Source organism: Chaetodon trifascialis, chromosome 17 (assembly GCF_039877785.1).
Source record: "Chaetodon trifascialis isolate fChaTrf1 chromosome 17, fChaTrf1.hap1, whole genome shotgun sequence".
Classification (NCBI taxonomy): Eukaryota; Metazoa; Chordata; class Actinopteri; order Chaetodontiformes; family Chaetodontidae; genus Chaetodon; species Chaetodon trifascialis.
Window position 1 is genome coordinate 16,659,320 of NC_092072.1, and position 121,700 is coordinate 16,781,019.

At 43.1% G+C, this 121,700-nt stretch overlaps 2 protein-coding genes across 3 annotated transcripts in view; one reads left to right on the forward strand and one right to left on the reverse strand.

Moving 5' to 3' along the window:
• Nucleotides 1-1,710, reverse strand: part of gja4 (gap junction protein alpha 4) — a 4,192-nt gene extending 2,482 nt beyond the window's left edge. Inside the window, exon 1 of the mRNA XM_070984610.1 lies at nt 1,610-1,710. The gene's annotated coding sequence lies outside the window, so the exon portion shown is untranslated. The remainder of the gene's footprint in view (nt 1-1,609) is intronic.
• An 8,478-nt stretch (nt 1,711-10,188) lies between these two features.
• Nucleotides 10,189-119,072, forward strand: dlgap3 (discs, large (Drosophila) homolog-associated protein 3). 2 transcript variants are annotated; one of them, XM_070983940.1, is made up of 13 exons: nt 10,189-10,308; nt 68,780-68,854; nt 100,724-101,886; nt 107,618-107,832; nt 110,638-110,740; nt 110,833-111,049; nt 112,699-113,237; nt 114,118-114,212; nt 115,165-115,384; nt 116,029-116,323; nt 116,421-116,512; nt 116,738-116,884; nt 117,573-119,072. In XM_070983940.1, the coding sequence occupies exons 3-13, from the start codon at nt 100,825-100,827 to the stop codon at nt 117,876-117,878; spliced, it is 3,291 nt and encodes a 1,096-aa protein (XP_070840041.1). In that variant the 5' UTR covers nt 10,189-10,308; nt 68,780-68,854; nt 100,724-100,824; the 3' UTR covers nt 117,879-119,072. The 2 variants fall into 2 exon arrangements, with proteins under 2 accessions (XP_070840041.1, XP_070840042.1); XM_070983941.1 differs by lacking the exon at nt 10,189-10,308 and adding an exon at nt 66,018-66,096.
• The last annotated feature ends 2,628 nt before the right edge of the window (nt 119,073-121,700 follow it).

Genomic DNA, 121,700 nt, shown 5'->3' on the forward strand with positions numbered 1-121,700 from the left:
TCAAACTAGAAAATGTTGTGTATTTTTTCAAAATACTGTGAAACCTCTTTTGGTGGATTAATGTCGGGCCAGACCAGATGGAACCAAACAGTTAGCAAAACAAAGCCACTTCAGATCACCTCTTTAAACTCTGCTGTCTGTTCACATGGTGAACTGCTGAGTCGGGTGCTTTTTCTATTAGCTGTAGTTTTGATGAAAGTCATGCAGTTCATCCACCTTTTTATTTACTGCTACAGTGCTGAACAGATTGACTTTAATGTGCCACTTAACACCTAATTGGTACGTTTTATTTCCCCTACAGAATCCTCAAGGCTGTTCATAAACACGCAGCTAATGCATAAGTGTTTCACAATTTCTATAAGCAACAAATGAGCTAAGTCTCTCCAACCTTTTCAGTATAATGGTGGCTTTTTTTTTCTTTTTTTTTACTGGGGAACATGTGTATCTGGCTGCTGGCCCCTATTAGTTCTTCCATGAGCTCACACCATGGTTAGGGTGGGCTCCAACTCCTCATCATCAAGATGTGAAAAACAAGGCCTCCATACACTAAATGAAGTAAAACAAAAACACCTGGTATTAAACATTTAATATGAATGAAAATGCTTTCACTGTTCACAGTAAAACTGGAGTGAACGCGTCCAAGAGAGGCCTCTCAAACTTTTAAATTGCACAGCATTGTTGTATGCATTCATTTCTCCAGCTGGATTCATGAATCATATACAGCTGAGTCATGTCATGCTGTGACTTATGTATTGAGGGGGGTGGCTTGATGGAAGTCGCTACTGATAAATGACACAGCGGCTGGTGGGAAACTCATGCACGTGGACACACATGCACACACATCTGAATAAACATCCTGTGTGGGAGAGTTGAGACAGTGCTGTGACACTTGTATATTTGTTTAGTCTGTTTGTGTTTTTCTATTATTTTTTGTCCACTGAGGAAAAAAAAAACAAAACAAAACGCTTCCTAATAGTGAAACTATAATGTCATCTGACAGGATGAGAGGAGACAATGGGCTGCCAGGGAAGCTCAACAGACACAGAAATGATAGGCGGACTGATCCACTTCTGGGAGTATTGTCTTTCTTATACATCTTATACATACAAGCATCATATAAAAAGCATGGCACATAAAACTCTTCTTAAGAATACCACAGTATAGAAAATTCAATAAAAAACTAAAACCAATAAATCATTAGTGCCACAGACACCACAAGTCCCACTAGGCTTTTCACAAGATTACTGAAAAGAGATTTTAAACTCACTGGCCTCATCACTGGCACACTTTAAATTCTTATTCTGTTTGAAATCTTCTGGGATTTAAACATCACACAACAAATACATGATCAGAAAACTCGATATTAAGAACCAGACATTCACCATCATTTATACTTGCAGCATCATTTAGAACAGAATACAGCAGATTGGGAGTTTCTGTTATTCACTAAAGGGAAATAAAGGTATTATAAAGCCCTTGTAGACACATTATCCTGATACGTTAAATGATTAAACATGAGTAAATACTCAAAAACTCACTGGCAACTGTGAACATATTAATAAGTCTTTACAAGAATATGACACCGGTTCGTCTCGCTGTCCACTCTTACCTTTCTCTCGTGAACCGGGCTTGTCTCCTTCTTGTCTTACCGGCCTCTGCACTCGCTGTCACTACTTTTTCTGTCCTCCGCGGCTTCTAGTAGCGCTCTGCAGTCGCCCTGTGTCCGCCTTCTTTAAAAAGATTCCGTGTAATCGGAAAAAGTGGGGAAAACTTTCCCAGGCCTGCTTTGCTGGATCCTCCCTCAGGAACCGCATCCAGGAAATGGGATGGATGAACTCCAGAGTGGCGCTGGTTAAGAGCGCTGCGACGCACAGCTTTAAGTTTTGTTTGAAGGCCACCACTTTGCGTTCATTTCACAGCCTGCCTGCGGTTATTAACACGGCAATGCGCTGGAAAGAGAGAGGTGGTTTTAAATGTCTTGTGTTAGGGGGAAATATGACATAGGTTCATTGACAGTCGGTGCAGCACCGTTATAATAAATAAATGCATTTCACCAGTCGATTCTTAACTTCTTATATCACGATGATTAAAGTAAGAACCATGTAATAAATCTCTTTTTATAAACAGAATACATCAGCCTCTTATATCTTCTGTAAAGATCAATATAGTTTTATCTATAATAATATTTTTAACAAACTTCCTCTCATCATTTGTTCTATCTTTGTCCTTTCAGCGCCAGTTTTTATTTTACTTTATTTATTTTTCATCAGAAGACGTCTCAGACGGTGACTAACGGGACCATCTGACTGCCATACAGACTCATGTAATTTTCCATTACGCCACGCAATGGCGCCAGTGACTTTATTTCCACGAAGCGCATGACGCACAGACGGATGAAGAACCTCACTCTCATGAAATGTGAACCTCGCTGTTGAGTTAGAAGTTTGTCTCACCAGCACGATTTGGTCAAACTCACAGATTGTTAATGAGGTAACCGCAGCATTTTTCACATCTGCATCAGTCTGATCTCTTCCACGTATCACTGCAAAGCGATTGGAGGAATGTTGTGTTCTTCACCATCAGAGTAACGATCAGGATGAAGCAGTGGTGTGCTCGAGTACTGCACTGAAGTACAGCTTTGAGGTACTTCCATTTTCTGCTCCTCTAAATCTACCAGGGAAATATTGTACATTTTACTCCACTACATTTATATGACTGTTGTATTTAATAGTTTCTTCTGGGATTAAGATTTGGATACAAAACACATGATCATTTTTATAAAAACGATGCAGTGCTGTAGATGAAACCCAAATGTATGTAGAGCTTGTAAAACTAGCTCCACCTTGGCCAGCTATGGCGTTAAAGCACTGCTTACATGTTACTGTATCAATAATACGATGATACAATAACAGAACACTGACAGGGCTATTATGCACATTCATTACTTTTAGTTTGGATACTTCTTGCTACCAACAGAGCTGCACTTTTGAATGCCAGTGTTATTATTGCTGCTTTTGTGTAAGTAAGCCGAAATTATTTGAGTACTTCCTCCCATCTCAAATTAAGTTAATAAAAGGGTAGCGCATAACTTAGCATGTATTCCGTTGATTTCACCTCCCTGTAAGTTACAGCTCTGCGTGTGTGGAGGTGTGTGGTCGACTCAAGTGACTGAAGTGATTCAAGTGTGGTGTATTACTGATACCACACACAGGCTTTAATAGATGAGGAAATAACCTACTTGTACTCGTGGTATTTCACCTGTTCATTTAGATATATAATGCAGTTACCAGAAGGAGCTCTGTTTGCTGATGTTTTTGTGCTTATTGGAAAGTCTACAGCCTGTCGAGTTTTTCTTAAGTCAAGGCCCAGACAGTTGGCTGGCTGTGCACAGACTGTTTGTCGATGTGTGGCTATAGCTATCTCAAACAAGCCCATGATGCTGCTGTAATTCATATTCTCTGTGCTTACTTATTGGGAGTCCATGCAGAGAGAATGCAAAACCTTGAGCCATGTCTCAGGGGCAGCATAGAAAAATGCAGATTTTCAAAATGTGCCTTTCTTCTCTGAAGGATGCAAACAGGGTGTATGACCTGTAAGGAAGAGGTAGCTGGAAGACTGGATGTCATATCTTAAAACACTGTTGGCACAAGCTGGGCTGCACAGCATTATGAGCATTAAACTCAACAGCTCTCTCAAGTCACCAAGAAACTGGAACAGTGAGAGACTGTAAACAAGCGTTTTATTCAAATGCATTTACTGCATGATATTCACAGCATATCAGATGCCATAACAGTCTGTGCAAATCCAACTGCTAATGGTCACTCCAGATATCACCTCCTGACACCACACTCAGTCAAATTAAAATCTTTGCTGCGAACTCATCTCCTCACAGTCGTTTCCAATCAGTGCTCTACCATCATATGTGTCAATATGGAGATTATAAGAAGTGGTAGGAGGCTGGGTCCATCCACTCGGCTGCTGCACAGAGTGGCGCTTTATAAAAAGTCCAATAAATTGACAGTGAATCATCCTGACAGATCAGCGTCTTGCCCTTTCTTTGGTCATTATATCCGTAGATGAATGGTGAGGAGGGGAGTGAGGACAGCAGACAGAGAGTAATGGGACTGTTTCCATTCAGGAGATGTGTTATGCCTTCCTGTGTCCAGTCTGTTCCTCCCTGTCGGTACAGTTATCAATGAAACTAATTGCCAGTTTCAACCTCAATCAATTCCTCACACATTCAAACATGAGCTGTGGTATTTTAGGACCGATTCAGTCCTGAGTGTACATCAGTGGACTCAATATTGCAGACGTATTCACAGACAGGTTTGAAACAGCAAGAGTTTGAGGATGAAAAATCTTTTGGAACTTTTTTCATCTGTTAAAACGTACAAAATAAAAACATGCAGGCAGGTGTATCCTCATGGGGTTAAAATGAAACAGAAGCTAAAACAACAACACAATCAGATCCATTTGCTTGGCAGCTTCGGTCCCTTGTGAAAAAGAAAATACTGACAGCCAACAAATCATGGACGTGTTTGTGTTTTTCTTCACATGAATAAGTAATGGAGAGTGTTAAATCAACCCTACCTCGCTTTGCTAAATGATTAACTGCAACTATTTCCTGAAAAAAAAAAAAGGATGAAACACCTTCTACTCAGTCTCTATTCACTTATATTATCTGGTTCAACTGAATTGAATATTCATTTTTGAAAATACTGTGTCAAAACCTATGATAACCCGTGCTAGCAGCATGGCTCTAGGGATAACAATGTCGCTGGGGATCCTCTGACCTTTCTTCTAGCACCACAAAGAGGTTGACATTTGTGTTTTTTAGTGACATGTACTGACATCTATTAGATGGATTGCTGTTAAATTCCATGCATTCTTGATTCCCAGAGGAAACGGTAAATTCTAATGTCTTTAGTGACCCCCTGACATTTCCTCCAGCGCCACCACGACTCTCTACTTGGTTTTCCACTGCAGAAAGTACCTCCTCAACAAAGGCAAGAATCTTAGCTGATGCCCCCTTCACTTTTCCAGCAGTTGGGAAACAACACACAGGGGTGTGACTTCGGTCTTGAGAAGCTGCTGCCTTAATTCAGTGACAACTTCACCGCTAACCTTGTCCTCTGTCTGCTTTCACTCACCATCACTCTCTGCCAGTCAAACACGCACCCACTACATACAAACACATTTAAAGGAGCTAAGATACTCTTATAACAGAGGTTATTGAAGGAATGCTGGTCTGGATTTGTCTGTCCTTCGTCGGTGTGGTTTTGCAGGTTGCCGTGCAGTTTTAGGTCACAGAAAGCAAACCTTTTATAAAACTCCTTCCAGGGTGAGGGTATTCAGACACTCTGTTTGCACTGCTGTTGTGTACACAGGAAAGACAGAGTTCTGACTTGTGATGACAAAGTGTGCACCGTTATCTCTTGTTTACATGCGGTGATTTTGTGCAATGGTGGACGAGGCTGGTGCTAACCTTCCTAACAAGGACATTTTGCATGTTCACACGTGAATGTACAGTTACTCTTCCACTTTTATTGAGGAACCGAGACATCAGGATGTGTTACAGAGGTCACTGTTACATAATCCAACACTCCCACAAGACAGACCCCACAGCCAGCATCACTGTTTTTGGATGTGACCCAGTTGGATCTGTAGTTGCAGGTAGCCTACTGCTCACAGCTTTTTTCATGCTTCTGATTGACCAACAAGGTTTTTGGGTTATATTGCCACCTGTCAGTTTGGAAACTGTGTTTTTGCATTTTCATATGAATGGAGAAACAGTTCTTGTGTGTATATATTTATTTTTTGAGAACGAAGGAGGAAAAAACTCCCAGGTACATGTGGACTAGGGATTATTCTTGTTTATCATCAGTTTATTATACTGTTATCTCAGCTCTCTGGTTCCCTAGATCATCCGCTGCCTTCATCTTATCTGTGGGGAATACAATGATGCCAGATGCATTTGCAATGATGCACTAACTTATATAAAATACATTTGCCTATTTCTATGCCTATCTCGACCCACGATTGTGTTGCAGATTGTCCACACGAAGCCTTTGAGGAATCACTAAGTTCTTGTGTCATATTTAATCATGCAAAATTAATCTGCACGACTAAGAAAAACTGTCACAACTTCATCACATCACGTGATTTAATATGGTGTGTTTGTGCTGTGTGGGGGTGTGTTTGCATGGGACAGCACGACTATCAGTCTGTCACATTAACAGTTCATTTCCAGCACGGAAACCGGTGTGTGTCTATCAGTGCTGCCTGGTTAGTAAAGATGTCAAAGAGCTACATGAGCTATGAGCTCCACAGCCTTGCATGTTGTTTGATGAAATATGCATGACTCTGGCAGAGCTGCAGAGCTGTAGATCCTCTGAAGTGATGGATATATATATTTATATATATATAGTGCTAAAGCCTAGTAGGCCAGTGGAGGAAGAATGATATCATACTACCCTAACAGAGCTTCTGACATCATCACTGTGCCAACAGAAACTAAATACAGCTATACCCTTTATTTCATAGATTCTATATCAGCTTTCTCCTCTTTCAGATCATTTCTGATTCTGTAATAGGATACTCATTATCCTATATCTATGTGTGTCCACTTTTCTTCTTTTCCTTCTCTTTTTCTATCCCATGTGTAAACAGTGTCATGTCATCCTGTTGAAATCAGGGTCCAAATCCAATCAGAGTGTTGCCTGGATGCTCCCTGTGGTCTACTTACCATGTGTCTCCCAGCCTTATTACGCCTAGGGACCGCTCCCTGACAGGCGCTATTGATCTCAGCCAGCTTGGAGCCACGCCATGAAAGTGCACATTGGCAGCTGATGACAGCTTTATTAGAAAAGGAGGACACGGCAGCTCAGCAAGTTTCCCTACATCAAAAGGCCCAAAGGGGATGAACCATGGATAGAGCTCATCACATTTGTTTGGGGATCAATTGAGTTGCACTTTTTTTTTTTTCAAAGGTGATCAATGTGTTTTTGTCCAGTGGGTATAATGCACTCTGACCACAGGTAAACATTGCAGAAGGAACACCGTCCATTGGGTTTCTGTAACATGCAGAAATTCATAAATTGTCCTTACTGACTTGTTTATGAACAAAGAAAAACAATATACATCTATTGTGTATCACTACACCAGGTGCCTATCAAACACACAATGTCAAATTAGCACTTGTACGTTACTGCAATGGAAAGTACTGCATCCCTGCTTTCTCCTCACTGTGATGCACACATGTATATGCTAATATCTGTGAGAATCCTGGTGCAGAGTTAAATTTACCTTAGACTTGCAGGGAAAGATTAGTATTTGCTTTTGCAATTGACTTTCATTTGTTTGCAGAAGATTGATTCCTATGGGAAACACCTTCATCGCTAACACTTGGACTGTGAAATCACACAATGGGGGTTATGGGCTCTCCAAAGAACAATCCAGCCAGTGTTTCTGGAGCAGAAAATAGCATTTCCAATTTACTTGTGACGATGGTGACTTAGGACTTCAATCTCAACATCTGCAGAGAAGTAGCAGGTTTGCAGGGGAAAAATATCTAAATTCTTCTGACACAGATCTGCAACCAGTGGGCTGACTTTATTCGAAGTGAGCTGAGGTCAGGGTCTTGTGACATCTGGCTGTAGCGTGGTTCGGACGAGTGCTAATGAAGATAGAAACAGATCTGCTGGCAGGCTGTGAAGCAGGTGGCGCAAGGCCGAGCTGTAAACGATTCTGGCCTGGTGATGAATGCGCTGCCACATACATGAGGGGTGAGGGCGTGTGTTGTGTTGTGTTGAAAATGTGGATATTACACCTTGACCCAGTGAACCAATAAATATTCATTAGGCTGCCGTCTGCTGAGAGAGAGCAAGTTTACATTTACATCCTAGTGGCCTTGTAAATATAGGAAAATGGTGTGCCACTGGCAACAAGAGAAAGGGACGCCACAAGGATAATGAGGCTAATAAGCTAAAGCGTGATTTTCTCTCCTATATTTTGCATAAGCACTGATGCAACCCTGAGTGAGTAAAACACACATATCACATAGGGCCAATGTGGATGCAGTAAATATCAGAGTTTGCTTAATATACTCTTCAGCAATCACTGTGTGTGCGTGTGGAATCAGGTGTGTATGAAGGCATGCAGATCCTTCCCACTTAAGCACTTCCCAGCAAGCTTCATCATCTGAAACGTCACTTCATAATCAAAGACAATGAAACTGAGCACCAAACTTTGACACCAAGAGTAGATTCTGACTCAGTCTCAACTCTGATCTGAGGTTGACTTGACATGCTGACACTTTCATCCCGACAGTCAACACATTTATGCCAGTGGTCAATAGTCTGGTGGGAGCAGTTGAACACACACACACACACACACACACACACATGCACACACACTGCACTGTCTCACACAGTAGCCAGCATGAGTGTCACTGACCATGGTGCTGAAAACAAAGGCTGCAGTGTAACCAAGCTGCTTGTGTCCCACAGCTGCCACTGCTATTAATAAATAAACAGGACTATTTTACACTAATGATGACACATTAAAATGCTGGTGAGAACTATAATCCACTATAATCCATCACTTCCTATGACAACAACATTCTTAACAATTGCTTAAGATGGATCCTCCTCAGAAGTGCTGGGGCAGTAAATTAAAGTGTGGGTGATGGCCAGTGGGTGAAAAGCACAAGGAAAACAAGCTATATGGTGAAACAATATCATTTCTTTTAAACTAGACCTCATCGTCACATTCGATTTGAAAGCACTTTAATGAAACATGAATATTTATCAAGCCTGAAAGGGAAGTAAACTCTGTTTTGCAAATGAAAGAGGGGGAGCTGAGTTGAGGTGTTTTTAAGCATAAATCCTGCATGAATAGCCTACATCCCTCACTGACTTAGCATAACTGAGAAGGATAATATAAGCTGTCATTTAGCATCTTGTACTGTATGTGCTCAATTTCTTCTCCAAAGCGTCTGCACGATGGTTATAGATGAAAAGACTTTTCCTGTTGAACATGAAGAAGCTTATATAGGGTGAGTCTTAGTGCACTGACTTCTGCGGAGAGTCTCTGGTTCTGTCTCTACGGGAGCAGCATCGCTGAATTTATTTACGCAGCATCTTGAGAAATTAACACCGAAGGCGCTGCGCAGCGCCTGTGAAAGTAACGCTCCCCGTTAAAAAACAAAACACTCCGAGGCTGCAGCGCCTTTGGATTCCACACTCGCACATGCACACCTATTCAGTCTCCCTCTCTCTCTCTCCCTCACATGCTGTAATGTGACATATGCACGTCAGTTTTGCCCATTCCCAGCAGTTCAGCTGAAAAGTTGAGGGAAAAATAAATGTAGGCTAGGTCATTATTTGCAAGTGTGGGTCCATATAATTCTCAATAGCGCAATAAAACACTCATGCGATCATGAAATGGCCTTAAGGCTTATTGAAAACGAGTCTTTATTTCCCCCCTCTCTCTCTGCTCTGACCCATTTACAGCAGCTACCGTCTAAGTGAAGTGCGTGACGTGATGGCGTATTCAGAACGGGCGGCTACGCTGATGGAAATATCACAGTATGGCGTCAGAGTAACTTATAGCCTGTACTTCACTGATGGTGTGCGCCTGTGTGAAGGAATGATTTTAGAGCAAAGTCGCGAATTAGACTGAACACCAAAATAAACTCTTGCCATATCATTTAACTTGAAATGTTTTATTTATTTACTTGCAGTGCACCGTGACCAAATGCAACCGCATATTGGAAGCACGTGGCATGCATGCCCGTCTGTGAGTAAAATCAATATATATATCTCCCTCGTTTTTAATAAAAAATAACTGGACATCATAGCTGAGCCGCTTGGAAAATTGATTCATTTGGGGTGTGTTGGCCTCAGTCCCCGCGGCTTTATTTGGCCCCTCCTAGAGCAGCAGAGAGGGGCCGCTCAGGAGCCCGTGGACCAATCGGTTGGCGGTAATATTTCAGTGGGGAGCCCTGCCAGTGAACCAGAGAGAGAGAGAGAGAGAGAGAGAGAGAGAGAGAGAGAGAGAGAGAGAGAGAGAGAGAGAGAGAGAGAGAGAGAGAGAGAGAGAGAGAGAGAGAGAGAGAGAGAGAGAGAGAGAGAGAGAGAGAGAGAGAGAGAGAGAGGCAGGCGGTACCGCTGCTTTCCGCTGGTGTCTCTCCATCCTCCATCCTCCTCATCACAGCGGTCGGGGAGCTGCGCGGGATAGGCGTGTGTTTGTGTTTCTGTCACTCCAGCGAAGATTACGGTCAGTGAGATAAGAAGCCTCGACTTTAAGGTGAGGATACACATGAAGCGGCTGGATGAGGGGGGCGATGGGGAGGCTGGAGGTGCAGGTGCTCCTGTGCAAATGTTCTCTGAACGCTCGCTCCGTGGATGCGAGCAGGCTGTCATGTGGCTTTTGTCTTTACGCGGGGAAGAGAGCAGCTAGATACTGGTTTGTACTGGTGCAGCCGAACATTGAACATCTGGGAATGGTCGGTTTGCTGTCAGCGGGGGTCCCAGCTGTGTCAACTTGACAGGAAAAACATGAGAAGTTGCGCCATTTGCGAGTGCCCCTCACACACACACACACACACACACACACACACACACACACACACACACACACACACACACACACACACACACACACACATATCAAATAGTCTTTGGCTGGCAGTTCAAACAAGAAAAGCACTCGGAGGTGACGGTTATCGCCGAGTTGCATTCGTGCGTAAATGTTCGCTGACCGTGAAAGCGCGCTTGTGTGTATCTGTGGCGTGTGTGTGTGTGTGTGTGTGTGTGTGTGTGTGTGTGTGTGTGTGTGTGTGTGTGTGTGTGTGTGTATGCGTGTGTATCTGTGTGTGTGCTAGCTATGTAAGTGTGCATGTCCCGGAGAGGAATTCACGCTAGCTGCAAAAGTATCGCGTTTCCAGTAAGCTACGAAGCGGAGGTGCACAACGGCTTAATTAATCAGACGAGAACCGCGTACGACGAGCATGGCGCTCGGGACAGAGAGGAGATGATACCTCAGGACCACCCCGGTCGAGGAATCCTCCAGGGGGGTGCTGATGGCGAGGCAGGGGTCGTTTAGGATGCTGCACATTTATTATTCTATCTGTGTATGTTTGGGTGATTAAAGGAGGCGAGCTTTTAAGCGCGTTTGGCGCTCTTGTGAGAAAGGAGAAGCATTCTCCCTGGTTTCACATGAATTATCTCAGTTACCGCCCCTTTCCCTGCATGTTACAGCCATGCCGCTGCAACCCAGCCCCTCTTCTGGGACCGCCTTACTATATTTTTATTAGTAGTTAGAACATTTGGGTAAAGATTAGATGGATCAGGCACAGTGCAGGGCTCCATTACACCGTGCAGGTGTGGTTTGATACTTTTTTCCTGTGGTGTGTCATGAGGAATTCGATGTAAAGGATGACTGTTTGAAATAATGGGTAAAAACACATACTGTGTACGTATGAGCTGTGTTACTGTAATGGAAGTTAATTGAACGAACATGGCAAGGTTTTTGCCTTTGATTACTTGGAATCCAGACTGTATCTTGCTTTGTGAGTGTGTGTGTATGTGTGTGCTGCTGCGTGTGTGTGTGTGTGTGTGTGTGTAGGTGGGGGGTTGCCTCAGTGGAGAGTAGATTCACTGTATAAAAGGGCTCTGCAACATCTTTGCACTCAACACCATGTGGCTCCAAAACCAGATGACATGAAACCGAATATCATTGGATAACAAAGTGGAGTGCTAATTGACTGACCAGATACTGTAGTTTACAGAGTCAGTGTAATGAATTATTAATGCTACAGTAGGACATAAGGCTCCCGGCTTGGTAAGCAGCACACAAGCCTTGAGTACTCAAACCCATCCTCCCTCAAAATTCAAACTACAAAATGAAATTTGTATTTTCTGGCTGAGCGAATGTGTCGTATCCAGCTGACTCCCTTCGTGTCCTCCTGCTTCCTGCCGGCGCACCCAGTTTGCAGAAAAAGCTGATTTCTGATGGAGACGCCCTCAATCAACTCCACTTTCCTGTCTGGAATCTGTGAGATCTGAGGAAAACTGTTCTCATTCCCAGGTGGTTGAAACAGCATGTTCTGTCATAGGAAGCATGTCCTTCTGTTAGCAGGGCACGCTGCTCATTTTGTCCATTAAATGGAAAACGGGTCAGTTTGACAGGACAGTGAACAAAAAAAAAAAACAGTGCTGTTACAGTGGAAATGAATTTTTTCCCCTAGTTTGTTAGCTTATATACACTATCATAAAAACAGCTAAAGACTATGCCATAAATGCTGAAGGAATTACAGGACTGATATCAAATTTCCTTTTTTAATTATAACTCCTTGTGCTGGAGGCGTAAATAAAAACTCCAAACAGCAAACAAAACCCCTGCAACTTCTTGAAAGCAGATTTTGGAGGAATCCCAATCCTCTTCTCTTCTTCATTCACCAGAAAATCCAGAACATTAGGAAGGAAAGATGCTATCAAAATGACGGTTCACTGTGACTTATCAAGTCTCATTCAACCTTAAAATTGATTTTGTTATTTTCAGCCAAGGGAAGAAAAACAGAACAGGCTGTGCGGGATGGATATTTCTTGTAGTGTGTAGGGTTGAATTTGCCAGGGCTCATTTTGGTGCATCAACACGCATTCCACAAATCCCATTATTTCTTTTCACCATCACATAAGAGGCTCGGTAATGATGCTCCGTCTTGATGGCTGCATGAGGATTAAGTGTCGTCTGTTTGAGGTTCTTACACACTCTGTTCTCGTGGAAGAAAAACAGATGTGGGGAGTGGGAAAAGCAACACCTTGTAGATCCGCGATAGTGCACGGAACGACTACAGCTCTGCAATTGTTAGCGGTTCCAGTTCATTATTCTGTATAATGACTTGAGAAACAAAGAATTTCTTGGCACAAAGTGACTCAGTGTCCAATATCTGAAAGGATATTTTGATTTAGTCATGTCAAAGACCTAAGATCATCGATTGATTGTGCTCAACGTTGATTTTATCTTGTGAGGCTGTACTTTGAGTGCAATGCTCATGTCAGCAAAAGTGCGAATGTGCTCACAATGACAATGCCAGCATGCTGATATTAAGCAGGCATTCTCCAGTACTATACCATATTTGCCGTCTTAGTTTAGAATATTAGCATGCTAGGTTTTACAAGTATTTGGTCACAAGATGAAAAGTCATGGAGTCAATAACCTAGCAACAAACTTTCAGCGCTGCAGTGCTGAATGTTGACGTTTACGTTGCAGTTGTTTGCTAGGTTAACCACTCGCAAAGGTCGGCTGAAACGCCACTAAAGACGTGGATCGTTGCGAAACAAGACAGGGTAAGTTATTTACGTTCACCTGCAATTTAATGTGGATTAACTGAGCAGCAAACATTCAGCACCGCTGTGCTGAATGTTGGCGTTTATGTTGCGGTTGTTTGCTAGGTTAGCCACTTGCAGAGGTCAGCTGTTTGTGTGTTGCTTGTAGTTTTACATCTATCTCCATACATTTAACCCTTATGGACAACAACTTTTGGTACTCAATAAAAGCTCCTCGTGGTTTCTTGGTTTCATAGATCTGAGCAATCATAAATGATGCAAAACATCAGCATTCTGAGTGTTCCTACGCAGGAAATCACTTCTGGCCCTCCATCTGCAGTTCGCACAACAAAACAGTGACTTGACATCATGTGCAAACATCCTGTTAAGTGCAAAGCTTTTCTGACATTACTTCTAACGCTAAGTTAGTCCAGATTTAAACGGAAAGCTTAAACAAGGGTAGCTTTAACTTGAAACAGCATTATATAAGGATTGGTATTTTTTGCAATTTGGTGCTCTGACGGTTTCAGATGAGATATATATATATATATATATAACCAGCATTCCCCACTTTGGGCCTCCTCTTCCTGGTCGATCAATGTTCCTGTGCTAGCGGTTAAACACCAACAATCCTCCAGTGCTCCGTGTTCCCATTCTGGTCCAGGCAGAGTCAGCTAGCTGCGGGGCTAACTGAGCCAACTGGCTAACACCAGCTACACTTAGCAGCAGTTCACGATTATGTTAGCAACAAGTAAAGCTATCTGTCCACAAGGAAACCCTGTGAATCACACAGAGTTTAGGCAGGAGATCGTACCTGCAAACCCAAGTTGGAAGCAAGAACAGGCATTCATGGCACACAGCGGGAATGACAGAGGCACCGTTCTCCCTGTTACAAGAGAGCATGCAAGTGTGAAAGTGATTTTGCAGCTTTTATTTGAAGTTATAAACTGAGTATTATTGAGAAATGTAATAGTTTATGGACTATCTTTAAAATATTGAACAGATCAGATTTCTCTGCCATCAGTAGTTGCTGAGAGTCAAACCTATCAGATTCACCATTACTTTATTTCCCCAATACAAACTGACACTGATAGGGTATCCCTTTGCAACAAAGCACTTTATTATCATCTCTACAGTATATCAAAGCTCTGTGCTGACATCCTGCGATGTCAGTGGGAAAGCAATAGTGGTCTGGATGACAAGGTGAAGGACTTTGAGTGTTTTCATATTGTTACAGTTGCCTCTAAAGCTGACCGCTGCACGGAAACGCAGTGCAGAGGAATATTTGAAAGAAATGCCCTCCATGTTAATATAGTGCATTCATTCCAAATCTAGATGAATGGAGGCTGCTGATGAGAACAATTTGGGGAAGCAGTGGCAGGCTAAGCACGTATACGTATGCAGAAAGCATCTTTCCCTCCCCGCTTCTCTCTCTCTCTTTATGTTTTCTGCTCTCCTCTGTATATCTCTTTCCCCCTCAACCCAGACTTTTATAAACTACACTTAGTGTTAAGCCATAAACAGGTTATTTTGCATATTGCATATCAAAAAAGAGCATTCAGCTACAGTGCTGGGGGTTTTATTGGGCTCTCACAGACACAACCAGGAGAGTGGTGGCCATTTATGCACAATATAAGCATGCCATGTTCTGTCATCCATGTGTTTTATGGAGTTGATTTTTAAAGATGTGTGGTTGATCAAGACTTCAACCCGTCAACTTTTACAGCTGTGTCATGAATCCCCTAATAATAATAAGCTGAAGATTTGAAATAAACTTCACTGTTAAGGAGATGAAAGTCAGCTTGGATGATCAGGTGGAGTGATAAGAGGCATGGGCATATCAATTTGAATAATCAAGATGCAAATTTTTTTCTTGTGTAATATTCAGCTTAGTTTCTGAAGGAGCCACCATGACTGATTCATGGTCTAATTTGACTTGCCTGCTAATATCCCTGTGGTAATTAACAGTATAACATTTACCTTTGAGTTAATCAGTGGATGTAACATTAGTCATTTAAAATGTTGCCTGTCCTGCAGCTGTAGCTTCCTCACAGAGCCAAACAGAAGGAAGGAGGGAGATTACTGTCATTATGAAACGCAGGCTGGCAAAGATGAGATGAGTGGATGCTGCAGACATTATTGAAGCTAAAATAACCAGGTACATTCTTGGTAGGGGAAACACAGAGTAGATTCAGTATTGGTATTGGATTCAGTATTTGCTGTAGATGAAAAATCTGCTCTTCTCGAGCTTGCTGTAGACCAACCATTAGTCATGAACACGATCCATATGGAGAGGTAACCTGAAGCAGTTGCTTTTCTTATAAACCAGTGATCCAAGTGGCATGAGTCATGTCAATTTCTTTCTGAAATAAATCAACAATTTGCTAACTCCAGCTTCCTTTAGTTACTGCTACTAAATCTGCCAAGCTCTCCGCTCTAACATGGAGCATTGCGGTTCAGCTTGCTCAGCACATGTTGCTACCAGCAAAAAGTTTGCAGGCAGAAACTTACGCTTAAATTCATCAATCTTTATACCATATAGTCTGCGTGCACCAGACCGTCCCCATACAGACGGTTCCCCATGAACACATGAACTGTTACAGCCCCAGTTGGGTGCGATGCCATTGTTCGAAGAGCCCATAGTCTCGTTCCCTGCATTATTTCTTTTCCCACCGATTTTCTGTGAAGAGCCACCCCTACTGACTGGCTCTGACTCTGATATTTTTTTTTAACCTTAACCATCTAGCCAACCATCTAACCCTAACCAATCAATGAACACTAGCCAATCAGAGAGACATGAGGCGGGTGTCATCAGACATTGAGGTTTCATTATTGGAGACAATGGGCCTTTGGAACAATGGGTTTCCATGAGTGACCAGAAACCTCAGCTGACTGAAGTAAAGCAGTTGCATTACATGCAGTATATCCCATTTATAGGAATAAAATGTCAGTTATTCTGTACATTTGTTACAGGTCTCTCTCACCTCTCTGTCACATATCAAAAAGCTGATAGAAATGCTTAAATAGTTTACAAGAAGTCAATTTATTTGATACTGTATCATAGTATAGGAAAAGTTAAAAGAGCACTCCTCCAATTTTACACATGGGCTCATTATGAGGAAAAATCTTTGGCCTGTTAAAACAGTTGTCATGCCTTCTGTGGCTCTGGAAGCAGCTTCACAAAGTATGAGAAAATAACCCTGATGATATCGTGCTGATGGTGTCACACTGATGGGTATCTTGGGCATTACTACTTGTCGTTTCAAGCATTTTGTACCCAGATGAAATTTAGAAGACGCTTTCATTTACACTTAATGTCTCACTCTATGCCTGCAGTCAGCTGAGGGGGAAAGGGAAAAAATATATCGGGAGGCTAAGCATGAAGACAGTCTTCCTTTAGCTAAGCTTCATAACTTTAACGTATATACCCTTAATCGGAAAATTGGCTTTGGGAGGTACTCGTGCATCTACGTCCACAGTGTTTGAGCAAAATAATTAAAGTCAGTATAGTTAATATAATATTCCTATAGACATTAAACAGGTTAAGGCTTTCCTCATTGTGCTTAATACCGCCCTGACATTTTGTGAAGTGTGGTTGTGATATTAATGCTAATCTTCTCTCCTGTGTCAAAGGCACTTTCTCCTCCTGCGTGTCTGTTGGCAGGCTCGGAGTGTTGGCAACAACACAAACACTAATAAAATAGCGAGACTTGTACTGTTAATCCAGGTTTGGTGGAGTCGCACACACATGCACACACTCATGTGGATGCTTCACACTTCGCTTTAATTGTCAGCACTCCCCCTCATATTCATACATACCTCCATTGTTGCTACAATAAAGCTACTCTTACTGGAGAGTTAGCGCCTTGTGTTGACACATTTCCCTCCTGAATGATGAGTATTTAATCACTCCCGCTGCTGTTCTGGCAGGACAACGGGTCAACCAAAACTCATAATAGCTATCCTTACAGTACACACTCACGCTTGATCTACAGACCACTCAAAATGATGTAATGGGGAGAAAGATACTCACCCCACCCCCAACACTCCAATACAAACTCCGTGTTTGAATCGTCTTGTGGATGGGACCTGAAACAGAGCTTGCAGGCGAGCGGCAAGGTTAAAGAGGCGAGGGTAATTGCTGTAACCTATCTGGGTGGAAAAATGTTTGCTCGTGTTCCCACTGTACTCTTCTCTGATGCACTTGGGCATGAAATTGTTCCCCTTTCCACCCTAGCAAGCCCCAAGCCCAAGTCCATTGCCCATCCCCAGCCAGGCGAGCTGGCCTTTCTGCATGTGTGTCTTTGTATGCCAGGGTTGTCTGTTTGCCTTCGGTCGCCTGTGTTAGTGTTTACTTGAGTGGTTGTTGATGTGTGTGTGTGTTTGTGAGAGGATGTGTGGAGCGGAGGATGGGTGGGTGTTGGGTGTCAGCTGGCCCTCTCCAGTCCTCTCTGACTGACAGAATAAGTGAGCGAGCGCTGCAATGATTATGGGCTGCATGGGGAACTGCGGCAGAATCATCACTGAGCATTTCATACTAAAATCGGAGAGAGAGAGAGAGGGAGAGAGAGAGAGAGAAACAAAGTAGGAAAGAAGCTGATTTGAGGTCTGTGGCTCAAGCACTTCCGGAAAGGAACCATATTAGCATATGTTCATTCATATATTGACAGAGGAATGTGCGTTTGTGTGTGTGTGTGGGTGGGTGTGTGTGTGTTTTCAATCTTGCCTTCTTCCATGATTGATGAATTGATGAATTTCATGATTGATGACATTTAGTCCCAGCCATTCGTTTCATTGGGCGTATTAGAGTTCAGCTAGTAACATAGTATGATAAAATATGACTCCATTCTTGTGTGTGCTTCTGTTGCGTCCATATACTAAAAATATCCAACATATTCAACATGCTTCCTGCTGTGCTGTATGCTTGAGAAACGCTGCCCAGGAGATGAGTGCACTGTATATCCAAACTGTGTAGTAATTGTCAAGGGGAATGCACACATTCTGCCCATTCTGTGTTTCCCATGACAATTACATGCAGGAGATATACAGTATAAGAAGTTGGCAGTTGTGAAAAACATTGCCTGTTCTTTTTCTGCATGGATTGATGGCACCCACTGTTTCTCTTAAAACGTCATAAAACAACTCCTTTTATCCAGAAATTAAACATCTTTAATGAGTTTGTCTCAATGAGGGCAAAAACCTGTGTCTTATTGTATTAGAAGTAAAAACACCTGATTGCCTTTATAACAGCAACTATCTGATGGATACATACATGATCTACAGCTAAAAAAGTGAGGCTAAAGCTCACATGTACGAGGTGGAAAGTCAGCAAGCGGTGACGTGTGGAGGACAGAGCAAATACATGTCATTTAAGCAATGGGTTAGTTTTACAGAGCATTAGATAAATTAAGTAAAATGTTCTAATAAAATGTAATTTAGTTGTGTAAACATTCCTATACCAAATAAAGAGCATGACAGAGACACTGTTAATTCTCTAGGGAGATATGAGCACCCGGGACTCCCACAAAGCAGGCGTTTCATTCCTGAAAAGATCACTTCTAATGTAACCTGTAATCCCCAAAAATACTGTAGTCAGCAAATGTAATGTTCCGTGGCTTTAAAGTAAAGTAAGGTTGCCTCTGCAGTTAGTAAGCTGGGTAGCCAGCCATGCTAACATTTCCAGTTTATGTTAGAGCAGATACACACCTTTTTAATCCATTCCTTTCAATTCACTGCTGCATTTTTGCTTTGCTATGTCAGAAAACGCTGGTGAGTAAAACACTCATTCAGATCACAAGTTACTCACTCAAGAACATGCAGCCTGATTCATGGAAAAATCCTTGAAACAAGTTGATTGATTGGATACGAAATGATCTCTCCCCGGTGGCAAGTAAATGGGAATGACATTAGAAGACTTGATGCCGGATTAAATGACTTGTAAAAGTGGATGTTTTTATGGTGGAGGCATGGCTTTCCCAGCACCACATGAGGGATGTGCTTTACCTGAAGATGATCAGAGGGCGGAGGAGCAGGAAGGGTACAGCAGGAATAAAGGAAGGCGGATTGCTGGCCTAATGGACTGGATGAGCAATTGTGTCGATGACTGAGGATGACGGGATGGCAGTCATTTGATGAATGGGTGATGGTGGGGAGCGAAGTGGGAGGGAGGGAGATATGAAACGATAGAGAGGAGTAGCTTTTAAATGCTACATCATATGGTAGCTATTCATTTAATTTAGCTCAGTTCCCTCCTCAAGGTGCACCATTTTTTAATATTTCTTTGTGTCTTTTTTCCTCAGTTCTTCATTCCTCCCTTCATCTCCTCGCTCCTTCTTTTCTGGCTCCCTTCCTGTCTTCTATCCCTGTCATTTGGCTTTTACCCCTCACTTTGCCTTCCTCCCCTTTCATGCTTCCTCCTTCCTTCCTTTTTCTTCCTCCTTCCCTTATTTCTTAGCTTCATTCATCATCTCATTCTCTCCACTCCTCCCCCATCTCATCTTCTGCCTATTTCCCTAATGCCCTCTTCATATCAGCCTCCATCACTTCTTACCCTGCCTCCATTTTCTTATTTTTATTTCACAACATTTGCCTAATAGCTGTCTTGCTAAACTCCTCCCTCCTCCTCCTCTGTCCTCATGTTGTCGCCCCTCCACCCCCCAGCCCCCCGCCTCCCAACATTAACATTTCAGCCTCCCCATCTCTCTCCCTCTACATGTTTTCCTACCTCTTTTACATCGACCAGTCCCTTGCCTCCACTCTACAGCCCTCTCTATCTCTTGTAAGCGGGGCATGTGGTGGTGCAAGTACACGCTTTCAGTGGGACACGCCTGAGCTCAGATTTAAATAGATAATGGCAGAGCCCTAGTGCTTGTTGGGCTTTCTGAATAATGCAGGAGATCCTGAAGGCATTGTTGCCAGGCTTCACTGATGGTGACATGCGTACGCCAGCTCGCAAGCTTGCAATATTGATATCAAGAGAGAGGAAGGGACTCAGTGGCAGTTATTTTTATTTTCCCCCCTATGTGCCAGCTTTGTTCTTCATATTCAAAGTTGACTCAAGCTGAAGAGTGTCCTTCAAAGAAGGATGACAGCGTCAGTTGTTTAAGTAAGTGCTCAATAATGACGTATGACAAAACCCCCTAGTGGCCGTTGGGATTATGGCTCCTGTACGTTCAAAGAAGAGGAGGAAGTCGAGGGACATTATTGAGCGACAAAGTCTGCCGGGGGGGGGGGGGGGGGTTTGGGGGGGTCGGGTGGTGTGATGCTTCAGCAAAACATTGGAGAACCAACACATGACTACGCTGTTCATTTCCCATTTCTTTCTTCTGGTTTGTTTTAACCATCTAACTTCCCAGTTTAACCAAGGAGTTGAAGGTCCCCCAACCTTTATGAAGTCGTTATTTTAACCCAAACCTGAACCTTTACCAAGTTGATTGGTTCTGGAAAGCACAGACAAACAAGGATCTACATGTGCCTTACTGTGAAGCTCTTACAAAGTGCAAATGTTGTTGTGTAATTAGAGGGACCTGTTGAAGCTGATGGGGGAGAACTCAATACTTAAACTACTAAAAGTGGGGAGGTACTCAGGTACAGACTACCTATATGTTACATTTCTGCCCTTCTTTACTTCTATCGCTTCTTTATAATGCATGTACATGTCTTTCTCTCCCAGTGACGATTCTAATACCTCAAATCAGATCGTCTTATACCACTGCTTTCTTCTCCTGTGTTTCAAATCTGACTACCTGTGAGGAACTAATTTGACTCATTTTTACGTGAGTTGACAGGAAGGGATTGCAGTGGCACTGAGAATAGTCACTCACTGTCACTGAATGGACTAAAGTAATGGCAGAAACACTTCACTTTCTAATGCCGCTAATGACAAAACTGTAGTTCTGTGTTTTGATTAGTCAAATCAAGGCAGTACAAGGACAAGTGCTGGTGTTCATTTAGTAACCTGCTGGAGAGAGTGTAGATGTCTGCAAAATCTGTCTGAAAATAGTCTGTAAAGAGTCGAGCAGGTGTTAATTTCTCAACACAAGACATACACAAGAAGAAAAAGATCCCTCTTGAGTCATAAGTCAGTCAAATCTGAACACATAGAGAGAAGGTTAGTATGTATTTTAGAGCAGATAAACATCCATTAATCAGTTTTCTTCTGCAAAACATCCCAAAGTGCCACTGCTGGCAGGTTTTTATTCCCAAATCAAGCACAGTTTGAACTTCCCGACTAACAGCCAAGAAAACACACACCCAGTTCACTCACGGATTGCGTGATATGTGTGATAGATGACAAGTACTAATTAGTCCATATTCAAATTCATTCATCCTCAGCTTGATAGCTGGTGCAGCCATATTTATTTACTCATTTACAACACTTGGGAGTACACTGTTTTTCAGAATAAATCACCTTGAAATCATTATAAACAGCGAAAAATAGACCGTGGCACTGTAGTTCAAACATCACATGAATCCAAATTAGATTTGAGTGTCGCCTCTGCAACAAATAATTAAAAAATCACCTACAATTCACATTTAAATCGGCTGAGATGATGCTTGATGCCTCTCCTTTCCTGTGTATATGCTAAGGTTTCTTGCAGGAACACACTGATGAGCCACTGCATAGGTGTCAGAAGTGTGCAGGAGATAGTGCCAGTGGAAAATTTACTCATTAACCACTGAGAGCGGATCACAAAGATAAGATGACAAACACAGCCCTCTTTATCTTCTCTTCCTCCACTTTCCTCTGATGGCGAGGGGACTGATATTGTCATTTGATCTCATGTCATGCTCTTATGAAACTTAATCACAGGGGTGATTGTTTAGCTCTCTTACAAGCCACTGCACTAATAACTATCAGTGTTATCCATTCTGCCACCATCACTAATATTCTGGACTGCCGGGCAGCTCATCTGAGATTGGCTGGTCCGTCAGAAGAGCCAGTCATGGTTTGGAACACCGCCAGCAGGTCAAGGGAAAGGTTGCTCTTTTTTAAAGACATGTAGACTTATTAGGCCGGCCGTCAGTCGTGAGTAAACTGTGACTTTTTGTGCTTCTCAGTCTTTTCAAGGTTTTAGGGACAGTCTGGTGAAAAAGGGCAGAAAAAATAAATAAAGGAAATATCATAAAGGGAGAAATAAGTGGAGCTGTAAGAAAGAAAAATATGCCCCATTGTCTCCTGGTATCCTCGCTGCGAGCTGTGCACTGGTGCTTGAGGAAAGAAGGGGAAAAGAAGATAAGAGAGAGTTGTGTTTGTGATCTTATCTTGTTATTTTCTCTCTTGCTAGTTATTCACTACTCTTCCTGTAAAGCCTTCTCCTGGAGGGCGCTTCTTACTTTTCAAGAATACAGGGTCGGTCCCTCAGGGGGGCATTTTGGGAGGCTGTTTGTGTGTGGCTGCCTTCGACTGTCTGTCAGAGAGAAGGGGAGATGCAAAGGGAGGAGAGGAAGGAGTAGATGGTGTTTGATCAGCGGGGTGCTGAGTCACACTGGGATGTGATGGAGAGATTGGTGCTTTGCGACAGAGGAGAGAGGGAGACAAAGAGACAGACTAAATGAGAGTTTTGAGAAGTAAAGCCTCAGCGGTGTCCTTCCTCCTTCAAGGTGTGTTTCACAGAACAAACACACGTGCAGACACACAATGCACAACGCACAAGTCTTCCCTCTCACTGCTTCCCCTCCCTGTCTCTGCGGGGGTCTGTCTTCCACTCGGTGTGTAATCTGTGAGGTAGACGAAGCAAAAATCCTGTCATATATTTTGCCATCCGTCTGAGGTGTGGTACAGTGAGTGCGGGAGTGTTGGCTGACAGCTGGGTTCTCACCGGAGCTCACAAATGTGAGCTCCCGAAAGCTTCACTTTTACACCTTCAACAATGCCGAGCCTCCTCCGGAGTGATGTTGTGTACCTATTGTAGTGGGATTCGTTACTGCATCACATGTGGTCACAGCACACATCAATAGAAATACATGTGATGAACACATTTCCATTTTCCTCATTGCTTCTGCTCCATTGCAGCCTCAAGCAACACTAAGTTTTGGTTTAGTGCTTTTTTTGAGCCATTTATTGAATCGGAATTTGTGCAACATGGGCGGCTGATGAGGCATAAATGATACAATCAATGCAACTGACAAAACATTTGCAATATAAGAAATGATGTAGGTTCAAGCAGCCGAATGAAATAGTTAATCTTCTTGCACAACAGAATATTCTGAAGTTTTACCCAGTGATTGCTGCATGTGGCCACCACTTGAAACATTGTAATATTGCCAAATGAATTTCCACGTTGTCATCTTAAGCTGGCAAGAAATATGGCATTGGCTGAGACCACATTACAATACCCACTTGTCCATTGCTTATCCAGTCATGACAGACTTACTCCATTTACTTGTCACTTTTTGATTTGGCGAAACACTACAGCTATTTAAGCCTGTTTATTTGAGTTTCCAGCTGATGGAATTCACTATTTAAAAAGATCATTTGGCAGTTGAATGAAAACAGATTTGCACAGAGCACAGATGAATTTGCAAGTTTGTCATTTATGTTTTTCCCCAAATTAAAACACTACAGCATGTCATTATAACAGCAATTTCCAGTTGGGGCCAGTTTGGGTTAAATGTGGCTCGTCTGGAGGAGGGCCAGAGGCAGCAGCCGCTGCCAGGAGGAGAGCAGGAGGGGCCCACAGCTGTCGCACAGCTCTGACCTGACTGCATACAGGGGAGCAAAGGTCCTGTGGCCCGACATGATACTGCAGGGACCCTGACCTCTGTCTGCGATGTGACGGCCACAGCTAATGAGGAAGCACGCTGGAATATGAATAATAATTCAGCAATAAGAGAAGTTAAGACAGAGATGAACTCATTGCTTTGTTTTGACAGAGGTACAGTAAGTGCTAACAGTGTTAGCAGTAGCAGTATTATTATTTTTACTAGTAGTAATAGTACTTATAGTACAGCTTGTGGTTGTCTATGCTATACTGGATATGACCACTTGCTGTGTAAACATTGGTGGGAAATGCAGTAATACCAGCAGGCGAATACATAGGCGAGAGACAAGGTCTACAGGGAGGCCACGCTTGCAAGGTGCATATACAATTACACAAACTCTCTCCTGCGAATATGACAGTCCATTGCATTGGTTGTATCACCAGAGGGCTGCAGGACCAAGGCCATTAGAGCCCGAGCTCAGCCAGAGTTCTGGCACCTACAGCATCCACCAATGGAATACATTCACCAGCCCTGTGAGTGTGTGCATTTCAATGCCTGTGTGCAGTCACCACACAGCAAAACATTCCCTCCACATATATCTGCCTATGCAGTTAATTAACCCCATGCCTGTACTGTAAATGCATGAATGCATGTATTCCCCCCATTCTGACTGGTTTTCAGCTTATCCTCCGTGTGTCACATTTACTGTGCTGAAGGAAATCCAGCACAGTCTCACAATGATGACTGCAGGAATGTTCACACAGTGTTAGAGATGATTGCCTGTAGGCATTTTGTTAAGAAGATTGGTGCCAAAACCACTGGTCTGTCCATTAATTGGTTTTGATAAGCGATGAATCATTAAAGTGATCTATCAAAGAAACAGCATTTCCTTGTTCCAGCTTCTCAAACCAGAGGTTTTGCTGCTGTCTCTGTTTAATATCACTGTTTATACAGTGGTTGTTTACAGTGATTTGTGTACATTGCTTTATAACAATAAAGCAGTCAGAGTGCTCGGATCAGTGCTGAACAAAGTCAAACTTTATACAAGCAACTCTAGAAGTCTTGTGTCCTGTTTCAAATTAAGCTTCTGTCCATTACAGAGCAGTTTGGTTGTTTTGGGGAGTTCATAAGTCGAGACCAGTCCTGGCCATCTGTAGGGATGTGCTCCCAAACCTCAGACATAAATGTGAGATGATTCAACATCGGAACAGTCTTGTGAATATGCCTGAAAAATGGCTAACATAATTTACTTTTGACTTTGTTGTCTGATTTAGGTGAGACTGAAGATGACATCCATCTCATGTTCATCTGCTTAATATGTGATGATCAAGTGTTACGCTTTTTAGTAAAATGACCTTTATTTCTAATGAGGTCTCGGGTTGGGTGATTTTAAAAATTTGTTTTAGGCAGGACACCTTTCTTGTGGCACTTTGTCAAGCACAGAGCACAAAGTTCTTTTCTTTGCAGTGTAATGCCATATGAAAGAAGTTATGTTCTTGTCTGACATATTTCACCATTGCAATGTTATTTTTAGTCTTCTAAGTGCATGTGGGCTGGGCTGCATGACACAATAAATAAATAACACACAGTCGTATGTTATATATCTATAGCTTTCAGACTGTTGGTTCAGGCTATTTGAAAATGTCCGTTATTATCAGTCATTAAAATTGTTTGTGAGTGAGCAGTAAGACCAGGTGGGTTGGATTTTGCCGTGTTTTGGTCCATGTTTTACAGTATTTAGATGCTAAAATGCTGATTGTGCTCTCTATTACAAACTGAAAACACTTTATTAGCTCTTATCAGCAGACTGATGTGGTTTCTGCACAGAATTCATCAGCAGGTTGTGAGCCACAGCTCTCTGTTTTATCATTCAGGTCCATTTCAAAAGGCTATTAAATGGCCAATCTCCAAATTGTTAGTTGTGCAGAGGTTAAATAGTGTTTATTGTGCTCTGTGTTGGATTTAGTTTTGAGTGAAAGCAGCCAGGAATTAAGAGAGTGATAGGGTTGTGTTGTGCCCTGCATGTGCGTGTGTGTGTGTGTATGTGTGTGTGTGTGTGTCCTCTCAGCTCACCTTGCTGCACCCTGGACATCCCAGTTTGAACATTTCCTTTGACAGCTCTTAAGGGCCAGTGTGTATGTTTGTGAAGGTACAAGTGTGTATGTGTGTGTATGCGTGTGTGTGTGTGTGTGTGTGTGTGTGTGTGTGTGTGTGTGTGTGTGTGTGTGTGTGTGTGTGTGTGTGTGTGTGCACACTTTGAAAATAAATCCCCTAGCTCATATCTGTACGTAGGTAACCCTCCAACTTATATGATTTCCCCCGTCACTCAATCTTGACTTTTTCTAACCTCCCTCCTCTCCCTTCACCCCTTCCTCTCCTCTTTTTCCTCCCTCTCTCATTTTCCACTGCTGGTGCTGTGGCCTCTACTTCAGTCTAACGGTCGTGGAGATTTTGGAGGTATATGGACAAGGCAAGGGTCAAGGTGAAGCCAACAGGGAGTTTAAGAGAGGAAGAAAGAGAGAAGATGTAAGGGTCAGCAGTGATGGAGAGCCCGGGGGATGAGGGATGGGGTCAGCAGAGAGAGATTGGATGAAAGTGCTGAAATGGAATGAATCAAGGTAGGAGGAAGATGTAAGGGTGAGGGTGAGGTGAAAAGGGAGGACAGAGGAAGAACAACGGGGATGGGAGATGATTTAAGGGTGATATTGTGAGAGCGGGGTGAAGGCTGCAGGACTGTGCTCTTGTTCATCCCATCAACATTCAATATAATTTTTTTGGTGGTGCTGTGTGGAATATGAAAATACACAAACAAAAATAGAGCGAGATCATTACACTTCACCGATGCAAATCAGTGTGTTTGAAGGGTTTTCCTAAATTAAGCATTTTGACAGAAGTAAAGTGAGGTGCTGCACTGATGCTTGTCTTGGAGAAAATTCGGAGGCTCATTTACAGAGGAGTGGAATCATCTGTTTGCCCTGAAAGATTCGCTTCATGGGAAAACACAACTGCATTTTAACCCTAATTTGAGACTGACATGTTTTTAAAAGAATAGTTCAACAGTTTGGGAAGGAGGCTTTTTCACTTTCTTTCCAAGAGTAAGAGAAGAGAAGAAGATCGATATCAATCTCATGTGTTCTCATTAGGTTTGGAGCTGGAGTCCGGGTTCCTTTAGCTCAGCTTAGTATAAAGACTGAAAGCAGGGGGAAACAGCTTGCCTGCCTCCGTCTAAAGCTAAAAAAATACATCCACCAAAACCTGAAAAAGCAGACTTACACGCACAATGCATCTCGTTTGTTTAATGCAAGCCTAAAGGCAGAGTAAAAGTGACAAATTCAGTCAGCCGGTTGAGAAATGCGTCTTGTGAATGTCGTGTATGCAGCATTAATGTTTACCGTCTACGCTCTGACCTCGTCCCCACAAGAAGACACACAGCCTGAGTGGGGAGTCACGATGCTAAGGTAGACTCTGAGCCTCCAGGTCAAAGCTGGGATGCTGTGTCGTGAGTGTAGCAGCGGACTCACTGACTGCCTCAACTAGCTGGCACGCTTTGCTTTATTTATGGTTGAAGGAGAGTTGGAGTCTTGCTTTCCAAAGTCTTGTCCTCACAGAGAGGTTGCCAGGTATTGGCACCATCTTGTCTGAACAGAGACCCAAACTGAATCCATTGCTCACTGTCAGTATCTGGCACCCCGCTCTACAGCAAGAGACACTGCAGAGAGGCACTGTGTGGGTGGATAAACGGTTATTCTGCGTTTAACAAGAGAAGAAAATAACGTTTTTCTGAAACGTAATAATAGGCTTTGGCAAAAATGAGCAGCGGTGCTACAACACGCAGCAAAGGCCACATATTTAGTGAGCGAGGCAATTGTTTAAACCGTCATCTAGTAACTACGTTGTTAAGACGAGATGCATCGAGATCAGCTCGGGAAGTCGCTGATTGGTTGATCACTCGTATGTTCACTTGCAGCACATCACAATGTCATGGGAAAAGAAAACTTCCTGCATTTTTACAGGAAGAAGAGTGGAGAAAAAAACAGGCCAATCAGTCATAATTGGGTGCTGATGTGTAAGAAAACAACTTCCCTGAGGGGAATCCTTGAATAGCTTCAGCACGTAAATTTCCCTAAAACCACCGTTTTTCAAAATGTCTGTTGACTCAACAATCAAATAAATGAGATACAACATGTTAATTAGCCAGCTTTAGCGGTGAGTATTTTTGAACTTAGGGCCAAACCAGGCTAGCTGTTTCCTGCTGCCTGCAGGCAGTTAGACAAGGCTAAACCTGCCCTGACTCCAGCTCCATTTATTAACACACAAGCATGAGATTTATATCGATCATCTCTTACTCTTGAAGAAAAAGCACATAAGTGTTTTCTGCAAAATTCTGTGTTATTCCTTTAAGCTCGGCATGAATCCCACGACATGACTGTCAAACATAACCATGCGGCCATTATGATGACAGTTAGCCTCCACGGGGGTTCATTTCTAACCATCCATTGAAACAATACATTTTAAGGTGTAGGTCATTTATCCTTGTTTCCACTCTGCCCTTCTCTCTTTCTCTCTCTCTCATCCCACATTCTGTGCAGCCATTCAGGTCAGTTCTAATTACTGGGGTCCAATTGGAATTGGCTTTTCAATTTTTGACGCTGCAGTGGTGGAAATCACAAGGTGCCAGTGCCAGCTTTCTCCCACCCCCACCCCGCCGCTCAGCGCCCTCCTCCTATGACTTAATATGCCTGATACATTCACCTCACTGCACCAACGCTCGGCAATGCAGTGTGACTGTGTATGTTTGCGTGTGTGCAAGCGAGAGGGAGAAAGATGAGGCTATTACTGTAAGTCACTACAAGGCCGGCCCGTATACGTTTCGAGGGTTGTGTGTTTAGACAGCGAGAATGTGAATACGTGCGTGTGAGCAAGGGAGAGGGTGAGTGCATGTGTGCATCAGTGTGTATGGAGAAAAATGGAGGGAGAACAGTAGAAAGAGAAAAGGAGGCATGTCTGGGAAGCGAAGGAGGGATGGGAGTGGCAGAAAGAGCCCGGGTCTCTCTTCTGTCTTTCCTTGGGTCCGCAGTGCAGGAGAAGAGAAGATTAAAGTGGAGACGCTGCTTTTGAAGTTGGGCAATGTAAAAGAAGCATCAGCTACTGCACGGATAGACTCTCACACACACACACACACACACACACACACACACACACACGCACAGAGTGGCTTCTTCCTTATAGCCTAGTAAAGTGAGGGAATATCAATGCTGCTCAGGCTGCCTTTGATTCAAACTGCCGTTATGTGATCCCTCACAACGTTTTAACATTCTCTCGCCTCAAACACAAAAAAAGTGCCCCTCCCAAAAATCCAACCCAGTCCCCTATTAAAATGAGAGCAAGGTGATAAAGAAGCAAACTCGATTAGGTCCTGACTGAGTTGTGTTTGTGGCCATTGTGGGGATTTGGAGCCTGGGTCCACACAGATACACCGGCAGCCCCAAAGCCCACCCGCTATCAAAGACGGGGATGGAAATTACAGCTGTAAATGTTTGCAGCGGTGGTAAATAAGAGGATTAATCGTCCACTTTCGACACACACACAGGCATAGAGACACACACTTTAACCCGAGCCCAGTGAAAGAGGCCTAAATATGAGTCTGATGCATAAATGTCAAGAGGTAATTGTGGGAGTAATACTCAGACTGGTGAAATGTCAGACTCACCCTCCCATTAGTGGGTAGACTCCAACATGCACCCCAGTGCCATTCATTACAGGCATATGGACATTGTCTAAACCAATGATAAACAATGATTGTCCGCCACTTCGCGATAATGATTGTGTTGGTGTTACATCGTGCATGTACCATCTGTGTGCATGTAGGTGTGCGCTTGACGAGTCATTGGATGTGTGTTGGGCCCACCTACACAGATCTGTGTGTGCGCGTAGTCACATCCATTCTTAGCTTTCAAATCAATCTGCATTTATGGACATCGACATGTGCCGAGCAGCGATGAAGAGTGATCATGCTTATAGTGTCACTGGATCACAGTGAAGTGCCCAAAGTGACAAATCCCGAATAATATTGCTGATGACACTTCAGAAGAGCTGTTTTCAGCTCATAAAGCAGTGTGTGTGTGTGCGCGTGTGTGCATGCGTACTGAGTTGGGAGGAGCTGTCCAGAATAACCCCAGAAACGCATGGGACTCATAATGTGAATATATTGGATTTTAATGTCCTTGTCAAGTCGAATGGTTTCCCATTTGAATTCTCTGGAGGCTGGTGCAGGCACACGCCGGAGCTGCTTTCCTACTTGGCCTAAAATTCCCTTTCGCTTCATATGAAGAAAATGGTCTCGCCTTTCTTGTTCTTTGGCTTCATCTTTTTGCATCATTCCCTTTGACTGCTCTTCTCTCTCACTCTCTCCAGAAGCCTCAAGACAGTGGAAGATTTAACGGATTTACCTGCTTATTCACATGCAGCATTAGGCTGAATCTGCTTAGTGTGTTTGTATTTTCTTTTTTTTCCTCGTCTCTTTTTCCAGTCTCTTCTATATCCATCCTTCCATTCATCCATCTATTCACCAGTATAGGTAGTACAAGTATCTACACAGTCATACCTTCTTACTGTTTTCCTAAGTTTGTTCTTTTTAAACAGAAAACATCAACATTATAACATTATATTGTGATATTTAGACGTTTCTTTACAGGAAATGACATACAAAATAGCCACCAGCAAGTATTATTTTCTAGAAACTTCCAGCTCTGCGGTGACCCTTCACCTTCGTGAATCAACCGTTTAGCTTAAAGGCCGTGTTTCGAGGGCTGCGTCGCCCACTACATTAGGACATTCCAATAAAACAGTACAGTCAAACTTATGTTGTCGTTGATACTCACTCATGGCACGTTCACTTAGGACATGGTGTTGCGTAGCTAACTTAGCTGACAAAACTAACTTTAGCTCAGTAATATATGACCTGATTGGACTGAAGAGGAAACAAGATAATATGGAGTATGCTTGATACATCTGACCTGATAAAAATGCTGATTTTATATTTAAAATGCCATTTAATAATGATGTAAACTCGGAATATTTTAAATTACTTTTCGCAAAAATAAAGCAGCATACCTTGTTACAAAATGTTACACTAACAACGGTTAAATGACAATGTTATTATAATCAGGTATTTCCCCACTCATTCCCAGCTTTTGCTTGCCTACTAAACTGTTATTTTTAGAAGTTACGTTACAGTGATGTTCTATTTACATAAATACCTGGTTTCGACTGGACGATGCTACAGAAGTTTCATAGCGCTACACATAACTAAAGTTTTCACTTGACATTTAAGTTTAAATAACGCAACCCAATTTAGTAAATTGCTAGTTGTAAACTAGCTAGTATTTACATCTATCTATCTATAAAACTCTTTTTTTCTATCTGTTCTTGTATCCTTTACTCACACACACGGCCGCTAGAACAGGTAAGATTAATCCTGCCAAATATCATAGTGACATAAGTTTTGTCCAAGGAAAAATGAAACTCGAGCAATATCCAAGGAAACACACACACTCCTCCTGCCTTCAGATTCACAGACTCTCACACTGCCATCTCTACACAGACAAACAACAAAAATGCAGCTTGCAGTATCAACGCACTGGCCATACATAGTTTAAATACATTTAAGGCCCTGCAGTCCAGTTCTTCATCATGCAGGACGCTGCTTCTAAAAACACATATTTGCAATGTGCCCGCTCGTCCAAGAACACGCTTTTCCGTCAATGATGTTCGGGTTCTTGCATTTCTGAAGGGACTCCTACCTCACGTACCGTACACCAAGAGAAAAGCCGCTTGAATTATTGAAGGCAGAAGGGGAGAGATGGAGAGTGAACAGGGAAGTTGTGCATGAAAGAATGCGAAGAAAGTGGCAGACTGAGGTAAAGATAGACAGAAATGGAGGGAGAAGGAGGAAATCATGGGGACACTTTGGGAAGGAGTAGACAGAACAAGAAAATGCATGAGAGGGTGGGGATGCTGAAGGAGGCAGAAGGAGGAGAACAGACAGGAAGAAAGAGAGGTAAGTAGAATGTGTAGTTTTCCCTGTGGCTTGTTTGCTTGCTGATGTAAAGAGGAAATGGCTCGATCAGCAGGGGCTTTTACCTACACTGACTGTAACTAGTTGCGGAAATGCGTGCCACACACACGAATAAACGTCCATGCCCCACGGGACTGCAGGAGATGAAGGGAAAGAAAAACAGACACTGTGCAGTAATGTCTTCTTCATGCTCAGGTTACACTGCTCGATAGTGCTGTCAAGGCTGTGTGCTTTTTGCACTTTGTTGCTCGTGTCACTGTTTATGGGTGCAAAACTTTAACGTGCATGTGTGGGTGTATCCGAGGGTGTGTGAGCAGAGAGAGGGACATACTGTATACTGTACATGTGTGTCAGTGTGTGAAAGTGTGCTATAAACTGGCAAATCCTTGTGCGGCTCTGACTTCCCCTGGTGCTGGCTTTGTATCAGCACCCAGCCGAACATGGCTGCAGATCAATGTCACACACACATACACACAGAAAAGCACACACACACTTGGACTTGTTTCCAGTTGAAACAGCAGGTGGCACAGATAACAGCCACATAATCCACAGCCATTTGGATGACTGAATGTGATACCCGAAAAGTTTCTTTGCTCTATCTTTTCCTCCATCCTCTTTCCTTCTATCTATCTCTATCAAAAGTAATTTAACATCCCCTGAAAGTCTTTGTCTGCTCACCTTCAGTGATTTAAATATGAATCTTTTTTATCTTTTTATCACGCCGCAGTGATGCACAGATGTGCTCTGGAGCACCGTGACATCACCGTTGGGTGTGGTCACAGGTGCAACAGAGCACACTTCTGGTGAGAACACAGGGAGGTTGTGAATGTCTTCTTTACCCAACGACTTCCAGCATTTCCTGGAAAGATTATCTAAAAGCATCACAGGGGCAAAATGGATTTCCCTTCCAATATGGAGCAAACTAGATCATCTGGAGTGTACCCCCGCCTTAAACAGTGTGGAGGCAGTGCTGGTCGATTGCAATATGAGGACTTTCATATTAGAAACCAAAGTTTGTGTTCTGTCACAGACCAACAATTCATGTTGGCTGTAACATGACATTTCCAAACTTGAAACCAAAGGTCTTAGTTGCTGAACCATAGTGTAGATGGCATTGGCAGATATTGAATATTTGAAATATCCAGGGTTTTTTTCACAGCTGTGCAATATCAATGTCCTCGCAACACTGTTGAAAACGAAATGGTGCCACATAAAGAGACTTAAACCTCACCAGTGACAATCACATTGTGCTTAAAAAAACAACAGCCATAGATGCTAAACACCAAACACGCCAAAATCATAAAGAAATTGCTTTCATGGAAATGTCACCAGCATCCTTGTTTATCTACTTTTTTATTTACCACTCCATTCCTGGGTACTGCGTATTCACTACACCTCAGTGATTAAAGTTGAAGAGTGGGAAAGTTTCCAGAGAGGTATTTCTCTTTGACTGACAGCGTTGCCTCGTCACTGTGAAAGCTGTCAGCCGGCTTGTATTTACTGCTGGCCAGCCGTGATGTCGCTCACACACACACACACACACACACACACACACACACACACACACACACACACACACACACACACACACACACACACACACACACACACACACTCTGGCTGGGCTGCCGTTCAATCCCTGCTGCTGCACCCTTGGCTAACACAGCAGGATGACTTTCTGAGCCATGTGTGTATTTGGGGGTTGGGTCAGGGGTGTGTATGTGGGTGTGTGTATGCGTGCGCATGCATCCATACATGTAAAGTGTTTATTGGCGAGGCATTCTCCTCCCACATCTGCACATCACTCATCCTCAGGGAGGCCTCCTCCCGCTTTCATCAAGCCGCATGGAAAAGTGGGAAATAATTAAGGGGTGAACAGAGTGAAGTGGAAAAGTATAGATGAGGTAGGAAGTACAGTGACACATGAAAGAGGAAGAGGGAGAGAGATAGCGAGCGAGCGAGCTTTAGTTAAAGTAAGGAAAGCGAGCAAGGCATGCGGCGCGGTGAAGGCTCTACCGGTCACCATGGCAACCCTTTAAAGGCCGATCCCCAATGCAATTAAAGTGGCTTTGAGGCAGCCAGTCTGAGGGCAGAGAGTATGAAAAATAATGGCAAGAAAGAACAGTCAGACTTAAGGGAAACAACCCCGCTGAATGAATGAAAACCAGCTATTATGTGTCAGTAATTGTGAGGGTTGATTGTGGGGAGGTCTCCATTCTTCACACTGCTTGTGGGAATTTTAATAATGAAGACGCCTCTGGCAAGGCAAGTTTATGGATTAGTGTGCAAGTGTGCGCGCAAGCTAAGATGTGCACGCGTTAATGCTTGTCAGTATGCACTGAAAAAAACTGCAGGTTGTTTACTGATACCTTTGACCACAGAAACCAAAGGCAAAAGCAAATTTACACATGTTAGCAATACTTCGACAAGACGAGACAGAGGGAAGGAAGAAGAGAGGAGAGGCAGAGGTTTGCTTTGTAGCTGTACCGAGGGAGAAGGGCTTAGGCTCAGGCCGCCAAGGTGATATTATCAATGAAATTAAACCTCAGAACTCTGTAGTATTATTGCTTGCAATCCTCTCCAGTCCTATCTAAGCCCATTAAGCACAAAAGAGCACAGCATATCCAGACAAAATGAGTACCATTTTGTTCGGTGGACACGAGATCTGGTTCATTCTTATTGCTCAAGCAACTAACTGCTTAATCTAACAGATTGTACCCTGTCGCGTCCCTGTCTGAAAGCAATATTCAAACTCAGTATTCAGGCTTGCGTCATGACAGCCTTGGCTATCCATCCTATGAGGATCACATTGATTAGTTCATGTCCACACTGTGGATCAACTGCCAGTCATGAAGTGCACGGACTGAGGATTTTTTGACAAATCAGCTCTTGCAAAATACCATTCATGTCAACTGTGAGGACAAAGTTACAACAGGGCAACTCAGAGGTTTTCTGAAATCTCAGGTATGCTCAGTTTAGCACTAAATAATATCTAAAACTAGCATGCAAACGTGGGCGATTTATGTCAGCCGAAATCCTTCATTCATGAAATTCGATAATTATATGTACAGATGGAGCACTCAAAGTATCCAGTGGTGAATACCAAACGGTGAACAACACATCGTTGAAGGCCAAGTCGGACGTTTTGGAGAAATCTGGTGTGATCGGAGACTGTGGGAATAACGCCAGTGGCTTTGCTGCTCATAAAAAGTGCAACAAAGCATTAGCTTTTGTTAGCTGCAAGCTAGACAGATCGCAGCAGAAGAAACACTGAGGAGCACTGATGCTGCCCCAATTGAAAGGCACTTTTCCAATAACACAACTCTCAAACTGCCAAAGGATGAGGAGGCCATGACCCAGTGTAGAACGCGTGTGCTGGGACATCAGATCATTTGAAACGGTGTGTGGTGATGGATTCAGCAGAAGGCTTGACTGACAGCGGTGCCTGAGCTGGCCGCATGGACGCTTAGCAGCTTCTGCCTGATCCGACAACTGTATCACGCAGGCTGACAAATTATACAGAGGACGTTGGACTAAACATCATTCCAGAGCTGAGGATGCAGCCGACTGACAGCCATGGGGCAGTTACTTTGGTGATAGCATCCAATCTCTCCACACAGTGACTGGCCACTTGTGCGGAGATTTGAACCTCCCTCTTTTTCTATTCTTTACACACAGACCTCTGTCACTTTTCACGTAAAAAAATGTGCACAACACCATCAACGCTCATCTGAAAGTGTGTGCCATTAGCTCCATATGTGTGATCCATAGCCTCCGTTCCATCTAGGAACTTTTTACAGCACCTTTGAGTGGTGTGCAAACAGCTTCGTTTGAAGTATACCTGAGCCGTGACTCTTCAATCGCACAACCAGTGACTTGAATCTTGCCCCGCACGACATTCCATCCCTCGTGGAGTGAATACAGCATAAAACGACAACACTGTTGAGATGGAGGGACAATTTTTTGCCACAACACCAAGTCTGCTTGTTGGTGTAGGGGAAAAATGTCTTGTCAGGATGGGCGGTGTGAAAAACTCTGAATGCCAAGCTTATAAGATGTAGACTCTGCTGCCTACATGCAGCCGGTCAACAGCGACTCCATTCATGTGGGAAAAGCTCGGAGGGGAAGCGATGAGGATATTTTTCATTGCACATCCAGGGCAAATTGATGGCTTGTGTTGTGGCCGTAGCCTACTGAGTGTTTATAATGTAGCATTTGCACTCCACTGCCCCGATCCTGCGACCCCCAAAGGGAATTGATTTCTGCCGCTCCGCTGCCCTTTCGCGTCTCTATCTTCTCTCGGTTTTTTCCTGTTCTCTTTCATTCCATCCTCATTTTTCCTTTTACTCTCATCTTCTGCCCATCTCCTTCTGCTCCTTCTTCTCTTTGTACTTTCCTTTGCGCACGCACACACACACACACACACACACACACACACACACACACACACACACACACACACACACACACACACACGTCTTCGCGATTCTGCTCAGTCTTCATCTTTCTTCGTCCTTCATTCCATTCGCTCTTTTGCCCTCCTCCCTCCCTCCGGCTCTCTTGTCATGCCTGCTTGTTTTATTGCTTCATACAGTATCTCAAAGCCCCCAGCTAGTCTTTACTTCTCGATTCGTCTACACACGGTCTGCTCCCAGCTTCATCTTTCTCCGCTGCTGCTCTGTACTCATTTTTTCGCCCTCCTGTTTCCCTCTCTCCTATGTTTACACCCTCCATCTGTCTAATCACTTGATCGTCTCCTTTCAGTCTTTTCTCGTTGTTTGTCTTTCCCTCTCGTCTTCTATTTCTTACCCCTCCTCTCTGTTTGTGCCTCCACCGCCAAGTGTTATCCCTTCCTCCTCTTCTCCGTCTGTCTCTGTGTATTGGGTCCTGTCCTCAGCCCACAGCTTGGTTGACAAATGGATTATCTTTCCACAGACACCACATAACCATCTCCAGATCCCTATATTTAACCAGCTCCAGCTATTTTATAGCTGTCATTTTTGCAGATTGCTAATGACACCCCCTGACAAACACACACGTGTGTGTTACTTCCCTTTTCTTGATGTTCAGTCTTTTCACATATCTCATCATCATCTTGATGAGATCAGATGTTTGTACTCACTTTCAGTTCAAGCTGAGTTCATACTGATAACATCCAAGTGATTCAATCGATTAGTAAGTACAATTATCTCGTCCTAAGTATCTCATCTATATTGTTTAAGGAAAACAAATTTGTTTAATGCTTTTTCTGATTTCACATACGCAGCAGCAACATGACCTGTGGTGACCTGCCTCTCCACCTTTCTCTCATTGTTCCATCCAGGCCCAAATATTAATGTGAAGGAGATCCCAGGTGGGCCCTTCTGGTATTAGTGACATATTAGCTTTGAAGAAGGCTGAAATTAAAGTATATTATTCAATGCAGGCTAGGGCTTGCGCCCTGTTCAGTATTGGATTAGCTCAGGTGGTTAAGGCTTTTCAAAACTGGCCTTTTGTGTGAATTATTTAGCATTTTCCCAGTGGAAACCTCCAGTAAAGGCTCTGGCCTGTCACACCTGGCCCATTTTTCTGTTAGGAGAAAGTTGTATCAACTGCATGACTGTGAACTTTCGCCATGACACCAGTTGACCTGACATTTCTCACAAGCTGCACCAGAGAGCACACGAAAGACAAGTTTTTGAAGTAATGAAATTAGAGATTTGACCTGTGCCCTCCTAATGATGGGGCTCTTTTATTAATTTCATTTATTTTCATGTTAGTTCCAGACAATCTTTCACCGTGTGTGTGTGTGTGTGTGTGTGTGTGTGTGTGTGTGTGTGTGTGTGTGTGTGTGTGTGTGTGTGTGTGTGTGTGCGTGCTGGGTTTCATAGTGTGGTAACCCCGCTTTGCTCCTTGTAATGAGTGACATTTATAATGTCTCACTTTTATACATAAATAACCAAACACTGTGTTTATTGGCTGTAACAAAAGCAGGAGAAGGAGGAGGAGGAGGAGGAGGAGGAGGAGGAGGAGGAGGAGGAGGAGGAAGAGTCTCATCTGCATCAATACATGACAACAGATCAGTTCCCAAGCTCTGCATCAAATTTCCAAGTTATTGTTACAGGCTGAGGAAATGGCTGAACTCCAAATGCAGGACGCACACAATGTTTCTCGTAGATCCAGATAAAGAGCAAGGAGGTAGACGAGGTGAGTCAGCAGGTTTTTCAGGTGGTGGACTGGATCTGGGCAGAGAGTAGCAGGTTTGAGACATGGGGACAATGGGGACATGATACTGAGACAGACAAAGTAAAACTCTGAAGCTTGAAGTAAAGTACGAGGAGAGCAAGGTGGCCGAGACAAGCTACTAAGCTTGTGAGTACGACAATCCAGCAAAGGTGAGGAGATCCAGGTTTTTATCCTGTGGCTGATGAGTGTGGCTTGGCTGCAGCTGCGGTGGTTGATTGGTGCTGGGAGCAGGTGTAAGTGAACCAAGATTGCAGGGAACCACCCACTCCAGACACGCACGCACACTCTCACACGTTGTGTTTTTATCACTTGTGGGGACATTACATAGACTTACATTCATTTCCTGGAGCCTTACCCTAACCCTAACCATCCATCCACTGGATATACCCGACCATCCCTTTCGGGGTTTCAGGGGGGCTGGAGCCTATCCCAACTGTCATTGGGGCGAAAGGCGGGGTACACCCTGAACCGGTCGCCAGCCGATTGCAGGGCAACATATACAGACGAACAACCACTCACACTCACACTTACACCTAAGGACAATTTAGAGTCACCAATTAACCTAATGAGCATGTTTTTGGTCTGTGGGAGGAAGCCAGAGTGCCCGGAGAGAACCCACGCATGCACGAGAAGAACATACAAACTTCACACAGAAAGGCCCTGCCCGACCATCGAATCAGCAACCTTCTTGCTGTGAGGCACGTGTTGTTTAGGTGGTCACTGAAGCCCTGCAATGTTTTACTTACAGGGACTTGGAAAATCGGGCTAGTGTACAATTCATCCTACTTTGGGACAAGCTAAAAAGCTAAAAATCTATCCCTGCCCAAATTTACTATTGTTTCTGCGCCTGGAGGCATCATTTTCTGGGGTGTTTCTGATTCAGTATTTGAAGTAAAATTTAATTTCCGATGCAAGGGTTGTGCTATAGATCTGGATATATCTGAAAAAGAAATGTATACAAATCAAGAGAACCCTGTTTGCGCTCGAGTGTGTGTGCGTGTGTGTGTAGTAATGAATTCTTTTAAAGTGCAGCATCAGTAGGTCCATGCTTTCGCTTTGCCATTTAATCTCCATGTCATTATCGAGGCACACCTGCATGGCATGTGTACATCTCTTTGTGCTCTTTGTGATTATTACATACTGCATACATTAGATGGGTGGCGTGTTACTGTGAGAGATTCACAGCTGAGGGAACAGGAACGGCATAGAGAGGAAGAGAAGAAGATGGATGGAGGCGCATACAGAAGGGACCACGGTGGAGCAGGAGGGAGTTGAGATGTGAGGATTTCTTTGAAGGGATGGGTGGGACATTGTGTGCGGGGACATATAGAGAGGGATTTGACACCGGCCCGGACAGGTGCTGTGGTCTTAGCCACAGAGTGAGAGACAGAGGCAGTGTGAAAAATTGATGTGCCCTACTTACAGCAGCTGAGCAGAGACAGGAGAGGGAGGGTGGGAGGCTGGGAGGCTGGGATGATGTTAGATTTTGGAAGCGAGCTAACCATGTTGTGTTTTTTCTTCTTTTGTGCATTACATCACGCCAATTTGTTCCTGGGTGTGGGTGCGTGCCTGTAACTCGTTTAGCTTCATGTTCAGCCAACATGCAGCGCAGCTTTGTTGCTCTGTTTTTGTTAACATCTGTGTGTGTGTGTGTGTGTGTGTGTGTGTGTGTGTGTGTGTGTGTGTGTGTGTGTGTGTGTGTGTGTGTGTGTGTGTGTGTGTGTGTGATTCGTTTTCAAACCAGCGATTCCTCACTGCTGTTGCCTTATTAATTTTACAGCCTTAGCTGTAAACTAGCCAAAATATAAAGACTTTATCTGTTTTGCACACACGCACACACACACGCACACCCCACTCTGGAGGCCTGGACCACGCAGCTCTCATTAGCCCATCTCACACTCTTCGGCACTGTTTGACCAAGTGCAGCCCTTTATCTGCCCTCCTATTTAAACAAGGTGGGGAGAGGAGCTGGTCCCTGAATGAGTCAGCAGAATGGTAACCACCCTACGTTAATCAACGCTACCAAACTCCACACAGGAACATCTAAGGAGCTGTGTCGCTTTAGCCTGTTTACTCCAAGGAATATCTTAATGACCAAAAAGGATTTATGGGGGCTATGTTTCAGGACACACACTTGGTTTTGAGTCTTTGAATTTATGCTATTCTCAGCTTAATACACTGTAGTGACCATGACTCACCTGAGGGCTGAGATAACTATTACAGAAACCAAGCTCGCAGTGTTTAACTCTCATCTGCCCACCTGTTAGGTGGGTATGAATTGATGTTTGGTACTGAAGGAATTTAAGGTGCTTTGAAGGTTTTGCCTCAGGCAAGTGAGTCTGTAGCATGTAAATCAGGCACTGCTGTTCAGATCTCCTCTTCTTCATCCTCCCCCACTTCCTGCTTTTCCTGTTTCTTGTTCCTGTCCACAGCTCCAGGAGTGACAGCATTCCCATTTGATTGACAAGACAGCCTTAGCTTGTTACCTCAGGGATGATCTCACAGATGCGACAGCAGTTCGTTACGTATATGACGGCCATGGGTAGATTGAAAAGTTGACAGACAATACCATGAGCCTCAGGTGACAAATTAGTTCAATACGTTCAAAGCTGTGAAACACAGCTACATGAACTGAACAGGCTGTCATGCAAGATGAAAGATAATGAGATGTCCACTGTGATGGACATATATGAAGCTTTGACTGAGCTTCTAAATATGTGAAATATACGCTTGCAACCAGCTTAGGTGTCACGGTGGTCTACTGCTTAGAAAGACTCTTTCAACCATAGAGAATATGGTTTAAGGCCATCCTTGTTGCTGAAGTATACAGAAGTAAAACGCTAAATCCCTGCTTGACCTTTGACCTCCCAGAGAAGATAAACTTGAGTAAGTGGGTTTTTTTATAGTATAGAGTTGTCATGACTAGAACTGGGTATGAAACCTCAATGTTTTTTCAGTACGCACTGAACTTTGCACCAAAAACTGAAGTACTGAAAGCTGTCATCTTGTAGTCTCTTCCTCTGCAATGATTTAATGGTTTTATGACTGCAGAACTGACGTCACCGCCTGCTGTCTGGATGAACCAACTATCACAACGGTCATGGATGGAAACAATCATTCATTTGCATTTTCTTGCAGTTAAAATTTGCCATACTTTTGGATGGAAACCCAGCTTGCGTGAACTTATTGTGCCGTCAGCAACTGAGCTGATGAGACATTAATGTGACCAAGCTAATGGAGAGCTATTATGACAGATGAGCGCTATCATGTTCCCAGCTGTTTGTTAGCAGTTAGCTGAAGTGGTGCACCAGCCCTGTAAGTAGTCACTGTGTCACCAAGATTCTAGCAAAATGTCTTATTTAGGTATAGTCCTTGTACTTCTGCTGCTGTTCAGACAATGAGAGCTTTAACTTAATGTCAAACTAAGTCATTGAAAAAAGGTTTGCTTTTACATTGGTATCCAAATTCAGTACTCTGCCCTATCAGCATGACAGAAGACTGCTACTGTCCTGTTGTATAACTTTGTAGGGCATGCCAGGTCCCAACTTAATACTGGAGTTAGGAAAAGATTCAGTTTGGCTGAGTTTGACTCCTGACCCAGACAAATACATAATGGTCACATTCTCCTGTTTGACACAGCCATTAAAAAAATAAGGAATGGGCCCAAACCACAATGAATATTTTAGTTTGACAGCATTGACTTATTGGGAACAGGAACGGGCTCAATAATGACATCTCTGCCTTGTCTATTTTCATATATTCTCATTACTGACTTGCACTACCAAAACCTGCTATAACGATGCTCCTAATGAAGTAAACACCACCAAACAGGTTGCAGCTTATCAGAAGTTACAGGCTAGTTAGAGGGAGTATAAAACTCAGGTGACTAAGAGGATAATTTTAGGCCCTGTTGTCTCTTCCCAAAGTCTTTATCTGTATTTTATGTTTGTCCATCTGTCTCTCTGTCACAGCGTTGAATCAGCTCGTTTCTCTGAGGCAGCATGGCATGCTGGGTAATTGAAAGAAAGGGGGCAACTGGCACAAGTCAAACAGATGGAGATGTAGTGTGTCGAGCGTGTGTGTTTGTGTGTATGTGTGTGTGTGTGTGGGGGGGGGGGGGGGGGGGGGGGCATCTGGCAGGAGTCAAATGATTTATCAGCTCCCCAATGAAGGCCAAAAGCAACACTTGCCAGATCCCCCAATCTCACTGTCACGCACACACACACACAGACACACACACACACACACACACACACACACACGCCAGCATTTCTCCCTCCCATTTTATGTCTATCTTCATCCAGGTATCTAGTTTTTGGCAGCCTGTTGTTTGATTGTTTTCATCCATTTATCCCTCCATCTCTTTGCAGTTGGACAGCTGGACTCTGCACATACCTGTCACTCTGTCACTCCTTTTTCTCAAGCACATCTCCTCTTTCTCCTTCCCCTTTTCCTCTCTCCTCACATCCCTCTATTGTCGTCATCTCTTTGCTCCTTCGTCTTTGCCATTGGCATTCCCAGCAAGCGACAGGTGCCGGGCAGAAAGTGAGAGAGAGAGAGAGGGAGACATGGAGGGAAAGAGAGGGAAGAAGAGAGAGGTGGAGGCGAGGCTTGATGTTTTGTAGCTCATGTGTTCTAAAGGAAGGTCTCTCCTTTATCAACAGTCTAACAGGCTGCTGGGCTCAGTCATCCTGCTTTTTCCTCCACTGTTTACTGCTGGGTGTCGGGGCCCCACACAGTTGGTGCCATGCACACCCTCATAAACACGAACACACACACCTTACCTTCATGCTTCACTGTGCACGCATAAATACACACACACACACACACACACACACACACACACGTCTTTCTTTCATGTGTCAATGTGCACACATAAATACACACACACACACACACACACACACACACACGTCTTTCCTTCATGCGTCAATGTGCACGCTCCAACACAAACACACACACAAACAGGAGGGCGCTGACTTGATTCAACAAAAAAGCACTGTCACCTAAAACAAATATTGACAAATACAGGGGATTTGTGAATTTTTAACGGCTGATTTATTTCACAAATGATCTCTTTTGTGAAAACTGGAGGTCACTTTTGTTGCAACAGTATTACCAGAAAACACTCGCAGTGGCTTAGAAGAAACCATTTGGACTCCGAGCTGCTGTCCTCTCCTTGACTGTTCATTTAAGGATTTAAAAGGAGCTTCTCCAAGGCACGGAGGAAATAATCCAGTGTTTCCATAATCCTGCGTCGACGAAGGCACTCAAGCGGTCACTTTCACATACACACACACACTCAAAGCAGTACACGAGCAGACACACAGGGACACATATACCTGCTGCAGGTGTTCACTGTGTTTCTGATAACCTGCAGAAATGGTCTGCCAGTGTGTGACAATTATTTGCCGTCTTTTTACCGTCTTAATTGCGGTCTGTGCCGGACAGGATTTATTTGTCACGTGTGAACTAAATCTTTGATAGTCTCCGTGCTTTTGAAATACTCTGAGATCCTCTGGCCTTTTCATCTCCTTCTGCTTTTTTCATCTGAAAAGAAAATGAAGAGGCTTGTCAGTCAGCCTTAGCCAGCCACCTGGAAACCACGTGATTATGTTATACTTTGTGCGTCGTCACTTTGTAGTGCAAAATGAGCGATTGAAATCATGATTGGGTGTGTGGCCCCTGTGCAAGGTCTGTCAAACATGTGAGGGAAATAAAATATGCTGCCAATGACAAAATATTGCCTCAATGTCTTAAAATAAAAAGGTTTCCTGAGAATTTGCCACCCAAATATTCCCCAAATCTTCCTCTCTCATGCGAATTTAATTATCGACCTCACTAAATTGACTTGGACTTGCTTTTCCTACTTAGTTGAAGGTGACTTTTCCTTCCTCTCACCAGCCTAATTAAATTGTAGTTGAGGATGAGCCATTTGGCATCACAAAAGAATAGTTTTATTTCCTATCTGTAGCTTGGCGGAGCTTCATGGATAAGACTTGGTATGAGGACAACAAACAGCGTAATATGTTTTAAAGTGACTCCAGAGAGGATTGCAGACAAAGACAGGATATGAAAAGTCCTCTTTTAGGTCTCTGTTATGCCATACTGCTCAGGGATGCGGGGGGAGGAGGGGGTGCAGTTTTCTTTTTTTCTTTTGCTGTCTCATTCCTTTTAAAAGTTCTGCAGTTTCACCGTCAAGCAGGAATCCATCCATTGCCTGACAGAAATGCCAGGACGCTATATCCTTAGCATGCACACACACACACACACACACACACACACACACACACACACACACACACACACACACACACACACACTGAAGAATACCCCAGATACTCCTAAAAGCAGGCAGTCAGAGTGTCAGAGTTTAGAAGTTTAATTGGCCAATGTGTCAGTAGAGGAACAGAGTGTGTGTGTGAAGTGTGGACAACTGCAGAGAGAGTGCATCGCCCTCCAAGCTCTCTCTGATTTCCAGACCGAGATGTGTTCCTGTATGATTGTCAGCCTCTCTTGTGTCTCCACTGTTTCAGTGTTGCAATGCTGAGTGAGAAAGGTGTGTGTGCAGCTCTCTGTCTGCGAGATTTGGAGGTCTTTGGTGTGAGAACACTTTGTGCATTCTGCGTCTGTGATGCCTGACCGCGGTTTGTGTTCTTGGGGACAAAATGGCCACTTTTTCTCATAAGCACTTGGGTTTAAGGTTAATGAGTATTATGGCAAAGTAACAGCTCAGTGTCATCAGAAGGTGGCATAGAGAAATTCATCTTTGACATTTTTTTTTGAAGCATTGCACTGACTTGGACAAAAGGTGCTGTACAAATAAAGCTTGATTGAATGATTGACTAGCAAAATATGCTGTTATACAAGCTTGATGACTACTTGCAGAGTTGGTTGAAAAATACGGCCCCGAATCCAAAAGGATCAACTTTCTTTTTTCTCTGTATTACTCCCCCTGGCAGTTTGTTCTAGGGATTGTACATTATTTCATTCAACAAAGAGTTATTGAGGGGAGCAAGACTGCTTGCTCTGTCAACAAGTTTGTTGCCGTGGTCACCAACTGGACAATAATGTCACGGTTCCATCAAAAGACAAATTTGTACCATTGACTCCTGTCTCATACCTGTCAGTAATCCGTTGCAGGGGAGGTTATAAAAATGGATGGTGACTCACCGCTGGCTAACAATAATACGATACTGTACCTTCCTCTGTCTCGGAATCTCTTCTTCTCCTGTCCATCAAAGGTCAGCACTGGCAAGGCAGCTCGCCATTGATCGATGTCATGAATTTGCATATCAATGTTCACCAGAATATCTGAACTCCAAAAAATGTGTGCGGCTGTTCTTTGTCCTGTGAGCAAATCCAACGCTTTCAGTGATTTCTTCGCAGTGAATTTCGCCATGAAATTTCACCGTGTGAAAAGCTGATGTGAGCAGTTCTTTATGGTAGTATTAAGGTTAGGTATTAAGAGACTTAGATGCCATCAGTGGAGTTGTCCTCAGTACACTGATACAAACCTAGTTGTATTAGTTGCGTGTACAGTATGTGTTTGTGTGCTTCTTTGTGTGAGCATTTCTGGGTAGGAGGACTCCCTGAAGGAAAGACCTCATTCCAAGGCCTTGCCTGTCGATATTACTGCTACAAATCAGACCTCCCACACCGCTGAGAGCAGCAAGTAGTACACACTCACACACACAAGCACACACGCTCACAGACTCCATTGACTAAGGGAAAGTTTTATTACCAATCTCTGCCTGATACAGCTCCCCTGCTACAGTTTGGACTGTGCAAAAGTAGTTTGAATGCTCTCTGCCTTGTTTGTCTAATCCGTGCATGATGTGCTTATGCACGCACATGTGTGTTTACGCCTGTATTTTATTTATCTGTGTGTATGGTCATGCGCATTTGTGCACACATGGATGTTTTATTAGCATGCATGTGTACTGGTTTGGCCTGTTTGATCAGTTGGGAAAACAGATTGCATAGAGATGTGCAGTGTAGCAACAGAGAAAACAAAACTAGTGCCAATCAAATGCATCAGCCTGTCGACACTGCAGAGCCTTGAAAACCTTACAAAACCCCATGACCTTTTGTATATTTTGGCTTTTGGTGAGGGAGGGCCAGGACACTCATTAGCCATTAGATTATGTAATATACACAAAACTAGTGATCTGTGATGTTCTTTTTATTTGTGATAACACTTCATTGAATTTTAAAACCATCCTACATTTGATTATGTAAATTTCCATTACAGTCTGATAAGCCAGTGATTAACATTTATAAATCAATATATATTTTCAGTTCCTTTAGAATACAGGAATTATAACAAGCTTGAGCCAGGGAAATTCCCTCCCATAAACCAGGCATTGTCTGTTTTAATAGAGCTGTGATCAGCTAGTTAAGCCAGTTCTCAATTAAGATAGCCACTCATCCCACCAGTGGATCACAGTGGATTGGCAAATGATCCCCCACTAAAGCTTGGTGGGACGCACAAGACACTCATCATCGTCGTCCATCTGCTGTAGATCCACCAGACTGCAATCTCATCGAACGCAGTCTAAAACTTTGCCTTGTATCTGTGGGTCAAGTGAAAAAAGAAAAACTGTAGAAGAAGAAACAAAAGGTGCGACTGATGGAGAGAGACAGTGAGAGACAGAAAGAGACCACCTACAGTGTTAATGCGACTGGACGGAGAGGGTGTGAGACAGACTGCTGTCACAGTGGAGTCCATCACATGGACGTCCCTTGAAGTTGTGAAGTCAGACATCCAATTCGAAGTAAAACATGAGCTTTCAAGCTGAAAATGCAAGAAAACGTGGAAGCAACGGAGACAAATAATGCCCAGACATGGTTCCATATTGACAGCGTGAGACTGATTTTAGTTAGCTCTCACTGGAAATCGGGGCTTTTTCCAACCTTTTTGTACAGCGACTGCTCAAAGTTTTCTCTTTTACTCAGTTAATCATTTGCAGCAGGAGCAGAGACACAGCACATGCAGATTAAGTAGCTAAGAGGGTGTATAGCAGGGGTCATCAACTGAATTTATCTAAGGGCCAGAATTTTTCAAAGCAGACACTGTGGGGCACAGACTTTCACATAAAACAGATTCATTCATTTAAGTCTAATTAGCCTATTATTGTTTAATATTCCCCCTTTCTTACAAAACTAATGTTATATTCATGAGCCTATGTATATCAGTGTGAACAGACTCCTAAAAACATGGAAAATCCATAATGATAATTCGATACTAGAAAATGCAAATGCTATGCCCTCCACCAAGGAGTCAGTCAGTGCTCGGTATAAACCCTCAGTTCAGCTACCAATGAATGAGTCTTTACCGTAATCCAGCCGAAGTGCTGCGATCAGCTCCAGAGAATGGCTTGTTTGGGAGTCCAACAGTTTGATCGTAGGTCCAAGGAGTAGAGAGGATGGAGCTGGAGAATAATCAGTTTTAGAACAGGTGAGCCATGAACTACAGACTTCTTGACTCATTGTCTACGATCACTGTCATCAGGACAGACTGCACCTCTTCCACTGGTGACTAATGCTATATGCAAGTATTTTCTGAGTGCATTAATATTCTGCGGGCCTGATGGGGGGCTTTGGCAGGCTGGATGTGGCCCACGGGCCACCGGTTGATGAACAGCGGTGTAGACAGACTGATGTCTTTGCATACTGATCACATGCATTAGTTCCCAGTCGGTCTCACGTTGTCATGGGCATGATGAAACCAAGTTCAAGGTAATTACTGCAATAATTGCTGAAATAGTTATTTAATTAGCATTCAGCTTTTTGTTGCATTAGATCGTTGCAGCCCAGTTGGAAATGTTCCGTGATTCGATGTCAGTCTGCCGCATGTGATTTGCTGTAGACAACAGCAGAGGGATATTGCTGTCACTAAGGCAGCTACATCCCAAATCATGTAGCGTCATCCAGTGATAGAGGTTGCCACAAGTGACATACTGGTCAAATAGTGACTTCCTGATTCCTGAAAGCCGAAGCAACACATCATTACTGTAGCACCGGACATCGTGCGCAAGGAACGGACTTTACTCTGTCAGCTAAAATGAAATGGATGTATTATGTAGTTTCACATAATTTGTGTCACAAATCATCAAAGCACTAAAAAGAATCTCCCCTGGCTCATTGTTCACTGTTTGTTTATTCTAATAATTCATTTTCCATCACAGGCCCACTCTTTTGTGCCGTGTCGGCTTTTCAAAATGTTGCACTGTTATGAACTAAATTAAATGGTTTTCATTGTTGGATTGATTCAGTTCAAGTTTGAACTCCCACACACACACACACACACGCACACACACACACACACACACACACACACACACACACACACACACACACACACACACACACACAGATTTCTGCTCCCTGGTCATGCAGATGCTTCCAACAGTGTAATAAAAAAATAATTTAAACAGAATAATCCATTGGTTGAAGCATTGTCATATCAAACCAGTGGTACTGTACTGCTCATTCTCCAGTTTGCAATATTTTTTCTGACTACATTATTATCCCTTCTCTGCACGAGTGTATGTGTGTCACACAAACAGTAACCATTCAAACCATAGACGACTAAAATAAAAGAGAGGAGACCCAGCTGTGCTCACCCAGGAAGCGCTCAGTCTGTCAGCCTCATGCTTCACCAGGCTTCGCTTTATGGTGAGAGAACTGGACTCTGGTGGTGCAGCCGTCGTCAGCGAATTGATTTGGCTAAGTGGCCATTTATTTTAATTAGCTAATGAATAGACTGGTTGAATGGGATGGATGCAGAGCAGTTTGACATGATCACGTTCAGAAAGCAGCGATAGAGCCCAGTTTACTGGAGAGCGACTCCCCTGTTGCAATAAATCAAACGCTGCACCCCGCTGGTTTTATATTACAAGAGATACAAAGTGAAAGTAGCTGAACGACAGATAAAATACAGAAGTTAAGGAAGTGAAAGATGGAAGACAAAGAGCATGGAGCAATGGAGAGTGCTTGCAGACTTTTAAAGCCATCTTAGCCATCTCCAAGTATGAGGGATTGTCCTGACTCAGGCCATCTTCTCTCCTCATCTGTCTCACATTTTCATTTTTCAAGCCATCAATATTTTGTGCACTCCTCTGACCTTCAGATTTCCGCACATGTTGAAGCAGTTTTTTAAATAGCTTTTTGAGAATCAAAAACCCAAGAACACAAGTCTACGAAATGGATTTCTAATGTGAAGTTCAAACATTAGCATGCCCGGCTAATTAGAGCGGTGAATTACTTTCGAGGCCAAAGGGCATTTCATTTGCGAAGCCAACCTTATTTTGTGATAGCACATTCCTAGATGAAATAGTGAAATACAAGAACAATGCTGTTTCTTATTTCCATGCTTTTAGCCTCTCCTCCTTAGTTAGCTAGCTACAGCCGACACAAGGTCGCCGACTAGAAATGAGAAGCCTACTTTCGTCCACCTCTGCCTGAAAAAAGAGCAATTGTTTGAAACAATGACGAAGAATTTTGAGGTGTGAATCTACCACCTTTATCAATGTTAACTTTAGTTCTGTTGTTAGATGCTGAAGACTGAAAAAGATTTGACACAATTACAGGTGTGAAACCATGAAGCCCTCTGTTGCACAGGCCTGTTAGCATGAACATTCAACCAGCTGCTCTCTTTAGTTTGACAGACGGTATGTGACATAAGAAACTTCTAACATCTTGTGTAATCTTTTAAATTGACATTTAAACAAGAGTTTGCAATCTTCTCAGAATCCAGACGTTTATGCTCACCCACTGTAAGCAGATGGTGAAGAAAACAAAGGCTTGGCAGGGTGTGAGATAACTGAAAGGTAAAAAAAGAAGATGCATCTAGCATGTCTGAAACGTCTGTGCTCCTTGAACCAGTGGTTACATTCCAAAGCTCCAGCTATGAAATTAAACAATGAAATAACGTTAAGATGAAACATTTTTTTAACATTGTAGGCAATGCTGAGACAACCTAATTTAGCAATAATAAGCATAAGAATTCATGAGCATGCTTTGAATTCAGGGTTAAGCTTCCCTGGACAACTTAAACAAAGCACAATTAACAATCAGTGGAGCAGCTTTTCGAAGGGGAAGCAGAAAAAAGGAAGTGAAGTGCAAAGAGAGAGCAGGACGAACTCTAAGCAAAAGCCGAACGGAGAGGCTGCCTTAGCAGAGCAGATGGTTTCAGCGTTTTTGCCCCAGGCACTCCATACACACAGAAATCACTACAAGGAAGGAGAGAGAGATGGAGAGAGACGATGATTTGAAACACTAACTACACATCTGCACTTCCTCTCCTTCAGTGCTTCAGAAGGATAGAAAGAGCAGAGAGAAAACTGGAGGAGTTGTGACAGGCATCACCAACACTGCGCAACGTTCAGAAGCCTCTGTGTTCAGAGCAATCACAGTTGACACATGGCATCCATCATCTCATGATACACTTTACCGCTACCCTTTCTTTTACATTTTGCCAAACTTATTGGATATTCTCCTTTGTCTGTCAAGCGGATGCACTGCTGCAACTTTAGGCGCATGCATTATTTTTCAAGATGCACTTCAGTGTTTGTGGGGACAGCTGAAACCTAAAACAGAGCTGACCTGAAATCCTGCAGCTGAACCTCAGTGTGCAGTCCCATTTGACAGCCAGTCTCCTCAGTGTCACTTCAGCTGAAAGTACACTGTGGACAAACACACACGCATACACAAACACACACAGACACCTATGTGCTGCGCCGGGCTGAGTGAATGGTGGGTGATGGATGAGTGTGAGGCTTGGCCGTGCTGCCATCTGTTCCGACATGAGACAGAGAGATTGGAGGCCTTGCGGTTCATTGAGCTTCAAGCTCATCACAGCATTCAGCTCACCTACTGTATACACTCCACTGACACCTGGATGGATTTGTGTGTGGAGGAAGAGTCAACTACAAGACGAGAGGACCTCTGGACCAACTCGCATTACTTAAGCAGAGATAATCATAATTTCAAATATGATAATATCTGACTGTGTGAATCCATAGTCGCACCAGAATCTCTGAAATCAATTTGCTCTGTTTCTTTTTCATTGAAAGTCCCTCAGTGTCGCACTGCCACACAGTCAATTTTCTCTGACTCGGCTGCCTACGCCTCCCCGTGCACATGTGCCCTCTAACGACCTCACTCCATCTCTACGAGATGCCCTGCCATTCTCTCTTTATAGCACGATAGCCACTCTAAACACAATTGCCATCGATTGCTTCATTTGTCCATTTTTCCCTTTTTTCGAGATTTTGCTCAGGTGAGGGGAATCACAGGTTGCGGTCAAGTTTCTGCATGCGCCACCTGAGAGAGAGAGAACAAAAGAATCAGAGGGACTGATAAAGAGCAGAAAGCATGATGAGATATGCTGCGAGTAGAGAGTAAATCTCAAATTTCCGTTTGCTGTGTGTTGCCCAGCAATGACTCACACACATACAATCGCATAAAGTGTTAGAAGCCACCACGTTAACAAATGATCAACAACATGACACACACAAAGGCAGCCTTGGAAAGTCATATACAGCATAACACCGTGCCATTTTGGCTGCTCTGTCTGCTGTTATGGTGTATGTGTGTGTGATGCAGCCTCCCTCTCTCTCATCCGCTCACCCTTCCTCCTCCTGATGACTGGAAGGTTATCGTAGGAGTGTCATGCCCAAAAGCCAGCAGACAGCTTTGCCCTTTACAACAAAGTATCGGTGCTAATTAGAGACTATGAGTATGTCACCGGACTAGAGTGTGTGTGTGTCACTGTGACCATCCATGCATGGCTCTATCAGCCTTTTACACTCCAACACAGGAGCGTGTTAGTTCCACTCATCATTTAAATGGGACTTTTGAGATCTTATCCTCAGTGTTATGAGGCCACATCTCCAGGCGGCTAGACATGGCCTGAAAATGTCAATAATCCATCTTTCAGGGATATACTGCGTTTATTTAAATATCTATCCATAATACCTTTTCCTGATCTTCAGCTTTGTCTCTGCACTCGACTGATATGCCCAGCTACTGGAGTTCAGTTCAGACTTCATCGTGACTGCTTAGCTGTAGAGAATCATCAGTCCGTTTCAAATATCAGTCCAACTGTCATGAGAAATCGGAATCGAAATGTGTCCATACAGCTTTTGTAAATAAACAAGACTAAGAGTCTGGAGCCATGCTAGTGTCTCTGTGAGACTGGACTACAATGCTATGAGCTAAATGCCAATGTCAGCATGCTAACATTAACAGTGACAATGTTAACATGCTGATTTTTAGCAGGTATGATGCTTACCATCTCAGGTTAGTGTGCATTTGCTAATTAGCAAACACAATGTCTCAGCTGATGGAAATTCCATTAGTTTGCAGGTATTTAACCATAAATTACTGGAAACACAATTTGAAATAGTGACCTGATGGGATCTAGATAAAAAGCTTCATGGCAACCCATCCAATAATGATTGAGGCAGCGAATGCAAACTGGCACGAGACGAAACATTAGCAGATCACAACATCATTCGTCCTCTTGGCATCATGGATGCCTGTGCTAAATTCCAAGAAAGTCACTTTAAAATCTGTTATTTCATTCATGGATTGGGTGTTTATTAGTATGCATATCTTGTGCATCACATCAGTTAATGGTTTAGGATAGCTGTGTTGCTGTAATTGCCTAAAAATAATCAGAATCTGCATATTTTGTGTAAAGGTGTTTTGATTTACATATTCACCACTTGAAATCCATACTGTGTATAACAGGATGCGGTGTATCCATTACCAAGCTTAATTCAAGGGTGGATAGATGGAAAGACTAATGAACAGCACTGTAAAGGAAAATACACACTTTCAAAACACTCTCTTACAAAAAAAAACCTATTCAGCAGATTCCAAGTGTTGTAATTTAGTACTTTGGTTCACCCAACTTTCCTCAAAATGCCTTGTCTCTTTTAACTTTTTTTTTACAGAGTGATGTGAGAACAACCACAACAAAATAGAGTTCAGACTTTGAAAAAGCACAAAATTTGTTATTGTAGCCACAGCATTGTATGCTGTTAGATAGAGGCTGCAAACAATCTTTGGTTTTTGATGGCATAACAATGAACTCTGGAAACTATTTGGAGAAATGGAGGTGGTGGGGACATGCTAGACGATGCAATATGTGCAACGTTGCAAGTTCCATCAGTTTTTGGGTGGATTCCTCTTTAAAAGAGGGCTTGATTGAGCCCATTATAACAGGAACAGGCTTATATCAGAATACCTTCAAATGGCAGCCAGGCCACCTCAAGATGAGATCTGGCTCATTATATTACAATTCATCGTATTTGACAGCATCCAAAGCTGCCAGCAAATACATCCTGGCTGAATGATAACAATGTCTTTTGAAACAATGTGAAACCGCACCCCAAGTGAGGACTTTGGATGGCATTTCAGGATTTACTCTCCTGTTTGACTCACCCACTGTCTCATACTTTTCCAGGTGAACAGACTGGAACTGTAGTGCATGCTCACCAAATGTGAGGCAGATTCTCATCTCATCACGCTCCTGCTCTTTGAGAGAGCCGCTCTGAAATTCTGTGCAAACCCATCTCATCAGGAACAACCTTGTCTCAGCTTGAAACTGGCACTGGCGAAATAAAGGAAATCGTTCATGCTAAGCTGGGAAAAAGGCAAGATAAAAAGGCAGGCAAGAGCAGAGGAGGGATCACAATCTGGTGAATCTGCAGCGAGAACAAGAAACGTCTCAACCAGGCATCAGCTTCTGTGATTGAAGATTAAAGCAAGGGCATTAATTTGAGGAAGGGTGTGTACAATGACTATACTTCATCTTCTCAATGCATCAAATGTATGAGAGCAGGAATGGGCCGGGAGTTCACTGTGCAAAAAACCATATAGCTGCTCAGGCGGCCATACTGTATGCATTTTTGATGGTCTGGATCTCTTGAGGGTGGGTTAGAGGTCGAGTTTACACACTCTCTACCGGGACCCACAAACACGCTCCCTCTCTCTCTCTCTCCCTCTCTCTCTCTCTCTCTCTCTCTCTCTCTCTCTCTCTCTCTCTCTCTCCCTCTCTCTCTCTCTCTCTCTCTCTCTCTCTCTCTCTCTCTGCTGGCACTCAGCCCGACACCTCAGGGCAGGAGAGGAGAAATCAGCAAAAAGAAGCAGAGAGAGAGAAGAGAAGGTTAACTCAAAGTGCCAAACACAGAAAAGTGGAGAAGTTTCATATTTAAATATGTACTCTGAGAAACTGTGTAATATGCCACATGCTGTTTTTTTTAATCCTCTATTAACCAGTCGTTTTTTCCTCTCCTCCAGCTGGTAATAATTTTCTCCTCCTTCATTTAACCTCCATCTTTTCTGCTAGCTGATGAACATCAGAAGCACGCTGAGTTTAGGCAGTTTCTCTCTCTGACTCTGTCTGTCTGCGGCGTTCCTCTCTTGCGCTCTTTGTCAGATCTAAAACAACTGAGCTGCTGGCTTTGTTTTCATGTTAAGGACAGCAGGGGAAATGTGACTATACTCTATTTGAGATACGCTCTAGCTGTTAGCGCCATGCATGGTAAATTATGGTTTGTGAGGCTTGCGGTGCGCAGCTCCCATTCCATGAATTAATAAAACTACAAGAGAAAAGAAGAGGTGCTATCTGGACTGCAGGCTCCGAGGCCTGAACTCATGAACTCATACTTTATAATGAGTGCCATGTGTGCATGCACGCATTCTTTATATGCAGTCTATGAATGCATGTATGTGTTTTTGTGAGAGACTGTTTGTGTGAGCTAGTATCCAGCAATATTCTCATGCAAAATGGATGTCAATGAGTGCTCTGAGTGGACTGGAAGGGAATGTGTGGGGATGGGCAGCAAAGCAAAACCGCAGTAATGTTATGCAAGGCTGCATCACATGTGAAATGGTTTTACAGTATACACTGTCATTTTTGTAGCAAACTGCTCCAAGGAAGTTTTGTCAGCGAATGTGAAATGCATGAATTCAAATAAACAGTAATGTGCACACAGCTGGCACAGACAGAGATCAGGTCTGACAGCTTTCTGTGGCCAAACATACAGATTGCGTTTGTTTATATTTTTTGGGGGGAAAGATAATTCATATCCCAAACAGATTCAAACCAACACAAAAACAGACTCTCATGAGCATGGACACACACATTAAGCTGCATACACACATGTGCTGACTTGTCAGGCCAGCATGAATGGGGGTGAAAATCTAGGCCTTCAGTAAATGCATAGAGACTGTCTATGAAAAATTGATTTGTGAAATGCCACATGTTATCATACTGGAAATCTAAAGCTTTTCAGCATGTGATGGAAGCCGAGCTGGCTCCATGATGTGACTGACACATATGGAGGAAGGAGAGAGATGTGTCTCTTTGTGTGTGAACACTTCCCTGTGCATTAACACTTTGTTCGTGTGGAGCTGCTGACGGTGTGTGGATGTTCTTGTTCTGTTTAATGAGCAGATCGCGGGATTAAAACGAGAAGATAATGAGAAACGCAGGAAGAGACAGAGAGAGAGTTGAGAGTTGTTCAAATCATCAGCATCCTGCTTGTTCCGCTGCGCGTCAGCCCGCCGAATGTTTCTGTGACCTGCTCATGGTCTGAAAGGCAAGCTGTTACCGGCTGGCTTCAGATGCTAGTTGTTACATACATTTCAGTAGCCTATGAACAGACTGATTTACCACCAGAAGCATCGTGCTGTTTTTCCCCGGACTGAACACAGCTTCAATGGCAGAAGACAAGACTTCTGTCTTCGGAACACCACCTCTAAACTGAAAATGGTTAACATTATACTTGCCAAAAATAATTATGAGCATGTTAGTATTGATGATGTTAGCATTAGCTCAGACTCTTACAGAGCCATGCTAGCTGTTCCCCCTGCTTCCAGTGTTTATGCTAAGCTAAGTTAATGACTATGAGTGACAAATTCCCCATAAAACCACAGCTATGCATTTGTGTCTTTGTTAACATGCTAAATAAACATTATACCTTGCTAAACTGGAAATGGTTAGCATTATACTCTCCACCAAAAGTGCCTTTTGAGCATGTTAGCATGTTGTTAGCATTTGCTCAAGTGGTTTTAGCTTCTTCCTTATTGCACGAACACAAGAGTTGCATCAAACTTCACATGCAGCTTTTTGGAGGAGGGGATTGATTGTAGCTTACTAAATAAAATTTTGTAGGCTACAATCATGTAACATAACCCATATCACGTTATTTCACATATCTGAAATAAAGAAGCAAAAATAAACAAAATTACAACCACATAACAATCCAAAAGTGATTCAGACACATTAAAACTGCAAGCACATTTGTTCGAGATTGAAATGCAGATCAGAATAGTAAAGTGTTTTTATCTCTCATATCATCATTTGTGTTATATTTCATCGCTGAAGCATCGTAATAAATGTTACAAGGAAGAGAAAATTACAAACACAGGCAATGGTTCGCAAATCAACTTCATAAACACGTTCAGAGGAAGCACAACTTCAATGTTACTAAGTAACAAGGTTGGAGTCAGATCTTGCATCAAGCAGTGTCAGACAGAAAATATATCCATGGCCAGCCTCTGCATACATAGCAGCAGATGATTATACAGCAAATTAATCACCATAAAATCCTCCCTCTCACACGTAATGCAATGACTAAAGCAAGTTGCGTTGCTTTCCCAAGTAGCCAGGTAACATGTTGGCAACCCTTTTTATCCTCCGATCTTTTGACATTCTACAAAGACAGAAAGAGATCTGACTTAATAGGCCAAATCCTGTAGCAACTGTTTTTACCCAGCACCCTCATCTCTTTGTTTTTCCTTGCTCCTAACAGAGCTCTCCCCCAGGTTTTAATGCACTGAGATAGATTCGTTCAGATCACAGCCACACAGTACAGCAGGAGCTTCACAGAACAAATTTTACGCTAATCCCTGTATTGCTTAAGGGCTACAAGCCAAGCAGTAAAGATGGCATAGCACAGCCCGTAGATGAATCTTGGTCGGGGAGAAAATGATTTACCTTTATTTCTGTTCTTTTCTCAGTGACTCTGTATGGAGTCTCAGTAACTTTTTGTGATTTTGTGGACAAATACACACGTATGGGCATTTAACACACACGTACAAACGCACACTGGCATTTCTTTCCTTCATTATCACTTGGGTGGCATTTCCCACATTCTTCCCCGACCCCTGTTGTGTGTGTTCAAGCGTGGGTATAATGTGAGGAGCAGCTAAGTTAGAAGAGGAGAAAGAGTTGAGAAATTGACAGATTGATGGAAACCGAGGGAAAGAGACTTGTAAAGAAAGAGAAAGACAAAGCTTGTGTGTGTGTGTGTGTGTTTGTGTGTGTGTGTGTGTGTGTGTGTGTGTGTGTGTGTGTGTGTGTGTGTGCGTGTAGGTCACCAATGTAGTCAGCATCATCACATGGAGTAAGATAATCACCTCCCTCTAATGATGTGGCCGCTCATCGCCGGGGGCAACCGCAGCCCACGGCGATCTGTTGTTGACAATCACCACACGCACGCACAAACATACCAGACATACATCAGGACGCTCACGAGCGTGACAGCCAATTAATGAGGGGAACGGGACGGAAGAGGAGGGAGAAAGGAGGATTCAGAATTACAACATTCCTCAATGTCAAAACTCTTAGCGCTGCTTTGCTCGCCTCTGCTAATTAGTGTCTCGTTGTCCCTCTTTTTCTTTCATTCTCTGTGGGGTGTGCACGTAGGTCTGTTTGACACCTACAGTGCAATTCTAGGCTTCGCAGCTTTTTCCCCCTCTAATTGGAATGAGTGAAAGATACTGACGTCAGAATATTGGTCAAGTTTCCGAATGAGCCTTGTCGCAGTTGTGTTTCACATTGGAGATCATGTGTATTCAGACATATGGGCAGTTTGTTGCATTCAACTTTCATACATGCATGAACAAACATATTGATTATCAGAGGAAAAGCGTGGCCTGCCTCTGGAGGACGCTCTGGATGTTTTCGTTTCCATGCCTTCATGCTGTCTGCGCAGATTATATGGCTGATGTATGTATGTGGTGAATATGTGCTGCAGTTACCTAGAAACTCACAAAGCAGCTGTGACAGTGCTGGCCTTTAGCAAAGCTCCATGTGATGGAGTGTTTTACATGCTACCTCGAGAAGGTGAATCTTCAATCTGCAAAAGCAATGCATTAACCCAATATGACACTCTGTGTGTGGTTCTTCTGTGTGAATCACACAGATGACTTTTCCCCTTCCTTTCCTCACTTAAAGGTCACAGGATTGCTGGCTTTGAATAAACATGCAAATAAACACAGACATACACACATGCTCACACTACAAATGACTGTTTAGATCAAGACTGAGTCCCCAAACAGAAGAGATACGCAAGCAATGAATTCTGATGCTCGTTATACTGTAATTAGACACACAAACCTATGCGCATTATGCAAACAGGGATATGCTAATTGAAGCGGAGGCAGCCGGTCCATGAAGAATTTACGCCCAGTGGTGCCGCTAGTGCGCACAACGACAGGTTGATGACGATTTAAAGATAAATAAACTCTTCTCTTGTTTGTTTATCATCACTTTTTCTCTCTCAGACCTCTCTTGATTGAACAAGATGTATCAAATGTAAATAGTGAAGATAGCTCTGCAGGTAAAAGAAGAAAAGATGTATTTCCTTGTGCTGTTTTGATGCTTCTCTTCCTCCCTTCTCTTCTCTGCCTCCTCCTCAATACTTGCCATTGTAATGGGGCTGTTTGATGGTGCACTTTTTGATGATGTGTCCCTTTCCATGAACAGCGTCCGACCACAAGTGCTGTGTTTCTTTGAACGGCTGAATTTTAAACTCAATTAGCACCTGTACACACCAATAAACACACGTATGCGCACGCACAAGCACACAAGAGCCATCTTAGTTTGCACTCACACTGGGCGCTGGCACAAATTAGACTGTGAAACACACACGCACACACACACACATCCATGCACCTGAGTGGTGAAGCTAATTTGCCCGAGCGGACCCGAGTGAAAGGAATAATGAGGCTTTGATGACTTCACTTGAAGAGAGTCGTTCCAGCATGACATCATCTGTGACCTTGACATGACCCCCACACTTTGCTCTGATTCATTCACCCCCTCCCTCTGTGGAAATCTGCACTTCTGATTGGCTGAGCTCCGCTGCATCAGATAAAGTGGGATGTGGAAACCAGTGTCACCATTTGCTGCACTGTGATTTGGGATGTTGTATGAAAGCCAATGTACATGCATTCAGACATCAGAGTAGAGATGTTGGTAGATAGAGGCAAGCAGAGGAAACATTTAGCTGCATATGGGACCATTGAGAGAGAATCTGAAATAGCTAATGCTCTTTGGTGAAAAACAAATCCAAAGCACTTTTCAAAATGTTGCAAGGGCTTAAATCAGTTGGCCTGTTTATTGAAAGATGTATAAAAAAACTGAAATTATCCAGAATTGTTCAATGTTCATAAGGCGTCCTTTTACCTGAGTGGTACAAATTAAGCCAATTTGTTGCCATGTATCAAAGACAGAAAAGGAAAATTTCAGAACAAAATTTACGTATGCTTGCTTCTGCTGAAAATCACACAACAATGTAAACATGATAAAATAGCTTACATTTTTCATTTTCGACTCATGAGATGGGAGTTGCAGTTTAAATTAAAGCTCTTAAAGGAGCGCTGAAGTTTAAGCACTTAAAGGTTTTGAAGCGTCTTTTGGAGTGTAAGACCCGAAAGCAGTTGAAATGAGTTTAAGTGTGCTCGCTGAAAGCATTTTGAATTTTAATTTCAGGTTTGCAGGCAGTGGAAAAGCCTATTAATATGCACTGAACTGTGAGTCAGCTGAAGTGTCAACGATGAAAGCAGTTGAATCGTCATTTCTAAAGTAAGGGATGAAAGCAGCTGAAATGTCAGCTGAACCGTAAATGGTGAATGAATGAATTGTCAGCTGAAGATGAAGGGCTGGGGTTGCCGTAAATGGCTTTGAGCACTGGAAGTGCCGGTTCAAACATAAAGAGTGACGGCTGGGATGTCAGTATTTGAACTGTCAGCTGAAAAGTAAAATTAGAGTCAGTTGATTAGTAGAGGCTGAGAGCAGCTCTGTTGAAGAGTCACGGATAGTTAGTGTGTGCACACTATAAATAGAAGAATATGCGTATGCATCGCTGAAGGTGAGCACACGTGCTACAAGTTTTGTTTTCATCAGATTTTGGTCTTCTTAATTTTGGATTCACGTGTGGATTTAAAATATGGCTCCAATCATTCATGTCAGTGCAAAACCTGAGATTCACTCTCAGTGTCAAAGTGGAGGTGACCTTGAGCTCAACCTGATGACGTGCTTTTGGATGATGCTGTAAACCCTAGCTGCCACCCCTGTGTCATATTACCAATAGTGTTCCGCTAATGGACATCCTATTCATTGCCTTGAGTCTGTCTCTCTTAAATGACCTCTCTGTGTGCATCTGAACGCACACAATGGCAAGTGCACACATTTACGCACACACAATGGGGCAAAACAGCATGCATCATTCATTTCTGTAATCAGCGCGCCGTCAGTATATTTGTCTAATGATCCATAATGCATTAGCAAGCTTGGAATTGGGTTTCGGGTGAAGGGACACAGATGAAAAATTACATTTACAGATTCACACGTGCGTGTGCATACATTTCAAATATGTTCCAACACCCACACATACACCGAATCTTTCGCAGATCTGACTGAGAATAATCAGAGAGATACTGATTGTTTGGACGCTCTGGGGCATCATTGCTACAGCTATATTCACCAGCAGCAGTGGAATGAATTAATCATAACTTTAGTCATTCTCCAAATTGCCTGCCTGTGACTAGCAAATGACGGGAGGTAATATGGAGCCATGACAAACTCTGCAAATTTGTTTTCAGGTCATTGTTTCCACTCTTTTTTTGCCGTGTGCAGTTCTTCTTCACCATCTTATTCTCATGTCCTGGGATAGCCAAGCAATTTAGAGGGAAGCACAGGGGGACTAAATAAAAAGGCAGGGCGCAGTATGTTGGTGAGGAAAGAGGGAGCAAAGAGGGGTTTAAGCTGTGCAAGTGGAAGGTAGCGAGAGGGTAAGAGTGAGTCTGAGACGGTGAGAGGTTGATTGAGAGTAGGTGTGAAGGAAGAAGAAACACTCTTTTACTGTATCCAGCTGCTGCCAAGGAGTCACCTAATGAGAACCAAGGGATCCTTAAGAGTCGAGGGAGAGAAAGAGAAGAGAGAGAGAGAGAGAGAGAGAGAGAGAGAGAGAGAGAGAGAGAGAGAGAGAGAGAGAGAGAGAGAGAGCAGAAGAAATGCTATGAAAAATGGTGAGCTGTCAGGTGAGCACAGGAGAGGGTGCTGGGCTTTAAGTGTTTTGCCCTGACCACAGAGAATATGTGTGTGTGTGTGTGTGTGTGTGTGTGTGTGTGTGTGTGTGTGTGTGTGTGTGTGTGTGTGTGTGTGTGTGTGTGTGTGTGTGGGTGTGGGTGCAGCCATAAAGACGTATGACCGTAAAGGAGAGCGCAGCTGCTGTCTGTGAGCACACATACACACATGCATTCATATAAGCAGATGCATACGCGTTTGCAGCACATGCACAGACGTAACACTAACACATGGTTCACTTGTATGAAACCCAGTAAAGCAGAAAAAAGACTTTTGTCCCTTCTTTCTTCTGCTCCAGCTTTTCATTTCCCTCATCCATCTCAACCTTTCCCTTTGTGTCCTTATAATATTTTTTTTACCTTCCTTTCAACTACTCTGCACCGTTCTTTCCACTTACCTCCTCTGTTCAGCACTTTCTCTGATTTATGCATGCAGGTCTGCGCCAGCTTAAGAGCACCGTATCACTACCACCTCTTTCTAATGTGCAGTGTCTGCAGGCGTGCCTGGAGCTGGTAAATTCATTTGATTTGTGTATGTTCAGAACAGAGTCTAAAACCCATTAAGACTGGAGATGGGGATGCTTGTTTTGCATCCAGTTGCCTGTGCGTGTGTGCGCACGTGTGTTTCTACGAACCAGATCCTTGTCCGGCTGCTGATGTGGAGAGGATCTGGCAATATGACAGTCCTGATGCTGAAGAAGGTCACATGGAGGCTAACAGTGTGACGTTATGCACTGGTGCTGATGTCATACATTTGCATGCAAAAGAGATTCACCAAAAAAATAGAGTTCTGTGAGCACCCTGTTACAGCAAACAATGCATTTTGTTGTACTTCAAGGTGTCTCCATGCATTTTTATTTTGTTCTGAAATTCATTCATTTGTACTAAAATAAGATAGTAGCTTTGTGACATAGTAAGATCCCTAAATCTTTCTTTATTGTTTCGGCATTAAAGCCGTAGCTGATGTGCGTAGTCAAAAATGTGTCTTCACATCAGGACAAGGAGACCACATGGAGACAATATTATATGATCAGGTGTCTGCTGCTGTCCAGAAAAACGCATCTAGTGAAACCATCTCCTCTGCTAACCGTCACAGCACTCACCGCTGTCTTTCACAGAAGGAAACAACTTAAATATGATGATGGGATGCATGGAATATCTCGGAACAGTATCGAATATACTATTGTATATAAGAGTTACTGTGAGTAACACAATTTAAGGCATAATCTGATCTGATCGTGTATCATACAGTCTTGACTCTTACCTGGATATTAAGTTAACACGGTTAATTCCATTTGTACCATCTGCCACTGACTCTCTATGTCTCATCTACCTCTCTCTCTCTCTCTCTCTCTCTCCTATGGTTGACTGCAAACTGTGCCACATCTTTTTTGTGGAGCAGTTTATACTCAGCCAGACAGGGTTATATAAAATTGCATGATACTGCACAGCTAATATGATAACTTCCTCCATTTTGAACTCTCCAGTTCCCTCAGAGGTCAGCACTGCCAAAATGGGCTGCAGTTCAGACCAGGACACAAATTTGTGTGTCAAACTTCACCAGTGTTGAATTTCTGGCAGCGCTGAGGAAATTTACTTTGCCTCCATGAATGAATGCTAGCAAATTGCAGAACTTTCACTGAAATGCATTGGTGTTGTAAATGCTGGTGTGGCCAAGCCATTAGACTGAAATCTGTAGGAAAAAGCAGCAAAGAAATACCTTTCTGTCCCTTTGAGGTATCAGTTATCAAAGTTTACCTTTCAAACTTCGCTCTGTTAACCTTTCCTCACAAGCAGCTTTCTTGTATTCCTTTCCTCATCCGCCTGCTACATCTGGATCTGCTCTCATAGATGCATGTCATGCATTTATCCTTTCCTCGCTCTCTTCTCTCGTCCCTGTCTGTTCCCTCTCTGAGAGAGCCTGACCCATACAGTCTCTAAAGCTCTGTCATCTCACTTGCAGCTTAACAGAGCCCGTTTTAGCAGGCAGGGTGCATCGAGCCCTTACAGTATGCACAATCTCCTAGAGATGTTATTAGCATGATCCTTACAGAATGTATAGGCATGATACTTAACTGTGTGTCTTACTCGAAGATATGCGATTCAGGGGTTTTCTGGAATGAAGAAAATTGCATATTCCAGCTATACGGAAGGAATACATGCAACTATTATTAAACTTTTCCCCCTCTGTTAAGCCAATGGAAATCCCCTATAGGGTGTTTGCAGAGCTGAAGTCAGTGTTCTGTTAATAGGATCTAATTGGAAATGGCTGGTGTTAAGGAAGTTGCTTGGGTTGTCTGAACCTAATCCTGTGGAAATCCCTAAGAACTTAATAAGAATATATGTGCTATGTCCTAAATGTAGGACAGTGGTTTGCAATTGGAACTAAGCCTTCGGACTCTTTGGGTTTATCGCTTGCCCTGAAGTTGAGAATACAGTAATACAATGCTTTTAACAAAGGTTCTTTAATGGGAAAAAAAGAAAAACACTTCTTGAGCATCTTGTTGAGGTATATGTTCCGTTCATCACAGCGTCAGTCAGATGTGACTTCACGTGCTGCCTCCATATATTTGCTGTCACATATTGCATTGGCTCTGTCCACAGGAGGAGTAATTGAACAAATTCAAATGATTTCAGCTCTTGAAAGTTATGAGGAATTTGTGTGCTTCATGGTTGGTACATGTTTAATACATCAACACTGCTGATGGCTGTTATTTGCATGCAGTTGATATCCAATGTGTCAGCTGGTTCTTGTCAAATCAGAATTAACCTTTTGCCAGACCTTAAAGCCCTTTTCCCTTACAATGTTAAAAAGTCAAAACATACACTTTGCAAACACAGGATATACAAACAAGTATTTAAGCTATGGAGCCAAATATGTCACATGATAAATGATAAACATGTTAGAATGAATAACACCTGATCCTACATTTTCTCTTATCCTACTAATAGTAAGCAACAGTAAGCAACATGTGAGACTTTTTACCTGGACATACACTATTTTAGCATAATATTGTGTACCTAGACTCTATGTAAACAAAAAGTAAGAATGGAATAGAAATACAAAACTAATGAAAAACAAGCCGAAAACAATACTTGAAAAATGTCCGCCAAAGACCAGTGCTAAAATTAGCTTAGTTAGCCAGTTAGCCAGTGACGGAAACCATTTAATCGAAATCAATAGCTGCTGGCTACCTCTGAAAACGATCATCATTTAAGAAAATACTGTGACTTTCAGTAGTAAATCTGCCAGTGTTATCACTGTAAGCTGCATATGTGCCCTACGAGATCAGAAGGCTTAACAAGAGCAGCAGCAGTGCTAACTGAGGGCAGCTTAGTAAATTGTCAGTTCACTCAAACACCTGTCAACTTTCAAAATAATACCAAGTTTAAACAAATTAAAAACAGTATTACAAGTACTTGAGTGAGCTATATTTTCATCATCTTGTGAAGCTACCTCAATAGAGCTATTAAAGCAGGGCTGCTGTGGATTGCTGTGCGGAAGCTGCTCTCTCTGTGGTCTCTCATTGTTCCCTGATTGCAGTGGTCAGGCCAAACCTGTCCTCTTCTGGCCTGGTATGAACTGGCCTTGCTGCTCAGCCCTGTGGGAATCCTTGGCGCATGTCTGGCCCTAATTAATGCCCCTACTGCAGTCTCTTGTTAGAGAGGGAGATGGAGAGAGGAAGTGAGAGGGAGGGAGCGAGAGAGAGAGAGTCGGTGGAGATGGGGACTATCAAATATTGATTGTATTTGCATAAATAGCCGCAGTTGTTAAAAGCCCTGCATGATCCCACTTGCTAGCTTTGCACTCTCCAGGCATGCGTAGGGAGAAAAAATAAAGAGAGGCTGAATGAGGAAGAAAAGTGGTGATTAGAGTCAAGAGAATGCATGGATCTCCCGCAATGCGACATGGCGTAGGCCTCTCAATCAAGCCATCCCAAAGGCTACGCCACTACTTGTTACTTTGTAATTTGCACCAATTATTGCCCCATTAGTGAGTCCATTGTAGTACAGCAGACAGAAGATAATGATGCTTTTCTGTGGAGTTGGTCATCAATACAATAGGTTGAACAAAGCACCTGAGGAGGTGAAGCAGTCACTCTTGTAGCTCTTTACTGTTTCCAGTATATCAGTGGGGCACGTAATAAATGTGGCCTTTGAAATGGAGTGGCATCACAGTGTAGTGCATGGAGAGAAAAGGAGAAAATAATTGCTTTTCTCCTCTCTTCCCTCTCTCCTCTTCATCCCAGCTGCTCTTCACTTTGCATCCCATCAAGCTCTGCAGTCTTGGCCCCAGGACCCTCAGTGAGGTGACCTCTGGTGACAGGTGGCTGGACTACTAAAGTTGATGTGAAAGTACACGAAGTGAGTCTGAGTATGCAAAATAATAAAAAAAAAAATTCTAAAATATAAAAAGCAACTCTGTGTGTGTGTGTGTATGCATTTCAGGAAGTTTCTCTGAGTATATTGAGGATTTAATGTTAACGAAGCTATAGCCCTCTCTGCATTTTTAGAGGTTATGCAGAGGAGAACTTTGAGTCCCACAGTTGTTGCCAAAGAACAGAGTGTTCAAATAAATTTGCTCTTCCAGCTATGCTGAAAGGAAAAGAGAGAGAGAGAGGATAAGCTGCAAAACTCACATGAAAGCTAAGCAAAAGAACGAGATTTCTAGGCATTCACTGGTAAACAAAAAGCCTGGCAAACGCCTCAGTTCTCTTGTTATTTTCAGAAAAGACCGGAGTCTACACAGCCTGTCATACCATATAATTATAACTGAAAGTATTATATAATGGAAATATCATATGAAGACAAGCCTCATGTATATACAGCTATGATTAAAGAGTCACCAAGCAGCATCACACACAACAAAGTATCTGTTGAAATTATTATTTTTCGAGGTGCCTTTATGTTTAGTAATATTCCAGTATTTCAGTGATACAAATCTCCATTAGAGCAGCATATCACCACATTTTTCATATTTATTAGAAATGCACATACTGGATAGCAGAATTATTTTGCAAAATATGATGAATGTGATCTCAGTTACTGAGAATAGATTGTTACTATGTCGTCCCAAGTTATGAATTTTATGCGTCAGTCGTTGCATGCGGCAAATGCTTTCCCTGCTGTTGTGTTAGCAAAGGCCATGTGAGTCAAAGTTAGTAAAAGGAGTTAAAAGGAAGATATTTACTAAATCCCTTGCTGCATCCAATTTTAATTTAGTGTTTTTGTGTATCCATGATATGTCAATACCACAAATCACTGTCAACTAATGCATTTCGTCTTAGACACACATACTTACTGTTACTAAAACAGTGAATGAATTTGCATTGACTATGTCTGGCAATATTTTCTATTTTGTGAGAGATTCTGTCTTAAACTCACTCATTTGCATCTGGCCTATTGATGCATTTTGTTTTTCACCACTAGCTGGAAGCTGGTGGGCAGATGAAGCGGTATGCGGGTGGAATTTACTGATCTCAAACACCCGTTGTGTCTGCCATCATTAATGTAGAGGTTGTAGTGTGGGTATTCACCTGCATAGGTCTCTGTGTGTATGCCTATATGTGCACCATGCATGTGTGCCTACAACATGGATGTGAGAGCGCGTGTGTGTCGGAGTTTAACTGCGTATTTTGTGTATGAGAGCAGAGCTGATCAGTGTCCATGCGGAGGGCTTTGTCACAGCTGACCTATATTAGATGAAAGCAGCTGGATCAGTGGCCTGCAGGGACAGCAAAAGAGTTGTGTTCTAATTATCTCTGCAGCTAGCTAGCGACACATCACACCCGCGCATACACACACACATACACACTTTTCGGCAAATCAATGGGAGCTCATGAGAGCATCTGCCATGCTCTGCTTGACGAGCGACAGTGGCAGATCCTCTGTGTAGGATTGGCAAGGATACAGAGCCTCATGTCACATAATGCATATTAAAACCCTTCTGCGATCAAGGACTATGCCCTCTGAATGCAAGTGTGTATGACACAACTCTATTTCGCTTAGCAGAATATAATTACCAGGTGATACACTGCTAAAATGAAATCAGGCTCTTGTTGCGGCATTTGGGAATTGTAGCAATGCATAAAGTCATCTTGTCGATGGATTCAAACAGTGTAGATGTAGCCTGTACAGTGTTTTGGCTGCTGTTGCCATGGAGGCTCAAACTAGTGTGTGCGTTAACTATAATGAGGCACAATATGACGGAAAGAAAAAAAAGCCCAGGGAGCTAATAGTTAATAGTAATCACTGGACTAATGCTAATGCTACTGGAAGGGTAATAAAGTGTGCAGAATCCTGTTTCGTCTTCCATTAGCTTAGCATTTAGCATTCAGCTCACTCACACAGAAAGGGGAAAGGACACGCTCCATTCTTTCGTTGGTCATTTCATCTCCATTGGTTGAACACAGGTACATACACACATGTTGTCGTATCAGGTGAGCCTATTTTTGTGGAAGCCTCAGTGTTTTTCTCTTTTTTCTTCTCTGAAGTCTAAGTGATTTCACACATTCTGCTACCTTTAGCAAGTAATTGGAGGCAGCACACACTCAATTAAGCTGTTAGCCTCTTAGTCATCCCCTCCTCTTTCTCTCTCGCTTTTCTGTCTGTATTTCTTTCCATCCTTCATTCCCAACCTTAATTTCCATACCTAATTTTGCTCTCTCCGCTGCTCCCATGCTCTCCTCTCCTCATATCCTCCCCTCGTCCCTTCATTTGCGGGTCCAGGGCCCAGAGTTCCAAGCGGGGGAGCTGTAGCGTCAGCCAGGCAGTCAAGGGAACTTCTTGTTTGGGGACCCACCGGCACATTTTTCATTACACTGCATCTTCAGGCACCGCCAGGGATTATTTTGCAGGTCGGAGCTATGGGGAGGGGTGCATTTCCCATGATAGAGGGAGGGAAGTACTGTAGAGAAATGAAAAAGAGACAGAGCTAAACACTCCCAGCCAGGTACAATATGTGTTTGCACCAATCAGCTTCTGAGCTTTTTGCAGTCGGAGCTTCCCTGATGTGTTTCTCATTTCCTTTGTCTTTTCCTCTCTGCAGAGTGATTGAGAGCAAGTTATTCAGTCGGCCGTTTCTACCTGAAGACATGAAGCACCATTTCCTGACGAGACTGTGGTAAGTATAGATTATGCATGTGCACACACAGACACGCCCACCCACACAGAGACACAAACACAGACACACAAGTGGAATTCCTGCAGCTACTTGTTACCTGCATCCTCACATATAAAACCCACTTCTGTCTCATGCGTCCTTGAAATCCATCCCCTGGAGGAGCGGATGAGAGTTCCCAGTGGAACCTCTCAAGGATTAACCCACGTCAATGAGGCAGCTCGAAGAAAGCGTGGATCAGAAGCACGCCACTCACTCTCCTCTCTCTCGACAGCCTCCAGTGTCTTGTGTTTGATCTCACGTGAGACCCTTCATTGATTGAGTTCTTCTCTGTAGATTTTCTGCTTTTTAAGCTGCAATCCACTGTCATGTACATGTATGTACAACAGTTTGAATTGAGCTTTTCAGAGGTGACAAACTGCACTGATTGTTTCGCAGGAACGTTGACGTGACAAAGTTGGCCTCACATTTTGAGAAATGATGGGGACGGTGATGCAGAAAGAGAGGATAGAAAGATGTCAGACAAGTGCTGGCTGGCACGGTAGTAAAGTAAAAAATAGCAGGCAGGGCCGACCGATTGTGCTGGCCCGAGGTTGTACTACTATTCTTAGCCTCAGTCTCCTCCTTTTCTCACTCTCTTCTCCCTCTCCCCTCCCTCCTTTCTCTTCAGTCTTTTGTTACTGCTGTGACGCCAGCACTCTTCAGTCCATCTGGTGTCTGGAAGCACTCTGGATCTATCTACTCTCCCTCTCTAATTGGCTAAAGCCACTTAACTGTCCTCCATCCATCGACCTCCCATCCATTTCTCATTTCATTTATTTATCCTCTCTATTCACTTATTTATCCATCACCACCTCAGCTCATACAGTCATGCATCCCTCCTTTTTGTCCAGAGTTCGATTAACCATACAATGTGGAGCTCTGAGGGGGCCACTTGTGTATCACTATAGAGAGGATCACTTACAAAGTGCCTTGAGTGTGTGCCTGCATGTGTGTGTTTTCTCTGATGGGCAGGAGGGGTTGTGATTTTCCATATAAGTGAAATTACGGGAGAATCAAAATGTTCTAAGAACCGGAAACCCTTTGTATTCAACCCTGACACAGCGAGTGCAGGGCAATTCAGTTCTGACAATTGTGAATGTTATGTGAGCGCAAGCACATGATGAACTGCCCCCACATTAGAAAATAATGGACTAGGTCGAGGTGATGTATGAAGACGTTTCCGTCTGCCATCTCCATCAGCTTCTACAGGACCAGTCAGGTCTCTTCACCCGATGGTTCGTCTTTATTTTTGTTATTTTTACATTGTAAATTAGATGAGATAATGCTGGTATATTGTAAATAGCCTTGGTCAACTACTGTTTTAATTAGCGGTTCTTGCCATATCATTGCAAGAAATGCTCAACTGAGTAAAGAGAAAACAAACAATGCCTGAATTTTATTTACAGTTTAAGACCCCTAGTAGTGAAAGAAATTAAGAAAAAATTAAGACTTAACTGAAAGGAAGCACAAAACTCAGCAAAGAGTAAAAGACATGCTATGCAGATAGGTGGCACGTTAAAGGTAGAAACCAGGTTAAGGGTCTTAGTGGAGTTAAGAGGCCACCACAAGCTTCCAGAGCAGCTTCAGCCAAGTTTGCGTACCTCTCACAGAGGGAGAGGTTCCAAAAGAAGCTCGCTTATTTGGTGATTTGATTTTGGAGACGGAGAACACTGTCGATCACGTGTTGTCTGGCTGCTCAAAAGGTGGAGATCTGGTGGCTACAACAACCATGTACATTTAATAACCTGAACAAACGAGTAGGAAAACAGATTCTACAAAATGAGATGCTTTCAGAAATGTTGAATTCAGTGTGGGGCATTGTTATTGAAACGGCATCCCCTTTCACTGAGAATTTATTGCAGTTTCTTACAGCGTGTTTGATGCAACATCATTTTACAGTACAGTGAACCCCATAAAAGGCTTTCAATTGATGTCATGTGAGGTTCATTTTGCAGAGATGAGTCACTTCCCTCCATTTCCCACCCTCTCCTCACTCAAGTTCCACTTCTGAATAGCTGTCTGTGTGTGGGTGTGCATACAATGTTGCGCTCATGTGTGTATCTGGACTTACATGTTTGCTTGTGCATAAGGCTTTGTGGCTCTGTGCCCGGTCTCCGAGCTGTCAGCATATGGTTTGTGGAAGAGTAAAACTTCAAACAGCAGTTCTTTCTATCACTGAAGGACAGTGTCTCATTAGGAAGCACATTAATATGCGTGTAGTTTGGTTTGCGTAGCTGTGAAGAAGCCGACAGAACCGAGCCTGCAGGAGAACAGGTTATCAATTGTGTTTCTCGATTATCTGCAGTGCAGCTTATCAGCAGCAGATAAGAGAATTAGGCTGAGAATCATTTTCTCTCTAGCAGTCCTGCGTACCAGCCCCTTTCTCAACAACTTAATACAGGAATAATATTATTAGATGTACTTTCTTATTTTTATATTGCAGTCACCAGTACAAAGAAACTTTACTTTTCTTATTATTCCTACAGGACTGTGTAATTTTCCCGATCAAAAAAGGTTATTTACTCTCCTATTTCTTCTCCGAGCTGCGCAAACAGAGGGCCATCTGTCACTGTCAAAAGCAGTAGCTCCTGCTTTGTGTTACTGACAGCAAAATGAACGCAATAAAAAAGCGATAACAAAAAATCATGTAATAAATATGTCCACTATTTTGTGCTGCAGAGCTACTGTTGGTATTTTAAACCCTGATTGTGCTGTTGTCAAGTCCAGAGAAAAGGCAACTCAGCCATTTCATGTTCAGGAAATGTTGCAAAAAGATTGAAAGGAAAAAAAAAAGGAATCCTTTAAAAGATTAATATGCTGAACAGATCTGTCCAAAAACTTTCTTGCTCATTTGATTTTTGATGAGGGAAGGAATCAGTTATTATGTGTGAAAATCAACATTAAGCAAGTATTGCTAGAGTGGAAATGACTGTTCTATTCTTTCTGATTATGTGCTTCTCTGCATCTCTCTATCTGTCCATCTTTCCTTTTGTCTTCTCTCTCTCTCTCTCTCTCTCTCTCTCTCTCTCTCTCTCTCTCTCTGTCTCTCTGTCTCTGTCTCACTCCAGATGATTTATGGATATCTTTTATCAATGTTGAAAGCAGGGCTCATCTGTTCTGCACCACTCAAATCCCATATCATACAGTCAAAGAAAAAGGAGAGATTCGAGTACAGGGGTTCCAACCTCTGTGTGTGTGTGTGTGTGTGTGTGTGTGTGTGTGTGTGTGTGTGTGTGTGTGTGTGTGTGTGTGTGTGTGTGTGTGTGTGATGTTGTTGTGTGACATAAAGCGTTTTACATGGTCATGTTGGCGGGACTGCCTTCCTTCTCGGTACGAAAGTTCGGATGAAGACTTGGGTTACGATTAGGTTTAGGTTAAGGTTTTGTGTGTGTGTGTGTGTGTGTGTGTGTGTGTGTGTGTGTGTGTGTGTGTGTGTGACAGAGGAAGAGAGAAAGAGAGGGGGGTAAGGGGGAGTAGAAGGAGGCAGTGACTGTCTCAGCCTTCATATGATTTAATCAAAGCCATCCATCAATCTGGATAATTAGACAGCAGCATGGTGCGCATGACCAGCACCCATCACTTAGAACGCACACATTTACACACCAGCATTCACATTTCTACACAAATATGCTGAAGCCAGAAAAACAGGAGAGAAGGTCCCATCAAAGACTGAGGCTCAACACTGTCTCTTTCTACAGTCACGACTATCGCAGCTGAAACATGTTGGCACAAAATTCAGACATAATCAGTCAGCAATAGAGTTGGGAGCAGTTTTAGCCGGTCAGCCTGAGTGGGTCTCCGTCAGCTGGGTTTTCAGTTGCTTGATGGCCAATTAAATGTGTAGAATTAGTGCTGGCAGTCAGACAGCTCTGCGCAAAGCCAACTAATGGCCAGAACACAGGGCCTCATTGCAGAAAAGCTCAACAAAGTGTCAGTGTCAAATGACGTTTTACAAGTAGTCCTGAAAGCAGTGAAAAACACACATAGTGGAAATCCAGTTTTTTTTAACTGCTCTTGGCTCTTGGTGTGGCAGTGTCAGCCTGTCAGTCAGCCTGTGGCTGCACCACTTTGATTCAGATGGAAAGGGCTCAAAAACCACTGGATTGCCATGAAATTTGGTATAGACATCATTTGTGCCCAGATGACACAGTTTTCACTCATCCAATATTAAATGTGGTGAATATGGTTAACATTAATCCATGTTCGTGGGAATTCAGACAGAAAACAGCCTTAATGCAATTTTAGCATGCTGACATTAGCATTTAGCTTAAAGTACTGCTGTGCCTAAGTACAACGTCACAGAGCTGCGAGTGTGGCTGCCGGCTCTTAGTCTTGTTCTAGTATACCTTATTGTGGTTCTCTCTTCTATCACAAAGTCTTTGCACATCTGTAATACACTGTTTCAAAAACATCTTGCATAATGAAATCATCCTATAATTCCTTTCCATTATATGACACTGAAGTGCCATTTCTTGGAACTTCTAGTACACGATTATCTGCCCCTGCTGCAATACATGTCATAAGATCACATTTTATTTGATAATGTAATAAGATTTGACTGACATTTGGCTTTGCATCTTTAAATAACTCTGTAGACAAGATAGAATTGCAAAACTATTTTTGCAGTGGTGCTTGAAAGTGCATCGGGCGAACTGAGGAAAGATGCCGGTCCTGATTTGGTATCTTTGTCATGTCCCTCCTCGCTGATATGTGGCCTGACACCTCCGCATGGCAGAGATTTGAGTCCTTGCCAAGCCTTCCTTCATTGCTTTCTATCATGCCCTGATATTCCCAAAATAAATACCTATCTCAGTGCCAAATGTTGTAAAAGTCCACACTGCCTTTATTCAGCTTGTTTAGTGATTGCTATTAGTTGCAGAAATCACTTTATATCTTTTACTTGTGTTTGAATCATTTGATTTTAGACAAAACCGACAAACCCACCATCCATACCAAATGTGTGTTGATTCTCCTGCATGAATGCTGAATACGTAAAAGATACTCAATAATGATTCTGCTAATTACATGCACATCAGAGGATGATGTGTATTGCAACTGCAGATTAACAGTAATCCCGCCAAGATGTATTTCTTTATTGTGTTGGCTCATAATCAACCAACAACGCTGCTCTTACGCTTTGAGTGATCCTGTTTTAATGGTGAGTTAGTGTTTACATTGATTTGATGAGGGGGAGTTCGGTGGCTCTGCGGGCTCTCATAGGATTTTAAAACAATACAGACTAATGAATGTGCACACACTGCAGTGAATGCATGTGTGTGCTTGCACACTGTGGGTTGATCTGTGCAGTAACAGCTGTCTCTCTCTCTCTCTCTCTCTCTCTCTCTCTCTCTCTCTCTCTCTCTCTGTCTCTGTCTCTCTCTCTCTCTCTCTCTCTGCTGACTAAGAGCACTGAGGTATCTTGTCCCTTTCCCTCTCCTCTATTCCTCACACATTCTCTCATTGATCATGCGAGCGAGTGACAAAAATGCAGCGTCAAGATTTTCAAGGGAAGGTGAAAGCTTCCCAGCGTTTTTTCCCCTTGTCTTTCTCCTCCCTTCTGCTGCGACATCTCTCCTGCTTCCTCTGTTTCTCCCCCACTTTCTCCCCACACTCTAATAGACACAATCACGCGAAAGCCTGCAAGAGAAAATCACATCCTCATTTGTCATTATCACCTCATATCTGTTTTTCAGCGGCGATCTTTCTCGCTGCATTTCATTTTCAGTTGTGAGTGAGTTGTCAGTGCAGGTAATAGGAGGATTTGAGCTTAAAACAGATCAGATTTGTCTCAGAAAAACAGCTGGTAAAGTGAGGAAGGTGCAGTTCTGAAACTGTAAAATTAAACAGATTCAAGACTTACGCACAGTGCGTGTATGTGTGTGTGTGTTTTTCACACGAGTGACTGTGTGTGTATTGTGACTAGAGGGAGGTAGTTGCAAATTCTAGTCACTCGCAGCATTCATGCTCCCACAGTGACCTGCCATGCCAGTCACAGCTGAAACAACATGTGCTTCCAGACACACACACACACACACAAACAGGACACGTGCACACTGACTAAATTGAGTGACTGCAGTAAAGGTGTTTATCGAAGGCGAATCAGAATATACTCTTATCTCATGAATATGTAAGCTGGGGTCACCTCTGAAATCCACCTCACATCCACTGCAGTGACATCCAAAAAGCACAAACAACAAACATTTAAGAAGAGAAACTAAAGGGGAGCTATAAAATTATTAACCACCCTGTTCGTTGACCTTTATTGCATGTCATTCCCTGTCTCCCCTCATTTCCTGTCACCTCTTACTATTGACTCTAAAAAAAAACAACTTACAAAGTTCTGATAATCTGGAATTATCTTTATATAGGTAGCAGTGTGATTGTATTGAAATTGTTGTATTAAGGCTTCCAGCTTTAGGCACTGCTATATTGTTTTACTAATATGCTGCGTTTTTGCATTTTACAATACTTGAAGCAAAGTACTGTAGGTGTTGCGCTTTTAGCGAGTTCACGGGACCCAAAACGCCGGGCTCAGACAGGTGAGACAGATGAGGAGGCAGATGAAAGTTTAACCGTTGAATGAATATAATGCAGGGTGTGAGTTTGGACGAGGAAGAAACCAACATGACTGAAGGCGAGAGGAGACAGTTCCAGATTCTTTGTGGGAACAGACTGACAGGGCATGGGCGACAGCAGGTGAGGAAGAGACACCTGAGCAAAGACAGGGACATGAGAGTCAGGAAGGCAAATAGCAGACAAGACCAGAATATGCTTAAATACTGTGTAGGTGCGTGGGTCTTGATTGCACACACCTGTGCTCAGGAAGAGAGGAGGCTGGGCCCAGCCTGTCTGCCACACCCTGCAGCAACACAGACTTGATGGACAGGGGAGAGACAGACAGGAGACAAAAGGAGGGGAGACTGCAGATCTCCACAGGAGGCATAATAAATGGTCCACTAGATGACACAAATGTGAATTTCTTCAAACAAAAATCAATACTTTTCAAAAAAATAGAATCACACATAAGTCTGATATGAGTCAGACGTTACTGACAAGATGAGTGGGAGAGACATCCTGTATGGAGTCATGTAAACATGCTGTAAATGAATGAATTGAGGTTAAAAATGGCATGTGTCCAGGTATGGTTACCATGGTGAAAGCAGCCTGTGGTTGACAACCTGGCAAAGTGAATGCGTAGAGAAGCCTGTGGTCGTAGCATATATGGATGACAGAATAGCCTACTGAACAGAGTGCATACAGAAGACAGAAGACATTCACATCCTGGACAGACATATGTTCCTCGACTGATTTTAATATCCTTCACTGCATGGTGTGCCATTTTCATAATATACAGCTCCACAAACATTTCCAAGGAGCAGATTAAGATCAGGTCAAAATATTGTATGTTCAAAGTCACTGTAAATCACAGAAAACAAGCACTGCTCCTCAGGAATACCTAGTGATGAACAAGCATGTATGCAGCACCTTTCAAGAGCAGAACTTCACAAAGTGCTTTACAATAAACAAAAATAACAATAATAAGGCAGCTAACATAAAGTAAGCAGGTGTGCTAATCAGCGTCTTACTGGGAAAAATTGTGTACTACTGGAAACATTACGTGACCAGACTGGTACTGGGAAACTAGTTAAACTAGTGGCATTGCTACAGGTAAGGTTTCTCCTCAGAATACCTGTTTCTGTCTTAAGCTAGCATGCAAGGACGCTTTTCTATTAGTCATATTTGATATACGGGTCTGTGTGAAGTGTAATCCAAAACCAGATAAACAATGGGAATTAGTTTTTAGTTCTTTTAGGGGAGACACTAAAGGAAAAAGAAGAAGACAAAATGAAGGAGCAAGGGTTTTTTTGTAAGTGAAAAAGCACGAGCAAGAGAGAAAAGAAAGCGTAGGGCATATCGAACGCATCACTGAGCCGCCTGCCTGTCTGACACTTGACTTGTCCTCTTTCCTTTCTCTTATTTTACATTCTATCCCTTTGCATCACCACCGCATTTCTCACCCCATATCCCCTTGTTCTCTCCATCCTCGGTTTTTTATCTCCGCTCCCCTGACTGTGCCCTGACACTCCAAAGCTCTGCTCCCCTCATTAACTCTCTTTCATGGGGCTGCAGATGACAATAATTGGTTTGAAAACAGGAGACAATAGGATACAAGGATTATCCCCGGCTCACACCCACCACCACTGCTACCCCGTACCCACCCCATGAGGACATCACTGCTCTGCATCCTCCCCTCCACTTCCTGTCCTCATCACTCCACTTGTCCTTTCTTTTTCTTGTCCTTTGTTTCATAATTGCTCATTGGTCTCTTTCAATCCCCAACCCCTTTTAAACTTTTTTTTACTCTCCTGAATTTTACAACACACGCACACACATGCACACGCACACACTTTCTTATTATCTCTCTTTTTCGGCTTTCTCTAACCCCTTCTTCCCCTCTTCTTTATTCATATTTTCACAGAGAGCTGTGAGATGAGTCCCCATAGGGATAAATCTTCTGTTCCTGCCAAGAGTGGAAGTGACATTACTGACACAGTCTCTCACACACACACCAACACACACCCAGAAAGATAGTTCTGTGAAATGATAATGACATTTGATTAAACACTGTGACTAATGTGATGTCATCTTTCCAAGGAAACCATGAACCTGTGACAAAGTGATGGAGAAAAATGGAACAGAGAGAGGGCAAAGACAGGAAGGTGGGGTGAGGGTGGGGGGGTGGGGGGGGGGGGCAGAATGGGTGAGGAAGGCAGGATGAAAATAAGAACAAACCTAAAAGGTACACCATCACCAAATTCACCTCAGTCATTCTATCCCTCTGTCACCTTCTCCCCCATCTGTTTTCTCCTCATTTCCATTTGTTCTAAAGTCACTCTCTCCATTGCTCTGCCCCCCCCCCCCCCCCCATCTACTGCATACTCTCTCCATCTCTCCCCTCCGTTGAGGGCTCTCAGATTTCGGCTGTAACTGCTTTAGCGCAAGGGATAATGGTTTGTAATTCACTCCCAGCTCCTCTCTGCTGGTCAGGAGGCCCACTCATGTACAAGCACAGAGAAGTAGTCAGTGTATGTGTGTGTGTGTGGGTTTGTGGAGGTGTGTGTGTACAGGGAGAGGGTCCTGTATCTCTGGATTTTGTATGACTTTGTCAGTGTGTCTGTTTCTTTCTCTCTTCATGCTAATATGTGCGTGTGTGCTTGCATTTTTCTTGTGTATGTTCTGCACTAAATGTGCATAGAGAGCCTTTCAACCATACAGTTTGCGGGAGCGTGTGTGTGTGTGTGTTTATGTCAGTTTATTCATCTGATGTGTTATGTAACTCCTTGTCAAAATGAAATGCTCCTATCATCCAGAAATAATTAGCGCACACACAAATACGCACTCTGCTGTAATGTGGAAACTCAGAAGCAACACCCCCTCCACCCCCTCTCACTGTGGCTCCATAGAGCAATACTCCACCTCCCTGGAGTATGAATAATAGAGGGATCCCATATGTGTCAGCTTGTAAAACTAGATCACCAACTGTGGGCCTGAGGAAGCTTGGTAGGCCCAGGGGTGCCCCAGGGCCTCTGGGGTGGGGGTGGAGGGGGGCGGTTGGGTGGAGAGGGGTTCAGGCTAAGGAGGACCAGGCAGACTGTCCACCGTGCGGTGCCTCACCTCAGGGCGACAAACACAGCTTATGTTGCTCATGCAACATAAGCAGGCCAGTAGCATCTCAAAACTAAACTGCCCTATTAGCCATCATTTCTCTGGTAGAGTGTGACTGGATTGAGATTTTGTTATTGTGTGTGTGTTTATTGTTCAAGATGACGGCACACGAATGGCACCCTGTTAGAGCAGCTCTCGTTCACTGTTACGGTTTTTCCTCTAGTTTCCTTAGCTTAGCTTGTTTTTTAGTACTGCAGTTACTCTCTAAACTCGCCGAGTTTGCGCTCGTCCTCTTATTGGTTTTTGCATTACTTACAATCAGGGGATTGGTAAAAGTACCAAAGACTCAGCATCCTAAGGACCTCAACAGCTGCAGGGCACAAGCATCACACCTGATGAGGACCCTGGAGAGGATGGTCCTTGTCCATCTCTGCCCCCCATCGACCTGACATTGGGCTGGATACCACTGTCATTTACCTCGTTCATAGATCCCTCTCTCATCCGAAAAAGGTTAGAACCACTGTGAGAATCATGTTTTATGATTTCTCAAGTGCCTCGAATACCATGTAGCCCATGCTTCAGGGGTGGACAGCATGGATCATGGACTACCTCACCAACCATCCACAGTAGATACGGGAATACAGGACTGTGAGTCCGACATGGCATGGGCCACTCCTGAGGACCTAGTGCAGCATTTAGCAGCTGAAAAGACAGATGTTTCCCTCATGTGTTAGTAGAGACCAAAAGCTAAAACAGAGTGAATAGTGGAATTATATTTGCCTGGTGGACAGAATTGTGACTCAGTATGATTGGTGATGTTGATTTGTGTAGTAATTTGGCTACTATATTTTAAAATCATATGAACTTACAGTGTTATGTCAGTGTTGTGATCATAGTTTGTTTCCAGTGCCCCCACCTTGCCAAAACATCAGTTATTGCAGGTTAAAATGTTACTGTTTAAAAAATGAATATTAAGATTGAATGTGATACTAAATTACTTCGATCCATATATTCTAACAGTGTACGCTGCATTATCACAGATTCTGCTGTGTTAGCTCTCTTCCCAAAGAACCCTTAAAACCCTTCAACCATATGCATTGTAATCGCAGATTATTTTGGATACACGGAGGAGACTGTTCTATATATTATTTTTTGCACACTGGTGCTGAAAACTAAAGGATAAATGTCTTCAGGGACCAATTTGTGCTACATGTGCTATTTCTGTACTCCAATCAGTAGATTTCAACCTGCAGATGTCATGCAGGCTGCCCATGAAAGTTCAGTGTCACTCAGATTCATCTAAATGATTTTCCAATATACTCTGAAAGAGAGTGCTACTGTGACTCTGTTTTCAAAGACAGAAGTGCCCTCTTCACTCTCAATGCTTAATATTACTTTTTCTGCACATCTTTCAAATTTGAATTCAGCATACTGGGAACATAGCTAACCTCGTTTTTACTCTATTATTTATAAGAGTGAGGTCAAGCAGTTTGCCTCTGTCACATAGTGTGGAGCATACTTAAGACAAATGTTCTCTTAAACCTCTTCTTAGAACATAAAATGGACCAGAGGGAAAAGACTGTCTCAGGGGAACATGTTTGATTGTGACTTTACAAATTTAAATATATATATATGCATTTTTTAACAATGCAACTGTCCAAACTTTATTAACCTTGAACAAACCAGGGCCAGCTGTTTGTAGATTCATGTGTATGTAGAATCATATTTCCTGTGGAGACACGAGAGTGGTATCAAACTTCTGTCTAACTCTCAGCAATAAAGTGAATAAGTGCTAAATTTGCCAAAATGTCTAATTATTTCCTGAAGAAGTCTGCCAGCTACACAGTTACTTAGCTTTCCTTTTTAACACTTAGGAATGTGAATTGATTCACATTTGTCCACAAGCACCACTTGAAGGACCAGATTTTGGGAAGTGTCTTCGAGCACAGAAGCACGACCAATCATATAGTGCACTGATACCTCCCATCTCATTGGTCCATTCAGCAGCTCCACTGCACTTTTGATTTTGGTCCCCAGATTTGTTTTCTTTCCAACAGTTACTGAACTTATCAGGCTCTGACATGAGTGTGTTGTCGCTGTCACGGTGCTGGTCCTTCCTTCTGTTGGCAGCAAGGTGGAGAGTTGCTTTGTTTGTCGAGATGTGCTCAGCAATTCAATTTCACAGCTCCGTCTCAGATGAGAGCAGGAGGGGCATAAGGAGAAGGGACAGTAATTGAAAGTCAGCAGAGCTCATCCTGTGTCCTCTTCTGCTTTCATTTCTTTTGTGTACATCTCTCATATATCTGTATATCTGTGTGTGCATTTCTGTTTGCCTGCTTTAATGTCACTGTGTCATTATTGTTGCAGCGGTTCTCTTTTTTGCATGCTCCATGTAGTTACCCACAAAATAATGTGTTTTAAACACAGCCGACATGGTGCTCTCACTCCCTTTGTCTCTGCTTTCATAGACAGCAGAAAGCTGTCCCAGATTTGTCCAAAAATGTGTTTTGATCTCTACTGTGTTTTGAGCCAAAGTCCTTCACTTTAATCAATAATTGAAGTACCTGTGTGACAGCATAAATAATCATTTCAGCAACATGAAAGAACCTAAATTTGCATGAAAAGGTACATTGTTATCCCAGTGAATGTTCACGCTTTAAGTTAGATTCGATGTCTTTCTTAAAGATTGAAATGGGGGTTCTTAAACTTGAATTGTTCCATCAACTTCAAACTTAAAAAAAAAGAAAAAGACTGTATACCCAGTTTCCAGGATGAGTTTGCTGGGAAACTCCTAGGATATTAATATGAGTTTGTAAAGAGGTTGTAAAAGATGTAAAACAAACAAAACATAACGTGACAATTTGTTAATCCTTTTTGACATATGCTCAATTGAAAACAGTATTCGGACAATATATTTCATTTTTTAACACATCAACTTGATTTTTGCAAATATCTGCTTAATCTGAATTTGATGCAGCAACACGTTTCAAGTTGGGACAGGAGCAACTAAAGACTGGGAAAGTTGTGGAATGCTCCAAAAACACCTGTTTGGAACATTCCGCAGGCAAACAGGTGATAGTATCATGATTAGCAAGGATGGAGAGACATTCACCGCTTTGTTAACACATGGTTGTACTGTATAAAAGATGTTACTACATGAGCTCAGGAACACTTCGTATAACCATTGAGGGTAAACACAGCAAATGATTGCATCCTGTTATTTTTATTTACATGTTATACAGCATCCCAACAACAACATGTTAGATATTATTTTTTGAGCCAAATTAAAGCTCATTGTACATTTTCCATCATCTTAAAATTTGTATTTTTTGTTTGGGCATCAGCTCTCTCTCATGGTATCATTGGAGTGTGAACCAACAAGGGCTTTGACTGTAACTAGGTCTGAATGAATGCTTTGGCTGTGATTTTATTTGGGGGGGAGGAAACAAGGGGGGGGTCACACTGCATAATTCAGAGGGGATGGTAGATTATGCACCATCTGTCTCCATATCCCAGCGGCCCTGTCAGAATTGATCCACAACCCTTGACCTTTTGAGATACTCGGCGTGTTTTCCACCCGCTCTTTGGTGTGCGGTGTGTTAGTGTGCAGGCATGTGGGTGTTTGCATTTCTGTGTGTTTTCAGCATGAGTCAGCCTGCTGCTCGCTAACCTTTCCGCTGGATTACACAGTGCAGGTCAGATACACACGAGGAGTTTTTTTGTCTTTATTTTGTTGTCGCTCAAATTAAAGGTCAAATATTTCTGCTGGAATATGAGATATAACTGGCAGTACATACACCGCGTACCGTAAATAGGTCATATGAATGAAGTTAGAAGAACAGTATAGAACTTTTTGGGAAATATGCTTAGTTTTAGTCAGATGATAAGATTGATGTCTGTATTCTACAGCTGGCGGGTATATTAGCAGTGAGAATAAACAATAAGGTTGGAAGAAGCATCCCTGTGAGGTTGCCAGACAACCAGCAGAGGCTTTTCTTGTATGCATTGAACAGCCAAGATATAACATATTAATTAGGGAGCTTTACTGAGTGAGCTTTTGAACAGAGCCATGCTAGCTACCCATACAAGGACCTTTGTCTTTCATCGAAATGCTATTTAAATGAATAATTTGGCACTTTGGGAAATCTGCTGCTGCTGCTTACCTTCACTTCACATTGTTGTTTTCCACTTCTTTTCCACTTTTCCATCCACAGATTAAACACACAAGCTATTATGTGTCGTTTGTGGGTAAATTTTGTTGCCTTAGGTAATGCTAAGCTAAGTTAGCTACAGTACCTGCCAGCTCCATCTTTTTATTTACTCTACAGACATGAGATGGGTATCGATCTTCTCATCCAACTTTTGGGAGGAAAGCGACAAAGTGTATTTGATAAAATGTCAAACCATTCCTCAAATCATGTATAGTACTTATTTGGTATAATGTGATACAGATACAACCATATGGAATATGTGTAGTAAAGAGGGTGAGGGGGTTGTGTTTTTATTCAGAAAGGGTCGTACGTCACAGACAGGCAGCAGAAAAGAAGGTCGGCCATTGATTTTGGAAAAACTGTCTAATTCATTCGTTCTTGTGTGTTGCCTCAGAGCTCTTTGGCTGTCATTTATCTTTGCAATTCCAAGACTCCATGAAGATGTTATGCAGTGACTTTGTGTCAGCTGTAAATCACTGACCATCTTGACAAAGCTTTGACAAGAAATTGACCATGTGTGCATTGTTACCATGAAAAACTCTCTGTGTATTCTAGTCTATTCAAAGAAAGGTCTTTCAGTGGCACAGTACAGAGTGGAAGCACATGGCACTGAACACTTATGACTGCAGTGAATGCACGGCTCTGATCCGAGCCCGGAGAACATCAACACAGCAAGTCAGGGTAAGGTACAGTAGCTGTTGTGGGTAAACCTGGCTTCACCTTCAGGTGTTACCGATTCTAGTATTCTGCTATTCTATTCATTAGGAAAGATTTTTCAACTGCTGTAATTCAGACTTTTGGGGTGCCCACTTGCCATCAAACCTTCTCTGCTTAATGATTTTTTTTATATTGTATTGCCGTTGGTTATACTTGAAGATAGATAAAGCAATAGAAACAGCAGAAAGCCAGAGTTGTGTGAGATCGTCAAACTGAAATCCAAAGTTTCATCATAATATGTGTAACAGAAGAAGAAGAAGATCAAACTTTATCTGACTGTGTGTAACATCATGTGCAGTATAGGCTGTTTTACAGGTGTGGTCATGTTACTCATTATCTTATATAAATATGATTGTTCTTCCCAGTACAACTGTTTGCAATTCTCTTCTTTTGTCATGGCCAAGTTACACTACGCATCTAATATTCTGTTAGCTTATATCACTGTACACTATCACTACCCAAAAACACAAATACACCCACTTCACAAGAATCAATAACCGGTCCATAACTCACCAGTGCATCACAGCACAATAGGGCATCACAGTACGTCTGATATTCACCATGAGGTCATCAATCTGGAAAACAACTGTATGAGAAATGGAGATGATGCTTACGAACTGTAACCATCCAGCAGAGAGCAGAGTAGGAGAGAATATAGTTCTCCATGTCGGCGAAAGGTATGAGGAAGAGTGTGCACCCCAAATAATAATGAGTCTGAGAAACATGGCGTGAGTTACAGAAAAAGGAGAGACATCCCACAGACAGAAATGAATGAATGAATGAATGAATGAAGTGCAGGTGGAGTTAATAGATATGATAATAGAATAAGTTCTCTTTCAAATCAAATATTCTCAGATATGAGTGCAAAGTAATGTCATGTGACCATGTCATGTGATAAGCTACATGAGTACATTATAAGAGCAAATATTACTGGGACCATGACAGAAAACTGCAGATGACCATTTAATATCATTACATTATAGACACTACTACTGACCATAATCACTGCAGCTATACACTCGCTTTCAACCTAGTCTTGTTATTATAATATCAGTGTTACAGTGTAGAGCCCTTAACCATGAGTGGAGGACCATGAACTGAACAAAGCGCTGACCTTTAGAATCTACTTTTGCTTTATATTATATCTATTAGCTCAGGCGAGGATGTACCTTTGGCTCAGGGAATCACTGCATACCCTTTTACTGCTATCCACTGTTGTACATTGATGTGACACCGTGAGTTAAAGGGCAAAATAAACTATGTTTGTGCCTCCGAATACTGGTGAGTGTTGTGGGCTTAGGGCACAGGAGCAGCAGAGTTAATACGCTCTAAAATGGTATGATGCTTGATATTTTCCAACTGTATTTTTGTCCCTTCTTAGTGCAGTAAAAAACAGCTTGATGTCCTTTGTTGAAGTGGGCACAGCCCTGTCATAAGCATAGTCAAGCACCTCTGAAGAAGCAAATCGGCTGTGTGATGTGCTTGAACTAAATGACTATCTTACTGTAATTCTCGCCAGGGTTGGGATGCTTGAATGCAAAGTATGACATGAAAGGCCGGGAGCTTCGTCTCTCACGCGGCACACATCAAAGAGCAGACAGGCGAATGACACCAGGCTTTCCTCTGATCCTCAAGGAGTCAAGAATGGGAATGAGTGGTTGACAGTGCTCCTTAAATCGCTCCGTCCCCCCACCCGAGTAATTCTCCCACATCTCCTCTCCCACTCTCACTCCTCCTTCTCTCTCTCTCATTCTCAGCTTTTGTGATTTAATCTTTCGTTTGATTGACTCCAGGTTTCTTTGCCCCTCGTCACAGCTGGCTGAGAAGTTAAGGCCGTTCAGGGTTCATATTGGTGTGATGAGCCCAAATCGTTCCGCTTTCATGGCACCCTTGAAACTTAGCGAGGTCGTGCTGCAGATGCCTGTACACATCCAACAGTAAATTCAGGAAACAAAAACAACAAAACACCCAGGCCATTGTGAATGTGTGTGTGTGTGTGTGTGTGTGTGTGTGTGTGTGTGTGTGTGTGTGTGTGTGTGTGTGTGTGTGTGTGTGTGTGTGTGTGAATTTGTGGGATGTCTAGGTAGCGCTAATGTGTAGATTCCTGTCTGATTGTGATTAATTAGATGATGAGAAGTGTGCGCTGACAAGCTGCTTATTCTGATTAGAGAGATCAGCTTCCTGTGAGAGGCAGAACTAACAAGGCTCATGAACCTCCACACCGAGCTTTATTAACACATCTGCGCCTTGTCTGCACTCTCCTCCCACAGCTTTGGCTTTCTGTCACCACTCAGCTTCATAAGTCACCGGCTTCCTGCAGCTTACTATATAATAATATCCACTATTTTAAAAGAAGAAATAGCGTCTTCCTCTTACATTTGTGGCCTGTAAAACCAAAACAATTAGATGCAAGAAGCTAAAATGCCCCACAGACTTGAGGCTTTTTCACGAATAGGTCGAGCCACAACACACACGTACACATTTTGATCTATTTATAGTGCAACTTTAAAGCATCAGAATGGAATTTAGATTCATGAGACATATGGTGGGGTGTTATCACTATTTTCTAAAAACAGCGCAGCACTTTACTGTGTGCCACACGCCACCTCTTAGCTACGCTAAAAGCACTGTTAAGTACAGCGAGAGTGGTTTACTGGCTAAAAAAGAAGGTCTGCAGCAATACAGGTTCAAGTGAGAAAAATATTACCTCTGCCCCTGAAAAGCTCTGACATGTCTGAGCATTATCCTAAATTATGACTCTGTAGACTGAGTCTACTGGCAGTGCTGCTTTGCAGAATCTTTTAAAAATTGGACCACTTGGACCACTGAATGAATCACCACTGTTCCAACACTTGTGAGCTGTTCCATGCACTACCATATTAAAATGAAATTGCTTTGTGGCTCTGGGGTTCAACAGTGGGATTGCATGAATCACATGTGGACAAAATATTATCAGAATTAAACAGCAATTGGTAACATGCATTTGAAACCTGGCAGTGAGCATTTTTATCCACTTTTCAGTACAAATAAGAGCTATATGCTTGTGTAATGGCCATGCATAACTTGGGGGAGTTAAGTGTTTTCTAATAAAGACAAGCGCTCTGTTTATTTGTTTCCCTGCATGGATCTGCATCCTTCCTTCTCTGACTTGCATAATCCTCCTCCCTCCCTGCCTACTTCCTTCGACCAAATGGCAGGTGTCCAGCTTGTTTTCCAGCCAGGAATCAGAGGAAAATTAAAAAGGCGACTAAAGTACAAACAATCAAAAATCAATTGCACTACAGTTGAACAGTAAGCTGGTACTTTGTCCTTGGAGTGGGCTCCTGCAAGCTTCTTACCTTTTCATTTTGGTAATCTTTTTGGCTCAGTGTCCAATGCAGCAATGCACAAGAATAGATTTTTTTTCTCAATCTGTAAAGATCAGATTTCCTGTCCGGGGGAGAAAGTATTAAAGCTATTGCCTGAAGAAAAAAAATAATTCCATCATAAAGATATCTTCAGCAGATGGGTAGGCTCCTCAGCAAATGTAGAAATTTGAATTCAGGTGGATTTACCCCTCCTGTTTGCTGAATATAGCTTCTCCCTCTGTGTAAGAAGGCTTTCTCAGCTGTGGCTGTCTAGCTCATCTGTTTCCCACAGATGGCTTGTCATTCATTCAGTCTCCAACTCACAGGAGATCCAATATTCCTCAGAAAGTTTTGCTAAGCGTGTCCCTCTGAGTCATCCCAGCTCTCTGTGTTTCTCTCTGATTATGGGTATTTCTCTGAGGGCTCATGGTTGTCTTTTACTTTCTCCATTGATGGGTGATGGACAGACCATCCACGCTAGCTCAGTGACACATGCAAACGCACACATAATTTGCAGGCCTGTGAAGCTGCGTGACATTAGAAGAATGGTAAGTGCCCCAGCACACAAACATGGCTCACACAGAGATAAAAAGATGCTGCTGGTTTACAGACTGATTCAGCACAGAAAATGCGCACTCACACACACATGCTGCAATTTTACTGTTGGAAACACACTAATCATGGGTTCATTGTCTTCCATTACTGTGAGTCAGACAGGTAATCAAGTGGCTGTTTCCATGAGTTCTCTACTCATTAGCACTCATTAGCGTTTGCCTCTCCACTACTTCCATGATCCTGATTATCAGTGCATCTAAAGCTGCCTCTACGAGAACAGACGTCTTTGAGAAGCAGCACCAGAACTCATTTATCAAGTGACCACGCAGCCATAATTTCATTACACTCAGCCTATTATTTTCTGAGATAATGAGTATTTACGCATTGGATTTTTTAAAATTCTAAATGAGTTATCCACTGCATTAAAACCTCTGACCCCTTGACCTTGCAGGCTGATTTCATTCCAGTCAGGAAAGACTTTCCACACTCGCATTCAAATCGAGCACCACTGATTTTACGCATCAGCTCTCATTGTCTCACATGGGAGGGTCCGGTTCAGCCCGTGAAAGCAGTTGTGTAACGTCTTCTGTGTCTGCTGTCCAGAAGCTTTGTGAAGCACATTTCGTCCTGAAAAAGGAAACCAAGTTGAGATTAGACAGCTAATTGTTTCTAGCACTCAGCACTACTCCAGTGGATACAGGCAGATGTCAACAATCCTATCGATGTAGGTGTCACTCTGATGGCACGATACAAGGCACCAGCTCAGAATATGTCAAGGTAATTGAAAGCAGTGCAGGTGGAGGCAACTGTGTCCTTTTTGAAAATGGCATGTATTTTTGACATGCCCGTCAGTGGTTCACGGAGGAACTTTTTAAAGAAGGCCACAGCTTCCGTTGCAGCAGAAGTCTTAGTTTTAGCATGTCAGTCTACTGTTGGTGCAACATGACCAACCTTTTTAAGTGTCTCAGTGAGGAAAAGGTGTTCCAGGGAAGATCAAAAGCATGCACTGAAGCTTTTTGAAGTTTAATACATTCATTTTTGTTTTCGCACATCACTACATCACTGCATAAGAACATCTCTGACTCGCTACGTTGCTCTTAGGTGCCCCACCCAAAAACAAAATGAGCTTTCTTGCATTATTCATTCCACATAACCCATAGTAACGCCTTCCCTTGATCTTTTCTTTGACAATTTTATTAGATCTGCAGACTCATTTCATTTTGTCTGACAATTTTATCTCACTAACACTTTATTGAAGCAGCAGTTTTCCTTGCTATAAAAATCAAAGGCACAGTGAGCCACCAACAGCAGGGAGACCCTGTCGTTCCCTTCACTCCTGCATTCAGATCTTCTTGTTCTACTCCATTGAATTGATTGGAAAACTAAAGTACGTACCACCTGTAAATTTCACCAGAGGCCGCCGTGTGATTGTGTAAAGATTTTTGGATTCCTGCTTCAGTAAATGCCATTATTCATCCTGCAATTCAACAGCTTATGTCTGTGTGACAGCAAGTGGAAAAGTTTCCACAATCAGGCATTTTTAAGGACATCTCAGCAGTAGAATTTGTATTGGTTTCAACAATGGAATGATAAATGAGAGCTGGCATCAGCACTGATTAATGAAGTCTTCATTATCTCATGTTTTCCCTCTTCTTTTCATCCTCGCTCTCGTGTGGTCTCATTGTTTTGCCTGGTTAGATTGCGCTGATTTTGTGCCTCGTAATGAGACAGGGAACAATAGCAGAGTACTTCTTCACTTCTCCTCCTTAGCGATACTTGTTCTTTTGTCTGCATCCTCAATGAATGACTCCTGAATGTCACTCTCTCTTTTTTTTTATCTCTCTCTTCCTGGTTTTCGGTGAGCAATTCTCGTTGATTCTCAACTATGAATGGTGACTGGAATGAATGAGAGGACCTTTCCATTTATAACACTTCTGGCTTTTCACTGGGTTGAGTTTGTAGGCGGCTATAAATTTAAACAGGGTTTTATAAAATTCAAATGCGTGTGTGTACAGGATTTTAAATGACACAACTAAATGTCAGATATTGTCAGTGTTGGATGGCTGTCTTTTTGAAGAAACAGTGGTTGTAATGCTACATGGCAGTGTGCATATCCTATTAGATAGTATCTATTACAGAAATGAAATTACCCTCAGTTAATTTGATTTGGATAATATTAGGCTAATAGAAGTGTGCAGTGCTCTGTGCTGAATGTGAATTGAGCGAACAGAATTATACATTCACATCGCACACAGCTGCAACCTCTGGATTTGAGATGGGCTGGATTCCAAGGTATTCTTTTTCTATGTGCTCTCTCTCTCTCTCTCTCTCTCTCTCTCTCTCTCTCTCTCTCTTTCTCCCTCTCTTTCCTTTCTCTGACACACTCTTGACACAAAAAAGTACAGTAATAACACAAGCCAGCCATGGTGCAGTGCTGACAAATTCAACGCTAAGTGAAATAGAAGACTTTTGTCTGGGTCTGGCAGTGCAGCACGTAAGCGACGCATTAATGGAATTACATGCATCGCTCATCTCCGCCACAAGAAAAAAAAAAAAATCAAAGAGTAGCTTGAAAGTTTTTGGGGGGCTATACATGAGAAACGTTCTGTGAGTCATACACAATGTTGTCCATGTGTTATTGTGCCTGTAGAGACCATTGGATCTCTTTCCTGAGACAAAATGATTCATGACTTCATGTCCAAGTCAAGGGTCAAGTGTTTGAGGGTAAGCCTCCGTCAAGACGTTAACCTTCAAACCCATTGGAAGTTGGGCTCAGGTCTCTTCTTTCAGGTCTTTGAATGTTGACCATTAAGACATTTGAATGCGTGCATCTGAAGCTTTGTGAAATTTACATTAAATGTTCAAGGTTTGTGGCTGTGCGTGGCCTGTCTGTAGCTGTCTTCTATTTTGAGTTGCGTTAGCAGGATGTCAGTCTGTTGGTCCACCACTTTGGCCCAGAATGAAATATTTCAACATCTTACTTGTACAGATATTCATGGTTTCCAAAGGACAAATCCTAATGGTGATCCCCTGACTTTTCCTCTCGTGCCACCGTGATTTTGACATTTGTGGTTTTGCGTGAAATGTCTCAACAACTCAACTATTGACCAAATGCCTGCAGACATTGATAACATGACTTTCCCATCAGCTGTAACTTGTGTTTAGTGCTAATTAGAAAATATTTGCATGCTAGCTTGCTAAACTAAGCAGGTGAACATGGTCAACATCATACAGTGCCTGCTAAACATCAGGATGTGAGCGTTCTCACTGTGCACGTGTTGATGTTAGCATTTAGCTCAAAGCACCACAAAGTTTCTCATTGCCAGATTTTTATTGCAGATGTGAACTTTAGGCAGAAAACTTCTGCATCCTCCCGGCAGAGTTCTGTTCTCACTTCATAGCCTCTCTGTGCAGAGTGCATAAGTGTGTGTATGTGCATGTGTATGATGAGCTAAATGGAGGTAAGACAGTGTTACAAGTACAGCCAGCAGGAGAAGGTAGTACACATACAGACAAACACTCTGCCACAAAACAGAGTATTTTCACTGCCTGTCACTTCTCACCTATTGCACAGCTGTGTCCCTATTGCCAGGAGAGACAGAACACCTCTCAGCACGACATGGTTTTCATCTTTCTCAGCGTATCTGTAGGTTGCTGTGTGCTTTTGTCCTTGTGCGTGTGCACATGTAAAATGCATCCAGTTATTGATTCATTCAGCATGTGGCACAGCTGACACTGAGACCGCCTTTTCACTTAATGATGTAAACACTTCCCATTTAGCCGAGGTGACTGCTGAACTATGTCTTTTGCACCTTGATGAGATCAAGTGTTATTAAACTTCCTCCATCTGTTCGATATTAGAGTTCGCCAGACTGTAGGCTACACTTTTAGCACTGATATTAGTTTGCTCTAAAAAGGAGTTGCAAGGAGGTGGAAGGTTTGACAGGCAAAATAAAAATAGGAAATATGAGCAACGGAAAGGAAAGGCAAAAGGAAGCAAACGTCAAAGGAAAGAAAGCAAAGGTTAGAAGAGAAAAGCAAAGGAAATGAGAGAGTGTGAAAGAGTTGGCCCACCTCTGTATTGGCTCTGCCCTCAAAGCTACTGTACATGGCAATCCTACATCAAAGCACCCGCATGAGACGCCACACACATACACAGTATGCAAATGCGCATATACATTTTGCATGTATACTTCATTTGCATTTCAAACATGTTTTCATTTGTGTTTTAAACATGTTTAACGTAACACACAAATAAATCCTAACCTTGTATTGCTGACATGGTTGTACCTTCAGAAGACTAGCAGGGGTTGATCACAATTATTGATCCCAAGAAACAACTCTCTCTCTCTCTCTCTCTCTCTCTCTCTCTCTCTCTCTCTCTCTCTCTCTCTCTCTCATGGTGTGTGTGAGATTTATGCAAAGGTGTTCTACATGTAGTTACCTTGTTCACCAAGTAACCTAGCAACACTGGAGTCAGCTGGTTAGAAGCGTGTTTGGGTCCATCCCACTGCCTGTATGTGATTTGCATCTGTGGACACAGCTGCGCTCAGACTCGACGTATGAGCAGCAGTTGGAGAAGTTTGAAAGTGACTGGTGCTGGGAATCCGTCGACAGAGTTATGAATTATAACCACAGTGATCCGTCACACTGCATGACGTTAGTGTGTGAGTGATTTCTTTTTCTGATTTTGTATTTGCTCTTAGGTATGTCTTGCTGTGATTTTCCACCCCTGTGATTTCCTGTCAGTCAAACACTGGGTCAGTGTTTCAGTTTCTGTGGGAGGATTCTTCATTCTTCATTTTGTCATTTTGGTAACAGGAATTGGCGAAACAATCGCACTCCAAAGTCCATTTTGAAGCTTTTATCATATCTTGCAGTTCTCCTCGGCAAAAGGATTTTGCATGGATGGATTTGTGTGTGTGTGTGTGTGTGTGTGTGTGTGTGTGTGTGTAAAGTTTTCAGTGAAAAAATGAAAACGTCTGGAAACTGAAAAGAGTCCTTCTGCCAGTTTACAAGCACGTTGGCAAACTGTAATTGAGAATGAAAGTTCATTCTTGGCCAATGAAACAGCAGTTTTTCTTCTTCTGTTCAACCATTATTGTGGGTCAAGCCACACAGTTCAGTTGCAAACAAAATGCAAAAATGCATCACTGCTTCTGTAGCAGATGAATTTATTCCTACAAGAAAGCCCTTTCCCAAATGAAAATATGTAAAAATATCCAGTCTTTAAAGTTCCTTAAGATTTCAGTTTCGATGTTGGAGGCGAGCAGCCTGCTGCTTGCAACTCTTCATCTAACATCTTACTGCTCCCTCTTGTTCCAGTGAAAAAATTAAAAATGATCCTCTGCCAAAAATGGCTGTTGTTTATGTGTTGTGTAGTACACTTATATTATTTTTGATGAGCGGTCTGCATACAATAAAAGCCACCTAGTGTTCTGCCAATTGAATGCTTTTAATGTGAGATGTTGGGTCAATAGTAGCAGTAACATAATACAGCTCTAATACAGTGTTAGGTAAGGGCTGATATCAATGAGATACATTAATATACATTCATATCTATCTATCTTCCAGATTATTATTACTACTGCAAGTAAAGCAGCACAGTCAGAGGAAGTGGCACTTTAAAGCAACCAAACTTTATAAGAGTGGGAATAGACTCTGAGCTGCTGTTCAGTGTGTGTGCCTTTACGTGCAGGTGTGTGTCTTGATTCTCCTCAGAGCCGTGGTTTCTGCTTCTACCTTTGATTTCCTGTCAGGAGAGTTTGTAAAACAACACAACACGAGCAACTAGAGAGATGCAGGGAGAAAGAAGGAGAAGCGAATGTATTGAGAAGGTGGCAGAAAGGGGGAGCGAGGGGTAGGCGAAGAGATGGAAAGAGAGTTATGAAGTGGCAAGGTGAGGAGAGAAGAGCCGAATGAAGAAAGAGAGAGGGAAAGAGGGAATAAGAGGGATGTAAAAAGGAGAGGAGGAAAGGTGAGAAAAGGGGAGAATCAGAAAAACACTTTCACATAAGTTACAGTGTATGTGTGACTGTGTGTGTGTGTGTGTGTGTGTGTGTGTGTGTGTGTGTGTGTGTGTGTGTGTGTGTGTGTGTGTGTGTGTGTGTGTGTGTGTGGATTGGCGAGTGTTTCCTGCACAGGGTTAAGGTCTAATGTCTAATGGCTGACTGAATGAGGCTGTTACACTATTCTCTCATTGCCTTTGATCTCTGTTTACCTCCATCTAATATCCCCCGCAATGTCCTCTCATGTTATCTGAGGTAGGGTGGAAAAATGCCAGCAAATTACAATCGAGCAGCACTCTGCTAAGTGGTGTTGGTATTTTCCTTCTCATTAAGTCACAGTCAGAGGCCTTCTCAGGCTGTTTTCAGGCACATAAACATACAGCTTCATGCTAAATGTGTTTCTTCGTCACGTTATCCGAATCAAACTGATTAAAGGAGGGGTGAGTCATTCGGGAGAAAGAGTGTTGATATTGCCGTCTCTCCTTCTTCACAATGCTGTTACATGTTAGCATGCCAAATTTGCCATCCCTCTTGGTTCCCCCATCTCCCCTCTCCTTCGCTGCGTCCTGTGCATGATCACGAACGCCACCTGTTGCTGACTGGCTGGAGGAGTGTTGTGTGGCTCCGTCCGAGACACTTTGTTTGTTTCCCATCGAGAGCCGGAGCTGTGTACAAAAATCCAGCACGCACTGAGATCAGGCGGCTGGCAAACCATGAGGAGATCTTTCTTCATAGTCACTTTCTCCAGAATGACTCACCCCACTTTTCATCTTTGCTGTTTTACAGAAAAACGAATACATTTTGACATGATTACATGTATTCAAGAGAAGGGAATTCACCGAGTTCCTTGTCAGTTGAGGAAATGTACTCAAATACCCCAAAACTCAGTTCCCTTCTGTTTGATATCCTTGGTCAAACAGGATTTGTTTGCTCTGCATTGCTATGATAATGTAGTCGTTTTTGAAATGGATTAGCAATATGCATGGAGCATAGACAAAACTGTGTGGAGTCCTACGAAATGACCTGCAGACATTTGACCTGCACAAACACTGAAAACCTACATTGACACATGACACCAGTGGTCACAGCACTTGTTGTAAAATGACCTGTGTTTGCCCTCTCCTGAGAATTGACCTCTTGTACCGGCGCCTACTATTTCTGAGAGGTGAAATAGCGTGAGGTTGTTGGAGTGCCACGAAACCTCTCAGGGAGGAGGAAGGGTTGGTTTGGTATAATGCGTTTGATTCTTACACTGGAGACATCAACAGCTGATGTTAGTTTCTTTAAACAGGGTTTCTTTAAGAGTCTTAAAAAGTGCTGGATTACATTTCCTCCAAAAAAGATATTAGAAAGTCTTAAATTTAATTTACTGAAGTCTTAGGTATTCTTTCTTGCCTGTCATAGGCTGTAATGCCAGCCATAAAACATGCTTTTGTATCCAGCTGTGGGCTGTTGGGAGACATTACACCTCCATATACACTTTAACTAAGCTGTGTATTGCACGTTGTGTGTAATTAGTTGCGATTGATGCGACAGTACATTGTGCTCACAGGAGGCTCTTCAATCCATTTCAGTCAGCCCAACAAACACCACTACTGCTAGCTACAGTTGCTAGGACACTACAGTCTCATTAGGGGCAAATGTCAGTTTAAATTAAAACTTACATGAACATTCATTTTCTGACAACTGTCAGGTTCCATGTTGTGCTGATTTGATTTCTCATATCATTAGGAAGTACTGTTTTATGCTGCTATATGACATTAAAAAAGAGAATATATTATGGGGTTACCTTGAGGGCAGTGTAGTCTTGTGTAGGTGTGGGGTATATTGTTTTAACTGTAAATATGTTTTAAATGTGCTTATATGTGTATGTATGGCAAAGAAAATTCCAATTGAAGTTGAAGTGATTAAAAAAAAAACAAAAAAACGTGATGCTGACCCTGCAGGTCCTGTAAACTGAAGAGGCTGACTTGTTTAACTCTTGCTCACCGCCAAATGTCTAAAACCTGCCAGACAGTTCTGTTAACATTTTGTAAGACGAGGAGTGAAAGTGAAAGAATGGAAGATAGGAAGAGGAGGAAGAGGAGGAGGAGGAGGAGGAGGAGAGAAAAAGCAGGTTGTGCAAGTATGGGAGTATGGGAAGTATGGGAAGAATGAGAGATGGGAAAACAGGGCAAGAGGAGGAGGAGACTACGAGAGCAAGATAGAGGAATTGCCCCCTAGGCACTCTTCAATTTTGCCCTCATGATGGGAGCATATTTCCCCTGTGCTGTGGCCATCATCGCTCTCTCTCACACATTCGCTCTCACACTCTCTGCCTCCCTGTCTCGATGCATTTCTGTTATGTTTCTCTCCCTCTTCTCTGCTCATCATGGACGTCTCAAGCGACAGTCCATTGTCAGCCGCCATCCCCAACACCTATTTTTACTGTATGTCCGGGGTATGAGGGCCACGTGAGCGTGCGAGTGCGGCATATCCATCCTGCCAATTCCCTCCTGAAAGTCAGCAGCTACACGAATCATCCAAAATAGATATGAAAGCGTGTTTCAGGCCTGCAGGTGCGCTGCATTTTTTAAAACACAAAGCCATTATCTTCTTCTTTTCTTTGTGGGTTTTTCCATTTTTTCTATATTGGCCTCCCTCTCTGTATGCACAGAGCTGACAAGCTGCAGCTTGTGCATTTCACAGGTCCTCTTCCATGGGTCACCCTTGAAACGTTCCATCTTTGCCATCATCCTTGATTCTTTCTGGATCCTGATGGGTTAGCTACGGCAGTGTGTGCGTTTGTGTATGTGTTTATGTGTGTGTGTATGAGAACAGACAGTGGAAAAATGAAAATAGATCATTCATGGCTGAAAGCTGAGAAGAGCAAATCAGTCCTTCTGCCAGTTTCCCAGCATGCATGTCTCTCTGGCTGGCGAAGAAGGAAGTGCACGCCAACACACAGCTGAGCCAATCCTTCTATTGTTTCCATAGCTGTATTTATACATTTTGGCTATTGTCTGTCCCACTCTGCATGATGGGTGTGCAGAGCTCCAGTGGTTAATAGCTTATTTGAAGCCTACTGTAGGCTAAGGGCACATATGGACAGATACCAGGCTAATGAAAACTTCCACATTGTTTGACTACAATTCTATAAGGACGCTGTGCAGTTCACCTTCTTGTACTCTTAAATGAGCCAACATATCTGCCCCAGACCACACTGTCGCTTCATTCATTGAACCTGCAGTCAAACAAAGGCCGCATTCAGGCAGACAAAACCCACCACCGCACAGCATTTCAACAAAAGCCAAGACAGTAGCTGCCTTGTCCAAATGATTGTCTGGTATTGTCTCCCATACTGGTAGCTAAGTAAAGCCCAATTTAAACTAGTAATTCACAGTATCTCATACATATTAAAGGAATAGTTTGAGAGTTTGGTAGATTATTCACTTGAGATGATTGCGAGCACTCGCATTTCTGTGTGCTAAATATGAAGCTACCACCAGCAGCCGGTTAGCTTAGCTTATCATTTAGCATCCTAAAAAAGTTGTAGTTTTATGGGGGGTTATACAGTATGCCAAGAGTATTTCTTTGCTGGTAACTTCTTGGAGTCTGCACATAACCTTCCATAAAACCACAACATGGTGTTTGTGAGCTTTAAAGTTGCTTGTAGGTGGATTTTGTTACTTTAGGACAGTGTCAGCCATGTCCTCTTGTTTCCAGTCTTCAAGTCAAGGTAAGATAACCATACAGACATGAGATTATATCAGTCAATAAGCATATTTCCCTTAATGTGGAACTATTTTGCTTCCTCTAATTACATATCTTAGGTCATGAAATTTACATGAAATATTTATTCTCTTGAGGTGATGCCTTTCACCATCAGCCTGTTAATTCATGCTTCACAATCACTGTTCATAGCAAGTGTAAACCCTTATAACAGGACAGTTCTCACTGTTACTCTGCTGATACACTCATGTCAAAGCTGTGTGCTGCTGCAGCTCCATCCACCACCCCAGCTTCCCCTTTCTGCACATGAACATTTTTGTTTTAATGTCAAGATAAACATAAGTGACTGAATTATCACTGAAAGTTACATTAAATTGATTGCTTGGACCTGTAAACATAGAAATATTTGGATGTAGAAGTCTTCATCACTAAAAATCAGCAGTGTTCTACTGGGATTTTCATCTAAAGCTAATGTAATGCTCCTGGGCTCAAAGTGTTTCTGTCCACCAAACTTCATGGTGATATTTTTTGGAGCTATTCTGCCTCAGAACGGGCAAGATCATTTCCTTGAGGTGAAGAAAAATACATCAAAATATGTGTATCACTTCTGGTATTTCAGCTGTTGAATTTACAGTGAAACACCCTTTGACCCACAACTCACAGAGATGGCAGAGAGCAGGCAGACTCAGCTGTTAGCAAAGTGGGTCAGAGCAGCTGGCATGATCGCATGAATATTTAAAATGAAACAGCTCCAGACTGAAGCCTCTGTAACAATCACGTTGATGCCAAGCAGTGTTAAACAATGACAGCATGTTGTACAGCTCCAACTCCCTACTGAGCTGCTACTGAATATTTCTGCGTGCACAGAAGGGGGGGGGGGGGGGGGGGGGGGTTGTCCAAAGAGGAACAGAAATCTAGAGAGAAGACAAAAAGATGTGCCGTACAAAAGGAGGGAACGTAGGTAAGGTCAAATCAAATAATAGCAGGAGGTTTCGATTTTAATTTGAAGAGACCTCTGAAAACATAGAGGGGAAGTAGGCTAATGGAATTCTTTGGTGTGTAAAACATGTGTACATAATACAGGAATACCTCAATTATCTAACAAGAAATGAAGAAGAGAGAACACTTTTGGATGACAGACAGATCAGTAGAGGCCAACAGATGAAGAACACGAACAAACTTTTGTAATTAACTCAACACAGAGACGTGTTGACAGATAGAGAGCCAGGCGGACTGACAGGTTGAAAAAAGAAACGAAAAAAAAAACAAAAGAACGGAGGAGAGCGAAGGGAGGGAGGGAGAGACATGACTGGAGGATGGATAGAAGTAGGTCAGGAGGAGAGACAGAGAGGGAGACATGTGGAGGGAAGGATGGAGAGAAGGAAATAAAGGAAAGAGACAGGCAACATTTGGCTGCATCTTCTCTGCCTTTTCACTTGGGCGTCTTTTATATTTGCGCACACACAACCACACGATCAGGCATGTGTCGTGTGCGTGTCGCTGTGATTGGCAGTTCCTAGCCAGCAGTCTGCTCCAAAGCCAAAGACTTCATAATAAACAGAACATGGTTTAATTTACTCCTCCAGGCAGAGCAGCGCTGCTCACTTTGCTGTCTATTCACAAACAAGGACACACACATGCAAGTACGGCACACTGCAAAAAATATCCGTCCGGCCAATTTATTCGATTTATTTATAAATCTTTTTTTATGTCTTGCTTTTCTCAGAAGTTATAATGATACTGCAGTGATTGTTAATGTCTTTTGGACATGTTTATGGAAACTGCTTCTAAAAGTCTGGGTGAGCTTTTCCCATGACTCTTGACTGTTTGACCAACATGCATCCGGGACGCCGGCCCTGTATAGCCTATGAGAGCCTAGAGTTAGCGCCATCCACCCAGGTGCTGTGGCTGTCTGAGATCTGTCCACGGCGGGATGTTGACTTGGAGAGGCCCGTCGTCACGGCTACACCAATGACACGGCTGGATGTGGGTGAGCCTCCTCGGTGGCAGCTCTCATTCAGCCAATCAAGGCAAACAGGCCATGCTCTATTTAATGATTATCCCAGCATCTGTCCCCTGTCTCTCATCTCTGTGTGAAAGCCGGCAAACACGAGCGCAGATACACTCACAGGAGCTCAGTGAATCCCATCCAACCGAGCAGCTCGATTCTGGCTTTCTTCGAGTAATTTCATCTCAATTTAATCAAATCTAGAAATGAAGGGAAATGCTCGCGTGCCTTATAACCAGGCTGCGTGCCCCTGATTGATTATATAGTTAGCAGACAGCGTGGTTAATAGAGGATGTGATTACAGCAGCAGCAATTAATGCCAGTCCAATAAAATGCATGATTACCACATTTGGAATGTAATCTCAGTTGTTATCCTTGTGCAGAAAGGCAATACAAAGATAGGCTTTATCCTGTTTCCATTGTGTTTACCTTTACTTACAGCAAACAGAGTGTGTGGGTGATAACGTTTACATTGTGCCCCGTTCTTGCTGCAGCTTGGCCAGGTGTATTGATTTCATTTCCACATTTGTTTTGTGGAGAAGGTCCCGTCCACTTCTGCACTTTTCTCCTTGCAAGGCAACAGTAGGGATGGGTTCTGCCTCATCAACTGGAAATTGTGAATCGTGCTATTGTTCATCTGGCACTCAAAGAGTGAATTTGCCATTTAATTGATAGCACAGAGGTTAATGAATATGCTTGGACGCTTGCCGCCACTCTATTTCTCCCTTGCATTAGGATGCAGGTGATCAATAAATGCACTGTTTTCCTCAGCTGTAAATCATGTGACTGCTCAGAGACTCCCTGTGGGCAAGGATGGAGGAAAAAGAGACAGACAAGGAGTGCTGGGCTGATGAATTTAACGATAAACGGGAGAGAGAGAGGATCGAGATGTGCTAAATGGGAGAGTGAGGCAGAAACTGAAGAGACACCGTGAGAGAGAAAGAAAGGCTAATATTCTTGATTTATCAGTCAGGCAGCCTTTGAAATGAATGAGAAAGCCGTCTGTGGCCGCTTATTGCAGCCTGTGGGATGAATGCTCACTATTGCACTGTTTGTCTTTGGTTGCGTAAAAAATGAAGTGCAAAATCAATAAAAATGTTAATCAGAATAAGAAACAGTTTTCACTCTCAGTTTATCAGACCACTTGATAGAAGAGACCCAACAATCAGATATCAATCTACAAAGTCACTATTTTTTTGTGATTCATTTGTAAATCATAGCATGAATTACATTCCACTGCACCTTCCAGCTTTGTGTCTCTTACAGACATATACAGCGCAAAAATGCCAAATAAGATTATACCTGTACTCACTCTGAATCATATTCTTTCAAGATGATATCACTGTTTTCATGTATTCTAAACATTGCTGTAGTACAAATCAACAGCAGCTACTGAAGTAACGCAAGAGTGACTGGCAGTAATCAGCAACACCTACTCATCATCTCATGATTATTTTGTGTAATGAGATAGAAAAATATTTTGGATTGCAAGACTGAACTCTAGATTCAATTATTTGATACGATGGATATTTTCTTCATAAATACAGTGTGCTCACTGCTGTTTCCCGAGATACAAAACTTAAAAGTGATTCTTTTTGTGCCTCCAGGTGAGACCGGTGCAGCCCTGTCACGCCCACAGCGCCCCCTTTCGGCCCGGACGGCCCACCACGCCCCGGCGCCTGTGAAAGGGTACCATGTCAGCCGTAGCATGTCCCAGCATTCCTCCGGTGGTGGCGGAGGAGGCCCCTGCCACTGCACGCCTGAGGACTGTGACGGACCAGGCAGAGAGTACTACCAGGGTCACAGCGACGGCCACTACTACCCTCCAGGAGGTCCAGCAGAGGCCCTGGCACTGGAGAGGCACCATTCCCACCCCCACTCACACTCCCATAGCCACTCTGGAGGAGGAACCTTCCCCCGCTCCCACCCCAGCCAGCACCCACCTCTCCAGTCGTTTGACTCTTGCGAGGAGTGCCTGTCCTCTGGCCACGGGGGGAAGATGCACCGCATTCCCCCGAATCTGATAGACCAGTTTGAGAAGCAGGTGCCCTTTCATCCTGATGGCTTCCACACACTGCAATACCAGCGCACCACTAGTGGGGGTGCCGAGCAGCGCAGCGAGAGTCCGTCACGTATTCGACACCTGGTCAACTCTGTGCAGCGCCTCTTCGCCAAGTCCCATTCCCTGGAGGCACCATCAAAACGGGAGTACAACGGGACGAGAGGAGGCGGGGACTACCGTGGTGAGAGAGGAGGAGGCCACAGGAGTGGAGGGGAGGACGGTGGAGGTCACTACTCAGGCCACCAGCCTCGCTCAACCAGGAGGAGCAAGTCTCGAGAGCGTAGCAAGAGTGGAGACTCGCGGCACGAGTCAGGCAGACGCCACCGCAGCAGGACGGCAGGCTGGTGGAGCTCTGATGACAACCTGGACAGCGACAGCAGCTTCTTGGTCAGCGGGGGCAGACGAGGGTATCCCAGCGGACACGAGAGCCTGGATGCAGCCATCCAGGAGCTCACCATGAAGAGGCCCAAGGAGCGTGGTGGTGGGCCAGTGGCTGGGGAGTGCGTGGCCTGTACCACAATGGCTTTGGCCGGGAATGAAGGAGGGGGGCACCACGGGCACCACGGCCATTCCCTGAAAAGGAGCACCTGGTCAGCCATGACAGTGAGTCAGGCCAGGGAGGTGTACCCATCCAGGGGAGGAGCCTATGACAAAGCCCTAGTGCCCATGGAGAGTAAGCTGAAGGAAAGGACCTTCCACTACCTGCAGGTGTGTGTCCACCTGCATGCCAACCACTGTTTATGTGTGTGTTTGTGTGTGAATATAATACGTTGGTGACTTCTGCTCAATGCTGGTCTGCAGCAAAAAGGAGCAAATTGTAAGGTTCCCACATATAAGGACAATGTACATCAGTGTATGAGGAAGCCAACACTTTGCTGTGTTCTCTCACAGAAAAAAAGTGGCAGTGAGCCTGTAGGTTAACCCTTAGCTCAAGCTTACAAATTTTGCATGAGAAATTTCACACCTTCTTTTCAGAGTCATAACTCAGTCAATCATGTTACTCTTTGCAGTGATAGCAGTGGCTCCAGTTTCCATTTAATGTCCAATCTTGATTTTGATGATTTCAAAATCACGGACAGTCCTTATGACTCCACATCATTGACGGTTGTCTCTACATCTATGATTACTGTGTGCAAGAAGCATTAGCAGCTAATACAGCACAACTTCATGGTACAAATTCACCTAAATGTAAAGAAATACAGGCTAAAATGTACTCATATGTAGCCAACAGCTAACTCACTGACTCTATGACAACTTAACACTTCTTGTTTATAGTAATTGAAGCATACAAGAATCTCCATCTGTCCATACAGGTGTTCGCTGTGTGTTAAAATCTCCGTTCACACAAAATGCCCCATAACAACTGCATTCACCTTTTTTTTTTTTTTTTCCCACAAAAATTTTCAAAAAATAAGAAGTAAAACTTGAAAACTGAGCAGCCCCGGGTTCACAGGGCTAAAGTCCACCTGAGAGACCCATGGACTGGACTGTCTTGCTATTTTGCAGTGAGTCAGAAAACAGTGATTGTCACTCATACAGAGATTATTTCATGTCTATCCCAACAGTGCATCTCTCAGTTCCTCTCACCACAGTCTATCTCCATACCTAACATGCAATTTTCCCTTTCCCCTTTCTCCCATTCTGTATACATGAATTCCCTAAAATGAAACACTAATGGCTGTACCTACAAAGTCAGCTGAAAGAGCACACACAAACACACACACACACACACACACACACACACACACACACACACACACACACACACACACACACACACAAACCTCCAGCTGTGCTGAGGTAGAGCTGCCATGCAGGCTGTGTTTCTACGGAAACAGCAGGTAGCCACAGGAGTCCCTGGTGTTTTTCCAACTCTCATCCTTTAGACACAGCTGAGCTCTGCTGATAGTAGAGACAGCGAGAGCAGGGCTGTGTGTGTTAGTGTTTTCAAAGGACTAACCCCGTACAATTCGCCTCTGTGCCGTAGGCTACCATCACATTCACACCTTAGGACACGAAATGAACTTCCCCACTGCAGCCTTCCTCGTATCTCCAGGTGTCACTTGCAGTTTCGTGAGAAGCGGAGAGATGGCGTGGGGAGTGAATTTTTGCTGAAGTCAGCCAGATTGATCCATGGCTTCAGAGCAGACGTCTTCCTGGAGCTGCAGATATAATGCTGTCCGGGTCTCCAACACCAGTGCAAGACCTAAGGACATGCAGCAGCACAGGTGCCATACTGAAGCAACGGCTCCAAACTGAAGCCTTGTTCTCTGGGAGCAAAACTGACAACATTTGCTGCCAGACCAGTGCAGACAGAGTGTGTAAAGACTAGATATCATACATTCAGCAACTTTAAACTTTTAAGTGGCCATATATGTTTTTATATTAACACAGACAGTTACAGTAAGCGACTAGCTGGTGAACATATGTGGAACATTTAGCTGCTAAAGAGTCAGATATTTCCCTCAAGTAGACGTGGGCAACAAAAAAACACATCTAAAACGAGAATGACTGTTGGACTTACTTTCATCACACTGCCAGAAAATGCTAATGTTGCTCCCTGACTGCTGGTCAGGGCTCATAAACCACAACATGGACTTACACTGATCAGGCATAACATTATGACCAACATTGTGTTGGTCCCCCTTTTTCTGCCAAAACAGCCCTGACCCATTGAGGCATGGACTCCACTAGACCCCTGAAGGTGTGCTCTGGCACCAAGATGTTAGCAACAGATCCTTTAAGTCCTGTAAGTTGCAAGTGGGGCCTCCATGGATTGGACTTGTTTGTCCAGCACATCCCACAGATGCTCGATTGGATTAAGATCTGGGGAATTTGGAGGCCAAGTCAACACCTCAAACTCGTTGTTGTGCTCCATTTTTGCTTTGTGGCACGGCACATTATCTGGTGAAAGAGGCCACAGCCATCAGGGAATACCGTTTCCATGAAGGGGTGTACATGGTCTGCAACAATGCTTAGGTAGGTGGTACGTGTCGAAGTAACATTCACATGGATGGCAGGAACCAAGGTTTTGCAACAGAACATTGCCCATAACATCACACTGCCTCCGCCGACTTGCTTTCTTCCCATAGTGCCTCCTGGTTCATTTATTCCCCAGTTAAGCGACGCACATGTGCAGCATTTTCAGTGGTGGACAGGGGTCAGCATGAGCACCCTGACTGGTCTGTGGCTATGCAGCCCCATAAGCAACAAACTGGGATGCACTGTGTATTCTGACACCTTTCTATCAGAACCAGCATTCACTTTTTTTGGCAATTTGAGCAACAGTAGCTCTTCTGTTGGATCGGACCACACAGGCCAGCCTTCGCTCCTGCATCAATGAGCCTTGGCCTCCCATGACCCTGTCGCCCATTCACCACAGTTCCTTCCTTGGGCCACTTTTGATAGATACTGACCACTACAGACTGGGAACACCTCACAAGAGCTGCAGTTTTGGAGTTATTCTGACCCACTCGTCTAGCCATCACAATTTGGCTCCTGTCAAAGTTGCTCAAATTCTTATGCTTGCCTGTTTTCCTGCTTCTAACACAACACTGAGGACAAAATGTTCACTTGCTGCCTAATATATCCCACCCACTAACAGGTGCCATGATGAAGAGATAATCAGTGTTGTTCACTTCAGCTGTCAGTGGTCATAATGTTATGCCCGATTAGTGTATGTCAAGTGCTGACTTTCAAATTTAAATTATTTTGTCGCATTTTGAGATCCCTCACCTGACAAAAAGGTTATGCCAGCAGAGTTCTCACATCATACAAATGTTGAGTCTAACAAGGAGCCAAATACTCAGAGTACAACACAAACTGAAGTCTGTTAAAAAAAAATTTTCTGCTATTCAGTCAAGGAGTTAAGAAATGTTCACCCATGGAAATAATCCAATAAGATAAGAACATAAGAGATTAATGGAAAAATATCCTCATATACAATGTTATCACCAGATTTGTTGGTCTGACTAACCCCAAATTAATTCTACATTGTTTCCATTGCAAACATTAGAACTCGCAAAGTCATGGAAATAAAAGTTTTAAAGTCACAAAGTTTTTTTTTTTATTTATTATTGCATAGGGAAGACAATGTGGTTCTCAGTAGCTACCAAAAACATTGTGTAATATGTATTTACAAGCTTATACTAGCAAGTCCACACTGGGTCATCTCTCAAGGTTGCTGCACAAAAACAAGGCAAAAATAAAGCAGCTCGAAGTGAAAATTGAGGGAACAAAAATAAGTGAATGTTCACTAGTCGGAATTGTCGCGGTCTGAGGCAAAGGGACAAGTTTTTTGCCATGGTGTGAGTGGCAATCACAATGTGCGGCATCAGAACCTGGTGCTCTCCGTCCCCTAAGCCTCTCCCTTCCCCTCGGCCTGTGTCTGATAGATAAGGGATGATAAAAACCAGAATATGGAGTGAGAGTGAAATGAAGATAGAAACAGTGAGGGAGAGAGAGAGAGACAAAGATCGAGGGGGAAAAGAGCAAGGTAGAGGGAATGCAGAGATAGCAAAGCAAGCTAAGGGATAGAAAAGAGATAAAGGAGGTGATGGTAGCCAAGGGGCAAAGCGAGAGGAGCAGAGAAAGATCGAGATGAGAAAATGAGAGAGATAGTACAAGGCCAGGGGGATCGGGAGATTAGGCTGAATCATCTTTTAAGTGATGACCTTAAAAACACATACTCAACTGGATGCCAAACCCTGGGGGCCTTGACTGTGTGTGCGTCAGTGTGTAGGTGTTTTCATTTGGTCACATGCTTGTGTGAGACTACACACCTCACAGCGTTTGCAAAAAAAGTGATAGATGGAGGGGTCTGTCAGGACACGCAGCTGTTGTTACTTGCTGTTAGCTCTCATAATACTGGAAAAGACGTGGGATCAAATGATACCCACACACACAAGGTCACGCAGACACACACACGTTTGCATATCCAACTGAGTGGTGCTCCACAATAATAAAATTCATTGTTCGGTACAAGGTTGATAGCTCTCCTCTGCTATGATGCTAATCAAAGCTGCACATATTTTTTATATTACCAATGCATCGTATGGACCGACCATATCCGCAACTGGCCAGTGAAGAAAGCCTCAGCAGCGAGCAAGATAAAAAGCCGTTTCCTCAGACAGTGTACTGGACTTCTTCAGGAGGCCAGAAACACAAGTCCGAAACGTTGCTAGTGTTGCCCCTTGTTCTGCTGGTTTATGTAAAAAAGTAATTGCTTTCTAGTCAGTCTTGTGCCTCAAAATGGCCAAACAAAAATAAAAAACAAACTAATGCAGCTTTAAAGACAGGATCTGCGATATCTTTAATTGTCTGGATTGCTGGAATTTTCACCTCATAACGTCACTTCATGTGAATATGCCAGAAAATATTTCACAGCTTCATTCATTGCTTTGATTAATTAATTTGTTATTTATTTTTCCCTTGGAAAGCCTTCATCCAGAGCGGGATAACATTTTCAAGAGTTATGAACGCATCGTGAAGTCATTCATTTTACATGACGGTCACAGTGGGAACCTGTCAGTAATTTTCTTTCATTTCATTGCTCCTTATGAATTCTCTGTTGTCGTCCTCCTGAGTTTCTTGTCTTGACTGTGTTCCTGTGTGTGAGATTCTCATTTTGTTTTCCCATCACTCTCATTCATCCGTCTTCCTGCTTTCTGTCTGCTCAAGTCTCACATTCTCTCTTCTTTGTTTCCTCACCCTGTACATCGGTCTGTCTGCCTACATGCCGTCTGCCGCTCCACTCTGCTCGTCTACCTGCTTTTTTTGCGTGTTGGTTTATTTGCTCTGTCTGTCGGCTTCTAGCTTACTCTATTTCTCCTTCTCTGTGTCAGTGTTTCTCCAGCTGTCAGAGTTTCTCTCTTTCTGTAAGTCCCTTTGTCCCTTTCTCTCTTTCTTTAACACCATCTCCCATGTATGCATACATGTGTGTGCATGTGTGCGCTCTCACGGTGTGCATGAGTATCTGTTCTGCTGTGTTGGCTTTACTCCGAGTGCATGTGCGCCATTGACTGGATGTGTAATTCATCGTGCTCCTTCTGTTCGAGGTGTGAAATATTTTTCACAGATGAAAAATATTTCTGTTTTGAGAAGTCTTTTGACTTTAATAACAGATATTGGGAAGAAGCTGCCAACAGTGCAGTGAAAATATCTTCAATACCTCAATACTAATAAATTCGCATTGTGATCAACTGCTTTTCTCTTAACAGTTGGTGTAGAAGAAGAATCCATACTTACTTTGAATTCATTTTAACTGTGTTTAACCCATTTGTGGAAAATCTTACTAAAACCGAGTTTGACCATGTACGTAGTCTACATGGGTGTACACCTGTACTCACCATGTGTTGCAGTTTCAGATTAATCCCCCTCTGCGCTTTCAATAGTTGCTTATGACTATGCGAATGTTGGTGCAAATGTGATTGTGCCTCAGGTCCCGTCAGAAGACTGGGGAGGTGGGTATGGCGGTGGCAGCGCATCTGACAGCGGAGGGGAGATTCCATGCCGGCGCATGCGGAGCGGCAGCTACATCAAGGCCATGGGCGATGATGACAGTGCTGACTCAGACACCAGCCCTAAAGCCTCGCCGAAGTCCACCCTGATCGCCCAGAGGGATGCCTTTAGACGATCAATCAGCATGGATCAAAGGTCAAATGTCACAAATGCAGTGTTTATATAAGTGCTGAAAGAGCCAGCCTGTGGTGGAATGTTTCTAATTACTCAAATACAATGACTTGAGTACGAGTAAATTTGAGGCACTTGTAATAACAGATTAAAATTTTTTATACCTTTCCTGTCCATGAAAATCACACTTTATTTCCAAATCTGGCTTCTTGGAATTTGAATGTCTCTGATAAACTGAAGGATGACGTGTTCCTTTCTTGGTTGAGAAAAGTTTCCTACTTCTTAAACTGAATAAACTCTTTAATCCTGTCAGATTAGCTGGAAAATGCATTGCAAAGCGGAAAACAGACTGTTTGTCTTAGCTCAAGAAAAGTTGACTTTTTAGAGATGCATGGCTGTCACAGGACAGCGACGCTACAAACATGATGATCTCATTAAAAACGTAATTTGCTCAAACTCACACATCAGGAAAATACAACATGCGCATTAATGCAGCAGTAATCAAATTTTTTTTTCATACTGAAAGTACAATTTGACCTTTAAGTTTTTAAATGCAGAACTTTTACTTGTAGTGTCGTATTTTGTTGTGGGGCATTGGTACTTTTACTTAATTAAAGGATCTGAGTACTTCTTCCATCACTGAAAAACAGCTGGCCTTCATTAAATTGCTAGTGAGGACAGTACAACTAACTATACACCTTATATCCATCCATCCATTATCCATACCGCCTATCCCTTTCGGGGTTGCGGGGGGCTGGAGCCTATCCCAGCTACAATGGGCGAGAGGCGGGGTACACCCTGAACCGGTCGCCAGCTGATTGCAGGGCCACATGCAAGGACAAACAAACATTCACACTCACACCTACGGACAATTTAGAGTCATCAATTAACCTAATGAGCATGTTTTTGGTCTGTGGGAGGAAGCCGGAGTTATACATCTTATATATACCACCTAATATACTATACATTTAATATTTCTAGAAAGCTTATTTGCTCCATTCAAAAAGCCAAAGGACATTTTACATGATGCTAATCTACTGTTGTTGAGCTCAAGAAATTCTAAAATACATGCCTTTAATATCCAGTCAATTTCAGTGTTTAGGTGTCACAGTATATTCTGATAGTATGATTCAAATTTATGTTCACCGCTGAGATGTTGTTGCTGAAATGTTTAAATTTAATTTTATTGGGGGGAAAAAAATCCAAAATTTTCACAAAAACCCAAGAGTATATATTTTCAAGTTCTTAAAGGGGATGCTCCAGTAATTTAGTTTTCTACTTTTATGAAGTGGAGGGTGGGTCAAGCTCCGAAAACACACAATCCTACATTTGAGGCACAAGGCACTGAGTTGGAGAGCTGCTCAGAGAAACACTGGAGCACTTGGAGCTCAGGTGGTGTTTGTATAATGTTGAGGGCACATGGAGGCAAGAGGCTGGGCAGCGTGGTGGATGAGACGCTGGGGCTGGAGATCGGTGTGGGAGAACTCACAGAGCACAAAGAAAAGACGCAAGAGATCAAGTACTGGTAATCAACACGAGGGAAACAGAGACTTAATATGAACCTCTACTCTCAGGTAGCACGAGCAAAGCAGCCAACTTGAGCACTAAGCAGCAGAAACAATCTGCAAACCATCCTCTGCAGTCCACAGTCTTTATGCTGTGCTTGATTGTGATAAGTCCCAGCTGTGTTGGAGCCAGCTCCCAAGCCACCAAACCACACCCAGCCTCTGCCAAAAAAGGACAGACAGGAACCAAGGCCACACTTCTCCACAGTAAGCAAGAAAATGCCAGAATTTCCCAAACCACCACCACATTTCCTATAACGCAATTCACATCCTCACTTCATCAGACCCTCCCCGCTTTGCAAACGCTCATGTCTCGCAACAAATATTCAGTTTGTAAAGCAAAACACAGGCCACAAATGTGCATCGTCTTTTTTGACTGATGCTTTCTTTGACCAATTAGGATCTTCTGAGTCAAGTCCTTAGCCAATAATAGCCAACAGCAGCCCATGTTGAATGGAAGTGCCTCATTTGTGTGAAGGTCAAGCCAGCTGCAACTGATTTTGCAGACGAATGGCGCTTTGTACAGCCAATGAAATTCTGAAAATGGGAATATGCTGCTTCAGCGGGTAATTTAAAACCAAATCAGGGAATTTGGTGCATATAAGGATATTACACAAAGTTTTAAATGATAAGTATCAGAAATGGCCTCAATATTAACATATATAACTGATAACATAAGTATAGGATATGAACGTGGATGGCCTAAATATAGATTGCCTGAGCATAAATATAGATATTTCTCTAGATAAATACGGTAAATGGACTTCTAGATATACTACTATGAAAACATATGTACCATATTCAGTTTCTGTGGTATTGTTATCATTTTTTATTGAATTTGAACTAGGGTAAGGTTTCATGCTGTGGCCCCATCGTGTTTTCCAGCTGATGGGGCCCAGATATAGTCATCTTCAGGCATCTATTTGCAAAAAAACACTCAGGCAGAAATAAACACTTTGTACTTCAGTGTGTTCAGACTTCCATTTCTCAATACCAGTGGTTCTTACAGTGATTCTGCTGGGGATGAAACATCGTGTTACCTTTCATTCAGTGAAATTTTACACTATAGTTGTGCTTAACCAAATGGTGTACAGTGTGCTGTTGAATGTTACAAACAAAATGAGTTTTTGACAAAAGTAGCACAGCTGAAGATTTTACAGCCAGAATATGATATGAAGTAAGAAATAACTATCTGTGTCATCATACACTGTACTGTCGGTGTTCCAGTTGTCAGTCAGGCTGATTAGTGTTATTTTCCACTCAGGTACTCATGTAAGCAGTGTACAGACTCCTACCCCAACACCCGAACTACACCCAAGACCCACACCCGCTCTCGCAGTTACACCCGCTCTCTGACCAGCTCACAGGTAACAACTATAGTTGTTTATTTGTGTGAATTGTGTTTGTATAGGGCCTTGACTAAATCCTTGTATCTCTCACCTTCCTTGTCATACTTCAGCTTGGAGACACGTTGAACCGTCAGTTTGAGGCAGTGTGTGAGACCATGTTCGGGGAGGTGGAGTCTCAAGCCGTGGAGGCCCTGGATCTCCCAGGTGTGTTCCGCACTCGCAGCCACAGCTACGTCCGCGCCATCCAGGCCGGCTGCTCCCAGGACGACGACTGCCTGTCTGTCTTCTCCATGTCAGGCCCCCAGGGCAGCATCAAGGGCGGGGCCGGTAAGTGTGTGGTGCGGTGTACCAATATGTCTGTGTGAGGGTTAGAAAGATGCTTGGTTGTCTTCCATGTGGTGGTAACCTGCCGGGAGACACAGCAGGACAGCCAGTGGGGGAGAGAATTTTGTGACAGCTTGTGTCTGCTTACCTCCACAAAAGCTAGTTTATACACTTGCACGCACGCATCCACAAACCACACACCCGTAGCCACAGCAGCATGCAATGAGTTTTTAATTTTTAATTTTCAACCTTTTTTTCTCTATCCTTTCAATTTCTATGATCTTTTTTCACCCAAGCCTTCTGCTCTTCTGCAGCACTTTCCTTGTGTTTGTGTATATGTGTGCATGCAATAAGCATAGACTTGTGTCTTCTGTTATTGTGCATGCTCTTTGTTCTCTGTCATCTCTGTCTTTTCTTTGTATCTCATCTCTCCCCTCACCCTCCCTTGTGTGATCGCCAGTAGCTCAGGCTCAGTAATAGGTACAGGAACGCTCATGATTATGATGATAGCTTAGCGTCTCCAACTGCTTCATTCTCTCCATAGCACGTGTCTTCCAGCTGTACCCTCACAGTTTCACCTTTTTACTCACTATCACTCATCTTTGTGTGAAACATATTTGTTTTGTGCATTTAAGCAATCACTGTCTTACATAAGCCTAGTTTGCAGTACATCAGCAGTAGTTTGTGATTCTGTGTGTGTGTGTGTGTGTGTGTGTGTGTGTGTGTGTGTGTGTGTGTGTGTGTGTGTATGGGTGGGAGGGTGGTTATCTTTGCTTATGACTGTTTGTACAGTAGACTGCGGAGCCACTTGAGTGTCTTACAGGATTCAAATTTCCAAGCTTAGACCAGCAAATCCCTCTTGATGCTTATTAAAGTCTGCGAGGTTTCATACATATCAACCATAAGCACCCACACACACACACACACACACACAGTAAGCAAACTCAAGGACACATACACCTACATACATGCGTGCTCCCATAATGGAGCTTATACAGCTGCATGGTTAGGATCTTTGTAAACTGTGACAAGCTGAAGATGCTTAGAAAGAAATGCATTAAAGATTGACATTTTATTTACTGAAAATAAACTCTGTGTGTGTGTGTGTGTGTGTGTGTGTGTGTGTGTGTGTGTGTGTGTGTGTGTGTGTGTGTGTGTGTGTGTCGAAGCCATGCGGGAGGAGACAGAATCTTTCTCATTTTAAGATTTCTCTCAGGAAATTGCTTTATCTTTTTAAGGAGCAGAGTTAAGTTAGCTCAAGGGAAGAGATTTTCCTTTGTCACTTTTTCTGTCATGTCTGTCTTTTCCACCACTTCACTGTCTGCGTCTCACTGAAATTCAAACCACAAGCTGATTTTTGGTGAAAAGAAGTCACACTTTTGGTTGTGTTCATGAATCTTTCTGTCACATCTTGCACTGGCATTATTTCTTAATGATTTTGTTGTTTTCTCTTTTTCTCTCTCTGCGTTGGCTCACCCCCTTTTCATGTCCACAAATTTCCCTTTTTTCACTCTTTTCCTTTCACCTTTTCCTTCCAGTCTGTCCCTTTTGTAAGTATTCCCCTCCCAAGCTCCCTATTGATATAGTACCCATGTTACTTTTAACACCCCACTATCCCTCTGTCTTCTTCTCTCCCTCTTCTGACACTTCAGTCTTTCCTTATCGTAAAGGTGCTCCTCCCCCACTCCCACCTCGCATGTCCAAGTCTTCACTCTCAGTGCGAGCCCAGAGCAGCACCGAGTCCACCCAGGATGCCTACTTCCAGAACAGTGGACAGTTGGTCTCGAGCTCAGGTCTCGGGCGTCCCAAGCAGCACAGCAACTCCGTGGACCTGGGCAGCTCTGACGGCCCCTCAGGTCGCTCCTCCAGAGGCGGGTACTACACCGCCACAGGCCCTGGACGCTCCCGACAGCACAGTAACTCAGCAGAGAGCCTAGATGGGGTGAGGGGTTCGAGGGAGCTGGTGCCCTATGGAGGAGGACCAGGAGTTGGGGTGAGGGCCAAACACAGCAGCTCAGCCGACAGTCTGCTAGAGGGGCCACCGAGGCCAGCTAGGGAGAGGGACGGCAGGGGCGGGGGCAGCCTGGGAAAGTCAGTCTCCCTGCCTCAGAACAGCATAGTGCTGAGTAAAGCTGGAGGGCAGGACGAAGGACGTGGTGGGAGAAAGTGGAGACCATCCATAGCTGTACAGGTGAGAAAGGACATTTTTCTTGAGCAAAATTAGGCTGCAACTATCTGGTCTGTCTAGTAAAATTACAATCACGATTACATAATGTGCATATTTTCTTACAGAGAATTAGACAAGAAGTGTTTGGAAACAATTAGCATAGCTTAGCATAAAGATTGGAAACATGAAACAGCTGGCATGCTTTTCCTAAAGCAGCACTTTAAAATCACTAAATAACAGGTTTGTCTGTTTGTATGTATCTATAACCACTTCTTGGCAACCAGCAGCCGGGGACACACAAATTCCTGGACTTTTTAGATAGGAGACTAGACATTTTGGAAAATAAGCATTGCTTCTTCATTTTGTTGCCGAAATATTGATGATAAGATCGCTTCAACTCTCATGTGTCTGGTAAATATGAAGTTACCAGCAGCAACTGGTTAGCATGGCTTAGCATAAATGCTGGAAAAAGGCTAAAACAGCAAGACTGGCTCAGTCCAAAAAAATCTACTCCCATTCTAACCCCTTATAAAACTACATCTTGTTTTTGTACTTAGCTTTATGTATAGATTAAACAAATAAGATATAATGTGTTAATTACTGAGCTTTAGTGGTGCTGGTAGGTGGATTTGTTACCTTTGCACAGAGCCAAGCTGTTTCCACCTGTTTTCAGAATTTATGCTAAGCTAAGCTAACTGTCTGCTAGCTGTAGTCTGTTATTTTGAGGAAAAGATAGGAGAGTGCTGTTGATGTTCTCATCTCAGGCCCAAAAATGAATGAGTGTATGTCTCAAAATGTCTAACTATTGCTTTAATCGCAGTTATGTGCGATGATTTTAGGATGTATATTTGAACAGATACCACCGGAGTCTGACTGTGGTGCTTTGTGGCTCCTTCTGTTCCAGGTGGACAGTTCAGAGACTCTGTCAGATTCAGACGCAGAGGGCAAAGCTCTCACAGAGGTCCACTCTATAGGGGTCCAAGTAGAAGATGACAAAAGGTAACGGTAATACAACTGAGAATCAAAGCAACAAAAAAGTATTTATCCTTGAAATCTTCTAAACTTGAAGTACGTTTGTTTTGCCTGACATTTAACTTGCCTTAATCATGGACGCAAGCTCGAAAACTAGGATGTGCCTTTGTTTATTTGCTCATTTAATTTTGCCCCAAAATGGGTGTCTTCATCAAGAGGTTTTGGTCTTTGCACAGTAATTTATGTAAATAATTTTAATATATAATTTGAAAAAGCCTTCATTTCCTGGGCACCCAACAGTGCAGCCACCTATGGTTGATTTCTAGGCTAGATCCTATTATTTCATTTAACATTTCATCAGACATCACAGCTTGAACTCAGTATCACTTTGTTCCAAGAATGTGGTGTTTTTCGACTGTAACCATGACTACTGCAAATCATACACTCGACATGACTTTTACATTTGATGCAGCCCTGCTCCTAATTATCTACTGTTGTATCATTGCCTGTGGGTCAGATTCACACGCGAGCAGTCACAACATCACATTCTCCAAACCCCGAGCAGAGTGTGATCATGCACCTGTTAACAATGTCCCCTACCTCCTGCAATAATCAAGGGTAACAGTGTGACATAGGGGGAGAAAACAGGAGTGCGACAACGGAAATCTGAGTCACACCTCACAGCTCATCAGACAGCAAAGAAGGATGAGGGGAGGTGGGGTACAGACTTTTAATAGAGTAAACACTCATCACTGAGTCCATTGACATGATATTTGCTCACACTGGTGCGTCATATGCCAGAGGATTTAGCAGGGCTTATCACAACTGCGTGAGTAGTAGTGACTGCAGTGACAGCATGACTATCCCTGCTGCAACAGAAATGTGCAATTATCAAAGGAGATAAATAATTTGAGGAATTGCATGTGATACTTCGTGTGACTGGATGGCTATGGGCCTGCCGTGACTCCCTGTGTTGCAGGCGGGCTCGTTTCAAGCGGTCCAACAGTGTGACGGCGAGCGTGCAGGCCGACCTGGACCCTGAGGGCTTCCCGGGGCTCAGCATTGCCGTGCCAACACAGGACAAGAGTCTCCAGTTCGGCTGTTCCTTCCAAAGGCACTCGTCAGAGCCGGAGTCAGCTAGCCAGTACACAGAGTGCCACCGCACCGTTCACACACAGGGACAATGGGCCTACAGAGAGGTAGGGATGACAAAGTCGATACCACTCTCACATCTGTCTGTTATATATGAATATACAGCCAAGAGACAATTTGCTTAGCTTAGCTTAGCTTAGCTTAGCACAAAGACTGAGGACTGGGAAAACAGCTAGCCTGGCCACAAATTGTCATTTTTGTTTGAATTCAACAAAATGAGATATAACGTGTTAATTAGTCAACTTTTGAGGTGCCGGCAGGATGATTTGGTTATCTTTGGACACAGACTGGCTAGCTGTTTCAGTCTCTATGCTTAGCAGTGCTAATGCTGCTTGCTGTTGATTTATATTTCATGAGCAGACATGACAGTGCTATCAGTCCTCTCTTCTGATTCTCAGCTGGAGAGCAACCCATTCCTTTAAATATGGGCTAAAAAGATGGTGTGTTTTGTAAAATCAGGGTCAAGCTAAGCGAGTCCTGGTAGGGAGTAACATGAACTAGTGATGAGAAGAAAAATGTTTACTTTTAAAAAGAAAAAAAATGTCAAATTATTATACTCATATTAAATTTTAGATATTTAGTGACTTAAATATCATCACATTGGCCAAATAATGCTGTGTCTTATCATCCATTAGTCAGTAATCCAATACGTTAAGGTCAAATAAATTGACAACATCTCATGTTATCCCAGGATTTTATCCAGAGTGGCTACACCACTGAGCCCTGCCCAGCAGACCCGCGGCCCCACCAGCACCCACACCTGCCTCCACGTTCCCACTCCCCTCTCCCCATCACCTCTGAGAGAGCCTGGGCCGGAACACCGTCCCTGGAGGGCCCCCGGAGCCTGCCCGACTCGGGCCGAGCCTCGCCCTGCATGAGGGATGGAGAGTTCTTCCTACGCCTCCTACAGACGGAGGTGGAGAGGATGGAGGGCTGGTGCCAGACCATGGAGAGAGAGGCAGAGGAGAACGAACTGCCAGAAGAGAGTGAGTTTGGGAAGAGGATCAAAAGGATCAGAGATAAAGATAAATGATGAATAATTCTTGGATTTTTAAAACTACTTATATGCCGTTTCCTCCCTAGTTCTTGAGATGATTCGAAATGCAGTTGGCAGTGCCCAGATGCTTATGTCTCAGAAAGTCCAGCAGTTCTTCCGCCTCTGCCAACAAAGTGTGGTGAGTGTGTGTGATTGCATGCAAAATCATGACAGCACACATTAGATATGGTGCATGGTTTTGCCGAGATTCACTGTCGCTAAGGGCAAAATTTGCTTGGCTGCAAAAACACGTGTGCAGAAATTGGTCCTATGGAATTTTGTTGTCCCTTTCGCTTTTTCACAAATCCTTGTATATTACTTTGTCATCCATCACATGTAATGTCCTGCCTCTCTGCCCACCCAGGACCCATCCGCATACCCCCAGCCTACCTCTCAGGACCTGGCAGGCTTCTGGGACCTGCTCCAGCTCAACATAGAGGACGTCAGGGTCAAGTTTCAGGACCTCCAGAGGCTCAAGGACTCTAGTTGGAGACTCCCACCTGAAAAGAAGGTGAGAGGCCCAGGGGTCCAAACAGCTCTGGTTTCCCTACAGCACTGCCCCAGAGCTAAGATGGCAGTGTGCAGAAGAGTAGCGCAGATGGTCGTGCCCTCCAAACCTTTGCAGGCTGTGAAAATACAGAACAACAAGAGGAACTGAGCTAAGCTGCTCACGAGACCGTGGAGTCTTAAACTACTAGAGATCTAAATGCATATCAGCATTGCTGCATTTATTGCTGCTGGTCAGACAGAAGAAAACACTTGTCTGTTACATTCTTGTCTATAAAGCTTAGGCTACTCACTGATCAACATTATTCTTGATACCAAACTAACAATTGTTTCTCTTTCCTTTTTTTCTTTTTACATTATCTTTGTTTACCTTTTCTTCCCCATTTCATTTCCTTTTACGTCCTCCAATGCCAATGCATGCCGAGATACTTTTGCTGACTTTTTGTTGATTTTGGTTATTTGTTTGTCATAATGTCTCGGTCCATGATTCTTCCTCACTTGAATTTTACCCTTTCTGTTGGTGGTTTTGCTCTTTGGTTTGTCATTCTCTTTGTTTCTCCCAATATTTCCACTTTTTTTTTGCATGGGGTCCCTTTCATGCAACCACACAAAACCATTTTTTTCACCACCCGATGCAATGAATCCACTGTCCGTTTCCATCTTATATCTGCGTGTCACCATTACTGGGCTAGGAGGATAAGAAGCTTCCTCCTCCCTTACCAAAGAAGCCAGCAGGCGGGGTGAGTGGCAGCCTCCGGGCCGATAGCAGCGGGGATGGGGGTGCCGGAGGTGGGTCAGGGGGCCTGGTGGTGCCTCGCCTGGGTGGACATACCCTGCCCATCAAGGAGAAGTCCCTGGACCTCGGGGACCGTCAGAGGACAGAAGCGAGGAGGAGGCTGCTGCAGACCAAGCGTGCCGCCTCCTTCAGGCAGAACTCGGCCACAGAGAGTGCCGACAGCATCGAGATCTACATCCCTGAAGCCCAGACTCGACTCTGAACACAAGCCTGAGGAGTCTCCCACCCACTTCCTCACTAACCCATCTTCCTGCGAAGCTGACCCACTCAGTCTTTCTCTGAACCCATTTCTGGATATTTTTTGGGTCATTGCTGTTTATCCTCGACCTTCCCTTCGGCATTTCCAACACTTAACACCACAACTGCAAATTCATCTCTTGCTCATTAAATAAGCAATGACAGCCATTTTAGTGTCTTGAAATTTGGATATTTTAGTGACACAGAGGCCTCGACATGAAATGGTAGCTAGCAGATATGAGTTATAGACTTTTTTTAAGAATTCTCTGATTTCTTTTTGGCTGTCAGCAAACAAGAAATTGTCCACTTTTATAACAGCGGTCAGCAGAGGTTCACGCAGTAGTAGCATGCCTGTGCGTGTTCACCTAGCACTCCTCCATCACTGAAAATAAAGGGCTTAACAGGCACAAAACCTCTGCGTGAGGAGGTGACAGAATCACCCAATTTATCCCCTGTTGCCATCTCCTGAATGCCATTTGCAGCAGAGTCAGCAAAGATATATCCACACTCTTCACTGATGCTACCGGTACGGATGAATAAACATGGATTCATTTCTCTTCATCAGTTTAAATGCCCTTAAAGACAGACGGTTGGCAATCCCCAAAGAACATTCTCCAAGCATAGTCAGTCAACTACAGCTGGCTCCTCTCACCCAGGTGCCATCTGTCCACCCAGGCACCCAGTCAAAGATTATGAAACAGTTTTCTGCCTCCTTCCTTCACTCCTCACAACCCGCGTATCCATCGACTACCCTCAGCATTCAGCAGTGAGGCTGTTTGAATGTGCAAGTGCTATTTGTACATAGTGTGCACACTGATGTTTGCCAAAAGGAGCTTTTCTGCGGTGTAGCATCACAGCCTTGACAGCTAGAGAGCATCACAGACACAAAAACACAGTCGTTTGCATTTTATGTAGTCTCTCTGAAGTTTCAAGTGTTCAGGGGTGGGGCTGCTGGGAATTTTTAGGGGAATATTTGGTGGCTTTTCAGGACTTCGCTGAGAATGGCTCCATTTCACTGTGAGACTTTAGCACCACCAAGTGGTCAAATGAGGACCCAAACCAACAACAGTGGTCCGCAGAGAGTTCTTTCCACCTCAGTCAGGAATTTACAGATGCCCTGATGAAACAGCCATGAAAGAAGATCCGTTTTTTGTTTTTTTGTTTTTTTTTCTCGTTCTTTTCTTTCCCTTATCGCACATTGTCTTTTCTCTTCTCTTGAATAATCAGAGTGGACCTTCCCATCATATAATTGCATAGTTGAGAAAATAAAGCAGCGGATCACAAAGTAAAAAGGGGGCGGCTGCCAAAGTCTTCAGCAGATTCTCAGAATTTCACACGAAGAAAGAGAGAATGATCTCTCCGTTCAAAAGAAAACAAAAGGAGCCATATTCAACGTAGCTCCCTCCAACGCCCACCCAAAGAGTCATTAAAGAGAGGAAACCAGCAGTTGCGAAATGATGAAGAAGCAACTTGATAGTGTTTATACTGGGATTAAATAGCATTTGTTGTGAATGGAATTGTATCGTATGTTGGCTGCACTATGTGTTCCTTTCCCTTCGTTTTTATTTACTTCTTGAAATCATACTATCAGATGTTTCCAGTGAACAAAGTGTAGCATGATTTTAAAAACTCTGAAGGGGTCTCATTTACACATTTATGTCAGAGCAGCTATCTATAGCTGAAGCGTTTCGTATGGATGGTGATGTAGGTTTGTATGCTTGCGTGTAGTATGAATATGAAGGGCTGTGTGTCAGGGACGTGTGATGAAGCCCAATGAATACTAAAAAGTCCAAGCATGACCTTTTTTTTTTTCTTTTTCATTTGGATGGAATAAGTTGGTAAAATGGGATATTTTAATGGGAGATGTATATTTTATAATATAATCTACATTTCTAGATTAGTAAAGACTATTGAGTACAGTACATGTACAAAAAAAAGCATATATCAAACGTGAAATACTACAGTATTATTATGATAGATTATAGCATTGTGTGATACTACAGCTGTGTGGCATATCCAGACTCAGTACATGTGAAAAAGAATTTCAAATGTTTATCATCTTCAATTTGTGAGTGCTGGGTCAGGTTCACAGGGTATATAACTGGCAAGAGCGTTAATTGCCAAGTATGATCCTCCTTAGGCCTACTGTATATCTGTCTGTGGTTCTAACAACATATACTGCTGTACCCCCTCCCTGTATTTCCTCTTTAGAACCAACCACATGTGCCTAACCAGCTATATGTGGAGGTTTCCTTTGAACACAGTTTACAGTATATATATATCTCTATATATATAGAGATATATATATAAAGAAAGATATGTAAATAGAAATATAATATAAAATCTCCAGAGAATATTGTTAAAGAAAATGTTTTTATTGTACTGACATGCCATCCTTTGTCTCCCTCACTTTCACTTGCAATACACACATAAGACTGGCAGATTATATCGATGTTAACACTGCATGTTTTATGTCAATCTCGTTTGGGAAAATTTAGCAGAATCCAATTTTTGACTGATAAAAGGAGAGCAAAATTTTGTAGCTTATAAACCTTTTTTGTGACTGAAAAAAAAGACAAGATTTTACAGTGTGGTTATTTCCATTAGTCACTTCTTTGTACAAAGAGTATATCCTTGGAGGACGACCTTGAAAACAGCAATCAGTGTTTTGATGTGAATCTCAGCAGATCAATTTAACAACCTCCATGTGAAACAAGCTGCCCTGGCGATGGAAAAAAAAGGGGGGCGGCTGAGAATCAGACGTCATGTTTAATTCATCTGCGACAGCGTGGGTTGCAGAGCAGCCTTTTTATCCCCTCATCCTTGTCCCCTGTTACCCTCAAACTTGACAACATCTCAGTGGTGTTTGGCACAGCCCTCATCAAACAAAGCACAAAGACCTGCTTTTATACTGTTACTCCACTGTGAAGGCCTCTGGACTCCACCCTCGCAACCCTCAAACCTACACCGGGAGGGATGGCAAGGTCTTTCCAATACAAGCCGGCCTTGAGGGACACCAGGAATCACAGAGGCTTTGTGGGATGTTTATCCACCGTAGCAACTACTACTTCTTCAATTCTCACTGACTTTCTCCTCTATTCTTTTGATCACACGTTGAGGTGTTAGCCAGCCACCTTGCCTTGAAACAGGTCCATTGCAAACACACTTTTGGTGGTATGATTTTCATCCTTTCTGTTCTGTATTTTACACATCCATTTGTCTTATGTTCTCACAGTATAAATACAGGAGCCTCAGCTAAAAATAGCACCTGGGTGTATAGTTGTACAAACATTATCCGAGCACTCACCACCACACCAGACAGACTACTACATGAACCCTTTCACCTCTTTCTAGAAGTGCAAAAACCCCTCGCGGACAGCCAGACGGACAAGTCAACTCCAAGTACCTCAGTTTCTAGCAGCAGTGTCTCCAACCCCGACCCAGGCCTCTGTCCTCAGGGGATGTAACGCCACACAACCGATGGACCCTGAAAATACAGGATCAGATCAGTCCCACAGGAACGTCATCCATATTCTCTGAATGAAAGGGGAAATCCTTTTGAGCCCAGATTCTCTAGTAGCCATTTTCTGAGACTGGAGAGTGAAAGAAGTGGTGGTTGAGGCAAGAGCTCAATTGTAGCCAATGTGTGTGTGTGTGTGTGTGTGCTGTATACTGTACATCTACAGGAGAGATGCTGTAGCAGCAGATTTGAGTTTTGGTTATGCCGATATTTCTGAGACGCAGAGCTGCTCTGGAGGAAAAAGCTGGTTGGTTAAACCTTGGTGGG

Coding starts and splice junctions, on each gene's coding strand:
- dlgap3 (XM_070983940.1), top strand. CDS start 100,825: ATGTCCCAGCATTCCTCCGGTGGTGGCGGAGGAGGCCCCTGCCACTGC. Junction 101,887..107,617: donor GGACCTTCCACTACCTGCAG/GTGTGTGTCCAC, acceptor ATTGTGCCTCAG/GTCCCGTCAGAAGACTGGGG. Junction 115,385..116,028: donor GACAATGGGCCTACAGAGAG/GTAGGGATGACA, acceptor ATGTTATCCCAG/GATTTTATCCAGAGTGGCTA.